The sequence below is a fragment of the Lutra lutra genome, chromosome 5 (genome assembly GCF_902655055.1).
Source record: "Lutra lutra chromosome 5, mLutLut1.2, whole genome shotgun sequence".
Classification (NCBI taxonomy): domain Eukaryota; kingdom Metazoa; phylum Chordata; class Mammalia; order Carnivora; family Mustelidae; genus Lutra; species Lutra lutra.
Genome location: NC_062282.1, coordinates 55,071,801 through 55,215,979, shown reverse-complemented (window position 1 = coordinate 55,215,979; position 144,179 = coordinate 55,071,801).

Sequence of the window (144,179 nt, the reverse complement as noted above, 5' to 3'; positions counted from 1 at the left end):
TGCATAATGACGTGTTGGTGTCACAAAAAGCCTACTGTTTACCTACTTCACAAAATTTCTTGTTTGGAAGTAAAAGCCCGAAAAAGTAAATAAGAGTCACACCCAATGTCAAACAGCTTACGTGGAGCACAATTTGGACTAGAGTCAAAGTCTCCAGAACCTGAAACTAATGTCCTTTTCTTTATGCCAATTCACCACATTGCAAAATTTCTTTTCTACCTGTAAAACTGCCTAAGAGTTAAAAGGCAAAACCTACTAGTAGGATGTGAAGTATTGTGTCCCACAGGCTCATCTCATCATAAGATTTTAGAGCAGAAAAAACTTTCTGAGTCCACCTAATTAAAAGAAGTCTGTCATACATTTCCTCTCTCCACCCCCGCCCCCGCCATTTCCTCTAGAGAAAAAAGGAAATATTTCCTTGGGAAACATGGGAAATAGCTAAAGACAGATGGTTCCTATTTATGCATGCACATGATTATACATTTGAATGCTGGGATGGCATTAAAACTACTCCATGGAGCTTCCTGACTCTCCATCTTCTCTCACTAAAGCACACTGACCTCTCTTCTTGCTGTTCTTTAAGCACACCAGACCTTCTCCCAAATGGACGCCTTGCTTCTTCTGCCTAAAAAAATGCCTCCTCCAAATATGTATATGATTTCTTCCTTCTTTTCTTCCAGGTCTCTTGTCAAATGTCTCTTCATTGGAAAAGCACATTTGAGTACCCTATCATAAACAGGATACTTCTGGGATGGGGTACATCACTTTGTCCCTTATACTACTTGGCTTGACATTCATCTTATGTATTTTTTTGTCTCTTTCCCTCTACCTTCACTCTTTGAAAAGCAGGACTTTGTTTTATATCATGCTCTATTTAATCTTAGCACCTAGCACAGGGCCTCACATATGGAAAGAGAGGAAAAAATTTTCAAAGGAAAAAAATATTAATCTTTTCATATAAATCTTTAACAACTTTAGATTTTTTATTTAACCACAAAAGAAATTTTATCACAAGGGATTTGTTAACTGTCTTAAAAGAATGATCTTCATTTCCCTTAAGTAATAATTATTTCAATCATTTCAGTTGCTATATAATAATTTCCAAGTGTATTTTGAATTCTTAATCATCAACATGGTATACTTCAATAACTTCTCCTGTTATGTGAAAAATCTACACATAATGATAAACATCCAATCAATTAACACTGTTTTGAAATGAGCAGATGTTTACAGATAGGTAAAAAACTCATCTAAATGTTGACTAAATTAATAACATTTGAGCTGACATCTTATCATGCATATGCGATGGGCCTATATCCTTGTGATTTGTAGATTTGAAGCATTTCTTTACAGTGCATTGTAGTATGCAGAGATCCCAAAGTTAGTTCTTGCAGACAATGGTGTTGATGAAGAATCCATAATTTTAATATCATTGTTCTATGTAACGAGGAGAGAGAACAGAAGGAGAAAGAAGAGAAAGAAGCAAAGACACCACCAGAATACAATTAATTTTTTAATTCTGAGAATGACTAGGGAAAATAAGGAGCTGGCAAATGTGAAAATCCCAAACACATAAATATCTAAAACATATTCAAGAAGTAGGAAATGGAATAGACCAACACATGGAGAAGAAATTGAAAAACTCGTGAAAGAATTACCTCCCAAAATAGCCTCAGGTCTATGCAGTTTTATAGCCCAGTTCTTTCAAGCTTTCAAAACACAATAATGTGTTTTTTATATATAAACCCTCTGAAGCATAAAAAAAAAAAGAGAGAGAGAGAGAGAGAAAATCCTGATGTGTTTTATATACTGCACATAATATGGATAACAAAATCTGAGAGAGCACAAAAACAGAAGACTTAAGACAAATCATGATTATAAATATGAAAACAAAAAAGATATATAAAAAGTCGACCATACTGAAGTAGCCAAAAGTATTAAAAGAAGAATTCATCATATTCAAGAAGAGTTTACACTAAAATGTAAGAATATTTAATTTTCAAGGCATATAATATAATTGATCACAGTATATTTTATTTTATTTTATTTTTAAGATTTTATTTATTTATTTGAGAGGCAGAGATCACAAGTAAGCGGAGAGGCAGGCACAGAGAGAGGAGGAAGCAGGCTCCCTGCCGAGCAGAGAGCGTGGTACGGGGCTTGATCCCAGGACCCTGGGATCATGACCTGAGCCGAAGGCAGATGCTTTAACCCACTGAGCCACCCAGGCGCCCCAATCACAGTATATTATAAAGAAAAATGTGCCTGACCATTTGGGCTGATTTTAAAAGCCTTTAATAAAATACCTTATTTTTTAAAAAAAGTTCTTAGTTTGAGTATACCCTAATTATAATAGGGATTATCCAACCCAGAGTCATTACAATATCCAGTATCACACCTCATGGTGAAACACTAGGAGCAATTTCATCAATGTCAAGGAATATAGAAAAATCTTCCCTTTCACCTTTATTATTTAAAATATTTCAAAGTTGTTAGCCCATGTTGTATGTAAGGTAGAATCAGAGAGAAAAGACCTCACTTTTTGAAGGAAGGAAACAAAATCTGTACTTTCTACATTAGTATATATCTAAAGTATCCAAAACATAACTGGAAAAGAGTTTAGTTAGATATCTGGTTACCAAAAAATATACACAAACAATTTACTATATATTAGCAATAGTATATTAGAAAGTACAATAAAAGACTATCAACAATAGCAAAATCATTACATAAAATACCTTTGACAAAATTGGTAGGTACCCAAGGTCTATATGGAGGCAACCACAATGTTTTACTGAAGGATATTAAAACAAAATTAATAAACTAGGAGGCATACATACACCTGGATAGTCAAACTTGATATTGTCAAGTTATCAACCCTCAGAAACTGGTTTATATATTTAATGCAATGTCGATGATACATATTTTGCTGCTTTCAAGTGCTTTTTTAAATTTCCAAGTGAATTTTTAAGAGCTTTTATTAAATTCTCTATAATCTCTTTGGAAGTATTGTTGGAATTACATCCAGTAATTTGTTTGTTCTAGTTGACTTTTCAGGAGCAGCAATAAAACATTCACCATAAGTCATAAATGGCATCATCAACTATCTTGTATCATCCTGTCTGATGTAATAAAATCTGTTTAGATATACAGGATTATGGCAAAACCATGAGGTAAAAGTGAACATGTGTAGCTTTATTAAGTTCTACGAAATTTAGAAAGCAGCCAATTAATTCATTTATTCATTCAAGTAACATTTATTTAATATCTACTTTGTAACCTACTGAGCTAAATCTAAGGCACACAAAGAATCATAATAAAAGTGGCACAGTGAGGGGCACCTGGGTGGCTCAGTGGGTTAAAGCCTCTGCCTTCGGCTCAGGTCATGATCCTAGGATCCTGGGATCGAGCCCCACATCGGACATTCTGCTCAGCGGGGAGCCTGCTTCCCCCTCTCTCTCTGCCTACTTGTGACCTCTGTCAAATAAATAAAATCTTAAAAAAAAAAAAAAAAAGAGTCACAGTGAGAGTCAAACATATAAACTGATGCTAAATGGTGGGTCCGTAAGAGAGATTTATCCAATATAATTCTAGAAGCTATAGTCTCAGGTTCAAAGAAACTGAATAGTAGTACAACTTTCAATCAATGGTGTTAACCACTGATAATTACACTCTTATTGCCTTCCCTGTCTCCTTTCACAGCTAGTAACATTTTGACAATAGTAAAGTTATTCCATATATATTTAAAAGAACAAAATCAGAGATGCAAATTAAAAATAAAGTGGGATTTGATCAATGTAACCTGTATCTTTTCCACCTAACACCCAACAGGCCACTTTGGTGTCTATATTACTAACAAATAAAAGGCACATCGTACTCAAGGAAATATATAGACGATGGATATTATTGAGTACTTAAGCTGTCTGCTTCAGAGTAAAAACTTAAGTGTTTTTCTCTTTAGGGATTCAAAGCATACTGCATTTAAATTCATGTATGTATGAGTCCAAAGGGAAAACATTTTCCATTTGTCAGTCAAGCAAGTTATTTTGAGAGAAAAGTTTAATTAAGATTAAACAAACTTAGATTGTTTGTTAGCCTAAAGGCATAAAGTTCTAAAAGTAAATTAGTTGCAGGATAACTGCTATTGTGAAAAATATTTTCTTGTGCACAAGCCCACTACTGTATATTTTAAATTAAACATGAAATGTCTCCATCTTTACCAGGAATTCATAGAATAACAATCAAAGAAGGTCCTTAATTTCCAAATATCTACTAGGCCACTGTTGCTATTTTTTTTTTTTTTGGATATGGAGAAGTTGCTTAGATTAAAAAAGCAGATTATCAAAAACATGAACAAATTTTGGTTTTTGAAAATATCAATTTAAAAATGAACATTTTCTTTCCTTGTGTATTAGAATTGATTGTCAACAGTTAAAAGTGAAAAGTATCAACATAAGTATGGATGGTCAGATTGAAAGATAAAAAGACAGGTTAAAAAAAAGATGATACATGAAGACTGAAATCACAGCTTTGTGTGTATATACTCCCTTTTTTATCTGGGAAGAAAACTGGTACAAGCAGTATTATCAGTTAGGAGGTATTTCTATCAAGTTAGAAAACATCTGTGTGGAGTAAGGGATTAGAAGAGTTAGACTCTGACTTCTAAAGAGAAACCCGCAAAGTCTAATTTTCCACAGTTCTAACTCTATGAATTACTATAACACAGTGTGACAGTAGCAGGTGTAAAATCCTCTATTCTTAATCTCAAAAAATGATGATATGACTCTGAACCTCATCTCAGGAATTCGATTTCAAATATTTCTTCTTTTGAATCTGTAATAAGATATTTAGCTTTTTAATTGAGTGGGAAAAAATTGTTTTTAAATTTTTACTTATTTGAGAGCAAGCGAGCATGTGTGCATGTGGACATGTGTGTGGGGGCGGGTAGAGGCAGAGGAAGAGAATCTTCAAGCAGACTCCCCACTGAGCATGGAGCCCCACGTGGGGCTCAGGCTCACAAGCCATGAGATCATGACCTGAGCCAAAACTAAAAGTCAGATACTTAACTGGAATGAGCCATGCAGGTGCCCAATTATTTGAGTGGAAACTTTGGATTACAGTTTCAGCCAAGCTGATCTGTCAGTATATTTTATTATTACATATAAGGTGAATTTTACATATTTGGAATAAATTCATTCTAATAATCTGTATCATAGGAAAGGATTAAGGACTGGTTTAAGTAAGACTGGTGATTGTCCAGTCATTGGGGATATAATTAATAACAGAACAGGTAGTTGTTACCCTGTGCTCATTAGTAAAAAATTAGTGACATCCTATAATTCCCAAGAAAGAAGGAAACTTAAATAGCATGCACCCCTGTCCAAGGATACTAACCTATGTTCTATGAAGGGCATCCCCTGTCCCCTCTGACTAATCTCACAAATAATCTTTATGAAAATGTCAAAGCACTGCTCTCTGGTTATAAAAATTAGAAAGCATTCTGAGAGATCAGAGATTTGTGTGTGCACACATGTGTATGTGTATTTTTGAGGGAAAATCAACCATTTGACAATGAAACTCTGGGAAATGGGTAGGCAAGTTATTTAACCTCTTGTGCTTCCATTTCATTTTTCTAACATTAAAATGAGAATAAAAATATATTGTGTGCTTTTTTGGAGAGAGAGAGAGAGAGAGCGAGCACAAGTTGGTGGGGCAGGGAAGTAGAGAGAGAGAGAGAGAGAAAGAATCTTAAGCATGCTCTACACTTAGCAAGGAGCCCGATGTGGGGCTAGATCTCACAATCCAGAGATCATGACCTGAGCCAAAATCAAGAGTCAGATGCTTAACCAACTGAACCACACTGGCACTACAATTGTGTGCTTTTTTAAAAAAGCATTAATTGGATAAGATATTATGAGTACTACATAGGTGAGAAAGGCATATATCAAAGTAAAGATATATGCAATAAATGATATAAATAATGCATGATACACAATATTTGATGAATATATATGTATATATGTGTATATATATATATATATATATATATATATACACATACATTCATAATGATTTGATAGAAATCTGAATAGTATGTGTTCAATATAGATGGGGTGTTTTGAGGAAAGTAAGCAAATGCTGACCTTGACACTTGATTAAAAGGTCACTCTACGAGTTACAGGGGAAGATAAACCCATACTCAGTGAGTCATCCACCTTCCTCTCAGGGAGAAGTTATCATGGACTCTGCAGTCAGCCAGACTGGTTTAAATCCAAATCTTCCAATTATTATTTATGTGATCTTATTTGAAGTCTACTTTGAAAGTTGAGGAAACCATATTACCTTATTCATGGATTTGTTGAGGGGTGTTGGTACCTGACATAATTCATGTAAAGAATTTGAGTTTCAATTAATGTTTAGTTGTTGTTGTTCCATTGAATATGCATTATTCTATGCCTCATAATGGCTGGTTACCAAATATTAGGTTGAGCTGTGATCAAGGAAAAAAAGTAAAGGATGAAAAAAATGGCAGATACATAATTCCTCAAAATAATGGTTTTTCAGAGAAATGAAAATTAAGGAATGTGACTCTATAATTATGACAATGAAAACCACGATGAGTATTGAGTGAGAGCTTAATTTTGTGCCAGATACTGTGCTAAATGCTTTGAATGCATGGTCAAGCTTCTTAGAAACCATGAGAATTAGGTATTATCATTTTTCTTTCTACAGATGAGGAAACTTGAGCTCAGTATGGTAAAACAATCAACCTAGTGAGCCAGTTGATTATTTGATTAACAATCACTCCTGTCACAAAAACTTGACAGTGCTATGCAAACCACTGACTTGAATAATACAGTAGAGGAGTGAAACAAAAGGAATTAAATTATTCCTTCCCTCAAAGAACTTATTATCTATTAAGATAAATGCAATAAGGCACATAAATATGAGAAAATATAAAATTATTGTATTTAAATTAAGCACATAATTATTGAGGTAATAGGAATGGAAGAAAACATATTAGCAAAAAGGTATCAAAATGGAAATACTTCATCATTTACATACATAAATAAAGTTTCATATATATTACGTTTTTCTAAGAATACTTGTAATGCCAGCTGGTTGATTTCTATTTCTTTATTCCTAATGCAGTTTTTGCTGATATAGGAACAATGTGCATTTATTTTGGTTAATGAACCTGTCTTCTTTGAAGGAATCCAAAAGATAATATTCTATGATAACTTACACAGCACGAAGAAGCTGTTCTGTTTTAAAACAGAAATCATTTAAGCCTGCATTGTATCAATCAAGCACTGCCCAATATAGTTTAAAACATTAAAAAAAAATCAACTGTAGTTTTTCCAACACACATAACATAATATTATCAAACACAGACAAGAAGTCTTAGCATAATGAGAGTGTTTTGCAAATGAGAAATTATAGATAATTACTGTTTGTTCTTGTTTTCATAGAATGAAGTATAATTATTATTAACAAGAGGCTTGTTTCAATAATTATTTCTGGTTATCCCAGGGCACAAATGCATTGAAGCATAAAACAATGCATTTTCACTCAAGAGTTTTTGTTTCTAGATCATCTCTTATCACTGCTAGAGGTTATGTATGCATGCTTGCTCTGAATGTGTGCAAGCCTGGTACTCTCTCACCAAATGTGTGTGCTTTCTGAGAATATCATATCATTCTGTTGAAGATTAAATACACTGTCGTCAATATTTTAAAAGAAATGATCTAACCACGCATAGTATTATAGCACTGTTATTTTACTTAAGGGGAAAATAAGAATTTAAAGCATATATATCCAGTTGGGATTTCGGTTTCCAGGTAACAAATTATGAAGGATCAACATATATTTTAAAAAAGGATGAGACAGTGCCCTTAGCAGTGACTTGGGAAACCTACCAAGTAAATGCCTGTCATACTATTTGTTAAATATTGTTAATATTACCCCTGGACATTATAATTACCATAAGAGTTACTGAGCTCTTATTATGCATAGACACTGTGTTAAGCACATTTAATCCTGTCAAGTATTATTATCCATGTCCTTTACATATAAGAAAACTGAAATATAAAATATTTAGGCAATTTTCACAGTCATTCTGCTAAGAAGTGGTTGTACTAGGTCTTCAAGCTGGAAGTCTCACACTGTCATCTAAATCTTAACACACCCTTATAAATTTGTCCTTGGTGATCTTTTATTTTTGCTTGCTTCTAAGTTTTTTATAAAAACGAATTACAATAATGACTGTCAGAATCCAGGTCCAACTATGGTCGAAAGAGGGAAATATCTTTCAGGGTGACACAGATAAACTAAAATTCACTTCAAAAGTAATGACAGAAAAGAGTCTAGACAGGCAGATGGAATGTCTTATTTCTGGCAGCAGGAAGAGAAGTGCCGTAATGGATACAGGGAATTATTTTAGCTAGTGTGAGCCAAACTTTGGCAAAAAAAGGGGGAGGAATGGTTAGGCCCTTGGCTCAGATGGTGCCAGATATCTAGGAATGGGGCCAGGTTTATAGTGCTATTATTCTAGCCACCCCAATAGTCAATCTCAAATAAATAAACTTTATAGAACAGTTATCAGTAATGAAATATCCTTCCTTCTTCCAGAACAGGAAAATGAGTCAGGGTATCTTAGCAGAGACTTGGAAAGGCTCAAGTACTCAATATTTTGGGTGAGAGACTTAAATGTTTGTCTTGAGAGAATGAGCTATTCCATTTTGCATATGTGAGACACTGTAAACATATCCTTTGATTCCTATAAATCTTTTAAGCTTTCGGGAACTACAGAAGCTACTCACTTGACAAAGTGTCTTTTCTCTTATTAGAGTTCAAGAAACCATATGACATGAACCAATGACTTTTTAAAAAATAGTTATTTGTACTTACAGAACAAAATGTATTCTGGATATAAATCAGGGCTTCAAGAAAGAAAAAAAGTAATTCAATAAATAATCATGTTTCATATCAGCTCTGTTTACCATAAGAAGCCAGACCTTGAGGGTACAGATACCTGTGGCACACATATACACACACACATACACACACATAGGCATACCACACAATTTCTAGCAGATATGTGAATAGATGAACAAATGAAAAAAAGAGTGTACAAATTCATTTGTTAGCTTATCAAAAAAAAGGGTGATCGAGAAATTAACAAGCTACCTTGAGCATATATCTCTTTGAGCAACAAATGCAATGTGGACTTGATAAAAAACATTAGCATGGAAATCTTGAGAAAAATACCAACTGTTTTGAAATTTGGTGATAATCTCAGGCCAAAATTGGGGTATTTCCTCATTGCACAAAATCATTAGACCTTTTTTTATAAATTTGTTAACATTAGAATGCATCTATAAAGCTACTAATGTTTCATGCTTGTAGAATCAGCATGAGAAGTTCCTTCATTAGTGTCATCTTGTGTCTGATTGTAGGCATTGATAAGTGAGTTTGCTACTCATTGTGTTAACTAAACTCTGGTATTAGCATTGCCTACATGGTTGAATAGGTTTATATACAAATATGTATACTGTGTGCTCATTTCTTATTATAATCACATCAATTAATTATGCATTATGTTTATAAATCTTAATGACTTATTTATACTCATTATATAAGTATAATTTTATTACAGAAAATACATGCCATTCTAGAATAAAAGGAAAGGTTGGGGGAAAATATTTTCTAAATAGATACTAGTAGAGGTGTGCCTAGGTGGTTCAGTCTGTTAAACATCTGCCTTCAGCTCGGTCATGATCTTGGGGTCCTGAGATGGAGCCCCACATCGGGCTTCTCCTTGGAAGGGAACCTGCTTCTCCCTTTCCCTCTGCTGCTTTCCCTGCTTTAGCTTGCTCTCTCTCTCTCTGTGTCAAATAAATAGATAAATTTTTTAAAAAATAAAAAATAAATAGATAAATAAATACTAGTAGATACAATTAGCATGCAGAGAAAACTTCAATGAAGACAAGATTGCTGGCTGGGGTTCTGCCAAACGTTACAAACAGGGCTCTTTGGCTATTCCTCTTAACACTGCAAAAAGTTACTCTTTCATCGGGTCTAAAAATAAATAACAGAAAATACTCTTCCCAAAACAATCTGATTAGAGCCTTCCTTTCCCCTACCCCAACCTCTCAGAACAATTCTAAGTCAATAATCAATACATGCATTTGTATCACGAAACATCTATGCTCTATACCAAACACACAAGACACACACACACGCACACACACGCACATGCCGGCACACACTCTCACACTGGGTAAGGAAATTACTTGCCCTGAGGGAATATGAAAAATGATAGCATCATGCCAATGTGATCTTTGTAAATCACATGTTTCAGCTACAGAAGAAAAGATGTCTGTTTTTCTACACCAGTAGATAATTACTGAGAGCAATCATACATTAGGCATGGTTTAAAATGCTTCCTACATAATATCTCATTTAACACTCACTATAAATACATAAGATAAATGCTATTGGAATTTTATTGATGAAAAAAAGAAAGTATGGAAAGGCTGCTGATGTTGCTCACCTAGAAAATGTCAAACCAGGTGGCCCAATGTTAACGTCTCTTCTCTTTACCATTATGTTACAGAGATCAAGGAGACGAAGTTCAAGTCTATTTTTCTGGTTTAGTATTATTTTTAATAAAATAAGCAGCAGGATCTACTATGAACTATAGATTAAATGAGTGCCGTGGAGATGGGCCAGGTTAAGTTACTGACGGAAAATATATAAAAGTCACTCAGGTGATTAAATTTATTTAGATTCATTAATTAGTGTTATCAAAACTGTTCTATTCATATAAACAGGAGCTCATATATGTAGTGAAATTTCTAATCAATATATAGAAATACTAATTCTGGTGCAAATTACAAAGTCCTTTTGTCTTCTTTTCAAACAAAAAATCACAAAGCTTGTTTAAAAATGATGTCATGGAGATGATTGGTTTCCAGCTTGAGAAAGCTTGCCTAGCATGAACCTAAAGAGGACTTAACAGATGAATTATCTCATGATAAACCTATTAAAGATTCATAATTCCTTGAGTTTTAATTGGGTGTGATTGATCCCCATTAGAGTATTTGGGGGTAGTAAAGTAGCCTAAGTGGTTCGCCCTCCCTCTAATTAAAAATTGGCCATGTTTATTGAAATTGATTACTGAAGACAACATAAAATATTGTTTTATGAAGACATCTTGGTAATGACAAATTTCAGACCCTCAGAAAAAGAATTTCACTTGTAAGACCTCTTTATGTAGAAAAAACTGGGCTGTTCAAATACTTTCTTAAATGCACCTTACTTATTATACTTTGCTTAATATAAAGTATCAAATTTCTTTATTTCTTTATGTGTCTATATATTTCAGAGAGAATTTCATAATGAAACCACATGTGCCTATTACCTAGCTTCAAAAATTATGACCTTATAGTCAATCCTGACTCATTTTTATTTCTATCAAGTCCTCTCATTACAGATTATTTTGAAGGAAATCCAAAAGATATTATTTTATCTGTAAACATGTCACCTTATATACACAAAAGATACTCATTAAAAATGAGTCAAAAAATAAACACCACACAAAAAATAAAAAGTATATAGGGGCACCTGAGTAGTTCAGTAGGTTAATCCCCCAACTCTGATATCTGCTCAGGTCATGATCTCAGGTCATGAGATAGAACTCCACGATAGCCTCCACGCTCAGTAGGAGTCTACTTGAGATTCTCTTTCCCGCTCCCTCTGCCCCTCCCCCAACTCACCCGTGTGCATGTACTCTCTCTCTCTCAAATAAATCTTTTTACAAAATAAATAGATAAAAGTATATAAAGTATATATCCCAATATTTTTTAAAGATTTTATTTATTTATGAGAGAGAGAGTGAGCAATGAAGAGCAAGAGAGAGAGAGAGCACGAGCATGGGGAGAAACCAACTCCCAGTGAGCAGGGAGACCAGGACACTGGGATCATGACCTGAGCCAAAGGCAGATGCTTAACCGACTGAGCCACGTAGGCACCCCTGCGGACAAGTTTCTTAATTGTCACCTAATACACAGATTATCATTTTCTCTTTTCCTTACATATTTTTGTTGAATAAAACAAAACATTCATCCTTTACAGTTTCCCACAGTTTGGATAGTGCCCTTGGATCCTCTTGCAGAATTAACAGGTAACTCTGCCCTCAGTATGTTCTCTAAGTTGGTAGTTAAATTACATCTAGAGGGTTGATAAGATTCTGGTTTCATTTTTCTGAGAGTGGAGGACAAGACTACATCACAGGTAGTGCAGTTTTCTTCCATGAAAAAAAATACCTACATGTTTTTCTATCAGAAATTATAATATGTATATATAATTTATCTGTCTGAAACATTAGAGACCACTGATTATCATTGCCCAGATTAATGATTTCATTTTAGTTTTTAAAATAGTGAATTCTGAGCCAATTCTATCATTTCTTATTTATTTATTCATGAAACACTTTAGCAAAGAAAAACTTTCTTCATCAACCCTGGTTACCCTGAAACACAGTTTACATACTAAATCAGAAAAAAAAAATTCAGGTGTTTCCTTTGATAAATCAGTTTTCAAAATAATCTGTTTGTTCCCTAGCATCGTACTAAAAGGAACGATGGTGGTTTGGATTGTTTGTTTGTTTGATTTAGCACCACTATGAACTTATGCATTTAAATGTACTGCAGTTGTTATTCTCACTGCTGCATCACATTGTTAATGTTTGACAAGCGGAACATATTCAGGTATCTACTCAGCCATTTAGAAGAGACCCTAATAGTTTATCAAAGCTTCCTGGCTTTCTGGTATGGCAATATTTTCCAGGCTCACTTCCATGTTGCTGTCCTACACTTGAATTAACTATTTCTCTAAGAAGCCTTAAAACCTTTTAGCAGAGAATGGCACTTAAATCCCAGTCTGGCTACTGCTTTCAAAGCATGTTAGAAGAGAGAAAATGAATGTTTTCTTAAGCCTTACTTATATTATTCAAATTTTTGTCAGCTTTATGTGAATTTATGGTAGCATTTAACTGTTTCTTTTTTGTTAAATGAACTGATGAATTTTTTATATAGTAAAAATAAGTGATTTAAGTTTATAAAGTTTTTCTAGTTTATATAGTTTTTCTGACTAAAAATGATATGAAACTAAAATTAACAATTGTCTTTTCTTTTTCTTATAAATTAGAATGTAGGAGCAATAGATTTTATTTTATTTTATTCAAAATGGCTTAGTAGGCCAAGAAATTGGCCCAGAGAGTTTCATATAGACATGGGAAATTGCTTTCTTGAACTATGGGAATTAGGGACTGGATATTTGTTCCTGATTTATAACATTCTCCATTTCCATCTCTTTCAAATAGTTCCTTGAAACCATGCCAGGCGTAAGTTTTTTTGAAGTGATACACAGTAATCATGAAAGGACTAACAAAAGTTAACATGGATCAAGTTTTTCTGTCACAAATATATTTTTAAAGACTATTTTTTTCTGGAGCACTTGGGTGGCTCAATCAGTTAAGTGTCCAACTCTTGATTTTGGCTCAGGTCACGAGGCTGAGGTGGTGAGACTGAGCCTTGCATCAGGCTCCATGCTCAGCGGGGAGTCTGCTTGAGATTCTCTGTCTCCCTCCCCCACTGCTCATGCTCTCTCTCTCTCTCTGCCTCTAAAATAAAAGAAATAAATCTTTTTTTAAGACTTTTTTTTTCTATTTTTCTATTTTATTTCCTCTTTTCTATTTTGTTGTTGTTGTTGCTTCTTTAGCTTCTCTCCTGTGCCATGGCTAAAAGTAATTCTTACGAGCCTATATTCTCTTCAGGACCTTGCGGGCTTTCCACTTCTGGCTACCATGGAATACAGGCCAGTGTCCATCTTCTAAGAATAAGTATTAAATCTAAATTTCTTTAAAAATCAGTATTTGAAGGCATGAGAGATCACTAAGGAGCCAACTGTGGAGAGTCAAGATCTTAGAAAGGAGGGAATTGTGTTGCATGGAGCCTGGCTTTCTCCTCTGCATTTGTGTGTTGATGCATGGAGTAGTAGTGTCAAGGGGCCAAGAAACCAAGCAGAAAATGGTAGCTTAGAGTCTTTGGTCCTTTCATAAGACTAGGAAAACCAAATCTTTTTTTATTTTACTTCAAGTAATTTGCTTACTCTCATTATGGGACAAGAAGTAACAGGACAAACAAAAGTAGCTCCCAAGTGGCCAAAAAGCTAAGCAGAACTGAAGAAAAAAACGGAACTCAAAGATCATCAAACAGGAGGAGCACTGGGAAAGAGCATTGGCATTTAGTCAATATCCATGATGGGCTGGCTGTATTCCAGTAGGAAAGCCAAAAGTGAAGTAAACCAGATCTCACACAAAGTGCAACTCAACCTTGAACAATCTCAGTCTCTAATGAATGAAGGTAATCGGCTCCTGCTTTAATACCCCACCAAAAGGAAAGCAAAGAATCTTCTCTAGAAGGATAAAATACAGAAGTTCACAATTTCTCATACATTCAATGACAAATGACCAGTAGACAGGAACAAATGACCAAAAACCAAAAGAAAAAAGATCAATAAAGTCAAATCCACAGATGATCTTGATATTAGCATAATTAGACACAGATTTTTTAGATAATTAGTAACAAAATAAATGATATGATGAAAAGTATAAAATAAAATGAAATTGAAATTCTGGGTAAAAAATAGAATAACTGAAATCATGAATTTGATAGACATGTTTAACAGCAAAATTATAAAAAGCAAAAAAGATGATCAATGAAATGGAACAGATATCAAGATTGGATATTACAGAAAATTATTTGAAACATTCAGAAGAAAATATGAGACATTTTAGAATGGTGAAAGTCAAAGGCAGTATAATGAGTCTCACTTAAAAAAAAAAAAAAAGGACCAAGGCAACATTTATAGATATATTAGCCAAGACTCTCCCAAGCTTAAAAATATCCCAAGCCAATGATATTGAAAGCTCCATAAATTTAAACTGTGAAAATGCAAAGAAATACATATCTAATCAATAAATACATATATACATATATATGTATATATACATATACATAAATACATATATACAATAAATACATATATCAACAAATACATATTTAATCAATAAAATAAAATGCAAATAATATTTTTTAAAAAGCCAGAAGCAACTAAAGGAAAAGAGACACATTATCTTTAAAAATGAAAATGAATGACAGTGGCCTTTTTGGCATAAATGAATATATACCAGAAGACAAATGAGTGACATATTTAAAATGCTGAAAGAAAATAATAGCCCTCATTGAAAGCATCCTTCACATAATTATGGTATGTTCTTAGAAAAAGGAAAACTAAGAAAATTTGTCCATCACAAACCATACATTAAAGGGAAAACTAAAAAGAGTTCTTTAGACAGAAGGAAAATGACCCATAACATAAAGAGGGAGATAATAGAAGTAAAGAACATAAAAGGATAAATAAACATATACAAAAATATAAATGAATATTGACTGCATAGAATAATAATAATATTCTCTTGTTGCCTTTAAAATACAGGGAAAACTTGGGGCGCCTGGGTGGCTCAGTGGGTTAAGCCGCTGCCTTCGGCTCGGGTCATGATCTCAGGGTCCTGGGATCGAGGCCCACATTGGGCTCTCTGCTCAGCAAGAAGCCTGCTTCCCTCTCTCTCTGCCTTCCTCTCCGTCTACTTGTGATCTCTCTCTGTCAAATAAATAAATAAAATCTTTAAAAAAAAAAAAATAAAATAAATAAAAATACAGGGAAAACTTAAAAATAAACAGAAGTCCAAAACATGGGGGTAGGGAAAGGGGAATAAGGGGCTGGGAATATAAACACATCTAGAACACCTCTGTTCTAACAAGACAAATTAATAAAACAACAACAACAATAGATATATAGAAAATTTGAACAACACAATTTACAAATTGGACATGATTGACAAATACAGAACATTGCAACCAATAACTGCACAACACATTTTTTTTAAGAACATGGATCATTTACTAAAAGTGACTGTATTCTGTGTCATAAAAAAAAAACTATATTCAGATGACATTCTGTGTCATCATCTCAACAAATTTCATAGGATAGTTATATTTGGTATACTATCTGAACACAGCAAAATTAAGCTAGATATCAATAACAACATAATGAAAACATTTTCAAATACTTGTAAGTGAAGAAAGATACTAAAGATAACATGAGTCAAATGAAAAACGGCAATGGAAATAGTTCAGAAATATTCCAAAATATGGTTTTCGGTAGACCAAAATATAAAAATGCTTAAAGGAATTTCATAGATGTAGCTTGAAAATAATGGCATACAGACAAAAAATACATAATTTTCATTTTAGCCAGTCACATTGGTGTCATGGAGACAGAAGAGTCAATTGATTATTTCACATTTTATCTGCTTTCTTTGTGTTGTATAAATTCAGTTTGGGTTCGATTGAATAGAGGCAAGTACTATGGATGGAAGGCAATCGTATGTCCTAGAGCTACATATAAACTCTTTGAATCCTATGAAAAGGAATCCATTGACTAAGTTAAATGATTTCATGTACATGACTTGAAAGACAAATTGCTCATCTAATGCTTAACATGAACTGGAAGTGAAAACAATTAGTATGGCGGATGCTACTTTAAGGGAAAAATGTTTTCTTCACACAGCAGATGCAGGAACATAAGGCCAGCAGTGGGTATCAGTGCTAAACTGTCACTGAATTACACAAAAACAACAGGCTATAACAAAATAACTAGTGTTTTCAAACTTGCTATTTTAAGATTGAGCCCTTTGCCAATCTCCTTTAAAAAAAATATGATGTCCATCTACACTAATGTGCTTTGACATATGTCTTGTTGAATGAGAAGTTTCAGTATCAAACAGGAGATCTAATGTTTATGTGACCAAAAACATGTAGTGAGATTATAATGTAAGTTGGTTTGTTTTTCATGTTTTTTCCTTCCTAGGGCAGAGCCCATTCATTATATTTAAATTCTTGCATCTTCGGCAACATTGAGCTATTCTGTAATGTTGCCCTTCTAACCTGATTGCTTTACTTTACATTTATATCATATTATCCAAATAAGAAAGTTGATTCATTTAAAAAAATTAATTGGCTTTTATAGAGTAGTGGGAATGTCAAATACAAAATGACCCACAACTTACAAATTATCCTAAAAAGTAAGCATGGTTTTTTATTTTAAATATTATTTTCTGTATTCTTTCAAACCACATGAGTGTGACAGTTTACTCCAAGTTATGGTATCATGTTAAAAGACTGAAAACCCCTTATGGGGTTTGAATATGTAGGGAATTTCCATTTCATTTCATACAAAATGTGCATGGGTTTGTATATACAATCCTCTATGGCAATTTTAAGCACCCTAATATATAAGAACCAATGAAATAATTCAAAAAAAAAAAAAAACAAAAACAAAGGAATGACTACATGAAGATGTGTCTGCATTTATTTCTATGTACTTAAAAAAAAAAAAAAGGAAATCCAAGTGAACACAAAAGTTTTCAAGTCCCTAAAGATTAAATGTGGGATGCTTATACATTTCTATTTTAATATAAACTTGATATATATTAATAACTATATGTACTGTTAAACACTTTTTAAGTTTGACTCTTCTGAATCTTCTCTTAAATTGTTATGTATTTTGGGTGAATGGATAAGATATAGCCACCTGAAAGCTTTAACAGAAAGAGAAATGAAAAAAAAAAAATCTGATTGGGATGCCCAGGTATCTCAGTCAGTTAAGCATCTGCCTTTGGCTAAAGTCATGATCCCAGGGTCCTGGAATCGAGTCCTGCCTCGGGTTCCTTGATCATCACTGGGGAGCCTTCTTCTCCCTCTGCTCACTGCTCCTCCTGCTTGTGCTTTCTCGCCCTCTCTCCCTCTCTCTGACAAATAAAATTTTTTTAAAAATCTAATTGTTCTTGTTTTTAAAGATCCTAATACATTATTTAAATTACTTCATACTTTTTTTAACAAAACGTATTATCTTTCAGTTACTATCACTATCATATTACTTGTATTTATTTATCTTTTTCATGAGCGTGATCTCAAAGATTTGGCAAAGGCATAATAATTGTGAGCTTTAGCCTTGATAATGATCTATTATAAATGGTCTTGCCTGCTTCAGTTTCTCTTATAATTCACTCTTCCTATTCTGGTCAAATAAAATCTTTCCTCTGGTATTCTTTTGATTTTTCCTATTTCAAAACCTTTTCTGCCTCCATATATTTTGCTTTCCAAATTAGATAGAAACTCTTTCTTTCATGTTTGACCTCTGCAGTTTTTAATCTTCCATGCTAATGATTCGTGCCTTACAGGGTTACCAACCAATCTCCTTTCTATGCCTTGAATTTTCTGGATCTGTTACATGGATTTTGTCCTTTTCCTAATCTCCAATATTACCTTCTGAATCTCTGCTTGTTATATAATCTTTAAAATTTCCATTAAACTTCATGACAACTTACCCCAAAATAGTTTTGTATCTTTAGATCTTTTACGGTACTAAAGAAGGAAAACTATCTCATTGTTCTTAGGTATATATATTACTTAGGCACATAGATAGTCCTTCCCTCCCCAGTTCTTTCTTCTGCCACTCCTTCATTCTCCTACCCCCCATTTACAGGGAACTTCGTACTTGCCATAAAATGTACTAGTCATTTCATATGCATTCCTTCTAATGCTCTCAACAACTTTGTGCAATATTATTAGCTCAATTCAACAAACATATAAACTGAGATTCAAAGTAAGTGACAGAGATGAGAATCAAATCAAAAGGATTTCACCATAATGATTTAACTACTTTTCATGGTACATCTACTATGTTTTAGTTTGTTTCACTAAATAAATTAATGTTTTGCCCACGTTGCATAAATTTTGTCTCCAAGCAACAATTCAATGAGGTAGTTATTATTATAGGCAAATAAATGTCCCTTAGTTTGCTTAGAATATCATATGTGATTGCTTTTTTCACATTATGATGGCTAAATTTTAATGTGACCTTTCTGGAAATAGCTTTATGTCTCCTGAGAGTCAACTGGGTGATTTATGCATAGCCCACTGCTACTGAATGACCATTCATTTTAGAGATTAATGTTCCCCAATCCCTCAGCAGCTGGGGATGCCAGGTGAAAAAAGGGGAAAGAATGAGCATCAGAAAAAGATGGCACAAAACCAAACCTCAAAGCTTTTTCTCCCCCGCCCCCACCATTTTTCAATCACCATCTCCTTTCCCTCAAGCCTTCTTGCACAGAGGATATGAACTTGTAAGCTGCTATACTTTAATTGGTAACACCATTTCCATAATCACCACAGCCATGTGGAAGCACTGCCTTCTACTCAGTTGTTATTCCCTAGTTTCCGGCAGTTCAAGAATTGCCAGTAGACATGACTACATACAAAGCCTGTCACTTTGCCAGCTGCCCTTGAAGCTGTGGCATAATCAAATCTCACCATGTAGCTGCAGTTCTCACAGTTCAATCTGCATAAGACATAGCAAGAGCTAATTATTTATGTATCATCACTTTGAACTTCTAGTAACATTGTTTTTATCAAAACTTTTTCCAACTTTAATGATAATTGAGCTTTTACAATTAGTTAAGTGTCCATAATTTTTTACAACAAAATCACCTCTGACTTCAGAAGCTGAATTTTCAGACCTGTCCCTAATCTATCAGCACTGAAATCTCTGCCAGACCCTAAACTGGATTTTCTAGAAATTTCAGTGGAAGTGTCTTAGGGTTTTATCAAAATAAATTGCATGTCTTTGTTGTATTTGCATTGGTTTTTCCTACTTGGGGGTATATTTTAATAAGGATTTTGCTATAATTCCAAATTTGTTTTGAAAAACTAGACATTGAAAGTAAAAAATACCAGATACACCAAAAAACATGAGTAGTTATTATTGGGATGTGACTGTTTGGACATGAGTTCAAATCAACTTTTTTTTAAAAAATATTTTACTTATTTATTAAACAGAGAGAGAGAGAGATCACAAGTAGGCAGAGAGAAAGGCGGGGGGTTGGGGGGGCAGTGAGCAGGCTCTTGGCTGAGCAGAGAGCCTGACACAGGACTCCATCCCAGGACCCTGAGACCATGACCTGAGCTGAAGGCAGAGGCTTAACCCACTGAGCCACCCAGGCGCCCCTCAAATTAGCTCTTTTTATAAAGAACTCCTCAAACTCAACACCCAAAAAACAGATCATCATGTCAAAAAAGGGGCAGAAGACATGAACAGACTTTTCTTCAAAGAAGACATACAAATGGCTAACAGACACATGAAAAAATATTCATCATCATTAGCCATCGGGGAAATTCATATCAAAACCACATTAATATATCACCTTACACCAGTTAGAATGGCCAAAATTAACAGGACAGGAAACAACATGTGTTGGAGAGGATGTGGAGAAAGGGGAATCCTCTTACACTGTTGGTGGGAATGCAAGTTGGTGCAGCCACTTTGGAAAACAGTGTGGAGGTTCCTCAAAAAATTAAAAGTAGAGCTACCCTATGACCCTACAATTGCTCTACTGGGTATTTATCCCAAAGATGTAGTGAAAAGAAGGGCCATCTGTACCCCAATGTTCATAGCAGCAATGGCCACAATTGCCAAACTGTGGAAAGAGCCAAGATGCCCTTCAACAGATGAATGGATTAAGATGATATGATCCATATATACAATGGAATATTACACTTCCATCAGAGGATGAATACCCAACTTTTGTATCAACATGGACAGGACTGGACAAGATTATGCTGAGTGAAATAAGTCAAGCAGAGAGAGTCAATTATCACATGGTTTCACTTACTTGTGGAGCATAAGGAATAACGCAGAGGACATTGGGAGATGGAGAGGAGAAGTGAGTTGGGGGAAATCGTAGGGGGAGATGAAGCATGAGAGACCGTGGACTCTGAGAAACAAAATAAGGGTTTTGGAGGGGAGCCTGGTGGTGGGTATTACGGAGGGTACGTATTGCATGGAGCACTGGGTATGGTGCATAAACAATGAATTCTGGAACACTGAAAAGAATTAAAATAAAATCAAATAAATGTGTCTGGAGGCCTAATGTACTTTAAGCTGCACAATTTCACTTATTTGCTAGATGTTCACATTGGTCTGGGAAACAGTTTCATATGATAATGAAATCAAGATATGAAGGAAAAAAAACAAGCAATCAGAGGATTCTGGTGCATGTTCAAATTTGAGAACCACTGGTATAGAGTTAACTTTGTAAAATGTAGTAAATCATATCTTATAAATTGTTTGGTCAAAATACTCAATGACATGCACAGACTCCAAATCACATCAAATAGTAGCGTTTTACCATCACTTCTCTTTATTTCCCCATATCCACTGCATTCCAGCCACACAAATTTCCTTATCTCCATTTTATAAGAAACCAGAGATTTATGGAAAGAAGTAGTTTGCCCAAGGATAAATAGCTAGCAAATGACAGACACATTCAGTTCTCTTATCACTTAACAAGAGTGATTATTTGTTGATGGGTTTGCTTGTTTACTTGTTTGTTTTCTCCAGAGAGTAGATGAATGAATGGGGGAGTGAAGATAAGAATTATTGGTCTAAGCATCAAGATTTAGTATAAAATACTTAAAGAGCATTCTACTAAAGTATTCCAAAATAATATCTTTGAAATAAATAAGAAAAATATAGATCAAGTCATAACAATTAAGTCAACCTCATTCAATATGTTAGTATATATACAAAAGTGTTTATCCACACCACTATACAGAGAAATCTCCTACTAGAGACGCTGACTCCTTTCTTCAACCATGAGCTATTGTGTATGTTCATGGGGATTTGGATAAGGTCACTAGCAATAAAATGAAAATATGTGCAGGTGATTAAATGCTTGAAGAGATATCTAATATTCAGGGTGAGAGAATTTAAAGCCAAAAAACCTGACAAGATTTTAAAAATTCAGTGATGCTAATTATAAGGAATTTAATGGGAATATACTCCATCTGAAAAAAGCATAATTTTAGAAAAAGCATAAATTTATAAAATAAAATTTTTAAAAATAAAAATAAAAATAAAATTAAAAAAATTTCATTTTAAAAATAAAATTTATAAAATAAAAGCATAAAATTATAAAAAAGCATACATTTATAAAAAGCATAAATTTAGAATGCATAAGAATATGGGCTTTGGAATCAGGCAGATCTAGATTAAAGTCCTATATTCTATTTAACTTCTTACTTGAGTGATCTTTAGCATTTTATCTAATTTCTCTGGGCTCAATTTCCTCATTTTATAATATGGGAATTGCTATAACTACCTCTTGAAATTTGTGTTGACTAAGAAAATGAAATTTTCAGCAAGTATCAAAGCAATGTTATTAGCTCTTTTTTATATCACACAGACTTTGCTACATGGGGAGAACAAACATAACACCTAAGCCTCATAAAACCATCTACAGATCAGAGTATCATATTATATGTAAGCATTATCAATTTAATTTAATCAATCATTACTAAATTTAATCAATAGGCACTGAAAAAAAACAGAATGAAAGGAAACTAAAAAAAAATCATATAGAAATGGCTAACTAGGAAGAGTACTTCAGTATTCTAAGGATTTCTTTGTAAGAAAGACTTTGTAAGTCTTGAATACAGAAAGTGGTTGGAGGACACTTTCTGGGTTTAGTAGAGAGATGACAGAAACACCAAATCAGTAGTTAGAAGAGGGGAAAAGTTTTAACTGAAGGGTTTGATTTTAATTGTGATTTGCATTGTTCATTAGTTGTATCTTAGTAGTGTCAAAAAATGGAAATATTACCACTTGTCTCTTCATTACTAATTTTTGAGCGAATTGTTAAAACATCATTATAAATCCTCTCTTTATGTTAAACTTATTTTTATGTTCTCCTTTAGTAATATTGAGATCCTTTTAATTGGAGGCATCTAATCTAATTTGGTTGTGAATGGATCCCTTTGTTTTTTCTCTTTCTTTGCTCCAAAGCAAGAAGAGGGCACTATAATTTTCAAGGGGAGGGAGATGTTATACATCATTGTCCATATCTGGTTACTTTTGAGAGTGAAAAGGGAACAATAATAAGACAGGCTGCTGGAACAACAGGAGTAATCCAGAATATTCTTGGCAAGCTGAAATGTGTGGGGGAAAGTGTTCACAGAGAGAATTCATATATATTACAAACCTCCTCAAGAACTGGCCATCATGGACTCTGAGATTTCAGAGGGATTCGTTCTTCCCTAAATGCATCACTGTGATTCTTTCAATTTTTTTTTTCTTTTGCTTTTTGATGATGGGTCACTATATCAATGCAACAAGAAGAGATGACCCGTTAAATAGTTAATAATGTCTCAATGTAAATAGAAACATACCAAAGTATCAAGTAAGAAGAAAACAAAATTATAATCCATTTTTTCCGCCTTCCCATATTTCCATTTTTTTCTTATTTATCCTTTTTGAAGAAGTGACTTAACTGACAACATTTTATTTCTTCCTCTTGTTCTAAAACAAAACAAAAAACTTTCAGGTAGGAGAAACTTTCTGACATTGTAATATGTTTCTAACATATCTTTGTGAATTCTGCAACTTTCTTTTTTTGAGATGACTAAAGCTTTGGAGAAGCTTCATAATCTGAACACATTTGGACTGATGGGAGGCTAGAGGTATAATTTGCTCAGATGATGGATTGCCAATGCTGAATAATGTGAAAAATTTTAATACTGTAAATCATTCTGAATGTGCAAAACTAGGCAGAGAGCCAGGGAAATACAATGGATTAATCAGCTGGTCTGTCACTTCTGAAGATATGAGTTCAAATCTTGATGCCCAAAATGAAGAAAGTTGAGCTAATGATTGGCCTTTTAGGTGTTAAGGGACAGATCTCAAAAGAAAGTAGAGAAGGCATAAGGTTTAAAAAAAAAAAAAAAAAACAGAGTAAGCTGTTTGGAAACTTCTTAAGTTTGAGAGGGGAAGAAGGGATAAGAAAAAAAGTGGCAAACTTACCAGTTCTCTTTCTCTGGCCAACTGTCAACCTTAGCCCAATTAAAAATGTGATGATATGGGGCGCCTGGGTGGCTCAGTGGGTTAAGCCGCTGCCTTCGGCTCATGTCATGATCTCAGGGTCCTGGGATCGAGTCCCGCATTGGGCTCTCTGCAAAGCAGGGAGCCTGCTTCCCTCTCTCTCTCTCTCTCTGCCTGCCTCTCTGCCTACTTGTGGTCTCTCTCTGTCAAATAAATAAATAAAATCTTTAAAAAAAATGTGATGATATTAGGAGAGGTTCTCATATGCATAAGAACTATACTAGGAATGGATTTGAGGAAACCAAAGGCACATTTGCATTTGCAACAGTTTTTCTTTTACTTTCTAGTATTACTTATAAGTATGTCTATTTAAATTCAGAAATATCTATAGAAATACATTTTCTATGCAATTTGGGATAATTTATGATTTAACAGAATAAAATACTGACCCAATTATTTATCCATAAAAAATGTATTAGGTTGAACCATAAAAATGGTTCACCATTTTTAACTTCAGAGATGGCAATTTCATATGGTTCAACCCAGTAGATTTGCACCTATAAGGGTAAGAGGACATCTATATTATCATTGTGCTATTCACATTAAATATTCCCCCACTTACTTTTTACTGCAATACTGTATGGAAATTTAGATTTGGAAATTTCTAGTAACTCTCCTACGTCACATAGCTGAAGAGCGGGATAACTGGTGCCAAACAAGGCCTTTTTGATCCCTTCAGCGAGGCCACCATGTATGACTATGAAGGTTGTTCACTGCACAAGGCTAACAGCCAAGGAGGAAAGCGATGGTTTAAATTTAGCAAGATGGGAGCCCTGAGGTGGCATATTATATTTTTCAAAGGCTGAACCAATATATAACCCATCCCACATTCATTTCTTACCATGTAACATTGACATTTCTCCAGTGAAAGGTAGAGTCTATTTTCTCTCTCTTTCAAACTGGGCTGGACTTTACATGATTGCCTTCAACAGTAAACTGAAGCAGAAGTGACACTAAATGACTTCAGAGATTAGTCATCAAAAGAAGTAAAACTTTATCCTAGTGTTTTCTCTCTTAGAGCAGGTATGTTGGGAAGCCTGAGTCAATGTGTTTTAATTATTTTTTTAAGATTTTTATTTATTTATTTGACAGAGATTACAAGTAGGCAGAGAGGCAGGCAGAGAGAGAGGAAGGGAAGCAGGCTCCCTGCTGAGCAGGGAGCCCGATGTGGGGCTCCATCCCAGGACCCTGGGACAATGACCGGAGCCAAAGGCAGAGGCTTAACCCACTGAGCCACCCAGGCGCCCAATGTGTTTTAATTATTAAATTGAGTTTTGTTTACCAAGGCAGACTGCAATTCACTTGGTATATTTCACCTTTTACTTTTAGGGGAGAGAGCTTTGGGGGTGCTGATGGTGGAAGTTAAACTGAGATATGGTAAAAAGTGATCTCTTTTGAGAGATGTTTACATGTGAAAAAATAAATGCAGTTTGAAACTCAGTGGAATATTAAGCATCCATGAGATAAATAAAATAAAAACACAGCACAGGTCTGGTGATTAAAGTTCTTTTTGTCACTAGACACAACCCCTGTTTATATAAAATATTGATATAACAGTCATACCACTTTCCTAAGTGATAACATTGATAAAAGACATGATGAACTAAAAAAAATGTGTCTTTGGCAAAGGTAGTCAATATTCCCCAAAGAGCTCTACATAAATTAAACATGTAGGCAAGCACAGCACAAGGTAAAATCTGTAGGGATTTCATCCATCATCCACCTCCGTGACTTATATTAAGCTCTAGGTACAGTGACCAAGGAATATTTTCATGCCTGTTATAGATCCAGGAGGGTGTTTAAGATCCAAAGTTATATTAGGTTCCAGAAAAATTGACTTTTAACCCCATTGCTTTATCAAGTTAGGCTGTAGATTGTTATAACGTCTTATATCATTGTTACAGAACAGGAGCTACTTTTATTTAAAGAGAGATCTCTATGTTTTTCCATTACTTGTATTCTTTTACATTTAAAATTATTTAAACACACTTCCTCCTCTCTTTTACTGGCCAAAATTGAACCACATTGCTAATCCAATTTTCACTTGAGATGATTCAGAGCTATCAAAACCCATACTCTGTTCAGATGACATGCAAATTAGATTAATTTGCTTGTGTTACAGACTTAGAGATAAGATTGTTGCCTCTGGGGCTTTAGCAGTAAAAAATGCCTCTAATGTTTACTATTTTTTGTTTTCCCCGCTTGGCAGTGTATCGCCACAGGAATGTCTTTTGGCAGATGAGTTTTCTAAGGCAAGGATCTATTCAGGAGGCAGGGAAATGCGGTGAAACCATTTTAGGAAATCAGAGAAAGCATTTAAGGCTAAGGCTTCAATTATAACCTAAAAGACTTAAATTAGACATTCAGACATACTGGAAAAGAAGCGTATGAGAAATTTTAAATATTATTGTTAATTTTTAAATTTTATTTTCAGTAGATATTCCGGTCTATAATTGAAAATGACTTAGAGAAGGGGCAGATACAAAATGACCCTTCCGAATTTATAAGTTTCGTTGCCAGGTATTTCCAGTCCTGTTTGCTTCAACCAGCCAAAAGCACATGAAGTGAGTATTTTCCCATAATATGCCAACTCAAATACATATTCTCGGTGAAGAAAAAGGGGAGTCACACTTTGTCATGCATGTGAATACACAGGCCAGTTAACTAATGGTGTAGCTGTAATGTGTGAATAAACCAGGGAATGTATGTCTTCTTTTCCTCCATCTCAGTTCCTAAAGGCAGCAACCTGATTATAAGGTTGCTTTAAAATCTGAAAAAAAAAAAAAAAAAAAGCAAAATAAAACAAGAAAACCAACTGTATGTAAACCAGTGACTACAGCCAGGACATCTAGTACCAGCCCGGAGGGCTAGTCTCTTATCCCAGAGCTGGAGAGAGAACTTTGGTTTGGACTTCCTGGAGGGCAGAGTGCCTGTCCTCAACAATGTGCCATTCAAAGCATTTTTCAACAGTAATTTTGGATGACAGCCCAACAGATGGAGTTGAGATCAAAATTTGGAGATTAAGTAAACAAAGTGGGAAAAGCAACCAGAGAGATCCATGCATTTCTTAAGTAATGTACTACCTAATATGGCAGGCACACTGTATTCATGCATTCATCTTCTTTCATTATCTCACTAATCCTGAAGGTTATGGATTATTATTTCCATCTCAAAGATGGAGAAACTGAGAATCAGAGAATTTAAGGAAAATCCCTCCATGGTAAACTAGAATTGTATCTATGATCTAGTTCAAAAGACCTCCCATTTGTAGCCATGCAAGGCTATTATAACTCTCTCATTATAACTACTGTAATTATGACCCTCTGGATATTGTCTGTGTTCTGTATATTTTTCTTGCTTCACTGAGCAGATTACACAGTTTATTACAATTGTTAGGATAGATTTGTTTCGACTTATCACAACAGCCTGGAAGAATGGACATCTGCTAGCTACTGTATTTTATAATTGCTGTTAAAATAGGACTTTGACATTAAAGAATATGATAATCCAAGCCTCTCAAACTCATTGTAAGACAGAAAAATATTTCTGAAATGTAAACAAGAGATTTTGGATTCTAGGCCACTTTTTGTACTAAAGCCAGAATCAAGAGATAATTATTTTTATATTGCTCAAATACGTCTATGTTGGCATAAATAACCACATTTGATACTTGCCGTACTTAGTTCTTCCCTACCAATGTTCTCAGTCAGCACAATGATGCCAGCTATGTTCCCAGCAGCAGGCCATACAGACCTAATCTGTACTCAGGACGGTTTGTTCAAATGACAGCTAAACACATTTTAAGGTCCTGCAACTTAATTCATTAATGCCACGGCTTTGTGCAACCTTTAGTCAGGGTCATATAATTCTTTCTGGTTCTTTAGCTTTAGATATAGTGGGAAGCTACTCCGTCTAGCAAGAAAATGCCCTTGATCCTGCAGGATATAAATCTGATGGCATACTGCTCTTAAGAATAAGCCTCCCTTGAGTTTCACTCAAGACTCTCAGGGCATTAACCTAAAGCACCCTCAGTTTCACCAAACTGTGCTCTCTCACCCTTGTCAGTTAAATGGCTTTTGCTCTCAAGCACTACCCTTTCTTTAAATGACAGAAAACCGGTTTTATCCCATTATCATTTTGCTTTATATTACTATTTTATTTTTGCTCTCCAATATCTCAAATAGATGAACTTCCTTGGCTCTATTGATTTCTGCTTGTATTGATTTCTCTATGGCAAGTATTTATTGCCTATTTACCCCTTAACCTGCTGCACTTTGCCTTCCTGCCTTTTCACTTGGCAGAAACCGCCCTGTTTGAAGTCACCTGAGACTTGCTAATGACTGAATCTAATAATTGTTTTCAGGTACCCTCCCCTCAATTTTTTTTTTAACTTCTCTAAGCCACTTTAACAGTTATGGTGGATGTGTGTTGTGCTTTCCCTACCAGGCACTTACATGCTCTTATGGAAGTCTCCTAGAACACTACGATATAGAGATTCTGCTTAATCTCCATTTGCAGATGAGAAACTAAAGTTCACAGAGATAAAATAAGTAACACAGCTGGACTTTAAATAAATACAAGAAGTCTAACTGCTTAGCCTACATTCTCCACTTGTTGGTCCCGTATGGTACTCTGCATTAATCTCATTAACTTGGTAGTATTCATGATGACAGTCACCCTCTGCACTGCATTAGAAAATTTTCCTTCAGATACCTCATCTTCCCAACTAGATTGTAAACTCTTAGATTTTAGTGACTGTATTTTTTAATTCCCCCAAATATGTGATTTTCTAAGTAATGTTATATTTGTTACATTAAATTGAGGTGTTCTTTGTTCTTCTTGACATTCAATAGCATGCCATAATCAACACATTGAAAAGCTATAAGTATATTTTCCCCCCCTTGGGAATAATGGCAAATTATATGCTAAAATAAACACAAGGAGACTGCAGGAATATCCAGACATTTAGAATTGGGAGAAGGGGCATTTTTAACAGCTCATATACACATTACAAGATGTGAATTTGTAATAGGTATGGCTAGGAAGTGTTACCACCCTAGGAAAGAGATGTTTATCTTTCCTCTTTCTTGTTTAATGAAAGAAGAGTTAAGTAATACTGTTTTTATTACCAGTGGACCCAGTTGAGTATGAGAGAGGATGGCATGGCCCGGGAAAAGAAACTGATCAAGAGAATAAGAATCTGGCCACCACTCTGGTCTATCTATCAAATCAAGGTATTGGATTTTAAGGATTTAAAGAACCCGTCCTGCCTTCAAATTCTATGATCTGTGAAAGGGAGAGAATAATTAAGAGAGAGAAAAAGAAGGAGAGTTGGGGAAATTTCATCTAGGGGACCTTACTCTTTAAGTATGGTACACCCTGGGTTTTGGAAACCTTCATCTGTTGCCTGGTTACTAAGAGTCCTTGAGTGAAGGTCTCCTATTTCACTTTCTCTCCAATTTGAATGGGAGAGAAAGGGCTATCAGTTGAAGGGGTGAAGACACCAGACGCGCAAACTGAACTCTCTCCTCCTCTATGAAACTTCTTTTCTAAAACTTATGATCAGGTAGTTTTTCAGGAAGAATATACAAGTGACCCTTATGTGAAAAAGATGCACAAGATCATTAGAAATGGGGAAAAAAAAAAGTGCCAAAGAAAAAACTTCACAGAGTTTCTCACCCATCAGATCACCAAATTTCTATTCAGTGACAACATATCTGCTTTTGAGACTGTGTGAGAAAAGTCTTGCTCATGCTTTATGGTAGGAACGCAAAATAGTACAATCCCCAAAGATTCCCCAAGAAGAATAGGTAAATATTTAGCATAATTGTACATGGTGATACCACTTGACTCAATAACTCTCCTTCTTGGAAGCCAACTCAAAGTTCAACTGAAAAAAAGACAAAATGATATATATGCAGTATTATCCACTGTGGCATTATTAGTAATAGCAAAAGATAGGAATAATACTAAATGTCCATCTAGAGAAAACTGATTTAATAAACTATCCACAGAACATAGTACTAGGAAACCACGAAAAAAATAAGGAGGGGCTATTGATAGGGAATGATATCAGACATAAGCCATTAAGTAAACAAAACACAATAAAGGATAGAAACTAAACATAACACACTGCTTTTGTGTCAGAAAGAAAATATACATGCATATATATATGTTCTTGTTTTTACCAAAAGAAACAAAAATGACCCACAAAATGCTAATAAATAACAATTTTAAAAGTTTGTTTATGGGCAGTGCAGTCACCTGACAGCAAATAAACGTTCTCTTGTGCCAAGAAGGAGATCTCTAAGTAAAAGGAACCAGGAGTCCTTAGGGGGGGAAAAAATGGCTGAATCCAGTCTAGAGCAGGGAATGTATAAGATAAGCCTGGGAAATCTTAATGTTGTAGATTTTATTATAGAAAACAAAATCTTTTATTATAGAAGACATAATAGAAAGAGAAAAATCACTGGTTTCAAACACTAATGAAATATTAGTACTATAAATAAATGAAATAGTAGCACCAAAAGATTGATGGGAGCTTGTCAGTGTAAGAATCAGGCGAGGATCAATCTCTGCATCACTAAAAGTAAGACCACCAAACAGACATTTATGCTTTCTGAGGAGCAAATTGCTTTAAAGTATATAACAACATAAAGTAGGGAAGGGAGTGATAAATGAAGAAGAAATAGCAAAATGCTGGCAGTTACTGAATCTGGAGATGAGTATATAGAGATTCATTATATTAACCCTCTCTCCTCGCGTTTGTATGAAAACTTGAAAAATTACAAGTTTAAAACATAAAAACTCCCCTTTGAAACATCGTTTCTCTCAGATCTAACAAGTTAAAAATCCTAGACAAAGTCCTGGGCTTCTAAAGAGCGGTCCTGGAGAAAATGACTTGCAATGTGTTTTTCTTAGAAAATTAATTCTTCTAATTCCATTTCATTGTAAATCTCCCCTTTTGGAGTCCTTCCACGCACATTAGCCCAATAAAGGCTCTGAGCAGTTCTGTAGTAAAGATATTGGTTTAGTACTGCTTTACATTGGGTTTTGCAGAGATCCTCAGCCATGGCCCCTGTGTTTGGTCTGCAGACAACTGTTGTTCCATAGAAAGAACTACTTCTTGACACAAGGAAGAGGGTGTGATTGTAGGAATTTCAGGTTCAAGCACTAGTGGAGAGTGAATCAAAATGGTGTTGCTCAATCGTTCTCTAGCTCTAAATCCTTCAGTGGATTCCCAACACCCTTTAAAACAAAGTCAGAACTTCTCAAGGAGTTACATGCAAACCATCTTGATACAGCCCTACCTCATTTAATAGCTAAACATTTCTCTTTCACCTCCAGGGAAGCCTGGGGCTGTAGGCGAAGTGAAACCCTCAATGTTTGTACTGTTTGCCCATATGACTGTGCCCTCTGGTCTCCACATTTTCATGTCTCAAGTTCTTTGACAGACCACTTTTCTCTTCATTGCCTTAACCATGCTCAGAATAAGCTTCAGTTTAGATATTACTTTCCCCAAAGATGTCCAGAGGCAGGGGAAAGTTTCCTGACTCTCCCTTAGCACTGGTTTCAACTTTAACTGTAGCCCCTATCACCTTGTACTATGGATTTCTCAGATTTGCCTTTCTTTCCCACTAGATACGATCTCCTTGAAGACACTGTCTGCATGTTACTTTCTCTGTCACCACACAGTATGACGTATTTGCTCAAAACTACGTGTGGAAAAGAAAGAGGGAAACGGTGATACTAAAAAGAATATGAAAAGATTAAAAATTTATCGTTCACATCTCCTATAATGAGAGATACTTCTGAGGGAAATACTGTAGTTAAAATTTCACAAAGTACAAAGGAGTGGTATTTGATTATTTCCAGAAAACAAAATATTTGTGAGATAAGGACGGGGAGTAAGTGGTCACTGAATTTCTGAAGGGGAATGGCACAGTGGTGTAGGTCTTCTGATGGAGAGGGTAAAGGTTAATAAAATGGAAGGCTGTGGCTTATGGAGACAAAATTGTCACAAGCTGCCACTTTCCAAATTCTTGAGCAAATTCTCAAGCTATCTGGAATCAAAAAGCCACTAACAGAAGTATCAAAAGGATATTCAGTTGTAAGGGAGGAGGGGAGAAAAGTGACTTACATAAAGTTTCTCTCTTCCATTCTTTCATACGAACAAATACTCTTTAAATGTTTTAATCTTATGCACAAAGCTCTGCAAAGGCTATTCCTAGGTAAGTCACCTATACTCTTCATCAGTCAGCTTCCTGCTCCTGAGCCCAAGCCCTCCTGTACAGCAGTGCTGGAGACAGCACTCTATACCGGACAGTCTGTGTCACAATCTTGCAAATGGAGTCTTTGTTTCATTATGAATTTGCATTCTTTATCTACACTAACACCTCAATTTATTTCCCTTTTTCAACAAATTACTTAATGCCAACTCATTTTTTTTAAGGCAGATATTTTGCATTTCATATACAGCAATTAGATAACATTTCCAGGGCAGATCACCTTTTCCCTCCATTCCAGAAACTGTGTCTTCATGGGTCCTTATTATCTTTTAAGAAAATTACAAATGGAGCACAATCAGGGAATGACCATTCAATCCATTTTCCCATTCCCACTAGTGCGGCATTTGTCATTTTCCCCCTCATGGCTGCCAACAAGCTTTCAGTTTACTGAGTTCCATCAAAACCCTCCAGGTGCTTTGGGCTTTTGCTTTCTTTTTTACAGATTGGGTTTATTTACATTGGTTCCAAATGTGACAAAAAGCAAACAAACAATTATGCACACGGTCCAGACGTGGCTCCTCTTGTAACTCAAATGAAAGAGGCCCAACAATGTCACCCAGCCCCTGCTCTCTCCACAGGCTCGATGGAATTCACTAGCACTGTCCTGGGAACTTGCCAGCCTGGCTGATGAGCCCTAATTGCTCACAGGAATGCTGCTCACTGCCAGCAATTATGCAGGCATAGTTAAATTAGATGCATTCGCTCTGTCTAGGTCATAATGGCACTTTCTCTATTGCTGTAGAAAGCTCTAGCCAAGATCTCAGAAATTATGTTCCTTGGTTGAGGAAGGTATAAATAATTTTAGTGAATTAAACAGTAACTATTCTTTCTGTGGTTAGCCTTAAACAAAATTGTGAGGAGGCACATCTTAGTCCTTTGTTTTTCTAGCCTCACCAATTTATCTGTGCCATATTCTGATTCCCTCTGGCCTATCTTTATATAGTCCATATCCCTGGCCAGGAACATCAAATAGATTTTTATCTAATGTGTCAACTTTGGGAGCAATTTTTTGGAAGTTGGTTGAAAATATTTGGAGGTTGCTTAATGGGGCTCAGTGGGAAAGTGCAAGGATCAATTAGCAATGTTTGGTATGGCATGTGACATCTCTAATTTACAGACATCTCCTCCAACCCACATCGAGAAGAAATTCTCCAAAAGCCTCTTTTCAATGATTTTAAGGATACTGTGTTGACATGGTGGTTAGTTCTCAGACAGTGATGATGTGGCAAATAGTGTAGATTTGCTTAACAATCTATTCCAGTCTCTTTTCATGACTCTTCCTGTACATCAGATGCCATATGGGTAAAAATCACACTTCCAGTTTACCTCGCATGGAAGGGTCTAGATTCCACTAGGGTCTACCAGTTAGATTCATTATTTGGAAACTTGACTTTCAGACTGACTTGTATGGGAACAGAGGAAGTGCTCGAGAAAGCCATACTGGCATGAGTAGAGAGTACCTACAAGATGTGACCCTGAATCCAACAAATTTAGAAGCAGTTTACTGATTCTCTGATCAGAGTTAAGGTAGAGTTTTAAGGTTTCCCCAGTTTCCTCTTTGTGGCCAGGGAAACAGTTCCCTGGGCAGACCAGCTCTGTGGTGTTGATGGAAATCAGTCTTGGAGGCCCACTCTGGAGCTTGCCCTTAAAGTCTTTCAACCCCTTCTGTGAGTAATTAATTGACTCCTCAATAGCTAGAATGGTTTCTGTTACCCACAGATGTCCCTGGACTGATACAGACTAAAGCATATCATATCATTATGAAAATAAGATCACAAGACACACAGTGAAACTATGGCATTCTTCCAGCCTTATCTTTAGCCAAATCTTGTTTCTAAAGCTTAGGACCCCTGATAATAGTTCCCCACACCTGACAAAAATCTTTCTCTCATGGCTCAATTTCAATTTCACTTTTTCTAAGAAGCTTCCCCACTAAACCCCACCATCAACTATCATCTTCAAGCTAAATGAGACTTTTTCTAATCACATGATATAACATATGTATTATATTTTGAGTACTTTTCCTCCAATCATATATACTCTTTAACCTAAAACTGGCGAGGCTGTGGAATCCTCAAAAGCTTGGTTGTAAAGATACCCTTTTGTGTTTGTGTGAGTTTTCTGTGGATTCATCCAACTTTCTCTGTACATGCACCAATCCTAGCACAGTTGCTATAATCCAGTATATATCCAATAATGCTTGTTCACATGAATCAAAATAATCAAAATCCATTCATCCTAAATTAAAATGCATAACATATTGCTGTTAACCTATAACAGTTTATAATAATCTATTATAATGTAATAGAAATTAATCTCTAATGATGGAAGTTCAGTTTTAATCTAAATGAAGAACTTTTTTTTTTTTTAATGTGGATCTGTGTGGGCTGGTGTGAAAGGAGGAATGGTTGGAGGAAAGAAAAGAGTAAAACAACTATCCTCAAGCATCTCAATTCATTCAAATCTGCAGCTACCACCTTTATTGCCTCCAAATCCTGGTTCTTTGGGTACTGCTTCTGTAGGGTTGGTCTCTTTTTATTAGATCATATCCCTGGAGCCAACTTAAAGTGGTTATGAATCCAGGCTGTGTAGCTAATCTGCCCAGTTTCAGATCTCGCCATTATCATGTGCTACCATTATGTGACCTTGCAAAGTTCTCGAGGCTTTCTTTGTTCTAGGTGACTTGTGTGTAAAATGATACGAACACATAACTTACATATATACATGTCAAAGAGAGTGTCAGAAAGCATGACATCTATGTTAGCAATCATTATTACTTACCAAATGATGAACATGAAAGCATCAAATTCAATTCACATAGTTTTAAGAAATTCAAGGTACATATTGTTATCTGACCAATATAATGAGCTAGAATGCTGACTAGCTTCATGTTCACAGGTCCCTTTTGATCTTGAACCTAATAAGTTAAACTTTAATAGCTCCATTTTGTAACAAACGGGAAAAAAGTAATACATAAACAAGTCTCTCCATCTAGACTACCTAGGAAGTCCCCTTTTCATAGATGACCAGATCAAATGTCTTTGGGGAAGGTGAGCATCATCCTTTGGCCTTAAAGAAAGTAATATTAGCTTCCTAGCCCAGTGGCCAACACAATCAAAACATCATGCTGCAAGCCTCAAACTTTTAGTGATGCAGGTCAGTTGTTTCTCAATAAAACTGTGGGAAAAAAGATGTTTGTTGACTGAATAGATGAATAAACATCCTGCCAAATAATCACAAATAAATAAATACATTAATTAAAAACGCAAGGTTTCTAAAATTATGCTTCCCAAGAATTTGCCACAAAGGGTTACTTGAGAGAACTGAAAAATGGGGCTAGTGCAGAAAACCCTGAATGACTGGGTGCTGGCTGTTTTTAAAGTTTACATATTGAGCATCTGCAAAAGAGGATAAGATTATAAATCTGAAAGCTTGCCAAGAACTGCTATAGAATTCCAAGAATTCCCCTTCCCCATTCCTATTCTCTGTGTAGCCCAGAGATGCTTTCTCCTGATGTCTTAATATTAATTTTACCCAGTAGTGATGCAGGCAAAAAGCCAGCTTCATTCACACTAATAAAACTGATTGATAAATTCAGACTTTCGTCTTCTTGCAGTGTGAGATCTGCCAGCCTGGGGGCGGTAATGGAGTATTTCTATTGCCCCCAAAAGGGAAGTAAATAATGGAGTCTAGTTTAAGCCTGATGGAAGTCTGGGACACACTTCCTGACCAAACCACTAAGTGGAAAGTCGTCTGTTCTGAGAGGCCAGATACAGATCTTGTCCCTTTTCAAACCCCTTGCTCAAGGGGATGACCACAGGTTGTCCAGAACTCGCACTGAGCTGCTTCTCAGCTGAGGGCCATTTGTGTGTGTTTTTCCAATTGGCAATTCAAAAGGTCAGAAAACGATTGGATCAACTTAAACTTTACAGCCAGCAAGATTGCAATGGGCTCTTTGTGTCTGCCTTTATTATTATCTCAGTGGTTGCAAATGCCCCTCTGTGTTCACCTGCCCTTGGAAGATGAGAGGAATAATGCAGTCTTTAATTTCGGATCTTGCTTTAAGTCCATCCTGCTGTGATTCTTTTTCCCGTGGAAAGAGGCCATTTGACGATTTTTGGCATTGCCTAACCAGTGTAGCGCTGATGTTTTTGATGTTAAAATAGACCTCATCCCTGCTACTCCTACTCCAGTTTTGAATACGCAGTTTCTATCACCATCTTGCTCTTAGTAGTTTACATAATCCATAAAAGTGAAGAGCTGCTGATTTGCAAATCACTTAAAAAATAAACAGACTCTGCAAAATTGAAGTAAATATTTGTTAAAATGTGTCTTTGTGTGTTTGACATTTGAAATGGTTTGTTTTTGTTGTTTTGTCTGTGCAACTGGACCAGAAATGTCTAGACACCAGTTTTATGCGAAGTGCCTTGAGATGTTCTGTTGGATTCTGGATCCGAATTATAAGGTGAAGGAGGAACATGCTGAACAGTAAATCCTTGGCTTGTCTTCAAGGTATGGAAGAGGTCAGCATGAATTCATAGCTCATGCTCAGGTTGTTCTGCCATCATCAGTGGAACTTAGCCAGAACATATGAGTAAGCCACATCCTAAATCAATTTATCCTTGCAGTTTGTTTATCATTTCACTAGCAAGTGAGTTTATTTGTTTTCACCAAAAATCAGAGAAAGAACTAACATCCTCTGCTTAATCTGCAATATGATGTTATGAAAAAGTTTATTTTTTCCATTTAATTACTTCTTTACATACATTTACAGTAATTAGACATCAGATGCAGTAGCTAAAGCAATTACTATATGTCATTTCAGAGAATTACAGTATAAACATACAGTAAATACTCAATAATCCATGACAAGCTACTTAAAAAGTAATAAGGAAATTTAATTTAAAATGTGGGAGCCAAGATGCATGATGTACTTCTGAATGAAATGCCCCCAATTGCAAAAGAGAGATTCCAGCTTTGAAAATCCACCACTATTAACCTACTACCTTCCACATTGTGGGTCACTAGCCATCTCCCTTCAAAATTAACATTAAAAATGTGTAAAGAGCCTCCTATAAAAAGGAAGTCTCTTCTCTCCCTTCTTCACCCTCCTTCCCTCCTTCCTTCTTCCGTTCTTTGCCCTCTCCTCCCTTCTTTTCTCTCTCTCTCTCTCACACACACACACATACACACCGAAAACCCAGGTGACACTTAAATCCCATTACTGCCACAGCATAAATTCAATTTGTAAATAACATCACAGTGACATTCCTTTACATCCACTTTTAAAAGTCTTTTCTTCCCCATATTATAACGCATTATAGTAAAATGCACAGGGAATTTGAAACTCATTGGAGCTGAGTTCAAATCTCAGCTCATTTACTGAGGAGCCTTGGGCAAGACGCTTAACTCCTCTGTGCCTCAGTTTATACCTAAAGCAGAGATGCAAAGATTTATCATCGAGTTTTCCATGTAAGTTGTCTGACATAAGGTGAGTAAAGTATCTGTTTGAGGATCTGGGGTGGAGTAGGCACTGAATAAATGGCTGCTAGTCTTATGTTATCTATTTATTTATCTACATGTATTTAGTAAGTCTGGGACACTGACTCATTTCTATTTAGACTTTTGCAGTCTTCTTCTTAGAATTATCACCTTGACGTATTTATCAACTTCTATGTGATGTAAATTTTTCTTCCATTTATTAAAAAAAAATTAAGGTGTCATGTTGCCCAACAGATATCAAAAAACGAAGACTAACTCTGTCTGTACCATTTTAAATTCACTTATGGTTTTATAAATTCTTAATTATCCTTAACAGTCCCTCAGGACTGCAGATTCTCGCCCTGCCTCCCACTGCCCCAATAGGACCTCCTTCTCCAGTAGAGCATATGAAAAGAGTATAAAAGAGAGAGAAGAGCACAGACCTGGGAATGAAGTCTGGATTTACCACTATGACCTGTGATGTTCTGGGAAGACGACTAAACCTATGGCAGCTTTACTTTTTAAAAATGGGACACTAAGACCTACTTCATAAGTTTGTTAAGAGGATCAAATGGGACAATATCATTCATTCATTTATTCATAATTTAGAAGTTTGAGTTCCTCCATTCTTACACACAAATTTTTCCTACTCCCCAGATCAGCTTTTCCCAAAACATATTCCACTACATAGTTGTTACAAGAGATGCTTTCTTAAACAAGAGTTCCATAGTCAACAGGTTTGAGGAATGTTACTTAATTCATTCCTTTCTTGTTTATTTCTGGTATAAGTTGGCAATAAAGGCTCCAAAAGACTAATAATGGTTAAGCAGCACTGCTGGAGCTTAGAATATATGCATTTTTATTTGGGTCATGAACAAATTACCTTCCAAATTTGTTGACATTGCCACCAAAAGTATAATATGATCTTATGACAATATGGAATATACTGATATCAGTCTCTCTTCCTAACCCCTGATTTTACAGATGAATAAAACTGAGTACTAGAGATGGAAATGTTCATAAGACAGAATTTATAAATGCATTCAAATAAATCCCATAATGAACTTGTGAGAACAAGCTTCTACAGTTGGAAATATTAGTTGAGATCCTATTTATGTATACCTAATCTTTTCAGAATTCCTCTCAGACAGTCACTAATGCATTTCAGTACTTAAAAACTGCCTCAGAGAAATTAGGACAGATGCCGGGTGTCACACAGCAACAAGTGGTGTTCTTCCAACCTCATGCCTCCTCTACCGTGGTCTGCCTGAATCTGATGAGACGCTTTTGGTGCACACTCTGCTGAACCATGCAGCCGTAGTAGGTAAATCAGAGTGAGACTTCAGGTTACATTTATTGATATAAGTATCTGATTCTACTATAATGTGTCAAATCACTCAAGGGAAATATTACCCCTACACATTTATGAGAAATAAAAGTAATGAGAAAATTGGTTCTTTAGACTTTATATCCTATCATTTATAAGAGCTCCTATCTATCAGGGAAACTTCAGCCAACTGAAAAAGCTAATATCTATTTCAGAGAAACAGAAGGGAATTCCAACAGAGGGGGACAATCTCAGAGTCATCTGGATATAACCTGTGATTGCCAGGGTACTGCTCAGTTCACTAGGACTCATGTCATGACTGTGTCTGACTTCCTACTCTCCTGATTATTGCCTCTGGACCCATCCATCCTGGTAAATGCACTGCCTATGGACACTTCCCCTACCACTTTCTTTTATCCAAAGTTCTCTAGGTCTCATTTTTTCCAGGTATATCTGTTCAAAAATAGTCAAATTCTTTCAAACTGATCAAAAATAGTGACAGAAATAAGCTCGCTCCCAAAGCTTCGTCACTCTTTTCCCCAGGAGCTGATACAGAATCACTACCTACAACATAGTTTCCAGGCCAGGTCCTGTTCTGTTACATGTGCACTGAGTAATGCATTTTCTACCATTTCCCTTAGGACAGTACTTCTGAATCCAATTCCCCCTGTCAGAACATTCTTTTACCCACATTTTATCAGGATTCTCTTTCCCTCTCACAGTTTTAGCATTCCATCCCAGTATTTGTGGTCCTGGTCCTGTCCTCTCTGCCAGGATAAATATTCACAATCTCCTTCAGTTTCTCTCTTTGTTTCTCTGCCACTGCTTCCTTTTGTTGTTCATTTTATCTTGTATTTTCATGGCTGGTGACTTTATTTCATTTTTGTAGTAACATGAGCCCACCAATCCCTTCATTTGCATACTTCCCAAACATATAAAAGATGTTTAAATTCTAGAATCCCACAATTTGGATTTGTTTAAAGCACAGCTTTAGAAATAAAGCAATTGCATTCTTTAAAATATGGAAAGAAAGAAGAGCATTATGAATTTTTTAAAAAGGAAAAGAAAAGGGAAAAAAAATGGGCCCATCTTTACTACTTCCAAATGCAAAACCATGACAAGTACAGGTATGCTCTCCCCCAGAATGAATACAGAGAAAAGCCTATTCCTCCAGGAAAGATTTGGAAATACTTTTTAAGCTTACTGAGGTCTTGTGGAGAATTATGATTACAACAAACCTGGGAAATGATTGTTGTTACAGAATGCCTGCAAAAGGGTTTATTTTATGCCAAAGAGCTTAGCTTATTTGGAACTAAATCAAAAGAGCCTTTGTGTCTCTGAGGTTGAGCAGTTCATTGTTTTCTCCTGGCAAAGCACGACAAGGTTGAGCCATCTTGGTCTCCAGCTCCTTCACTCCTAGTCCCAGTGGAGACCATGTCAGGTTACATTGTGTAAACAGACATGTTGGCAATTGGCTTTATTTGAGGATTGAAAGTATTTTGTGACTACCATGGGATGCCCAGAGCAATATTCTAGTTAGTCCCTTTTAAGTTGTAGGTAAATTTGCTGCCCCGTGAAAAATTATTATTATTGTCAACACTAAAGTGTACAAAGAGAACCTACATGCATACTTTTGTCCATCTTCACATTTTTCTAATAAAATCTGACAACTTACTGCAAAAAAAATGTACAGATTTCTCATAAGACAATATTTTCTCATTACATTTTGGTGAGCAGTCGTTTGAAGATTTTAGGGCTTCAAATTATCAAAGTTCACTCAAATTCAGGACATATATAATCCAATGTGGCATAATAGCAAAATATATCCTAGTAAGGTTTGAATACTACTCAAGCAACCCAAGCAAATGAGGTATATGGAATATTCAAGAGTGTTCGTTTAGCCAGTATAATTTTCTTCTTTTTCTCCTTCTCTTCTACCTACTCTTCTTCCTCCTTCACAGCTTCTCTTTCTTTTTCAGGCCAGATAATAATTTGATTTTAAACTATAGTATTAAAAATTATATGCAACTCCTCAGATACATCACTGTTTTCTTTACCCAAAGTCATCATGACTAAAAACACATTAAATCCAGCAGCATCTTACTTTCAAAAACAAAATGAAGTATCTATCTCATCAAATAGAAGTCATGGACCCTGTCTTAAAGAAACATTTTCTTTTTTTTTTTTTTTTAAGATTTTACTTATTTAGTTGACAGAGAGAGAGCAAGCACAAGCAGGGGGAGTGGCAGGCCGAGGGAGAAGGAGAAGCAGGCTCCTCACAGAGTAGGGGGAGCCCGGTGTGGGACTCAAACCCAGGACCCTGGGATCATGACCTGAGCTGAAGGCAGTTGCTTAACCAACTGAGCCACCCAGGCACCCCAAGAAACATTTTCTTAATAACAAATTAATGAATGAACAGTCCTTGTCCATCTCATACCTCATTATCTATCAACTAGTGGCAAATTTACTTTAATAACTACATAGTAGGGTAATCAGAAGGATCAAGGCAGTAATAAATGGGAAACACTTTAAAATTACTTAAGTGCTAGGTGGTAGAAACTGGGGTAATTCTATATTCACACAGACATTATACTACTTCCAAATTGTCTTAATTTTATATTGGAAAAAAATTCATACACTATAAACTGTAAGGTGCTGTACAGCTACATTATTAATTAGGGTAGCATTATTTGGTGGAGGTAGAAGTTCTTGGAAGCAATTAAAAGAAGAATGAGGATGTGAAATTATATAATAGTGATAATGTAAATATGGGAAATAACTGACATAAAAGGTGAAAGAGTTAAACCATAAAGAAAAGTCTGAGAAAGTTCTCAATTCTTGGAATGTGTAGTTTTACTCTACAATTAATTTATTCTCATTTCAGAAAGCTGGGTTTCTAAATAAGAAAATCATAGCAACCTTCACATTCCATTACTTATGGCACTGTAAAACATACTACATACAGTTCTGGTTCTTCTTCCCCATGAGGATCAGTTTGGAGAATCATCCAGCATGGCCCAAGGGCACAAAACATTTTCACCAGAGCATCTCCGTTTTCTCAGAACAGCCTAGGCTTTAACAATGAATCATTAACACCTCTATTTGCTTTCAAGAATATTACAGTTTAAAAACTTCACCTTGGATTTGTTCATTCTCTGCTCCCAGAGGAAAAACATGCAAAGTATGTGCAGGGTTGAAAACCGAAAAACTTGTCCAAATGTTCCACTAGAAGAAACACTGTCTGCAGGGCTCACAAATGTATTCAAGTGTTAGCAAGAAGTCCCAGCGCTCTGAGTGTAAAGCAGAGGACTGACCAAACTGCTGCTTCCCAACCTAGATTTAAAATTTCCAAGAAATTTTGCATATAATAATTCAGTTTCAAAGTCGACCTGTACTACATTTAGTAGTTATGTGTGTAAAAACTCACCGAAAAGTAACTTTTACAAATTCACACTCGGTTGAAATGAAGCTATAAAAGTCACATGCCTATAGCTAATAATTTATCTGAACATATCTTATGCTTTAAATCAAGAGACTGGATATATGTTCTGGCAATTTTGAGGCATGAGTTCTAGTTATTATGTCAAAGTTATTCTTTCTGTGAGTAAATCAGAGCTCTAATTTCAGGCACAGAAAAATACATTCAATAGTGTCAATCATTTAAGCAAAATACTACTCTTAGCATTTACCAGCTAAACTACCATGTCTTATAGAGCTTATACAGCAGTTTCCAAAAGAATATTATCACTTTGTTCTTTCCTTTCTTGTTCAATCACATTTCTGAAAACTGTAAACCTCTGCTGGTACTTAGTGTAATTCTATCCTACGCATTCTTTACCAACAACAACAACAACAACAGAGGTACAAGTTTTATTTCACGAGCAATCACTTCTGTGAAAAATCTCTGGCTTTTCTGGATAAGATATTCACAGATCACTGTATAGTGTTCTCGAGAGTTAAGGACATTTTAATGTTTTCTCCTAAGAGAGGTTTCATGCAATTAATTTCTTCCATATGATACATTTTTAAAACATAGAAAGAGATGGTATTAATTTCTGAATTATTTCATTGGGTGTTTTCTCATTTCTCCCTTAAAAAAATAAAATTAAAGAAGAAAAGTACAGCTATGCACACAAGCTCCATTATCAAAAGAAATCATATCTTACTTGTATGAAGACTTTAGGAGCACCTCACACTCTTTATTACTAGATAACTGTTATATGTAAGGACAGAAAATTTAGATGTATAATTTCTGACTTCTATAACATTCTTAAAAAGAGCAATGAGGTAGCTACTCTCTCATTCTTTATATGATTTTATTTGTATATAAATGTATATAAACACAGCATTTGTAAACATATTTAAGCTGTGATTACATATGCCAAATATAAATTTTGGCAAAGGTAATGTCTTCTAGACTTATGGGAGTGTAACCGAATCTACTTGTGTCAGAATCATTGAAATACTAGCAAAAAAATGCAAATTAGTGACTCCAATCTAGAGCAAATGAACCAGAATTTCTGAAAGTACAATCAGAGGGTCTTCATTTTTTACAAGTTTCTTGATTTTTTGTTTTTATTTTCTTGACTTTTTATTTCCTGCAGAATTATAAGCATTTGGTTCTACTTTTTCTTCCACTCCAACCACTTCATGAATTTATAACCTAAAATCTTCTTATGCCTTTCTCATCAAATACATTTAAAAATTTTTGAAATCTTTAAAAAATTTTTTGGCCAATGAACTTTTAGCAAATACTTATAAAAACAAACTGAAAACAGGCCAAATTTTCCATTTGAAGAAATTTATTTCATGTAAATATTGAGGAAAATACCAGCTCAGATTACATCTAATCAAATAAAAAGCTATTTAAGTGCAAAAGACTAAATTATAATTGCTCTGGGAGCAGTGATGTTGAGTTTTCTTGCTTTCTCGATTTATGTTCTGTTCTAATGCTGAGTTAACAATTTTGCTTTGGGATGAATACATCAACACCTGTAAGATGAGGATTTTTCAACCTTCCTGAGGATTATATTAGAAATGAATTGAAGCTTAGAGTGCAATTATAACATTAAGTCCCAAACCACTGTATAGTTAGAAACTTTTAGAAAAGATTGTCAATTGGCACTGTGGGCTCTGAGCCAAATTTCTGTAGGAGACTCAAAAAGTGTATGGCCCATCCGGTTTGAAGGTAGCAATGCTGACAGGGGCTATTTTCCAGAGCCAATTTATCAACAACAGAGACACTGGATTGCTCACATTGATTAGTATGATATGAGGTGTTGGTGTTTTGTTCTATGCTTCTGTGAATATCCTGAGGCATAAGGAAGACACCTAACAACAGTTATCTGGGGTGTGTGTGTGTGTGTGTGTGTGCATGCTGCACCATAATCTTCAATGTCAGCAGGCAAGTAACCGTGTAATATCTTCCAAGAGACTCAAAATTTATCTGTAATGCACTTGGGAACTTTTTCAACTGAACGAGTTTCTTTGTATTTATAAGAGAGAGCTTACAAAAGCTACTCTAACTTGAGAGTTTGTCCGCTACTAGAAACTCATTATCCCCCACAACTAGTTATTGATACTTAAGTGTCCTTCAGTCTCCCTATTTCTGAATCAATCAAACACAACTCCATTATGTACATACTAGCAAAAATAAAAGTTATACTAAAAATATACAAACAAGCAGTGAAATTCTCAATTAAATTCCCAACACTTACTGAATAACTGTTATTTACCCAGTATAATATGGAAAACAAAAATTATATGATCAAGTTGTTGTCTTAAAGTACCGTTAATTAAATCTGGGGAGGAAGCATGAAAAGGCATGTTTCTTAGAGTGTATGGTGAAAGGCAGGGACTGATTCTCCAATAGCAATCTGACTATAATTATTTCTAAGAAATTAAAATGAGTCATGCATTCATTTCATACAAATGGTACAGACAGGATGGTAAGGTTTTTAAGAAAGAACTTGAAAGCCAGACTAATTGGATTCAAATCAGTTACAAGCACATGACCTTAATATTTTATTTAAGTTACTTGATTTTTCTCTACCTTGTTTCAACCTCTATATAACAATACCCACTTCTTAGAGTTGTTATAGAATTAAATAAGATGGAACTATAGATATAATGACATATAGATACATGAATATAACTACTTAGAAAACTTAGAAGAGCACTGCGAACATAATTTTGTGTATGTATATATATATATATATAGCATATATATACATTATAGATGTATATATCTATATATTTTTAACCTGCAGATAAGCATTTATATATGTATCTATATTTATGTACATATAACATAATGTATGTATATATATGTGTGTGTATATGTGTGTGTAAAAAACATATATATGTGTGTGTTTTTTAATCTCCAGATAAGTATAGAAAGAGCTTGTGAGCTAGTATGAAATCAGATTCAGTAAATGTCCATTTGTGATCATTCATTGTGATAACAGTTCTTAGCTCCTCAAAGCTCTTCCTATGGAATATCAACCCAAATTAATTAGAAGAACCTGTCATTAAGTTCACCCATAATCTGAATTTTCAAATTAATAGTAGACTCTGATTATCTTAGGTCAGATAATAGAGATTAACCACAGTTTAAAAATTACATAGAACTGCATTGGAAGAGGCAAAAGAAACACTTAAGATATTGTCCCATTTTACCCCTCTCACTCCTGAAAGCTTTCTGTATCTTCACTTAATAAAACTCTATTGCTTTACTCAAAAAAAAAAAAAAAAAAAAAGATATTGTCCCATTTTCCCAAAGCCTCTTTAGGAATTTAGGAATTCATTAGTCCTCTGAGTGCTTATCAAACATTACTCATATATTTACTTTTGTTTTATAAGAACTTTTTACATGTGAATTTTCTTTTTCAGATAAAGGTCCTACTCTTTCATCTCTAACAACTCAACAATATGAAAAATATTGAAGTTCTAGGTTTCTTACCTCAATTTTATTTCAGTACTAGTTATTTATCAAGAAATGCTAGTTTGTATCAAACTACATATCTGTATCAGGGCTTTCTTGCTTGAAAGCATTACAATACACAATAGAACCTGGCTAAGGAGAATAAACAAACACACAAGAGGATTTACTGCCTCACGGATTTAGAAAGCATGGTGCCTGGGAAGACTGCAGCAGAAGCTTTATTCAGGGGCTTCAGACAATGTTGGCAGGACTCTTGTTTCTCTCCTGACTAAACCCTTCTCGCCTTCACATGTTTCTTTCATTCCCTTAGAGTCTCTCCCTTCATGGGTATAAGAAAACCATCATCATCTCCTGGGGCTATATCCTTTGGGATTCCAAAAATAAAGAGAAAATATAATATATCCAACATTAAGGAAAAAAAGTTCAGATTCTTAGCCCAATCTACACAGATGCTCTAATTTACAGGCTTCATTCACCAGCCCATATTTGAACCAAGTGTTGTGGAGAAGGAAATCGAACGCTAATGACTATAGCCCTGTGTAGTGTCATTGACTTACGCAACAAATATAGTCCCACCTAAACTACATGAACAAATTGGGGGAGATGTGAATCCCTCAGTGAACACGGAGGCTATTTTAAGAAGGGAAAAATCTCTAAAAGAAAATTTGGCCTCTTATGTTGGGAAGCAAAGATCCATTTTTAATAGAGTATAGAATAAGAGGAACCCAAAGGCATAATCCCTTCGCTCCAGTTTACAATTGCTTTGTAATTTTATTTAAACCTAGTAAATAAGAAAAGTACCTACTAAATTTGACACTGAAATCAATGTTGAGAAAAATCTGAAAATAAATAAAATATAATTTCATCCTTAATTAATTCAGGACCTAAGAAGGGAAATGTACATATATTATATATACTATTCCATATATTAATAGCATATATATATATATATATATATATATATATATATATATGTTTTCAAGGATAACCAGGTATTCATGCATTTAACACAATGATTCGCAAACGATCTGTGTTGAGGAACCAGCTATTATCCTGCATTCCACTGCAGAATAATAATTTTATAAAATGTAATGAAATGAATTACTAGGGAAAAAATGATCACATACTTGGAGACAAATAAAAAACTGCTAGTAAAGTTTGTAAATGCTTCCTGTTAATTCTATATTTATTCTAAAGATTTTATTTATTTATTTGACAGAGAGAGATCACAAGTAGGCAGAACAGCAGGCAGAGAGAGGGAGAAGCAGGCTCCCTGCTGAGTAGAGAGCCCGATGCAGGGCTCCGTCCCAGTACCCTGAGATCATGACCTGAGCTGAAGGCAGAGGCTTAACCCACTGAGCCACCCAGGTGCCCTCTATATTTATTCTATACTTAGCATTGACAGACTGGCTCCCACATGCAGATCATACTTTGCAAAGCAAAGGTTTATAGATACATATTGAATTCACATGATGTTTATTAACAATACTAAATATTAAGATTATGGTGCAAGGGGTGAAGAGTGTGAGGGAATACTCAATAGATATTTAGGTCTCTTAGAGGGAATCTTTAAGGGGTCTTTTTAAAAGGGAGCCCTTAAAAAGTCTTCTTGGGAAAAGAAAATGACAACAACAACAACACTAATTCCTTACAATGTAATTATAAGGAGTCTCCAGCCTTTTTTAAAATAAAGGGCCAGATAATAAATATTTTAGGCTCTGAGGCCCATGAGGTCCCTGTCACCACTATCAATTTGCCAGTACCTGGACTAGGTCTTTAGTTGTAGAAGACTCAACACAAACTGGTCTAAATAAAACTAGGAATTTACTGACTCTGCGAACTAAAAATTCAGAGACAAGCTTCAAGTGAAGCTTGATCCAGGGCTCAACTCTGTTTTCAGGATGGGTTTTTTATTATATCTCAGCTCTGTCTTCCACATTGTTTTTAGTCTCAGGAGGGGACCCAGGTAAGTTCCAGGGTCCTGTCATTCCCACTGCCACAATATCATTAGAAGGGAGAGAACTCCCTACAAATAGAAGTCTTGTTGAATTTGTTAACTTTAATTATGCCACATAAATATTCCTGAACTGATCACTGTGTCCAGGGAAAATTATACATTCATTAAACAGAGCTCAAGCTCCTCCTCACACCCAACTAGAGGATGAAGTTATCTACATCTGAGTACACAAATCTAAGAGTCAGGCAGGGGTTAATTCCCCCCAAAATAATGAGGGTATTTCTGTCAAAATTAAGATGAACGGAAAGTGGGAGACCAAAAAGAAGCAATGTCTGTAAAAGGAAACAAAAATCACAAAAACAGAGACTTCACAAGATTGGACTAAGTCAGTATTGTCAGTGTATGCTTTCAGATATGAGAAACTGGCCACCACGTGGCCACCATGTGGTTTGGCTATCTGCAGAAGGTTGTAAATGAAACCCAAAAAGAAAGGTGAGATATAGATGGGTAGTGAAGATTGAGGAAAACGTTCCCTTTCAGGAAGCATAAACAATAGAAATATACATCACACTCTATTGACTGTGCTTAGCCTGGTTAAGAGAAACGCACATTCTGGTATCATGTCTGGATTTAATTCTTAGTTCTTGCAATTAAGAGTTAAATAAACTTGGACAGAGTGCTTCATTTTTTTCTAAGTTTCAGTTCCTTTCCTTAAAGTGGAGACACTTAATTCATGGGGCTGTGTGAGAATTAAGTACACATTAAGTACTCCAAAAGTTGTGGCTATTCTTTTTATGATCACACAAGTCTGGCCGAAATCATGGTTTCACTGCACAGGAATCAAGGAAAATACCCCTGGGAAGGATGTTTCAGTTGAAAACAAGAGCATAAACAATGAATCTTGGAACAGTGAAGGAAAAAAAAAAAAGAGCAGAACCTCAAAAAGGAAATAATTTTATTCTATTCTAATATAGATATGAGTAACAAGGAAAGATTTTTGAACTAGAAAGTGACATAATGAAATTGATATTTTAGGAAGGCTTTCTGGCGATGAGAAATCTATGAAGAACTGAAGAAGAAAGATGCTGGACAAAGATAGCTCTGTTGAGGGAACTCCAACAATCAATGTCTTTAAATGTCTATCATTTAAAAGAAATAAGATTTCTTTTAAAAGACTGTGCTGTATATTGTATTTGACATTTCTCAATATTGTATGCAATATAAAGACATTAATGTTGAAGCTTTACGTACTGAAAGGAGCAGAGAAAGACCTTTTCTGGCAATAAGTGAGGAATAGATTGACCTTCACCTCTTGTTAGCAACAACTGAGATTTTCAAAGTGGCCTTGGTAAGAAAGGAACAACAAGAATGGGAAATGACTGCAAAAAAGAAAAGGTTCTTAGGAACTTCCCATAAATGGCATCATGTTTTCTTTCTTTCATATGTGGAAGTAATTATAAAGTGCCAGGTTTGATAACAGGCAATATTTAGAGATTTTAAGGTAAAGGAAGCAACTATGGCACAGAAAATCATCTCCTATTATAATAATACCCTTTAATTCTGTATGGGTGAGGGTCCCAAACTACTAAAAATATGTTTTAATTTTCCTAAGCTGGTATATACCCAGGGTTCATTGTATTTCAAGTATTTATTCACATATGCTTCAATCACCAAAAGGAGGCATTTACCAGCTTGATAAGTTCTCATCCAAGAACTTACCTGATCTTTTCTCTGCCTCTATTCCTTCCTCAAATTCTCTGTCCATGGGATATTATTTGACACACGACAGATTACAGGTCACCACAATGCCGCTGTTGTGAAAAACTCAGTTACATAGACAATTGTTCAACCTACTTATTTTTTATACAATTTCATTTCATTTTAGCCAAATCCTAAATCTTCATGCAAATATATATGCAATGTTCTGACCAACACCAACAAAAAAATATACATTGTGGCTTCATAACCACAGGTGCTGGCAGAAATCATAAATCTAATTTTAGAGATTGAGCACCTAAGAGAGGGGGAGAGAGAGAGATTAAGTGGATTGCCTAAGGTCACAAGCTAAAGCTGTCTTATAGGTAAGTTTTCTTAATTCTACCTTTTGTGCCTGCAATCATTCAATCCATTTTGATGCTGGAAACTGTAGAGTCAGATTCTTTATCTTCTACAGTACATCTTCAGGCTGTATGAGATTCTGACAGGTGACAAGACAATGTTTGAAGGGATAGCTCTCTTTCTTGGATAGTGCAGGGAACTTTAAAAAAAAATGGAATTTCCATTAGATTCCATGGTCAAATATGCAGGAAGGACTACATAACAAAAAGAAAGTTTATCTTAATGTTGGGGGTTTTTTTCATTTTATAAAATTGTGTCTAATCAGATCATTTAAATAACTGAAAATGCTCAGACTTGGCCTGCACAATTATCAATGGGTTATATGTAAGAATAGATGTTAAAATCTCAACACACGTTTCTAATTGACCAAAAAAAATCCTTGTATGTTTATATGATTTTGCCTATATTCTGTTGTACCATGCAATGAGTGGTAGCTGAGAGATGTTTTGATATACTTTCAGACCAAGCAATCCAGGTTTCCTTGTTTGAATATACTGTGCTCTCTAGCCAAAGAGCAAGGCCTCTGTAGTCAAAGACTAATAATGACAATAATTCTATCTCTACATGTTTGTAACCCTTTGTATTTCAAAAAGCACTTTTATGTAATTTATCTTCCATGGCCTCCACAATGCCACGAGTTGCTTTAATATCATTCCCATTTTAAACACAGAGACTCTCAGGCTCTTGAAGGTTAATTATCTTGCCAAAAGCACTCCACAGAGGTATGTTTCTCAACCATGGAGGGAACAGTTATTTAACCAAATCTAAAAAGACCAACGATACGAGATCATTATCATTTTATATTTCATTTAAAAAATAATCAATTATAGGGCACCTGGGTGGCTCAGTCAGTTAAGCATCTGGCTCTTGATTTCCATTCAGGTCTTGATCTCAGGTCATGAAACTGGCCCTCACGATCATCAGGGAGTCTGCTTCTCTCTCTCCCTCTCTCCTTCTACCCCTCCCCCTGCTCATGAACCCTCTCTCTATATATAAAATAAGTAAATCTTAAAAAAAATTATTATAATGATACTATCAATTTTATGATGTATCCAACTTCAATGATGTTAAAAATGTTTTAAACCTGTGTTTAAAACAGATGTATCATGATGACTTATACCTTTCCATCAATGGAATCCTGGTCTTGACTACTAGGCTTCTCTGAAAAGTGATCTCCATGAACCATGTCTTCTTCTTATAATTTATTCACCATTAATTCCTGGAAATCTGACACCTGTTACCTTCAGACTTTCCTTTCTTAATAGTTATACAAAACTGAGTCTTGGGTCACCTGGATGGCTCAGCTGGTTGGGCATCTGCCTTTGGCTCAGGTTGTGATCCTGGGGTCATGGGGTCAAGCCCCACCTTGGGCTCCCTGCTCAGTGGGGAGTCTGCTTCTCACCCTTTCTCTCCCGCTGCTTCTCTCCCTCTGCCCCTCTCCCCTTGCTCATGTTCTTTCTCTCTGTCTCAAATATATAAATAAATAAAATCTTTAAAAGAATAACTGAGCCTTTTACATACACACACATACACACACACACATATTTCACACACACACACACACACACACACACACAAAACAGACGGATAACTTCCAAAATTAAACCTTCAACTTTAGAATCCTTATCTGGTCCTATTTGTCTTGTCCTGCCCTCTTCAACTTTCTTGAATTGTCTCTTTGCATTCCAAACTTAGTATTTCTAAAACCGAAGTCATTCTTTCTCTTAATAATAACAACAAGAAGCAAATAAAATACCATAGTTCCTTTCTGACTTGTCAAGTCTATAAAAAATAAAACATTTCCTCACTTAGTCTGTTTAGAATCTAATGGATAGTGTTTTTATTAAAAATAATACAACTGCTTCAGAGTGGGCTTCTGAAAAGGAATGTCAAAGGAGTCATTCTGGAAAACAAAATGTGTGCATTGATTTGTACACAGATATTCATTTTAAGTCCATTTTTTCCCAGAAATGGAATTCTGGGTTTTTGTTTTTGTTTTGTTTTACAATATGTGAATATCATATTTAGGTACATCAATCATGTATTTGGAGAAACATGGAAAACCCTCCCAAATTCATTCTCATAAATCCCAATTAAATAGGAATAACCACTTCTACTATAACCAAAAGTTTTGATTTGCTATTCATATATATATATATCTTAATTCTGTATATTCTGTATATGTGTATACATAAATATATATATATATATATATATATATATATATATATATATGGCTTCATAGGTCACAGAAAAAGGACCTGATTGACTTTACACAGGTTCCCCTTTAGTATGCACATTCTATCTTTTGTCACATCATTTGAAATTTTATTCTTATATCACTTATTACTTTATTGGATTGTTCTTTATCTGTCTCCTTTTTTTTATTAATTTTTAATTAACATATAATGTATTATTAGCCCCAAGGGTGCAGGTCTGTGAATCATTAGGCTTACACACTTCACAGCACTCACCGTAACACATACCCTTCCCAATGTCCTTGACCCAACCACCCTCTCTCTCCCTCCCCCCTCCCCCCAGCAACCCTCAGTTTGTTTTGTGAGATTAAGAGTCTCTTATGGTTTGTCCCCCTCCTGATCCCATCTTGTTTCATTTTTTCCTTCCTTATCCCCCAAGCCCCCCACTTTGCCTCTCAAATTCCTCATATCAGGAAGATCATATGATAATTATCTTTCTCTGATTGACTTACTTCACTCAGCATAATACCCTCTAGTCCCATCCATGTCATTGCAAATGGCAAGATTTCATTTCTTTTGATGGCTGCACAGTATTCCATTATATATATATATATAAAACGTCTTCTTTATCCATTCGTCTGTTGATGGACATCTAGGTTCTTTCCACAGTCTTGCTATTGTGGATATTGCTGTAAACATTCGGGTGCACGTGCCCCTTCAGATCACTACATTTGTATCTTTAGGGTAAATATCTCCTTTATTTTTTAAAAGGTTTTATTTATTCATTTGACAGTGAATGGGAGAGAGAAAGCATAAGTATGGGGAGCAGGCAGAGTAAGTAAAAGGCTCCCCACTGAGCAGGGAGCCCAACTTTGGACTCTATCCCAGGACCCTGGGATCATGACCCAAGCACAAGGCAGATGCTTAATGACTAAGCTACCCAGGTGCCCTTATCTGTCTCCTTTAAACACACATTCCATATCGGCTGAATACATGGCTGTCTCCATTACCTTTGTATCCCCATTATCTAGAACAATGCCTGACATTTAAAAGGCACTCAATATACTATAGCACACTTTATTAATACCTCTAGTGTAAGAAAGAATTATTGTGTTGACTAGATAGCAAATAAGGAAAACAACACATTTATCACTCATGTCTGCAATATATTGTAAAACTATTCATTTCATTGTTTTCAGTCAATACTAGCATATGGCTTGTCTCTAGATAGCTTTGAAATGCATTATTTGAAATCTCAAAATTTTGAGAGATAAATGAGATATGTTTCTTTCTGAGAACTCATTCCTGTTGAACATAGCCTTCAATGCATGACTGATAATTTAACACTGCTAATGTGTTTTCCTATAGCTCATATAGAAATAATGCCATGACACCTATTTAAAATTATCCAGTTTCTTTTCCTTCCAACTTTTAATATTGTACTGTATCTTTATTAAATTTTAAAGTCTAATATTTTATACATTAGGATTTTGTTGGATATACTGTTTCCGCTTATTAATTTTACCAGTAGCATCAGTGTTCAGCAAATTAAGGTTTGCTAAATAGAGTTATACCACACTAATAAGCCCAAATCTCTTGGTCCTAATGTTTAATTCACTGCTTTTATTAGTATATTTCCAAGTAGAAGATTTAATTTATACATATTAAACTCTACCACACAGTGTCTTCTTCACAAAATCTTTCATTAACTGTATCTCCCAGTATTGAATATTTTACCCATTTATCACACAAAACATCCCTGGCCATTATTACTTAGATAATAATTTGAGAAATTCTGTCAAATACATAAAAACTAAAACAAACAAAAAATAAAACAAACAAAATGCTTACTTTTCTGTTAGAATATTCAATTCTTCTATTATTAGGGAATCCATTTAATTCACTTAAATCCTATGTTTTCTAGTAAATATTTCAGAATTTAGAATATTGTAACATAACTTTTCCATTAAACATGATTATTTGTTAAAAGTAGCTCTTTTCACGAATAAAGGATTATTTGTTCTGCATGGAACAGAAGCCCTAACTACTGGATAGAAAAGTTCAGGATTTCACTTCTCATAAAACTCCCACGGAGGTACACTTTTTTCCAATGGTCTAACTAATAATGAACTATAGAGGGGAAAGAAAAAGATCAACATTTATTGTACTGCTTTTTTCTAAATACTTGATGTTATCCAACTCCATGAGACACTTATTTTAAAAGTAGGGTTTGAGGAGGAAGAAACAGTTTGTTGCAAAGGATATTCCAGGAAGGGGAAAGTTATACAAATGTATAAACCCCCAATACAGTGACTTGGATACTAAGTCTGCAGGGCTAAGCAGACTGATATTGCTAACTACTACCATGATATTTTATTAATGAGGTGGCCATTGATTAAAACCCTACATTAGAAGTCTCCTTGATTCATTTCCCAAAGTTATGTTTGGCATGTGCACTGGTGGTGGGGAATACTTAATGAGAACAAAGTCATATTCTCAGCAGAGAAAAGCTTAGACACAGTTTTGACAGGGAACACTAGTGCAGCTTTAGGGAGACTTCATAACAGATAATACAAGTCTCTACTTCTTAGTTATTCTGTTTATATATAACCATAAAACACCTTATAGTAAAGATAATCAAAAGGAAATTGATATAATATAGCTGTTTTGTGTGTGTTTGTATATTGGGTATATTTCTCTTGTAACCTTTAATTTTACTCTCTCCCTTTCACACGCCTCATTTCTCCTCTCACAATTTATATTCATAATCTGTATTGAAGTTTCCTATGGGAAATGCAGGGCAAAATCAGGAATTGTAAAATGTTGATCAATGTAATTTGAACAGTTATTATAAAGTAATATGATGACAATGAGATTATGTTCTAAAATACGATTAGCCAGAGATGAGTTCTAATATTTATAGACTGGAAGACCCAGAAAATAAATAAGTTCAATGGTAGCAAGGATTTTAATAATCTTGTTCAGTGCCTACCACTGTACTCGACTTCTATTAAATGGTCCATAGGTGTAGACTAAGCAAATGGGTAAAAAGATGGCAAAACACAGAAGAAAGATGGTTTGTTTAGATATGTTTTAAAGACCTTACCTAAAGATTATTATTTCAGTTCAAGGATGCGTTTATTGAGCACCATTGCTGAGCACCATACCGAAACTTACATTTATAAATATGAATAAGCAAGGCCTCTTCATAGAGCTTGCACTCTTCTGGAAAAGCAAATGCCAAAATTTATCTTCAATGTATTTGTCAGAGTTATGATGCAGATAAGTAGTGACTATGAATGTAAACAATGCATAAAGCCCAACCCAAATCAGTTGCAACATAATTGGATACAGAAATGGAGACATAGAGGTAGAAGGCTGGTAATTGGGAAAAATTATCTTAAAGGAGATTTTTTAAAGAGAGATGCTAAGGATATCTTTGGAATTTTAAGTTAAAGCTGAAGAGTGAAGAAACGTCACTTATTCAAGAAAGTCTTCAGCTCCTTTACCCAACTGTACAAAATCCCCATTATTCCTGGTGATGAGTATATTTTTTTCACTTATAATGACATTTTTTTTTCTAAAAATGTTTTTTTTTTCCATTAGGTTGAAGCTCCATGAAAGCATGGGCCGTGTCAGTCTTGTTCATTATTTTATGCCTCGTGCCTGAAAATAAGTAGGTTTTCCACCAATACTTATAAGAAGGATGGAAGGAAGAATGAAGGGAGGAAATAAAGGGCTACAAATTAAGAGACCAGTAGAAACTGGAGGGACTTGGGCCAGGGTGGCAAGGAAACCAAAACCATGCCATAAAACCCATTAAACCTTAAATACAGAATCTCACTGGAGACTCATTGGCTCTATTCAAATTCAGAAAAAGGAAAAGTGCAAGTTTCTTGGAAAGATTAGATTGAAAGTAAACTGACTGGGGCATAATCTTAGTTGTGTGGCTTGCTTAATTTGACATCCCCACTTCTCCATATTCTCAGCCAGAGGATGGTAATACTCATGCCACCCTCCCAGAGTGGTACGGAGAATGAAAGAGATGGCATGAAGGAAGTCCTGCCACATGAAGAATTAGGCAGTAATCCGGAGGGAGATTAAATGCAAGGGCCACTGTGCTGAAGCCAGAAGGAGGAAGATTTTTGACTGTCATAGGGAAGACACTTCTAGTAACCTGAGCTACAATGATGGACTATGCCCCTCAGAAGACACAAGACTTATCACCTCAGATGTGTCTCTGGCTGGCAGACCACTGAGGATACTTTAAAGTGGGTCATGTTAACAGAAGAGTAATTGTGCATTATATGATCCATAAGGTCTCTACCATTTCCTAAGACTGTATTATTCTATCAACCTGTGACATGAATTGTAATCATACATGGTATAATTATTCACAAGAGCAATGTCCTATTTACCTAGAATACTGACAGCTAAAAAGCTTAGCAGCAATTTTAAGGTAAAAATGTTCAGAAAGATAAACTATATATATAGTTCATTATATTCTGAATTGCCAAAGAAAAATGAAACCAGATGTGGCATACATTATATCTTATAATATTTTAATAGAAGAATAAATCATTTTAATCAGAATACTGAAATAGAAAAGTCCCTTTCCTACCGTTCTAGGTTAGCAGGAATTTGGTGATTATGAAGAGATTTCCAATATTTGTATTTTGAAACTTAAAACATTACAAGATGATACACATTCCAAAGCTGATTATATGATAATCTAAATCTGATTTTTGACAGTCTATTTTCATAAATATTACTTCATTTTATTATTCAGTTGTGGTGGTTTTTCTTTAATAACATTTACTCTTTCAACATAGACCCCCAAAATGCTTTTATTGGGGAAAATAGTTTAAAATTGCTTAAATGATTACCTCACTTAAAAAATGATATTTTCTTCTTGCATAATAGAATCACTTTTTTTTTTGTAGCTCTAAGCTTTAACCTCCATGACAGTAAAATTAAAGGGAAAGGAAGTAGGAGAACCTTGAAAGAACATATAGTACAATAATAATCATTTTAAAATCAAGTATAACAATGCAAGCTAGAATTACTAGAATCCCATGTATTATTACCTACCCAGGTATGCAACGTAGGATAACTACTGGTGATTAATGTATGTTTATGTTCCAAACAATTACGTAGACATTTTCTAGAATAAAGGATATATGCCATGTCAAGTCATTTTTCTGCTTGTTAAAACTAAAAGTCAAGTGCCTTAATTTTCAATGACAGCTGTAAAATGACTAATTGCTACAAAAGTACATGACACGCTAGTCTAAAGATATAATATAAGCCATACTCTCTTAGATGAATAACTTAAGAAAAATACTTCAAATACTAGTAACTTTACTCAAATAGTATTGTTACGAAACACTATATTTTACTTTATCTTTATATAGTTGCTAAGTAAATAATACAAACACATGGATATTTTGATATTAACTGAAGAGAAACCAGAATAGGAGGGACAATATGGCTCCCCCCAAATAATAAACTTTTAGTTTTTGCTCTTTGGGAAAATTAATTTCTTTAAGAGTATAGGTTTGTTTCACTAATTCTCGCTGGGTTTAAAAGAGCATTTATTAACTTTTATTCAGAAGCCATGAATTTAAAAAAGTGGTCCTCTTGAACTTTTAAGAGCTCAAGTTATAGCTTGATGTTATAACTAGGTAGACTCTCCTATTAAATGAAGATTCTAGTAATAGAATATTAAAGATTATTACTAATCAGAAGAACAAGTGAAGCATTCTTAAGGACAAACAACAGCTGATTCTATCGCTGATGAAATTAAGTTCCAGAAAGGCTTTAATGCTTCCTGTGACTAATGAAAGATGGCCAATCAAATCAGCAACTGCCAAAAACCCAGCAACACTGCACGTCAGGATTCCTTGTTTAAATTAAAACCTTTACTTGACTTCTCTGTTCACATGTAGCAACACACATTTAGCCAGTGTTCTTTATTACTTTATAAATGAGCCACTTCATTTTAAGTGGCATGTGTTTGTGCCAAAATATAGCACTTACCATGCCCCAACTCCCTGACCTATTAAAGAGACAAACTGCATTCTTTTAAACTCAGATATCTCCATGAAAAATCTTTCCTTTCCTCAGAAAGACAAAAGGTTAGATCAGATATACAACATCAGAGGAGCATTATCTTGTCAAGTGGCTGGAATACATTAATATAGGGAGGAATTTTTCAGTTAAAATTTTAAGTATGGCTGAAGGAAAATCTTTATACCTGCTATTTATATTACTTTCGCCACATGGATAAAAATAAGAATAAATCTTGGTGAGTATTCCGAAGCATACTGGAAGAAATCCAATTTAATTAGGAAAAAACACTGCTCATTTGGGGTTTGGAAAAATAGGATTTTGAAATACATATAAACCATTATAAAATCCAGTTTGTGATTAATAAGCAATGAATTCTTCCTTGACAGATATGCACCATTGGTTATTTATTGAAGTTTCTTAGTTTATGCTTTATATGGCATTCTCTTCATTTTTAAAGAGTAAGTGTAAAATTATTTTCCTTGTTTTACACCCATGTTCCTTTTACTCTTAACAAGATAAGTAACAATGAGACTAGGATGCTTATGCATGAAATGTCTGAGGCTACAAGTATTGGTTAATTGGCTTCATCCTTCCCTTACATCAGTGTTTAGCCAGAAAAGAGCCAGAATAAATATGATACGACCCAGAGTTATCCTTTGTAAAACATGGAAGTTCAACATGAAAGAAGAGTATGTTGGGAACTGAAAGCTCTTCTCAGTGAATTCTGATCATTGGGGGCCTACGGAGGGCTTTCTTGCATAAATTACACCCTAACTTACTGGGTTAATGTTCAAGGTTGGATTTTTTCAAGGTTAGGTGAGAAGGATAACTAGAAAGTAATCTGATACAGAATTATTCTCTATTTTTAATGCAATATGAAAAAATTTAAATATCCTTAAAACTATAAACTTTATCTCTCAGATTCAACAATTATCAAGAATTTACCACACTTATTTTTCTGTTTCTTTGAGGCTGAATTGGTGCAGTGTAAGCAATCCTACTCACTGCTCCTCCTCGTTAAAACTTTAGTAGATATCTCTAAAATTATAAACATTTTATTAGATATACACACTGACATTAACAAAATTTACATTAATTTCTTGATGTCATTTAACACTCAATCTATGTTCAGTTTTTTGAGGGGGAGGAGATGCTTCTATTGTCTAAAATAGACAAACAATTAAAAAAGAAAAAAACCTTCCAAGACTATTAAATAAGATCCCCAAAGCACAAACTTGAAAATGAAAAGCCAATGGATCTGTTTATATAAAAGTTAAGAACTTCTCTTCAGTGAAGGGCACCATAGTATTATCTGATTCTTGCAACATCTGAAACTACCAAGATCCAAAAATACAAAAATAAGCAAACAAAAAGTTTCCACCACTAGAAAACCTAATATCATCCCACTACATTTTCTACACAGAGAAATTCTCAAATTCATTCATTTCATGCAGCTAACCTAAGGAGTAACCAAAAATTCTATCACGATATTAAAGAATATGGTCACTGTATTTATATGCCATGTTTTGATAGTTGATTGTGATCTCTCAACTATATTAAGAAAGGATGATATCAGAAAGAGAGCAAAGGTTACATTACAAGTAAAATAAAGAGCTTGCTAGTGTTTTCCACCAGAACAGCATTCTCGGTGGAAATCCAACTTGACTTGTACCTTAGCTATCTTGCAATTTATTTCTTTTGATTAAATGATGAAATGAACAATGGTGGCAGCAAAAATATCAAACTCATTAAGCAGCTATATGTGTCCAACACCCGCTAAGTGCATTACATAGACTCTCACATTTAAACTGCATGCAATTATGTGGGGGAGGTGTTGTTTATTCCCTACTTTTACAGGTGAAAATCCTAGTTTTGAGTAGGATTTTTTCACTAAAAGTTATATAAATTAACTGAATTCTCATCAATAAGAGGTAGGTTAGGATTAGAATGCAGGAATCTGGCAGCAATCCATGCTCTTTTTGTTCTCCCTTTTTTAAGATATTTTTGTTTACTTATCAATAACTAATAAAACTATACAGATCAAACTTCAAAAAACATAAAAATATGGTGGGGGGATGGATTCAGTAGGAGTAAAGAGTGCACCTGTGATGAGCACCAGATGAGGTAAGGAAATGCTGAATCACTATACTGTGAAACTAATACACCTGAAAACTAATATTAAATTGTTAACTAACTAGAATTAAAATAAAACTTTTTTAAGAAACATAAAAAGATATTCTCTGAAAATACTTCCTTCAACTCTTGGTTTTCTTCCAACTTATTCCCATACCATTGTTTTTCTTTTTTGTTTATACTTCTAGGAGACTTATGAACACCCAAGAGCCTCTATGCACATGTGTGTGCATGTCTGTATATTCTTTCTCCTCCCCTTTCTAATGCCAGAGCTAACATATTCTTCATCCTTTTTTATATCTTTCTAAAATAGGTATCTTACATATATTTGCATATTAACACATTTTTTTCCAATTAATTTTGCAGTTACATATTGTTCAATGAAATAGATATACCATAATTCAGTTAACCAGTCCCATCACAGTGAGAATTTAGATTTTTTTCAATCATTTTTTTTAAAACAATGCAGCATATCATCTGGAATAGGGATGGAGCCTCTATCAGGTTGTATTCTTGAATGAATGTATTCTTGAATGAATACAATAGCAGAAAGATAAATCCCTGTCATGTGTGTCAATTCTCTGAGATTTGGAGTCATCTGTCACAATAGGAGCATAACTCAAGTTGTGGTATATTAACTGCACTGATGGCTCTCACTAATGCCCTCTCTGCAATCTTGCCCTTTGATTGCGCTCTACCACAAGAATCTGAGTTGACTGTGTTAATTGTTCTGCTCAATTGGGCAATAAAAAATCTGACCCTGGCAGTGGCTTCACAGTAAACTTGCACATTTATACTTCTTTTGTATACCTGCTACTAGCATGAGATCATGTTTGGGTTACACTCTTGCAGGACTGAAAACCGTGTTCAGAAGAACTGACACATCCCCGCCAGCACCATCCTAGACCAAGCAACTCCTGGCTAAGTGACCAGATATGTATGAGCAAGGCCAAGTTTCCCAGTCATTACTAGAGTGGATCAGCGGAAACAACCAACCAATTAAAAGACTTGTGAGGAAAAAAAAAAAAGACCACTAAATTTTGCGTGGTGGTTATGCAACAATAGCTAATAGATACAGTACACCCAGACTAGTATATTAACTAATCCCTATTTCATTCAAACAAGCTATTGTTCGCTCCTCACTCATCCTTACAGAGCTTGAATTCTTTAAAAAGGTGTAACAAATGAGTATTTATTTTGTTAAAAATGTATCCAACCACAAAAATATAAATGTGTCTTAGTTTAGCCCTCATATGATGAATCTATTTCAAGCACAGTATTTTCAACAAAATTTCATCTCTATGCCACCATCCCACTTCATTATGAGATAAATGAATAATCACCACAACTAAAGACTAGTTATTTCAATAGCTGTATAAAAAATACCACAATGAATTATTTAGGATTTTTTCCATTAATAAGAATGAAGAATGCATGTCTGAAAGAGAAAATGTAATATCAAGTGTTAGAACAATTGAATCTAATCCAGTTGGTGTTTATCCACTTGATGATGCTTGATAGAAAACTTGGGACTTGATTGCTTTATGAATTCATTACAGTGAAATGATCTTGAAACTCTGAACTTGAAAGGGATTGATGAAGGATATCATGGATCTGAAGAAATAAAGGCAAAAGAAAAACCATTATGGAAAATAATCTCACTTAGTTGCATACAACTGTGAAAATGTCTTCTATGACAGTTGTTCTGGACCATTCAAAGTCATGCTGTATTAGAGTTTGATGAAAAATGGAAAGTATAAAATGTACATGTATACATATCCATCAGGTACTAATATAATTTATAACAGTGCAGAGATATTTATCCACCAATAGATGGAACCTAGATCAATAATTTTCTCCCCAAGTTAAGATAACTCCCTCACTAGAGAAGGGTATTTCCAGTTCACATTCTTTTGTGAAATCTAGCCTTTTGAATAGCATATGTCATCATGGAAATGCATAGAGTTTTCCAGAGCTATAAAAATCCATAATGTGTGAAAAGAGACATTAAATGGAAGAAAACTGATAGACTTTCAAATATTTCCACTACTTAAAATATTTCTATTCAGTTACTTAGAATATGACTGTTTTGAGATCCTGATATTTTTTAACAGATGTGTTGTGTTCATGTGTCCACATGAACACAAGACCTTAACTATAGTCAAAGGAGATGACGGATGTTTCATTTTCCAAGAACCATATTTAAAACAATGGAAAAAGCCCTCTACAATGAACGCTCTTCAAGACAGAAATATGAAAGTTTTGTTTTACTAATGAAAAATAAGGTGATCTCAGTTTCTCTAAGGATTATCAAAGATTGAGGTCTTATGAATTGTAGTTCATTTAATAATTTTAAGATTTCACATTCAAAATAAAATTAATCTCTGTAAGTCTCATAAGTTTGAGGCCCTCTCTTATTTCTTCATGAATCATTGACCTAATCAACTAAATAGTCTATTCAACTAAACATTGAAAACTAGTCACATTATGGAGATAAAGCCTAATAATAATTCTTGCTGACATTTAGATGTGCTACAAGAATTTCACATATACTCATTCAATTCTCACTCCAAATCATAACATAAGCACAGTTATTATCCTTATTTTAAAGAAGAGGAAACAAAAACCAGTCCATTTAACACACAGCTGGAAAGAACTAGAGTATATAAAACCCAGAACCCCAAGCTCATTTTCTTTTTTTTTAAACATTTTTTTAAAATTTATTTTCAGCATAACAGTATTCATTGTTTTTGTACCACACCCAGTGCTCCATGCAATCCGTGCCCTCTCTAATACCTACTACCTGGTTCCCCCAACCTCCCCCCCCCCAACCTCTTCAAACCCTTCAGATTGTTTTTCAGAGTCCATAGTCTCTCATTGTTCACCTCCCCTTCCAATTTCCCTCAACTCCCTTCTCCTAACTCCCCATGTCCTCCATGCTATTTGTTATGCTCCACAAATAAGTGAAACCATATGATAATTGACTCTCTCTGCTTGACTTATTTCACTCAGCATAATCTCTTCCAGTCCCGTCCATGTTGCTACAAAAGTTGGGTGTTCATCCTTTCTGATGGAGGCATAATACTCCAAGCTCATTTTCTAAAATAGTTTTTGAAAGATGGCTTTCTTGGGGTGCCTGGGTGGCTCAGTGGGTTAAGCCTCTGCCTTTGGCTCAGGTCAGGATCTCTGGGTCTGGGATCAAGCCCCGCATTGGGCTCTCTGCTCAGAGGGAGCTTGCTTCCCCATCTCTCTCTCTGCCTGCCTCTCTGCCTACTTGTAGTCTCAGTCTGTCAAATAGATAATAAAATCTTAAAAAATAAAAAAAGAAGATGGCTTTCTCTCTCTCTTGCTCTCTTTTTTTTTTTTTTAAGATTTTACTTATTTGAGAGAGAGTGAGTGAGAGAGAGCACAAGCCAGAAGCGGAAGGGGAAGAAAAGGGAGGAGCAGATTCCCTGCTGAGCAGGGATCCCGATGGGGGACTCCATCCCAGGACCCTGGGATCATGACCTGAGCTGAAGGCAGACACTTAGCCAACTGAGTCACCCAGGCACCTGAGAGATGGCTTTCTTAAGCAGCAGCTATCAGGTCTGGAATGATTTCTATAAGGAGGCCCAACATGGGTTAGAGATGAGGAGTAGTTTCATCTCTATCATCTTTTAGGTTATAGCTAAAGTATAATTTAAATTCATACATCCTCCATGATTAGGTCAGGTGGGACCTCTCTAGCACCTAGCATTGAGCTGTAGTAGTACTTGGTATGTTGACAATCTGTTTTGAGGTTTCTAGTCATTCACTCAACACCGGGTTATGATGATTGTGGGCTATGAGCGAACAGTCATCATACTAGATTGTCCACTGCTGTATTATCAACACCGAGCATTTTACTTTGCCCAAATAGGTGCTCAAATGTTTGTTGAAATCTAGAATGTGGAATGAAAGTTTATACAAGATGATGTTTGGGACATATGGGATAGAAATTGGCATGGTGATTAAGGGAGCTGAAGAATATGCCACCTGCAAACTTCTTAGAAATAAATTCAGGGACATTAATTTACACAATAGATAGTTTCCTGAAAAGCAGCTTGAAAAATCACACCTTTTGCAGCCCAATCATATCTTCTATTGATTTACATTATCTACTCTGAGCTCTTAACCTTCATTTTGGATTGATCTTCAGTTGGCTCAATTTACCTTTAATTGAACTCCTCTGTTACTTCCACTTCTAATTTACCTGCCCCAGTCTCAAGAAGTTAGTAATCTAAGCAACTACTACACAAAAAGAATTCCACTACTAATGTATATGGTACATTATATGTATATATATATATGATATAGTTATATATATGCACATATTTATAATATACAGCACCTAAGAGAAAAAATGATTTTTTCTAATAATATTTTAATTTTACATATCAATGTTTTAAAAAGAGAGATGTACTTCTTTTTCTATAGCAGTAGTCATTTTGGGAAAACAGTTTATTATGGAATAACTGCAGTATTGGGTTACATTGTGATGTAGAAATTATGAACCAACATTGTTCTTTAACAATGAATTTCATTTCACTTCAAATTAATTTTCACACTCTTTTCATCAGTTTTCTGTCTTTTCCATGGAAAGTAGTGCTCATTCACAGGTAGGTAATTGTAGTCCAGCACAATAATAAAAGGTGTGGCTGGCTTCAATTTCAATCTCAGCACTCACTGTAGTTGTATCTTTGGGCAAATTATTAAACTTCCTGGTCTCTAATCTTCATCACTAAAAATTGCAACAATAACAACATAGGATTTTTAAGAGGATAAACTACAATAATAATGGCAAACTGTTTTACACAATGTGTAGAACACAACAGCTGTATCATTAATACTGTTTTAGTCATTACTTGTTTCATTAGTAAGTAAATGCTGCACATTTACCATTATTTCTGATTCAAGCTTTAATGTCTAAACAAATTTGCTGGCTTTCAACAAGAAAATAAGAAAATCTGTTTGAAGTATTTTATTGACTACATCTAAAATCTAATATTTTATAAAATAATGGTTCAACAATACTGAAATGAAATGTAACAATGGAAACTTGATTCTATTCACACAGCCAATGAGATTGTTGATTCACTCTCAAATTAAGCTCTGCATTTGATAGGATTATCATTAGAATTCATCATGTTTTGTGACAATAAGACTCATATAGTTGGAAGGTAAGTGTGAGAAATGCTTTAAAGTATGAATTTGCTATAAATCATGAGAAGTGCACTTGTGCTAAATATATGTGTGTGTGTGTATAATTAAATCATTTGTGAATTGCACAGAAAGGTGACAAATATTTCTGATTCTCAAATCAAAGTTAATGATATTGAAAACGAGTATCTCTTCCATTCACCAGCAATACTGAATACTATATTACAAATATATGTATGTATATACATACCTACCCTTATAAAAATATAAATTCTAGCTAAATAATTTACTCTGTACATCAAGCTTTATTTCTGTTAATTAGTTCACTTATATCTAATTAATAGCTATATTTAATCTATTCCATAGTTTGCTCTTGTAAGGTAAATTCACAAGTAGTTGAATCTCCAGTACTCCCTTACTCTGAGCTACAATTAATTTGGTGGTTTTACAGAAGGATGGCTTCCAAAGACCAGGATGGCAGGTGTCCAATGTAATAATTCTTATATTCTGAGGTTGGGCGAATGAAGAGCTGGAAGAGAAATACTCAAGTTTGCTAATAGAAATTTACTGTACCAGTTCCTCACCAATCAGATTGCCAATCTCACCTCATTAGTTTCCTAATTAAACTCTAAGTGTAATACATACACACAGATCATGTTTTTGAGCTACTGAAATATTATATTCATTTTCCAAAAGGCTAATCACATTAAATTACTGAATTCAGAAAAAATAAAAATCTATACCTACAATAATTCAAACTTGCCAGCATGAACCCACTTTTTCAAAGAATGAAAAAAAAAATCTGTCAAATAATATTATTATTCTTGGGAGAGTTTTTTTGTCCTATAATAATCAGACTTTAATTATGAAGTAAGCAGCAAAATGACAAATAGCCAGTAAAATCAAAGTACTAGCTTTTGCTCAGTCAGCTTTCTTCTTATTTCCTTTTTTGATTACCCTTAAAAAAGAAAAAATGATTTTTTAAAAATTCAAAGCAAGACACAATTAAATACAAATGCCAAGTGAAGAATGTGATAAAAATTTTCAAGTCTATGGGCACAAAAGCTATTTCTGCAGTATCCTCGCAGGGTGATTTCTTAAGTGGGAGATAGCTCTGATTTGACAATGGTTTATAAAAGTATTTTCATCAATGGAAATACTGCAATGAGACAATGCTTCCTGACACTTAGAAACAAAGTCAGCATTCATTTCTCTGCACATGTAGGGAATGGTACCAGAGGCAGGGAAAAAAAAAAAGTCACTTTTTATTTAAATACAAGGAGAGTAGTTAAATGGAACAGACTTTGTTCTTGTTGTTCCGGGAAGGAAAAGGTGGGATTCTTATGAGATGGACTGTATTTAGTGTTATAAGTATTAAAATAATGCAAAAATATTTTTAAATTGATAGAATAACAGATAAATTAATTAGTAAGTAGACATGGAGGGAGGCTTAGCATTGAGGGCAACAAGGGCTACTGTCAAAAACGACCCTGAAAACCATGGTCATTGAAAATAATTTGTGAAGGCCTTGGTGTACGTGTGTTTCCTTCCAGAGCAAATGAAATTGTGTTGGAGACCTGGAGGAAGAGATGTTCTAGAAGTAAACGTACATGAGTCAGCATTCTAAATTCTGTATAGATTGATGCTTTGCATAAAGCAAATAAATTTTCCTTTCATATAACTTGGTAAATGCAGAAATATTTCTACCAAAACCACAATTTCCTAAAGTGGTCACTGAATCATGAGCTATAATAGATATAGCAATACTTCAAGGTAGATTTAAACTTTTTAATGATGGATTTGTGCTTTCTTGTTGGAAATGGACTATTCTTGAGATTCTTTGTTTCTGTCATTGCTATAAATAAACTTTTTACTTTAGAATAAATCCAGATTTACAGAAAGGTTGAGAAGGCAGTATATAAAATTCTCATATACCCCACATGAGTTTTACCTTTCACTAACATCTTATATTACTATGGCTCATTTGTCATAGTTAAGGAACAATATCAAGACACTGCTACCAAAGTGCCTACTTTATTTAGAATTGCTTGTTTTTACCTAAAGCCATCTGTTTTATTCCAGGATCCTATCTCAGATACCACAGTCCACTTAATATTCATGTCTCCTTAATCTCTTTACTATGACAGTTTCTAAGACTTTTCTTATTTTTCATGACCTTGACAGATTTGAGGAATTCTGGTCAGGTATTTTGTAGAGTATCTTCAGTTTTGACTTGTCTGATTTCTTTTTTTTTTTTTCATGATTATGCTGAGGTTATGGGTTTTTAGAAGGAAGACAACAAAGGTGAAGTACCATTTTCATCACATCATATCAAGGACACATACTATCTACAGGACTTATCACTTGGCCAAGTGTTCACAATTACCCACTTGTTACCTTCTGCATTGTCTTGACCAGATTTTTGTCAGGCTTCTCTGCTCCCCATGAACCTGAACTTTGCTTGTTGCCAAGCCTGAGCAAGCACTAAAATGCAGAATGTGACCCCTTATTAGCTTTTTCCTGAAAATTGGCTGACTACAATAAGACACATTTCCTATCAAACCATAATGGTCATTTTCTCCCTCATTTGCCCAACGCATTAGTTTCCTAGGGCTGCCATAACAAAACACTACAGGCTGGGTGGATTAAACCATAGAAATTAATTTCTCACAGTTATAAAGGCTAGAAGTCAATGATCAAAGTGTTGGCAGGTTTGGTTCCTTCTGAGGCTTCTTTTCTCAGATTGCAGATAGCCTTACAGCTGTCTTCACGCTATGTCTTCACAGGACCTTTCCTCTGGGTGTGTGCACTGACAGTGTCTCTTAGTGTGTCCAAATTTCTTCTTCATACCCATCAGATTGCCTTAGGACCATCCATTTGACCTCATTTCACCTTCATTACCTCTTTAAAGGCCCTATCTTTTAAGGTCCTAGGGGTTAGGGCTTCAACTATAGAAGAGCTTCTACTGTCTAGTTCTGAGAAACTTGCAGATTTCCAAGATTATAGCAACTTCCCCATTACAAATCTTTTTGAATAAAGTTTCTCCTTGTCTAAGTCTGGATTTGTTTTTATTTGACATGCTGCAGATGTTGACTTTGACCACCTGGCTGAGGTGGTGTAGTAGTGAGGTAGTTTTACATATACATTAATACTTTTATAAGATTTCATTGACGCTCTCAACTGTGTTACGTTGATGGGGCAGAAAGAACACTTTCATTTAAACAAGGAATTTACACAGGTTAGCTTATACATTTTTCTTCGCCATAAATATCGCCCCCCCCTTCCAGAGGATATTCTATGGAATGCAGTCATTAGGAGCATCCAACACTTAAGGAGTAGAGAGTCATGCTTCCCCTTCTTCGAGGCAGATTATTTCTATAAATTATTTGGAATTCTTCTGTATAGGAGATTTGCCCGTTCTCCTATTTATGTATTTTTTCAATCATTTATTTACATCAGAATGGCATATGAATAATTTTCATACCTTGTGTTATAATCCAAAACAGTTACAGTGTGGGAAATCTATCAGTAACTAACTGATTCCTGTTTCTTAACATGGTGGCAGCTAAGAATTGTGGCTACTATAACCCTGTCAAAGCTAAGAGGTAGTAAGTAACGTTTCATCTAGTTTTGTCAAAGAAAGTGTAGATGCTAAATATTCACTTATTCAACCAACATCCATACCCTCCAAACATTCTTACAATCAAAGAAGGGCAGGACTATAATAAGCTTTCTGTCCAAAAAAGAGGAAAGAAAGCCAAAAATGCAATAGAAAATTAGATCTTGACAATCCATGAAACATGTAGGTAACTGTTACATGATAAGATTAAACCCAACTTAGTGCAAGAGTGTCTTATACTGTTCTAAGATATTGATTTCCTCTAATTTTTTTAAAATTTTTAAAATTTTTGGGGTGCCTGGGTGGCTCAGTGGGTTAAGCCACTGCCTTCGGCTCAGGTCATGATCCCAGGTCCTGGGTTCGAGCCCCACATCGGGCTTTCTACTCAGCAGGGAGCCTGCTTCCTCCTCTCTCTCTGCCTGCCTCTCTGCCTACTTGTGATTTCTCTCTGTCAAATAAATAAATAAAATCTTTAAAAAAAAATTTTTTTTTTAATTTTTAAAAAGATTTATTTTTTTTTCACTGAGTTCTTTCACTACAAAATTTTCACTACAAAATTTATTACAACATGGCTTCAGCACAATCCTATGTACAAGCACACACACTCCTGACTATCCCGACTAGAGGACCCTTTTCTTCTCCCATGTGCTTCAGACCTTCTCTCAAATCTTTCAGATGCTGGATCTCCTTGGCTAAAGAATCTGCCCTCACTGGCGAGTGTAAAGAGCTGGAAAAGAAGAATGAGGCTCTGAAAGAGAGGGCAGATTATTTATTTTTTTAGAGAAAGAGAAAGCGAGAGAGAGCACACACACATGGGAGTAGGGGAGAGGAGCAGAGGGAAAGAATCTTTAAGCAGACTCCCCGCTGACCAGGAGCCAGATGTGGGGCTCCATCTCATAACCCATGAGATCATGACCTGAGCTGAAACCAAAAGTCAGATGGTTAACGAACTGAGTCACATAGCTGCCCCTATTGATTTGTTCCAAATGTAGTTTCAGCAAATTTAAGAAAGTTACGAATTACTTTTAAATCGTTGTGACTTCTTATAATTCTTCCTCTTAATATTTTGAATTTTGCTAGATGTCGATAAGTCTTCCAAAGATTGCCAAATGTAGATATTTATACTAGCCTTTAAATTTCATTCTGAGCAAGCAAATCAGCAAATCTTAGGGTTTCTATGTGGAAACATTTACTTTGCCTCCTCATCTATCCACCTATTCATTTATACTAACACACACACACACACACCCCACACACACCCCCATCCACACAATACACAAATGTTTCTAGAGTAAAGGCCTGGGGAAGACTATGTAGAGTGAAGGCTTACAAGGTTTGACCTCTGTTATTTTAAGTAGAGGGGGCTATAGCTTGTCAGATTTAAATCAAGGGATTAATTAAGAAAGGGTTTGGAGACTCTCCCATGAAAAAACATCATAAAACTTTATGATTACAATGGAGGTATATATTGTAGTTAAAGTGTTTTCAGTATCTATGAATTCTATATCATCTACAATTTAAAAAATAATTTCATGAAATGAATTGAGGTGATTTATCTAATAATTTGTAGTGATCTGGCCTTGTTTTCTAAGGGATTCAAGTGGTAATAGCTGAAGTGAAGATTGACAAGAAAGATTGACAAGTGAAGGCATTGACAAGAAAGCAATAAATAAATTATTGCAATTTACTTTGCACAGATAGTACCAGTTTTAAAATCTTATCAGTGTTTGAGGAACAGGAACTCTTTGGCCATTGAGCCAGCCTGACTTAAAAGCAGCAAGCAGATCCACTGCTTTTGGCTAGAGGTGCTAAGCCACAATAAGGAGAACCTATTCCCATTTTTATGACAGGATATAACACTGATGTTTTGACATGTCCATATCAACTAAATTTTCAACAATTTAGTTGAAAATAACTACTTCATAAATTCTGGGAACAAGAAAGGAAATTGAAAATGGTTCAGCATTTTTAGGAAGTATATATTGCAAACTTATAAAATAAATAGACCAAAAAAGAGAGGGAAAAGGAGTATAGTAGCTAGGAAGGATTGCTTACCAAAGTTCATTAACTAGATGTAAACTTTTAAAACCCTTTAAGCTTTATATTTTTATGCTTGCTTCTTTTCTGTTTTTCTAATGGCTGTTGTATCTCTTGTTAACTCCTACTAAATAGTATGCAGATTACTAGATTAAAATAGTAAATATCAAATCCTAGTGGTTATAGGTTTTGGGAGATGTGCAGAACTACTTTTCAATTCTGAAAAAGTCCTTTAGCAAAACACTTAACTTTAACTGGCTATTTTGTCATTTTTGAACAGGGATACTAATTTTTATTTCTATTTTTTTGTAACTGGACAATGCATATATGTCTAGAAAAGCATATGGTAAAATAAACAGTATTACTAGCAGCAACATCAGAATCAGTAGTAGTAATTATTAACTATGAAAGTTCCCTTTGATCAGGAAATACTTCTCTAATTACAACTTGATGAAGGGCCTACTCACTCTGATGTTTAAAAAGTGGAAGCAGTTAATTAAATCTGTTCGGTTTCTTTCCCCTTGCCCCATTCCATTATAAATAAGAAAGACTATTGTGTATCTACTACATTAGCCACATGCTTCTAACCCTTGTATGGACTTCTGCAGTAGACTCAATTATTTTTCCCCAACTTTGTAAGGCTTGCCCTCCATTAATTTAAGTAGAGTGGGCCAAAGATTGGCCTAAGATGGATTTAAATTAGGAAACCAATTAAATTTAAGACTCTGCTTCTGATAACACGACTTTCATCCAGGCAGAGTCTATTTCCTTCCCCATATAGGTAGAAACCAATACCATTCACCAGCCACTGATAGTGGAGTTTCTCTTGGTCATTTCAACCTTACAGTTTTGGCTTGGTGACAGGGCTTGAGTAGAAGGAAAGTTACCAAGTGGTTTGGGAGATCTGATTACAACGTGCATAATAAATTCTGAACTAGGAAAATGCTGAAGATGGGTTTTCTTACCCTTATTCAGACTCTTGGAAATGTAACTATAAAAAGAGGACAGAAAGAAAAGGAAAATGAAATGCATAATTTTAAAGAACTCAATTATGGGGAAGTCCCAGGAGAGTCGCCCTGTGGTTCATAAATCTGTCTGCTGTTTTCACTATTGCTCCATCCTGTACCACTTGCTTTTGTTTTATCTGTCTAGATACATTAGCCAGCAAAGCATCATAAATATCCTTAGAAAGCAAGTGCTAGCTCTCCTTAGGGAAAGACATTCTCTTTCTGATTTTCTCCTTGTTAGCTTGAAGTTTGAATCAACTGTTTAGGAAATCAAAACAATTAAGTTATTATTCCTATAATCAACTTTCTTTTCTATGCCTTAATCACTGTAAATTACTAGAGAAAGGAATCATTTTAAATCCTTTTAACCCTGGAATTTCCCAACTGGACCAATAATGTCATTCAAAATGTATTTAAAATAGGGTTACTGGGTAAATCATGTTTCTTGCTCAGATAATATTGTCATATATGTTATGTATCCTTTTACATGTACATCAAAAATCTGTAAGAATTTATTGACACTCAAATGTGCTACATTGATGGGACAGAAAGTACATTTTCATTTAAACAAGGAATTGACACAGCCACCTGCGGTCTCTCACCATTTTTATGCACTTCACAGCCTGTATTCTAATTTTAAATTAGGGATCTGATGTGTATATTTACCCACAGCCATACTTGAATCAACCTGTAACTGTAAGCCTTTGGGGAGTGATTGTGTTTGAACATCTGGACTTACCACATGTTTTCAGTTGGAGATGAAACATCATTTACAAGACTAACTTTTTTAAAAAGTAAGATATGGTGATGACATTCTATAGGTGTTCCAGATGTTAAGAAATGTATTCTGCAAATATGATTTCAGATTTATTTTAGCAAAAAGGATGTAAAATGATACTTTAAACTGAAATAGTTTCACTGAAATTTTGTCATAGGTCTTCCCCTTATTTCACACAATTAAGTGTTCTATTTACTGTTTCAAGAAATAATACATTGAATTACATGACAATTAACCTATTTTTATAATATTTTCTATGAAAAAATCAACGATTATTTGCATTCCAAAAAACTAAAAGAACCTTGGGAATAATATCAACTGTCAAGGACCCCCAAGTAATATTTTGTGTTTATTAAACATAGACTAAGCATCACGTAACTCTCTTTTGAAGTGCTAATATCTTTGATATCACAACTAGAAGTTTCCCTTCATTAAATAATTTCCTAATGACTAGTATGTTTTCTTATAATGCTACAAGAGGCTATAATTTCAGTCTTCTCTTGTAGAAATTGAATTAATTTCTATTGGAACCCTATGGTTTATATTTACAATGTATGTATCTATCAACAAAAACTCATTAATTGGAATCTAAGAGTAACCTTAAAGCATGTAATACTTGCCTCTGCAGATTAAAGCAAATACTGGGAGCTAATTTGAACAGAACTTTCCTAAAATGTCAGAAACCCTTTAATCTGATAAAGTTTCTGTAAGAAAAACTCTTTAATCTCTGCCTTTCATGTGCTACAAAACTAACAATTTAACCTCTCTACATACGTGCAAGTTCATTTACCTTGTTATATATAGTGCTATTATATAACATAAAAGTGATTGTATAAACTGAGACGGTTTTCTCACTTTGCATTTACAGTTTTAGGAAAGTAAATTAATGGGCACTTCATTTTGAAATTAGAATTGTTTCCATTTGTGAGTATACACATACACTCACATAACTGTGGTTGTAAATCTACCTCACTTTGCTTGATGGTCAGGGTTCTAATAAGGTGTAACACATTTTTTAGGTAAAATTAATTATCTTGACTATATTTAAATAAGTGTGTTCTTTAAAAACTGTTTTAACTAGTTTTTTTAAAATACTTTTAAAGCTAATAATAAACTTTGTAATTTAGCATTTTACTGAATGAACAGGTTTTTCTGTGCCAGCCCTCTTTGAAGCACGACACTATTACTATATTTTTAAGGATGGTTGTGTAATATGTGCATAGAAATATTATTAATTATTTGGTGAAAAGAATAAAAAGATCAGATTTTTTGACATTGGAGATTTATGACTATGTCAGGTTTCTATAATATAACCTTTAAAATGTAGACTATATCTGACTTCAACATAGCCAATCAGCAATTTATAATTATGATTATTTTTAACTTATTTATACAGACTCATATTTTTCATTTAGATAACTTAAAAATGCAACAATTATTTCAGTCCAAAAAATTTTTCCCAAGGATCAGCATTAACTTGTGCCTGTGGGTAGCATGAGGAAGCTGCTTCTTGCCAGTTCTATTATGTCACTGAGATCAGTAAGGAGCTTTGATTTCCGGGATCCATACCACAGTCTAAGAATATTTTTAAGTAAGTAACTGAACCAGGAAACTAGCTGGAGGTCTCTCATTACTTATTCTTGCTTGTTACTTCAGAATATTTTAGTTGTAGCTATTTCTATTCATGTTTCAATATTAAAGTCATCATGAAAAGGGCTTGGAATTATGTATTTTTTCTTTCTTCTCTTTTTTCTTTTTCCTTTTTTTTTTTTTTTTTTTTTGGTAGTTTTAAAGAAACTGTCCATGAGTCCAAATGAAGACTCATTTGATATCCCAGAACAAATTCCTGAAGAAATCAAAAAGAGATATTTCAGTAGACTAATGTCACCTCAGTGAAGACAGACTCTATGTCAACAAGTTATAAAGAGCTCATGTAATGTACATGCAAATAACAGAGTATAAACTCCTCTCAGATAACAAGGAAACAAATTCTTTTTGTGTTTGACTATTGTTATATCAGCCAAAGCCTCAAAATTAACTTAACAAGCCCAATCTTCACCAATATTGTGGCTCTGTGCCACACTGAAATTCAAAAAATGTCTCAGAGAGTATAATCACTCTATCATCTAACTTCATTTTTTTAAAGATCCAGATAAACTTCCTACTTCTGAGGTAGCTCAACTTTAAATGGTACTGAAAGGAAACTTTTTCAAACTTTGTCAATTAGAAAGTTGAAACTATAAGAAACTGAGAGCAGGAACATATTTCTGCCAAAGTTTTGGAAAACTTTGGGATCATTATTTAGAAGTATTATTAATAGGATGAATATTCTCTATAATTAAAAATAAAGTTTCTCTGTGAAATAGTTTGAAATTTCAAGGTCCTGGAAATCATGTTAGCTATCAATTTACCCTTATCAGACACTTTTAAAGTTCTTACACAGTTGGAAAAACTAGAGAGTTTGGGGAAATGAAGACAAAATGAGCATGGTACTGAAAGTATATAAATCATGTAATTATGCATGCTCTGATATGTGTAAATACAAATATGGTGCTTTTGTAGTATATCAAAAAAGAAAATCTAGCACATGTCTTTTTCTGGAAGAAAAGGGATGAGTGGACTAAACTTTGGGTAAATAATTTAAAAATTAATATTGTACTTTTAAGACAAACACACATAAACCATTTTGAGTATGTGCATTTCTTAGAAAGAAAGGAAAACTCATATAAGTCGTGTGAGTTAAAAAAGAAAGAAGAGCATTAATAAACTTTAAAGACCTGAATAGTTTGTAACTTTTCTTACTTTATAATTTCAAGAGATCTTTCAGGCAAGATTTAATTTTGGTAATTGCATATTCAAATATGGGTAACTAAGGAAAAAGAAGAGTTATTTTTCCATCAGCTATTTGGCCATTGGGATTTCATTCATGCCTGAGAAATGGTATTCTTGATATCTCTTTTTCCCTTGCAGCCATAAAAGAAAGCAATTACATTTACTGAAAATATTCTATCCTCTACAAATTGTAAACCTCCTCTCTACTCTTTCAGCATTCAAATTTTTATTCTAAAAATTTCATATATTGACATATATTTCACATCAACTTCTCTTGATTTTTAATGCACCTTAATAGAAACTCTAAAATGAATTCATTACATTCATGCCAGTTACCAACTTCTAAATAGTCCTAAAAAAGTCACTATAGTAATAATTCTTTCCTCCTTTAATTTTCACATCCTCAGTCAATTGAATATTTTACATACACTTCCCATGGATTTAAACCTTTTGTAAGTGAAACTGGAAAATGAAATAAGTCATGCACAGGAACAAGAATCACAAGACTTCCAATGAATTATGTATTTTTGCATGCAAATGCTTCTATTTTCAAAATACTCTACTGTTAAACATGTGCTTCTCTAGGATTTGCTTTAATCTTATGCAATGAATTTTATCATATGTAAGGGTTAAAGCCATTAACTACCACGTGTAACTCTAATGATTGCAGATGACTAGCATGTTAAGTATTTCAGGTTAGGGAATTAGATTAGGAGCAGTTCATATAAAATACAGTTAAGTAGAACATTACAGACACATAATGATAGGAAACATATATATTAATTGGTGTTAATTTAAATTAATATGTCAAGTAAAAAGTAGCTTTCTAATTAAAGTTGCCTAGTGCTTTTAGATCTGATCATATACAGCAATTTAATTAGACTTCCAAGTTGCTGGTACCCTGAATGGGACAGCAGAGTATAATCAAAGTTACAAGTGACTAACACTATAAGATGCTCTTGTCAAAACTCAGCAGAGCAAAATTTTACAAACCTGTTGACAATATTACTCCTGTATTCTATAGACCAACACATTCTTAATATATTTCTGTAGTTTCAGTTTTCTCAGTAATGTAAGCAACATTGAATAATCTCACCTAAGAGCTAATCTTATTTTTAAAAAATGACAGGTAAAGATGGAGCACAGTTATAAAGACAAAGGTAAATTCTAATTAAAAAAGCAAACCTGAAACTTAATGATATCAATAAACATGATTTATCAACATCCTTGCATTTTCTCTTAATATTACATTCTACATGTTTGCTACCTTAATTAATATATATACATATATATGTATATATGTCTTTGCTCATGACAACACCCTCTTAGTAAGACTATCCCAGTACATGCTCCTGGGTGAGTAAATTACCCCACATTGTAATGATGTGATCAAACTCTACAAGTTATATGCCTCATCACTGGTTACCCCAAACTATAAAAGTTAAAAAAAAATACTACATACCGTACATATAGCACAATACTGTAGTCAGGGAAGGTGTATGACTTATATCAATGATAGTGAAAAACTGGATATATTTAGGAATAATATACATTATGAATTGCATCTCAGATCACAGTTCAAGATCAAGTTCCTAACTATGAACTCAGAGCTCATGGAAATGCAAACAATTGTGTACATTCCTATTAGGAAAGATTTGGTGGTTCCCTCATTTAATTGCAGCTCTCTTATAAAATTATTCACTTCAAGGGAGACTATAATTAAGAAATAAAACAAAGCAGTTCAACCTAAACCAGGCATTATATTTAAAAGTCATCATGCTTAAAGTGTGTAAAACTACAATGATGTCACAAATAGATAAATCTTAACTGCATCTTACCTGTAGTAGCAGTGTCTTGGTGGTGTTGAGTGTCAAAAAGATGCAAGTCTCTAAATTAGAAAACAGGGGGGGTGTTTGCACTCCCAGTTTTAGCAGACCTAGAGTGTTCTATGTATAAGTAATATATTACCTCTTCAAAGTCTCCCTGATAACGGTGTTGATGGGCAATAGTTAGAATTACTGCCCAAAAGCTTGCTGATGCTGCTCCTGCAGCTTTCCGCCTTTGCACAGAGACCTAACATATGAGTGTGCCGAGAGCATCCTTTTTCTCCCCCTCTCTCCCCCTCCTTTTTGCCTGGTTTTTCTTCCTCTGTATCTCAGTGTGCTGGCGTGTGTGTGTGTGTGTGTGTGTGTGTGTGTGTGTGTCCCCGTCTCTGTCTCTCTCCTCTCTCCTCTTCTCTCTGTATCTATCACTCTCTAATGGAGAGTTACAATTCGGCTTATTTGGCAGACAGACCGTCAAAGAGGACAGGCTGGCAGGCAACTGTGCAGTTCCTCCCCCCCCCCCCACCGCACCCCCCCCCCCGCTGAGACACGTGAATGTGTTGTGAATAAAGACAAAGCCCCGAAACGGTGCAGCACATTACTCCCTGGAAAAGCGCTGCAATGATACTCCGCACTGCAACTCCGCAGACCGCCAGGCAGCCAGGCTAGGAGGTGGACCGCATTCCCCTTTGCCCTCCCTCATCGAACGTGTATTGTAAAGTTTGGCTCAGGACTTTGCTTCTCTTTTAGAGGACCTTGTTTTTTGTGGGCTGGAAGTTCTATTATTAACTGGCTGAATATTTTGAACAGAAAAGTGTTTTAGATAGTTTTCTATTACGTTAAACTTGGAGAACCTAGATAATTCCTGAGTTGCTGCCAAAGTAACCGAATTTTGTAACTTTTGAAGATAAAGATCAGTTCTGTTAGACCCCCAAATAAATGTTGTCATGGTAGTGGAAGATGGATTTCTCTAGTTTCAGTATTCCCAGAGGGACTAAGTGGGAAGGGGTTGGGGGAAGGTAAAGCAAACAAACAAAAAGGCATCAGTTATCTCACAGGTGCCAAAAATAGAAACTGAGATAAACTAAAGTGAAATTGATGAACGAGTCTGGAAGAACAAAAGTGCAAAGGAATGAAACAGAGTAAATAAATGGGACTCACTGATTCCCTATAGCTATCATTCAGTTTGATAACAGAAAGAGATCCTACTTATATTGTTCATGTTTTGCAGGTTTTGCCGGTATTAATATATAAATAAACACAGGCTAACATATATCTTGCATTCAGAAACACTTTGGCAGATAATAACCTACAGATGTTTACCTAAGGAAAATTAGAAATTTTCTTTTTCCTATTAAAAAAATTACAGGGAATTAATGAACTATGGATACAGAACTTTGAGTTACATACCCTCAATGTTGGTCCCAATCAATTAATACTCTTAGAATAAAAGTACAATAATATAATAATATTCTAAAAGCACAATAATATAATTCAGATATTAGCTTTTAGAAAATTAAGTGTAAGTTAAAATTAGGTCTATCTAAAAATGCTGAGATGGGGCACCTGGGTGGCTCAGTGGGTTAAAGCCTCTGCCTTCGGCTCAGGTCATGATCCCAGGGTCCTGGGATCGAGCCCCACATCGGGCTCTCTGCTCAGTGGGGAGCCTGCTTCTTCCTCTCTCTCTCTGCCTGCCTCTCTGCCTACTTGTGATCTGTCTGTCAAATAAATAAATAATCTTTAAAAAAATAAATAAAAATTAAAATGCTGAGGCACCTAAAGTAAATAATGATGTAAATAAAATATTAACTTATTTCTATCCCTCAGGAAAAAGAAGTAGGTAGCTTAAAAATATGGATTTGAGTTCCATGATCATCAGGGGAAGTAAGCTCCCAGATAGCCATCTTCAACATAGCCCAGATGGTTGGTTACTCAAGCTGTGGCCATCAAATTGATACCCAAACTTCAGGAAGAGAGAAGGATGAGGAGAATATGCTCCCTATTTAAGGATATATCCTGGAAGTTGCACATATTTCTTTGAGCAGAAATTAACCATTTGGACATAGCTAGCTGCATGTAAGCCAGAAAAATAGAGTATCTATTTAAAATGGCCATGTGCATGGCTAAAATCTGAATATTCTAAAAATTGAGTATTATTAAGGAAAAAAGAAATAGTGGGATGTGGGGAGAAATAGAAGCATCTGCCAAAGTAGGATGAAGAATAATGGATATTATAAGATACCATAACATTTATTCCACCTTTATCCCACTGTGTAACTGCAATGTAATTTAGGGAATTGATTCCATCTCTAGCCAGGGACCCTATTTAAGCCAATCATGGTAAACATCATCACACTTACATGAGATTGTTCAGGAACTCAGGCCCGAGACATTCAGGGCACTGTAGTTCCTTAGTGTTGAAAGTCATTGGCTCAACAATGGTATATATTTTCACTCTGACTTAATCAAACCAAAGGGGAAGAGAATTGTTCAATGTGGGAGAAAGAATTTAGGATCCTGTTTTAAGATGAATGACGATTGGGAGAAAGAAAAAAATTGGGTAATTAAAGAAGTCAATGATATTTTGGATTAATCAACTCAGAAGTCAACAGTAACTCTAACCTTCTAGTTATACGCACCAATATATTACATTTCTCGTGCCACTCTGACGTGCTTCTCTGTTGGTAACGTAAAGCATTCTCAATTCTACATAAATCAACCTCCCCGGTAAGAATTTGATCTAATTCCTTGTCCTCAGTTTTAACACCATGTGTGAAACTCCATGACTCAATGATACCTTTTTTTACTTAAAAACAGGAAATATAAAGGACTTAGTAAATCTCTACTTATACCAGACTTTGAAACTTCCAGTCTATCTATATGAAATGATTTCTAACAATTTAATTTTTCTAACATTTTAATTTGGCATTGCATATGGATTAGAAATCCGGTTTATTGATGAGTTGGGGACATGTCACAAATGCAAGAGATGTAAATTACTATACATCTTTTTGTTAAATTATTGGTTTTGGTTTTTTGTTATAATTATTACTTATCAGAATTTAACTAGAATAATAGACTATTCGGTGTGCTTTTCATCTTGCTTCAGTGCATAATAATTATTGTGTTTTAATAACTAACAGTTGTGGGGCACCTGGATGGCTCAGTCGTTAAGCATCTGCCTTTGGCTCAGGTCATGATCTCAGGGTCTTGGGACTGAGCCAGGAGTTGGGCTCCCTGCTCAGTGGGAAGCCTGCTTCTCCCTCTCCCACTCCCCCTGCTTGTGTTCTCACTCTTGCTATACCTCTCTCTGTCAAATAAATAAATAAAATCTTTTAAAAAAAATAATAATAACTAACTGTTGCTCATAGTGTATTTACCCTAGTCAGATCCTGCCCTAAGTATTTATACTATATGAACTCATGAAATCTTCACAGCAGCTTAATAAGAGGTATATTATTCTACTCATTTTATGAATTAAGAAATGGAGTCACATAAACAAACAAAATTGGCATAAGAAAAAAATTTTAATAGTCATCGATCATTTAAGGAAATTGATTTTATAATAAAAAAACCTTCCCACAAACAAAACAAAACACTCCAAGCTCAAAGTCTGTACTTGTCAATTCAAGATTCAAGGAAGAAATGAAAACCTCACAAACCCTTCCAGCAAAGAGAGTAAGAAGAAACAGCACCCAATTAAATTTATGGAGCCAGAATTATCTTGAACCCAAAGCCAAAAAAAAGACATCATGAAAAAGGAGAGTACAAATTAAGTCTCTCATGAACTAAGATATAAATGTCCTTAACAGAACACTGCAAAAAAAATTCAGCAATACATGTAAAGGGTAATATATTATGAACAAGAGAGTTTTATACCAGAATTCAAATTTGAGTTAATAGCAAAAAACAAACAATAGATTTACCATATTAATTTTATTAAGGGGAAAAGTTATATTATTACTTTAATAAATCTAGAAAACTGAAAATTTAACATTCATTCATTATAGATAACATTGTGTATTTTTTCCCTTTTATTCACCTTTGTTTTGGATGTCCAGCCACTGAGGTAAGAAAAGAAATAAAAGGCAATCAGATTGGAAAGAAAAAAGTAAAGCTATATTTGTTATTAGACAATATGGTTATTTATGTAGAATAGCCTAAAGAATGTCAAAAATAAAAAGGTATCAGAACTAATAAGTGAATTTAGTAATACAATTGTACATGTAAATATACCAAAATAAATTATATTTCTAGGTATTACCAGTGAAAAATTATAAAAGTGTACATATACACACATATACATATGCACATATATGCACACACATATGAACATAATTTACGTACATTAGCACCGAAACTTGTAATACCTAAAAACAGATTTAACAAAAATATGTGCAATATTTGTACACTGCAAACTAAGAAACACTGCTAAGAAAAATCAAAGGCTAAATTCATCCTCATTATTCAATATCTTTAAAATGCCAATTTTCCCTAGATTGATAGAATAAACACAATTCCTATTAGAACTGCAGCTGGACTTATGAGAAATTGACAAGCTCATTTTAAAATGGATATGGAAATATGAAGGACCTACAATAACCAAAACAGTCTTACCAAAAAAGAAAAAAAAAAAAAAAGAACAAAAAGAACAGAGTTAAAGGTTTTACACTACTCAAAGGTTTTTGAAGCCTTCTAATAAACCTATATTAATCAAGACAGTGATACAAGATCAAAGAACAAAAACTGTAAAATAAAAATTTTATGAATTAGATTTTATCAAAATTTAAAACTTCTGCTATTAAAATGATACCATTAAGAAAATGAAAAGTCACAGTATTTGAGAAGATACTTATAAGACTTACAACTAATAAGGGTTTATATTCAGATTATATATAGATATAAACTCTAAAATTACAAGATTAATAACTTTATTTAAAAATGGATAATTTTAAACAAATATTTCACAAAAGATATGCAAATGGCCAATATGCACATGAAAAATGCTCAAAATCTTTGTCAGAAAAATGCAAAGCAAAAACATAGTGAAATAAGTACACCCTGACTAGAAAGGTTAAAGTTAAAATGATTGATACTATTAAGTGAAATGTGGATAAACTAGAACTCTCATGCATTGCTATTTTGGGAAATTATTTGGTACCTTCTTAAAAAGTTAAACACACATGATTTAGGAATTCTACTTCTCAATATAACAACCAAGAGAAGTGAAAAAAATACGCCCACAAAAGACATACACAGATGTCCAGAGCAGCTTTGTATTGATAACCAAAATATAAATAGGAAAAAAATAAATTTCCATCAACATATGTCTAAACAAATTGTGGCATATCTATATGGTGGACTACTTTGCACCAATAAAAAAGAACATACTACTGATACATACAACATGCATGAATTTGTAAGATTCTGTTACATTGTACTTATGGGCAATGTTAGAAAAATGAAAATTAATATAACGGACAGAAAAAAGATCAATGTTTCCCTGAGATGAGGGTTTCTTTGTATATGTATGGAGGGGAATATAATGGTTGTAAAATGGTTATGAGAGGACTTTTTTATTCATTTTTTTCCTTACCTTTTTAAAATAATTTTTTGTTATAATTTTTTATTTTTTTATTAACATATAATGTATTATTAGCCCCAGGGGTACAGGTCTGTGAATTGCCAGGTTTACACACTTCACAGCACTCACCATAGCACATACTTTCCCCAGTGTCCATAACCCCACCACCCTCTCACTACTCCTCTCCCCCCCAGGCAACCCTCAGTTTGTTTTGTGAGATTAAGAGTTTCTTGTGGTTTGTCTCCCTCCTGATCCCATCTTGTTTCTTTTTTTTTTCCTACCCCCCAAACTCCCTATGTAGACTTTCAACTTCAAGAGGACTTTTTTAGAGGAAGGACCTATTCTAGGACTTGACTACCATTAGGTAGCAGCTATAATGCCTATATATTGTATATACACACTTCTTCAAACTCATATAACTACTCAGCTAAAGTGAATGTATTTTATTTTCTGTAAATTATAGCTTGATAAAGTTGACTTAAAAGGAAATGAGAAACTGATCCACTGACCATTAAGTAACTTTCTCAAGATCAAACAGCAGCACTACAGTTTGAACCCTAATTTTTTCCCTATTAACTACTTATTTATGCTGACTCTTGGTAAGTTTAGAAATTAGTTGCAAGAATGAGGAACTTAAGGGGTGCCTGGGTGGCTCAACCGGTTAAGCGGCTGCCTTCAGCTCAGGTCGCGATCCCAGGGTCCTGGAATTGAGCCCCACAAGGGCTCTCGGCTCAGCGGAGATCCTGTTTCTACCTCTCCCTCTGTCTGCCTCTCTGACTACTTGTGTTCTATATGTCTGTCAAATAAATAAAATCTTTAAAAAAAATCGAGGAATTAAAAAAAAATCGAGGAATTTAAATAACAGAATAAGGAAGAGGAAAGGAGAGACTAGTGAGAACTAGAATGGCATTCAAATTTGAGTTAATTCCAAGGATATGAGCTCTCTGATCCATATTTCTCCATGGCGTCTTTCTGAATATTTCAGCTCTCTCTAGAGATGATTGATTCGTACCCTCTTATCTATAAGTTTGCTTTGAATTTCTGCCGATTTGTCTTAGCTCAGACTACTATACCAGAATACCATAAACTGGGTGGCTTGAACATCAGGTATTTATTTCCCCCAGTTCTGGAGGAAAGAAAGTCCAAAATTGAGGTGCCAGCATGCCCAGTGTCTGGTGGAGGCCTGCTTTCTTGTTTGCACATGGTCATCATATCCTTCTATCCTTACATGGTGGAGGAGAGAGGGAGAGACTTTGTTCCATTTTTATAAGGACATTAATCCCATCATGGATGCTCCACCTTCATGATCTAATCTAATCCTAATTACCCCCCAAAGACTCTACCTGCTAATACCATTCCATTGGGGGTTAGGGTTTCAGCATATGAATTTTGTGGGCAACAAACATGTAATCTATAACAGTCATCCTTTCTGCTTTATAACTTCATTCTGCCGTAAACACTCATGAAGTACCCCTTTACAGATCTCTTTCTGCTTAATGTATTCTACCCTCTCTAGTTCAAATTCCCAAGAGAGGAAATCTGATTGTTCCAATAAATCTGGATGAAATCACAATATTCTTATAGGACACAGGGAAGCTATTGCTTGGCTTTCCCTGGGTATGGTCTCCAATCTTAGATTCATTAAGTGTGACATATGAGATGAGGTTTATGTGGTTTAAAAAAAAAAAAAAGGTTGCAGATGGGATTATGAGAGGGGTAACTGCTATTATTAGTTTTAGTTTCCTTGAAATAAGTGCCAATATTTATGAAAAAAGTATGTATGTTAATTTATTTATAGATTTATGTATGTGTGCAAACATATAGACACACATATCTATGCATACACATATATCTACATGTACACACATAAATATATTCCTTTGGGACAGCATAGATCCTGATGACTTTATAGTTCTAGTCCAGGTGAAGGCCTCATATTCTTTCTTTCCCCATCCTCATCCTATATGTTTTTATTAAATCACACTTCTTGCAACTTTAAAGAACATGTGTGTAATTGCATATGTGTGTATACTCTGATATACAAAGAAATAATTTATTCTTCTTAGATGTCACAGAAAAATGCAAAATGTTCTACCTATAGATTCTTTTCTATTGAAGTAGGACTCTTAACATGCAAATAAACAAGATTGCTTTTAATTTTTAAGACTCTAAGAGAACACTGAATTTAAATTTGCAGACCCATCCCAAGCCTCCTACACTCGAAACTCTTCCACAAGTCAAATTAGTGAATGATGACCCATAAATAGATAATTAGAACAACAGAAGAGGATAATGAGTAAACATTAGTCATGCTTACTGGATGGGGTGAACATAGTTCATCCCACTCAAAATTCTGCTTAGCAAATTAATTTCTAATATTATAAGAAAAACTCATTATTTCATTTGTCTTCTTGATTTTTGTTTTCTGAATGAAGAAAAACAATATAACTATAAAACTTTGAAATAAAGAAAATTCAGCCTTACTAAAAGCTAAATCTGAATTAGCAATTTTCTTATTATAAGGCAGAAAATATTAAGTCAGCACAATGAAGAAAAAGGAGGGGGGCCAAACCAAGAAACAGACTCTTAACTATAGAGAACAAACTGATGGTGACCTGACCGGGGGTGGGGGGAATGGGTGGAATAGGTAATGGGGATTAAGGAGTATACTTGTTCTAATGAGCACTGGGTAATTAAAATAAAAATTTTTTAAAACATTAGCACAATGTATAAAATGTTAGTGCAAAAATAACCTTAGTGAGCAAATATATGCTCCTGTATTTTGAAGTAACATTATTACTATTCTTCCATGTAGGTAAGAGTGGCAAAATTGGGCAGGCAGGATGGTCCAAATGTTTTCATGCTGTGCCATTTTGATTAGTAAATGTCAGTTACTACCAGCTTGGCTTTACACTTCCTTAACTATATCTTTGAAGTATCATTATGGAGTGCTACTAATGAAAGGAAATATATCACCTATGAGACATCTTATTTTCAACTAGTTAACATCACCACACATTTTTGTAAAATGAGAGACTATGGACCCCGGGAAACAAACTGAGGGTTTCAGAGGAGAGGGGTAGAGGGAGAGGTAATAGGGTGATGTGCACTGGGTGTTATATGTAACTAATGAATCATTGAACACAACATCGAAAACTAATGATGTACTATACAGTGGCTAACTGGACATAATAAAAAAATTACAGAGTCTGGCATTTTCAAAGGATTTAACTCAAACATCTTTCAACCATACTAAGGTTAGAAAAAGGACAAAAATGAAGAAAGGAGAATATTTCCGTGGGGAAGATACCTTTGGGAAAATGGTGCTATGTACTTCACCCCCACCGGTTGAGGGGCATATGATATGAAACAAATCAAAAGAAAAAAGTTATTGTGATTTTGTGATTTAAAATAAGAAATATGTATTTGGTCTTTGTCCTCATTTCTGACTCAGAGCTCCTGAAACTCTTGGAATTTCCTAAGTATAAAAGCAAGAAAGGTCTTTTATTATGTTATTGAGGAGACTTTTAGATCTCACCTAAGGAATGTGGGCTGGTTGTCAGGAAACCAACCATGCTGATTAGAGGGTTGAAACTTTCAGTCCCACTCTTGACCTCCAGAGAGAGAGGGGAGGGGCTGGATGTTGAATCAATTGCCGATGGCCAATGACTTAATCAATTATGACTATGTAATGAAGTTTCATTAAAAAAAAAAAAAAGACTGGATCTGGAGAGCTCTGAGGTTGGTGAACACATGGAGGCACTGGGAGTGTGGTATTCCCAGAGAAGACATGGAAGCTCAGAGCCCTTTCCACATGCTTTGTCCTATGCATCTCTTCCATCTGGCTGTTCCTGAATTATATCCTTTCATAATAGGCTGGCAATCTAATAAATTAAATGTTTTCTGAGTTCTGTTTAGCTGCTTTAGCAAGTTAGTAGAACACAAAGAGAGGGCCTCAGGAATATCTGACTTAGCCGGTCAGTCAGAAGTGTAAGTAACAACTTGAGCTTGAGACTAGCTTTAAAAGTTGGGAATGGTAAGTGGAGGTATTGATGATCTCCAACATATGGAGTCTGATGCTACTTCTGGGTGAATGATGTCAGAATTGAATTAAATTGTAAGAAACCAGCTAGTGTTCTGAGAGTTTCTTGTTGGTATGAAGGCCCACCCCCATACTGGAGCTGGTGCCAGAACCTATTTGGCTTTATAGATAGAAGCCTGACAGATACTGATGGAAGCCACTGTAGTTACACAGATAGAAGCTTCATATATACTGATGGAAGCCACTACAGTTAAGGGACCTCTGCCTGCTGAAGGATTAATAATGGGCTAACCCACTGGTGGCAAAACAAGAGTTTCTATTGCTCTGGAATTTATTTGTATCCCCACAGTTTGTCAGAGCATAGACTGTGTGTGGGTTTTTCATGGCCAGATTGCAACTGGAGGGAAGGAAAAGGAAGGAAGGAAGGAGGGAAGAGAGGTAGGGAGGAAGAATAGGATGAAGATGAGTCAAGGGATAGAGATAGACAGAAGGCCTGGAGCCATTTAAAAAGATATCCAAGGGCATCTGGGTGGCTCAGTCGGTTAAGAATCTGCCTTTGGCTCAGGTCATGATCCTGGAGTCCCAGGATCAAGTGCCACATTGGGCACCCTGCTCAGCAGGGACTCTGCTTCTCCTTCTGACCTCTCACTCTCTCTCAAATAAATAAATAAAATATTTAAAATAATAAATAAAATAAAAGAAGATATCCAAGAAAAATGCCTAAGGGCACATTGATTCCTCAATAATGAGTCTGGCTAACTAGATTAAATTAAATATAAATATACTACCTAAATCAAACCAGGAAATCAGAGACTGAATAGAGATTGGCCCTACAAGAGTAACAGGCATTTTCTAGGAAATGCAGATTAAAGTTTATATTGTGGGTCTTGAAGAACCTACAAAAGTACTCATGAAAGACATCTTTCAACACTTGACAGATCTGAAGAATGTGAGTGTCTTAAGTCACCCTAGACAAGAATTTTCCTGTCCTCTAATATTCTCTTCCTGTCTTTGACTTTAACAAAGTAAAATTAAATACTAGACAATACTAAGACATACAGTAAAATAGGGTGCATAGGAATCAATGCAAAAAAATAAATAAACAAAACAAAACAAAACAAAAACCGTGCAGTAAGCAAGATAAGGTGGATCACTTCCCTTTCTTCAGCTTCCCACCTAGAAAGTCCTGTTGGGGTGAGGGAAGATTATTTTAACTATTTTGAACCAAATATAGTTTAAATATTATGTGAATTTGTATTTAATTTCTGAATTGAGTCTACATTTGATGCTTAATGTGGCTGCAAAATATCTCCCCTAAGAGGGTTCAGAAAAGTCAAGGAGCTGCCCCAGTTTTCACCTAGGGAAATGGAAGTGGTCCCTCTCTGAGTTAGTTTAAAGATCGGTAAGAGATAAAAATACAGATGCTTTCTGATCGCATCACATAAGTCCTGTTTCTTTACTATAATAGTATCTTTCATTAAACCTCATTCTTTCATCTCATATACATGCATGGGGTGGAAAACACTGGTAGCAACTTGTACTCAAATCCAGATATTCTCTATGCTTTTTCTTACTCACTTTTAGTTAGGCAATTTAGGAATGGGAGTAAAATTAGTTTGTATTGACTAACTTTGGTGGAACCATGTTGCTGCCAAATAAACATCGCTTTCTTTTCTGAATATTTATAAATGTTCTGATTAATATTTCATTCTAAAGTTATTAAAGTGGCCGATGTCAAGTTTATCAGCTGTAATTACTGCAAACCACCTTACTTTCAATATTAGGCTAACTGCAACGTGTTTCTTAAGTGATATCAGCATGAAGAGGTTTCTGAATGGCTTTCTTGAGGACCTGTGAAGATGAAGATCAATGATTAAATTGATAAAATTTTCTGGAACCATAGAGATCAATTTAGACAACTTCCTGTTTATTTGTTTTTCTTGCATCATTCCACTGCTGAGAGTGATTAGGTTGAACAATAAATTTTCAAATATGATGTGCTCATCTCATACCATAAAATATTAATGATGTGCTTAATGACACTAATCCTCAAGTCACCTAGCTGTGTTTTTGTTAAGTCAGAGGACAAAATGGTTTGGTTTGATTCCTTTCTCTTTAGTTGCCTATGGCATTTCATGAATATTAAGTGGCTACACTATCATATAACACTGTTTTTTCAAAATTTATATAGTAGTTTGTCCATTGGGGGCAGCGAGTGAGGATACTGACAGGTTAGAAAAGTAAAATTGATCTTTATAAGCCACTATTTTAATTGTCCTATTGACTCTTTCTTACATTGACCATTTTACAATTAACTAGAATGCTCAATTAATTGGAATGATTTTTGTACTAAGCTTTTAAAAAGAATTCCTACATGAAGAAGAAAACTAAAAACAATGCAAAAGCTTTCACAGCAAATTCTTGACACAGAGTCGACACTCAGTATATATGTGGAACAATTAAATGAATTAACAAGAATGTAATAACAAAGTAATCACAAAGCAATATTCTCAATATAGATCTTGTCCTATTTCTTTAAAATATATCTTAAATAGAATGAATGTTTGTACAGATTGAACATGTGTAACTGCCATATTACAAACTTTTTTTTTTAAATTTTATTTATTTGACAGAGAGAGAGAGATCACAAGGAGGCAGAGCAGCAGGCAGAGAGAGGTGGGGAAGCAGGCTCCCTGCTGAGCAGAGAGCCCAATGCGGGGCTCGATCCCAGGACCTGGGATCATGACCTGAGCCGAAGGCAGAGGCTTAATCCACTGAGCCACCCAGGTGCCCCACCAATATTACAACTTTTTAAAATAGCTTTATTGAGGTATAACTGACATACAATAAAACATACCTATTTAAAGACTACAATTTGATATGGTTTTTAAAATTTTTTTTAATTATTTATTTTAGAAAGAGAGAGAGAAAGCATAAGAAGGTGGAGAGGCCAAGGGAGAAGCAGGCTCCCCACCCAGCAGGGAGCCCGATGCCGGGCTAGATCCCAGTACCCTGGAATCACAACCTGAGCCAAAGGCAGACACTCAACTAGCTAAGCCACCTATGCATCCCTGATAAATTTTGACCGATGAAACCATGATCACAATCTAGATAATGAACATATATATAGTCTCCAAAGGTTTCCTTTGCTGCTTTGTAATAATTCCCTCTGGCTCCAACCTTTCTTATATCCCCAAGGTAATTTCTGGGTAATTACTGTCACTATAGAGGAGTGCTTATAAAAATATGTTAGGCTGTACTAGAGCAATGTTTCGTCTAATTATTTTGTGGTAGCGAGTCTAGACCTCTGTGTACTCTACCCAGTGCTTCCTGAATTAATTTTTCTCCAATCTGACTGGTAGGAAGAGCCACCTGATATTCCCAGTCCAGGATCAGAACCAGTTCTCTTCTCTCACTAATCCTTTCTAATGGTTCTTTATCAGCCTCGTGTAATTTTCTCTTCCTCCCATATACTCAGCTGAATACTTGGTGGAAATCCTCTACAAATCTCCAGAGTTCACTCTGTGCAACTATCTCCATTTGATTCTCTGTCCTATGACTTTAGGTACCTTGATCTTTCTTGATTCTCATCTTCATCTCCTCAACTCAGGGAGTCCACAAGTCTTCCCTTGGTTTGCCCTCTCTGCACCATAACCTGGATACTCTCTTAGGGCTGTAAGCTGATGAAAACACAGGACTGACCTAACTATTTACCAACTCTCATGGATCACAGTTTCCAGTTGCTTCATGCCCAGTCCCAAAAACTGCTACTTTAATTTATAAAACTATTTTCCCCTCATTTTATTGATTCAGATAAAAGGTCACATTTGGTCCCTATTATTCATCTTGACCAAAAGTGGAAATACCTTATTCCACCATTTTATTTTATTATTATTTTTATCTTATTTATTAAGTAAGCTTCATGCTAAGTGTGGAGCCCAACATGGGGCTTGAATTCACACCTATAAGATCAAGACCTGAGCTAAGATCAAGAGTCAGACATTTAACCAACTGAGCCACCCAGGTGCCCTATCCATCATTTTACACCTGCCAAATTAGTAGTTAAATATTTCTCAACCTATATATATCTTATATTTCAAATAAAAATTTCTCAGTTAATCTCATATTACCCAATAGATTCTGGAGATATTCTTTTTTTAAGACTTTTATTTATTTATTTGACAGAGAGGCAGTGAGACAGGAACAAAAGGACGGGGAGTAGTAGAAGAAGATGCAAGCTTACCACGGAGCAGGGAGCCCGATGCCGGGCTTGATCCCAGGATACTGGGATCATGACATGAGCCAAAGGTAGACGCTTAATGACTGAGCCACCCAGGCACCCTGGTTCTAGAGATATTCTAATAAATCAGAGCTTTATATTTATATTCTAAATATTGACTCTCTCCCCTCCATATTCCTTGATTTATTGGAGCCAGTTTTGGAAATTGGCAACAGATACTCTATATCAAGACTTAGGAGTCAGAAAGAGTATAACCCAGAAAAACTTTTACCTTTAGATTAAGAATATTTAGTCACCAAAAGATGCTGCTGACAGCTGCCAAACGACAGAACTTGTATAAAGAACTTGATGAACAAGATGAAATCTTGTTATTGGAGACTAACGTTGCTACTTTTTCTAATATCCATGTACTAAGCTAAGATTGCCAACTTCTTCTACCTTACATAATATCATGAATCTTTTCAGCATATCTGTAATTATAAGTGAAACTTACCAAATTTCAAAAGGAGCACCCTAAGATCATGGGTACTATATCACTTATTTCAATTTTAGAAAAGTCTTTTCTGTTTTCTTTGCCACGGTTATCAATGTAGCCAAAGTAAACTACCCTATTCCTAATGTTTACATTTGTCACTCATAATTTAAAAAATTAAAAATTGGATATACTAATTGTATGTTCTTTAGATGAAGCTTTATCTGCTTCATATCCTTTCCAGCTTTTATACTCTTGTTTGTAACTGCATAATCATTTTTCTGTTCTTTGAACTTCCTATAGCATGATATATAAGCATCCAAGCCATAAAAAGGAAGGAAGGAAGAAAGGTGGGAAGGAAAGTAGGAGGGAGGAGGAAGGACAGTGGAAAGGAAAGAAAGAAAGAAGCAAGGACAGTATTGAGGGATGCAAGAGCTCTACAAACTTAAAGAAGAGGGAACAAGTCTATTATCTTCTAAAAAGTATGCCCAACTATTCTCTGTTCTCTGTTCTGTGTACTTCTCCCATTTTATTTCTGAGAAAAATTAAGTGACTTCTTTATGGGTATAATATCTCCTTAGCTACTGACAGACAGTAGAATCTTTATGGCAGATTTTTGCATCTTCATGATGAATTTTTTTTTAAATTATCAAATGAGATCTGCCATTACCTCACAGAGAAGCAATTTTGCTTTCTCACCGTTCAGTGCCAGTATTGTGAATTTATTCACTGAAGCTAAGAATTTCCCTAGACTGGCATTCTTTAATTCACTTTACAGATTAGTTTTTAAAAAGTCAGTGGTCTATGAAAAATGAAATTTAATTCCCAAAATGTGTATTATCCCTACTTCTAATTTATATTCTTCTTTTTTCTTAGTTATCTGCATTTCCTTCTGTAAATTGTCTCTTTCACTTAGCACACAGAGTATAGCATTTCCTTTTATGTAAGTCTCTTTAATCAATTCCATATACATCTCTTCAGTTTTTTTTTTCTTTCTATAAAATGGAGATAATAGTACTTACCCCGTGATGTTATTGTGAGAATCTATAAAGTATCTGGTATATAGTAATACTCAATAAATGTTAGGTACTTCTTTTCCTCCTATTAGTCCCTCTCAAACTCTCTAATACAACACGTCCTTTAACATTAGACAGATATATCTTGTTCCCTCACACCATTCCTTGCCTCCATGCCTCTGCTTATGCTGGATTTCCTACTTACAAACCTCCACTCATCAGAAACCAAATTCTCAACCACATTTTACAAGATTTTCTTCCAATTCTGTTAAGTCTTCTCTACTAATCTTCTCTTATTGCTCCCTCACGTAATCTTCTTCAGTGCCTGCTTCCTAAATATTTGTTTTGGTACCTAACAACCTACTATCCTCTACACAGTTTCAATACATAATGAGTTACGTGTGGTTAGTGTCTTACCTTTCCAATAAGACTGTCTACTTCTTAAAGGCAATGATTCCTTTTCATTTCCTATCCCCACCACACACTTACTTCAAACTTTTTAGATATTTGACAGATATTGAATGAACGCATGAATGAGAATATAACTGGACTTTTGCTATATACAATTTTACAGAATAAACTAATGATAAATGAGAAAGGGGAACAATTTTACATATCATTCAATGTCTTTTCTCTACCAGCACATCTTGATTTTTCTCAAGTGTTAGGCACTTTCTTTTATACTTTCAAGTTTGCTTTCTAATGGCAGAGCTTTCTCACCTGATGTTTCTGTCCTAGTTAAGGCTCTTCATGTTGTACTATATATACTCTCTCTTACAAATATGATTGTTTTTCTTCCTCAGCTTTATTTCCCCTCTCCTGAATAAAATCTATGATCTAAATCATCTGAAAAGAGGTGACAGTTTACAGCTAATTTAAAAAATATATATTTTAAAGAAATATTACTTAGTTATAACTTATTTTTGCTGACACTAACAGCAATAACCATAATAGGTACATGTTTTCAAATACAGTAACAAAAAATTAAGAATGAAATTTTGGGGGAGGAGTCAAGATGGCAGAGAAGTAGCAGGCTGAGACTACTTCAGGTAGCGGGAGATCAGCTAGATAGCTTATCTAAAGATTACAAACACCTACAAATCCAACGGGAGATCGAAGAGAAGAAGAACAGCAACTCTAAAAACAGAAAATCAACCACTTTCTGCAAGTTTATCTAATATATATATATATTTTTTCCTTTTTATACTTTTTCTTTATTGGTTTTCTTTTTTAATTTTTTTTTCTTTCTTTCTGAACCTCTTTTTATCCCCTTTCTCCCCCCCCCCCCACGACTTGGGATCTCTTCTGATTTGGCTAAAGCATATTTTCCTGGGGTTGTTGCCACCCTTTTAGTATTTTACTTGCACCTTCATATACTCTTATCGGACAAATGACAAGGCGGAAAAATTCACAACAAAAAAAAAGAACAAGAGGCAGTACCAAAGGCTAGAGACCTAATCAATACAGACATTGGTAATATGTCAGATCCAGAGTTCAGAATGACGATTCTCCAAGGTTCTAGCTGTGCTCGAAAAAGGCATGGAGATATTAGAGAAACCCCTCTTGGGAGATATAAAAAGCCCTTTCTGGAGAAATAAAAGAACTAAAATCTAACCAAGTTGAAATCAAAAAAGCTATTAATGAGGTGCAAACAAAAATGGAGGCTCTGGCGGCTAGGATAAATGAGGCAGAAGAAAGAATTAGCGATATAGAAGATAAAATGACAGAGAATAAAGAAGCTGAGCAAAAGAGGGACAAACAGCTACTGGATCACGAGGGGAGATTCGAGAGATAAGTGACACCATAAGACGAAACAACATTAGAATAATTGGGATTCCAGAAGAAGAGGAAAAAGAGAGGGGAGCAGAAGGTATATTGGAGAGAATTATTGGAGAGAATTTCCCAATATGGCAAAGGGAACAAGCATCAAAATCCAGGAGGTTCAGAGAACCCCCCTCAAGATCAATAAGAATAGGTCCACACCCCGTCACCTGATAGTAAAATTGACAAGTCTTAGTGACAAAGAGAAGATCCTGAAAGCAGCCTGGGAAAAGAAGTCTGTAACGTACAATGGTAAAAATATTCAATTGGCAGCAGACTTATCCACAGAGACCTGGCAGGCCAGAAAGAGCTGGCATGATATATTCAGAGTACTAAATGAGAAAAACATGCAGTCAAGAATACTATATCCAGCTAGGCTATCATTGAAAATAGAAGGAGAGATTAAAAGCTTCCAGGACAAACAAAAACTGAAAGAATTTGCAAACACCAAACCAGCTCTACAGGAAATATTGAAAGGGGTCCTCTAAGCAAAGAGAGACCCTCAAAGTAGTAGATCAGAAAGAAACAGAGACAATATACAATAACAGTCACCTTACAGGCAATACAATGGCACTAAATTCATATCTCTCAATACTTACCCCTGAATGTTAATGGGCTAAATGCCCCAATCAAAAGACACAGGGTATCAGAATGGATCAAAAAACAAAACCCATCTATATGTTGCCTACAAGAAACTCATCTTAAACCTGAAGACACCTCCAGATTTAAAGTGAGGGGGTGGAAAAGAATTTACCATGCTAATGGACATCAGAAGAAAGCAGGAGTGGCAATCCTTATATCAGATCAATTAGATTTTAAGCCAAAGACTACAATAAGAGATGAAGAAGGACACTATATCATACTCAAAGGAACTATCCAACAAGAAGATCTAACAATTTTAAATATCTATGCCCCTAACGTGGGAGCAGCCAACTATATAAACCAATTAATAACAAAATCAAAGAAACATATCGACAACAATACAATAATAGTAGGGGACTTTAACACTCCCCTCACTGAAATGGACAGATCATCCAAGCAAAAGATCAACAAGGAAATAAAGGCCTTAAATGACATACTGGACCAGATGGACATCACAGATATATTCAGAACATTTCATCCCAAAGCAACAGAATACACATTCTTCTCTAGTGCACATGGAACATTCTCCAGAATAGATCACATTCTTGGTCCTAAATCAGGTCTCAACCGTTATCAAAAGATTGGAATCATTCCCTGCATATTTTCAGACCACAATGCTCTGAAGCTAGAACTCAATAACAAGAGGAAATTTGGAAAGAACCCAAATACATGGAGACTAAACAGCATCCTTCTAAAGAATGAATGGGTCAACCAGGAAATTAAAGAAGAATTGAAAAAATTCATGGAAACAATGATAATGAAAACACCAACGGTTCAGAATCTGTGGGACACAACAAAGGCAGTCCTGAGAGGAAAATATATAGCGGTACAAGCCTTTCTCAAGAAACAAGAAAGGTCTCAGGTACACAACTTAACCCTACACCTAAAGGAGCTGGAGAAAGAACAAGAAAGAAACCCTAAACCCAGCAGGAGAAGAGAATCATAAAGATCAGAGCAGAAATCAATGAAATAGAAACCAAAAAAACAATAGAACAAATCAACGAAACTAGGAGCTGGTTCTTTGAAAGAATTAATAAGATTGATAAACCCCTGGCCAGACTTATCAAAAAGAAAAGAGAGAGGACCCAAATAAATAAAATCATGAATGAAAGAGGAGAGATCACAACGAACACCAAAGAAATACAGACAATTATAAGAACATACTATGAGCAACTTTACGCCAACAAATTTGACAATCTGGAAGAAAGGGATGCATTCCTAGAGACATATAACTACCACAACTGAACCAGGAAGAAATAGAAAGCCTCAACAGACCCATAAGCAGTAAGGAGATTGAAACAGTCATCAAAAATCTCCAAACAGGGGCACCTGGGTGGCTCAGTGGGTTAAGCCGCTGCCTTCGGCTCAGGTCATGATCTCAGGGTCCTGGGATCGAGTCCCAGGTCGGGCTCTCTGCTCAGCAGGGAGCCTGCTTCCCTTCCTCTCTCTCTGCCTGCCTCTCTGCCTTCTTGTGATCTCTGTCAATAAATAAATAAATCTTTAAAAAAAAAAAAAATCTCCAAACAAACAAAGCCCGGGGCCAGATGGCTTCCCGGGGGAATTCTACCAAACATTTAAAGAAGAACTAATTCCTATTCTCCTGAAAATGTTCCAAAAAATAGAATGGAAGGAAAACTTCCAAACTCATTTTATGAGGCCAGCATCACCTTGATCCCAAAACCAGACAAGGATCCCATCAAAAAAGAGAACTACAGACCAATATCCTTGATGAACACAGATGCAAAAATTCTCGCCAAAATACTAGCCAATAGGATTCAACAGTACATTAAAAGGATTATTCACCACAACCAAGTGGGATTATTCCAGGGCTGCAAGGCTGGTTCAACATCTGCAAATCAATCAATGTGATACAACACATAATAAAGAAAGAACAAGAACCATATGATACTCTCCATAGATGCTGAAAACGCATTTGACAAAGTACAGCATCCCTTCCTGATCAAAACTCTTCAAAGTGTAGGGATAGAGGGCACATACCTCAATATTATCAAAGCCATCTATGAAAACCCATGGCAAATATCATTCTCAATGGAGAAAAACTGAAAGCTTTTCCGCTAAGGTCAGGAACACGGCAGGGATGTCTGTTATCACCACTGCTACTCAACATAGTACTAGAAGTCCTAGCCTCAGCAATCAGACAACAAAAGGAAATTAAAGGCATCCAAATCGGCAAAGAAGAAGTCAAACTATCATTCTTTGCAGATGATATGATACTATATGTGGAAAACCCAAAAGACTCCACTCCAAAACTGCTAGAACTTGTACAGGAATTCAGTAAAGTGTCAGGATATAAAATCAATGCACAGAAATCAGTTGCATTTCTCTACACCAACAACAAGACAGAAGACAGAGAAATTAAGGAGTCCATCCCATTTACAATTGCACCCAAAACCATAAGATACCTAGGAATAAACCTAGCCAAAGAGGCAAAGAATCTATACTCAGAAAACTATAAAGTACTCATGATAGAAATTGAGGAAGACACAAAGAAATGGAAAAATGTTCCATGCTCCTGGATTAAAAGAATAAATATTGTGAAAATGTCTATGCTACCTAAAGCAATCTACACATTTAATGCAATTCCTATCAAAGTACCATCCATTTTTTTCAAAGAAATGGAACAAATAATCCTAAAATTTATATGGAACCAGAAAAGACCTCGAATAGCCAAAGGAATATTGAAAAAGAAAGCCAAAGTTGGTGGCATCACAATTCCGGACTTCAAGCTCTATTACAAAGCTGTCATCATCAAGACAGCATGGTACTGGCACAAAAACAGACACATAGATCAATGGACAGAATAGAGAGCCCAGAAATAGACCCTCAACTCTATGGTCAACTCATCTTCGACAAAGCAGGAAAGAATGTCCAATGAAAAAGACAGCCTCTTCAATAAATGTGTTGGGAAAATTGGACAGCCACATGCAGAAAAATGAAATTGGATCATTTCCTTACACCACACACGAAAATAGACTCAAAATGGATGAAGGATCTCAATGTGAGAAAAGAATCCATCAAAATCCTTGAGGAGAACACAGGCAACAACCTCTTCGACCTCAGCCGCAGCAACATCTTCCTAGGAACATCGCAAAAGCAAGGGAAGCAAGGGCAAAAATGACATATTGGGATTTATCAAGATCAAAAGCTTTTGCACAGCCAAGGAAACAGTGAACAAAACCAAAAGACAACTGACAGAATGGGAGAAGATATTTGCAAATGACATATCAGATAAAGGGCTAGTGTCCAAAATCTATAAAGAACTTAGCAAACTCAACACCCAAAGAACAAATAATCCTATCAAGAAATGGGCAGAGGACATGAACAGACATTTCTGCAAAGAAGACATCCAGATGGTCAACAGACACATGAAAAAGTGCTCCACATCACTCAGCATCACGGAAATACAAATCAAAACCACTATGAGATATCACCTCACACCAGTCAGAATGGCTAAAATTAACAAGTCAGGAAATGACAGATGCTGGCGAGGATGCGGAGAAAGGGGAATCCTCCTACACTGTTGGTGGGAATGCAAGTTGGTGCAACCACTCTGGAAAACAGCATGGAGGTTCCTCAAAATGTTGAAAATAGAACTACCCTATGACCCAGCAATTGCACTGCTGGGTATTTACCCTAAAGATACAAACGTAGTGATCCGAAGGGGCACGTGCACCCGAATGTTTATAGCGGCCATGTCTACAATAGCCAAACTATGGAAAGAACCTAGATGTCCATCAACAGACGAATGGATAAAGAAGATGTGGTATATATACACAATGGAATACTATGCAGCCATCAAAAGAAATGAAATCTTGCCATTCTCGACGACGTGGATGGAACTAGAGGGTATCATGCTTAGCGAAATAAGTCAATCGGAGAAAGACAACTATCATATGATCTCCCTGATATGAGGGAGAGGAGATGCAACATGGGGGGTTAAGGGGGTAGGAGAAGAGTAAATGAAACAAGATGGAATTGGGAGGGAGACAAACCATAAATGACTCTTAATCTCACGAAACAAACTGAGGGTTGATGGGGGGAGGGGGGTTGGGAGGGGGGTGGTATTATGGACACTGGGGAGGGTATGTGCTATGGTGAGTGCTCTGAAGTGTGTAAACCTGGTGATTCACAGACCTGTACCCCTGGGGATAAAAATATATTATATGTTTATAAAAAATAAAATTAGTAAAAATTTAAAAAAAAAAAAAGAATGAAATTTTGTCCAAAATATAAAAAAGAAGGACATATTATTCCAAACATGTGTGTGTGTCAGGGAGGGGAGAGGGTTAATATTTTCATCCCCAGGTCACATTATTTCTATATGATGTTGATAACATAATATTTATGCTTGCTTTATTTTCTTTGGGGATTATTCCTTTGTGAAAATAGCCAAAGATTTTTATAAAACCAACGTTTTGTCTCTTTCCCATCATCAAACTTTACCCAAGGAAAGAAAGACACAGATGTTTAATTTAGCTTCTAAATTCTATTGCCTGTAATTTGAGTGTTTACATTTGCATAGGTGTTGAACTTCTAACATTAATGATAACAGAAATTTCAAGACTTGTATTAAATGGTAACATTTGTCATAAGCCAGATGATACTAAACTATTCCACTAGCATGACAATTTTTAAATCAGTCCAAGTAAAAATATAACTTATTTCTGTATGTACCAATTTTTATTATGGTTTTAAGTGGAATAAAGAGTGGTATTATGAAATTATCAAAAGTGACTTAAAAATGAAAATAAAATGGTTTATTAGAGAGAAAAAATAAGAACAAACAAAAATACCTCTGGGTATCTTTATAAAATAGAGGAAAGATATTTTAAGTTGAATACAGACATCATATTTTTTTTCCACTTACTGGTGTGTTGCTGATTCCAGTACAAATATACTAGGTTTGAATTTGTAACACCAAAAGCATATTTTTTGTTTATTTCATTTGTAATGTGAAAGTAATTGGATCTTCAGATGCAGTCCTGATTCTCAAACTTATACAAGATTGTTCGAATAATACTGCAACATGTATCAACAATCACCTCCCCCAATTTTTTTAAAAGATTTTATTTATTTGAGACAGAGAGAAACAGAGATAGCAAGAGAGAGCACACATGAGTGAGGAGTAGATAGAGAAACAGGCTCCCCACTAAGCGGGCCCAGCATACAATCTCAGGACCCTGGGATCATGACCTGAGCTGAAGGCAGATGCTTAACTGATTGAGCCACCAAAGCACCCCATCACCTTCCCCAAATTATACTTAGCAATTTTTACAATGCACAAACCATCTGATAAAACATGCTATTTCTTTTTTCTTTTCATCCACTAATAATTTTATCACTTTTTCTGAATTTAATTTCCTTTTGTTTAGTACTTTATGATACAGTTCCAGATTTATTAGTCTTGTTATCATTTTGACTCAACACAGTAACTATCCAGTACCCTCAAAGCCTGATATGGACCTCACATTTTATAAATAGCTGTAGTACCTCATACATTTTACCTTTACTGAAATAGATTGTTTTAAATAATTCTACCATGAACTAAATGCTCCAATCAACATAAAGGGGTAGACAGAATGGATAAAAAAAAAAAAAAAAGACCCATGCTGCCAATAAGAGACTCATTTTAGGCATAAAGACACCTGCAGATTGAAAGTGAGAGCATGGAAAAACATCATGCAAATAGATGTCAAAAGAAAGCCGGACTAGCAATATTTACATCAGATAAAATGACTTTAAAACAAAGACCACCAACAAGAGATCTATAATAATAAAGGGGACAATCCAACAAGGAGGCATAACAACTATAAACATTTATACAGCCAACATGAGAGCACCTAAATATATAAAATAGTTAATAACAAACATAAAAGAATTAATAATAATACAATAATAGTAGGGGACTTTAACACCCAACTTGCATCATGGATAGATAATCTAAACAGAACATCAATGAGGAAATAATGGCTTTGAATGATACACTGGAACAGATGGATTTAACAGATATATTCAGAACATTTCATCCTAAAACAGCAGAATACACATTCTTTTCAAGTGCACATGGAACATTCTCCAGAATAGATCACATATTGTCCACAAAACAAGCCTCAGTAAATTCAAGAAGACTGAAATCATACCATGTGTCCTTTCTGGCCACAACACTATGAAACCGCAGGAAAATTTTTAGAAAGACCACAAATACGTGGAGGTTAAATAACATGATACTAAACAATAAATGGGTCAACCAGAAAATAAAAGAACTAAAACGGGATGGCTCAATGGATTAAGTGTTTGCATCAGGCTCTACACTTAGCACAGAGTCTACTTGAGATACTCTCCTTCCTTCTGCCCCTGGCCTACCCCCCCTCACTTTCTCTCTCTCTCTCTCTCTCTCAGTAAATTAATTAAGTATTTTTAAAAAGAAGAAGAACTGAAAAGTACACGGAAACAAATGAAAACAAAACACAATGGTCCAAAACCTCTGGGATGCAACAGAAGTGGTTCTTAGAGGGAAGTTTATAGAAATACAGGCCTACCTTAAGAATCAAGAAATATCTCAAATAAACAACCTAACATTATACCTAAAGAAGCTAGAAAAAGAACAACAAACAAAACCTAATACCAGCAGAAGAGGGAAATAATAAAGATTAGAGCAGACATAAATAATATAGAAACCAAAAAAAAATAGAAATGATCAATGAAACTAGGAGCCAGTTCTTTGAAAAATATCAATAAAATTGACAAACATCTAACCAGAATTATCAAGAAAAAATAAATAAATAAAATCACAAATGAGAGTGGAGAAATACCACCACCACCACAGCAATACAAACAATTATAAGAGAATATTTTGAAAAGCTGTATCCCAACAAACTGGACAACCTAGAAGAAATGGATAAATTCCTAGAAACATACAAACTATCAAAACTGAAACAGGAAAAAATAAGAAAATTTGAACAGATAAATAATAAGCAAAGAAAATCAATCTGTAGTCAAAAACACCCAACAAACAAAAGTCCAGAACCAGATGATTTCAAAGGCAAATTTACTAAATATTTAAAGAAGAGTTAATACCTATTCTTCTCAAACAACTCCAAAAAATAAAAAATGAAAACCCAAATTCCTTCTATGAGGCCAGCATTATCTTGATAGCAAAACCAGATAAAGACACCACTAAAATGAAGGACGGGTCAATATTCCTGATGAATATGGATGCAAAAAAACTCAATAAAATACTAGCAAACTGAATTCAACAATACATTAAAAAAATCATTTACTAGGATCAAGTGGAATTTATTTAGGGGTACAAGGATGGTTCAATATTTCAATGTAATACATTACATCAATAAAAGGATAAGATATATATGATCAGAGAAAGCACTTGACAAAGTACAACTTCTATTCATAATAAAAACCTTCAACAAAGGAAGTTTAGAGGAAACATACCTAAACATAATAAAGTCCATATATGAAAAATCCATATCTTACATTATCTTCAATGGGGAAAAACTGAAAGCTTTAACCCTAAGGTCAGGAAAAGACAAGGATGTACACTCTTACCACTTTTATTCAACATAGTACTGGAAGTCTTAGCCACAGCAATCAGACAACAAAATAATAAAAGGTATCCAAATCAGTAAGGGAGAGGCAAAACTTTCACTATTTGCAGATGACATGAATCTCTATATAGAAAACACAAAAGACTTTAGCAAAAACTGCCATAATTGGTAAAGTAGTTCAGTAAAGTCACAGGATACAAAATCAATGTACAGAAATCTGTTGCATTTGTATATACCAATAATAAAGCATTTTAATATTTACAGTTTGCACCAAAAATAATAAGGTACCTAGGAATAAACCTAAGCAAAGAGGTAAAAGACGTATATTCTGAAAACTATAGAACATTGATGAAAGAAATTAAAGATGATACAAAGTAATGGAAAGACATTCCATGCTCATGGATTGTAAAAACAAATATTGTTACCCAAAGCAACCTACATATTTAATGCAATCCCTATCAACATAACAAGAGTATTTTTCACAGAGCTAGGACAAACAATCCTAAAATTTGTATGGAACCACAAAAGACCCCAAAAGCCAAAGCAATCTTGAAAAAGAAAAGATGCAAAGCTGGAGGTGTCACAATTCTGGACTTCAAGTTATATTACAAAATGACATAGAAAACCCAGAAACAAACCTACAGGTATATGGTCAATTCATCTTTTACAAAGCAGGAAAGAATACAATGGGGAAAAGTCTCTAAAAAAAAAAAATGCTGTTGGGAAAACTGGACAGGAATACGCAAAAGAAAGAAACTGGACCACTTTCCTATACCATATACAAAAATAACCCCAAAATGGATGAAAGATCTAAAAGTGAGACCCAAAACCTTCAAAATCCAATAAGAGAACAAAGGCAGTAGTAACCTTTGACATTGGCTGTGGCAACTTTTTTCTAGATGTAGCTCCCGAGGCAGGGGAAACAAAAGCAAAAATAAACTATTGGGACTACTTAAAAAAAAAGAAAAGAAAGAAAAATCTTCTGTTCAGTGAAGAAAGGAAACAAAACTAAAAGACAACCTACAGAATCGGAGAAGGTATTTGCAAAGGGTATGTCTGATAAAGGTATCCAAAATATATAAAGAGCTTAAAAAACTCAATACCCCCAAAACATATAATCCCATTACAAAAGGGGCAAAAAACATGAACAGATGGCCAACAGATACAGGAGAAGATGCTCAACATCACTCATCATCAGGGAAATACAAATCAAAACAATAATGAGATTATATCACCTTACACCTGTTAGAAGGGCTAAAATAAAAGACATAGGAAACAAGTGTTGGTGAGAATATGGAGAAAAGGAACCCTCTTGCACTGCTGGTGAAAATGCAAACTGATACAGCCACTGTGGAAAATATTACAAAGTTTCCTCAGAAAGTTAAAAATAGAGCTACCTTATGGTCCAGTAATCTAACTACTGGGTGTTTACCCAAAGAATACAAGAACACTAATTCAAAGGGATACATGCACCCCTATGTTTATTGCAGCATTATTCACAATAGTAAAAATATGGAAGTAGCCCAAGTGTCCACTGACTGATGAATGGATAAAGATGTTACACACACACACACACACACTGGAATATTTTTCAGCTACAAAAGAAGAATGAAATCTTGCCATTTGGAATGACCTGGATGGAGCTGGGGAGTATAAGTCTAAGTGAAATAAACTGGTCAGAGAAAGACAAATACTATATGATTTCAATCATATGTGGAATTTAAGAAACAAAATAAACTAGCAGGAGGAAGAGAGAAACAAATCAAGAAACAGACTCTTAATTATAGAGAATAAACTGATGGTTACTAAGGAGAGGGGGGGTGGGAGGAATGGGTTAATAGGTGGTGGGGATTAAGGAGTACACTTACCATGATGAGCACTAGGTGATGTATGGAAGTGCTGAATCACTATATTGTACACCTGAAACAAATATAACACTGTACGTTAACTGAGATTAAAATAAAAACTTTTAAAAAATTAAAAAAAAAAATTCCACCATGAGAACTGAAATTGTCCAGTATCTTTTCTTTGTTATACTTGCTAATTGCATAGTTAATTCCCATTGGTTAGTCCTTTCATTTGGATTTTCTAAAGTGTTTAAAATATAGTGTTAAAAATTATTTAACACTATTATGGTCCACTTGACCCAAGGATTCTTTTTCCATTATCTGTACTAATATTGATGTGCTATCACTATTTCTGTATAATTTCAATCTGTGAACTTGTCATGTTTATACTATGTTTGTGTGTGTAATATGTCTTAATCTTTATTATGAAAAAAATTTAAATGATTAAAAATTTAAATTAAATTTTTAAATCATTATGCTTTCAAAATTTTGTTAAAAGTCATAAATAGTGCCTTCTTGGATATACAAATGTAGAGCATTAGGACTTCATTTGCTTTGTGGATTAAAAAGTGTTACCTCATGGGGCGCCTGGGTGGCTCAGTGGGTTAAGCAGCTACCTTCGGCTCAGGTCATGATCTCAGAATCCTGGGATGGAGCCCCACATCGGGCTCTCTGCTCAGCAGGGAGCCTGCTTCCTCCTCTCTCTCTGCCTGCCTCTCTGCCTGCTTGTGATCTCTCTGTCAAATAAATAAATAAAATCTTTAAAAAAAAAAAAAGTGTTACCTCATGCCCTTAGTATACAGAGCTGTTTTTTGAGAGAAGGCAGAATTTTTATTTATTTATTTATTTATTTATTTATTTATTTATTTATTTATTTATTTATTTTAGTAATGGAGAATACTCAAGAAAAAAAAGACTTCAGAAACATAGGGGGAACTCATGCTGGAAACTTCTTCTGAGAGAAGAGTGATAGAAGTCCTGGTAGAGGATAAGTCCCAGACTCTCAACACCCAGAAACTGTTCAAATTATCAGTGCTTTGGAAGACAAGAGCTTAGTTTGTGACGATGAAGCAAGAGACATATAATGATGCTCTAAAGCATGGCACATGTGTTTGCTGAGGGCAGGAAACAGACCAGAAAGGACATCATTTACTTGATAAGTGTGTTAGAATGTGGGGGGCCAGTATCTTCTACTGATAGCATAAAGCATCTATAAAGTAAAAGGTAATAGCAGACAATTACCTAGTTTCTCCCTTTTTCTTCTTGGTATATGTAATTAAAAGGACAGCTTTTGGAATAAATATAGTCTTAAGTTTTCAGACAATGTGGTAATAGAATGCATGAAATAGGTACCTGTAAGTAGGTCAGGTAAAATTTGGAATTGCTGGTTAAAATATACTAGAAGTGGAACTATGTTTATGTACTTATGTGACAGAATATGCCATATTGGATTTCTCTGTTGGGTCCATGTACATGAGTGTGTATATGAAGTCACATAATTGTAACAATAAAATCTCTTAAAACCGAAGAACAGCTTAGTTTTTATTAATCTAGACTGTTTCCTTCCCTCAATGAAGACATCCTCTGAAGTGAATCATACCACTTACATAGTGACTATTGTGTTTGTTCAATGTCATGTATCACTTCAGACATACATCCCAAAGAATATTTTGAGATTCATATATACTCTTCAAGTCCACAGCACCAAACACAGTACCCCTTCTATGGGAGACAGAGAAATAGTTTGGTAGAATGGTAAGGCAAGATAATATGGTGGCTTGTGGTAAAAAGAACTGAATTCAAATGGTGGTACCCTCTCTGACTTGAACAAATTATGTTATTTTTCATTTCATATCTTTTCTCACCTGAAAATAGATATGGTAATCTTGACCTCAAAGAGATTTTAAAAGGCTTAAATATGAGACTACTTAGTATTTGGCAAATAGGACTCAACAAAATTAGACATCTATGGAGAATGATAAAGTTGTTATAACATTGTTAATGATATTCATAATCATATATAAAAATTTATATTTGTTGAATCAACCTTACAAATTTAAATGTAATTTGGCTAGATAAGAGCTACCAAAGGAAGTGCTTTAGAAATAGATATATGTCCTGATCACTCCAACTCCAAGATATCTCTGGCATCTCCTTTCTTCACCTATCTCACATCAATCTTCCTAGTCAAAGCACCATCATATCTAACCTACACAACTGCTCAGACTGCTCACTATTTTCCTTATGCTGCCTTTGCACTCTATGCTAGATATTTGCCATCGCACCACTAGATCTATTCTCTACCCTTCTTCATCCTGCTATGGGCCTCTAGTGATTAATCTCCATCGATAGCATTCTCAGCCTCTGGCTTTCCCTGGATTTGACCAATGGGAGGTCACCTATAGGAGATATGACTGTGGAGTCACCAGTTCCCTCCTAAATGAGTCATAGTTTGACAATGAGGAGTTTTCTTTATTGGGGTCACGGCTTTTATTACCAGGAGCATTCTTCTGTAGTTACAATCTTTCCTTAAGTTCCTATAACCTCTCCCTTTGCCCCTTCAAGTTTGCTAACCCAAGATGTTTCAACAACCTATGTCAGTTTCCTTTAATTCTGACCACATCTTTGTTAATCATTCTTCAATTATGTCTCCTTGAGTGCATCATCTATCTCCTGCTGGACCCTGTCTGACTGATACATATCATACCACCTCCCAACCCCAATTACACCTGTTTTTCACAATGCATCATCTAAAATGTAAACTGTGCCCTGCAACTCTCTTCTGCTGAACTTGGTTCACAGGATTCTACCTCACTGAACTTTGTGTTGAATTATACTGCCCTTCTTTCAGCTTTTCCTATGCATGAAGATTTCTGCTTTAGGTTGTTTGCAGATACTCTGTCCTCTGCCAGGAACATGCACCTTTCCTATCCATACTAGGGACTCAGTAAATATTTGTAAAATTACTTAATGAATATTTTATAATTGGTATGCTTATTTTCTATCATTTTATTGTTTGATTAACAAGATGGTCATTAAAAATCTCTTTTTAGCATTTTTATCTATTCTATACCAATTCTATCTATCTATCTATCTATCTATTCTATCACCTTGTGATAATTAAACTAGATCATTTTTTCTAAAAAATGATTAAATTTCTTAGTAAATAGTGTAAATGTTTAGGTGCCATATATTAAAATAGTTTCAGTATGATTTAGATATTCCTTCTTGGGGTCACCCAGCATATTTAGTGATATTTTCCAGTGGGTCTTTGTGCTTCTGTAACTTCTTCCAAAAAAGTATTTGCCCAATAGGGCCTTAGATTATGATTGTTTTAGTAATTTTCTCTTTAAATAATATGGCTAACAGATATTTCTTGGCTTCCATTCTGTAATTATGTTTGTCATTCCCTTGTTTCAATATTTATATTTTGAAGTTTTCCACATATTGACCAAAATCCTAACACCTTCAATCAATGCTAAAATTTGACTCTTGCTCCCATCATTGTTTCATAGTTTGGTTGTGACACTTAAAAAGTAAAATCATAAACTTTTTGTTTTCCTAGGACATTTGCCTCTGATTTTGTTGGGAGGTATGTAATTACTTTTGACGTGCTTCTCTTTTAAAAATAAATTTTCTATTTTCCATTCAAATACAAAATATATTTATCATTAAAAAAATTTAAAAGCCCAGAAAGGCAGAATGCAGGAAATTAAAAAAAATCACCCATCACCCCACAAATGCTTAAGACTTCAGTGCCATATCCTACCAGTCCAGTTCTTTTGCTTGTGCATATTTTATATGCAATTACAATAATAAAAGAGATGCGAAATTATATTTCTAATTTTTAAATTGGTTCTATACTTGTAAAAATAACACATGCCCTAGGCTATATTAATAGCATCTCATCTCCACAAAAGATAATTTTAATTTTGAAGGGTCAGTTTTGGCAGTTAAATAATCTTATTCAAAATGTTTGGAATCTTAGAGATTTTGTCACAAAAGAGCTGACATTTATCTTTATGCCATATTTAAACAAGGATATACCAAACAAATTAATAATATGAAGAGGAAGGGCCATGTTTGACTTAAAAGAAAAATATAACCTTAGAGAAGATAGAAAATTAATATAGCAAACTTAAAACTTTATCTTGTAAATTTCTTTATGAAATTTCAGTAAATTATTTAGAGTCCACAAAATTTATAGGACAATTTTTGCATGAAAGACATAAAGTTCCTGTCCTTACGGAGCATGCAGAAGACTAGAGAAACTTAAGGGAACATGTAATTTTAACACAAAGGAACATCTTACACTAAGTGAGAACAAGAGAGAGAGATACTGAGAGAGACAGAGAGAGAAGAGATAGATGTTTGAGCAGAAGTCACTTGAAAATCAAATGGATTTGGGTTTTACTCACAGGTCTGCCACTTTTAGACACAATTCTTAATCTCCCAGTACTTCAGTTTCCACCTTTGGAATATGGGAAAGAAAATAAAATACATATTTCAGGTCACTGTTGATTTAAATAACATATCTAGCTCTGTGTCTGGCATATTGGAAATCTTCAATAAATATTAACTATTTCAAGACCTAGTACCATGAGAAAAATTAGAAAGAATATTTAAGAGGTCATTATTAGGATAATTCTAATAAACATTAATGAGAGTCTGGATTAGCACAGTGGTAGGCAATGCAAAATGGAAAAGTGGATATTTAAAAGAATTCCATAAAAATATACACAGGGGTTAGTTACATAGAAAATGAAGGTGCAAAAGAAAAAAAAAAAAAAGCAAGATGACTGGAGATTTTGACCTTTGTGAACGAGAGAATACAAAACTTGGGACCCACTCAAGCAAAATGAATGAAAGTGTATGGGTTTAGAGCACTGGCATCAGCATTTAAAAAAAAAATTTTTTTATAAACATATAATGTATGATTAGCCCCAGGGGTACAGTTCTGTGAATCGCCAGGTATACACACTTCATAGCCCTCACCATAGCACATACCCTCACCAATGTCCATAACGCCACCCGATTCTCCCAATTTCCCTCCCCCCAGCAACCCTCAGTTTGTTTTGTGAGATTAAGAGTCACTTATGGTTTGTTTCCCTCCAGATCCCATCTGTTTCATTTATTCTTTTCCTACCCCCCAAATCCCCCACGTTGCATCTGTACTTTCTCATATCAGGGAGATCATATGATAGTTGTCTTTCTCCAATTGACTTATTTCGCTAAGGATAATTCCCTCTAGTTCCATCCACCTCATCGCAAATGGCAAGAATTCATTTGTTTTTTGATGGCTGTATGGTATTCCATTGTATATATATATATATATATATATATATATATATATATATATATACATACCACTTCTTCTTTATCCATTCATCTGTTGATGGACATCTAGGTTCTTTCCATAGTTTGGCTATCGTAGACATTGCTGCTATAAACATTTGGGTGCACGTGCCCCTTAGGATCACTATATTTGTATCTTTAGAGTAAATACCCAGTAGTGCAATTACTGGGTCATAGGCTAGTTCTATTTTCAACTTTCTGAGGAACCTCCATGCTGTTTTCCAGAGTGGCTGCACCAGCTTGCATTCCCACCAACAGTGTAAGAGGGTTCCCCTTTCTCTGCATCCTCGCCAGCATCTGTCATTTCCTGACTTGTTAATTTTAGCCATTCTGACTGGTGTGGGGTGGTATCTCATTGTGGTTTTGATTTGTATTTCCCTGATGCCGAGTGATATGGAGCACTTTTTCATGTGTCTGTTGGTCATCTGGATGTCTTCTTTGCAGAAATGTTTGTTCATGTCCTCTGCCCATTTCTTGATTGGATTATTTGTTCTTTGGGTGTTGAATTTGCTAAGCTCTTTATAGATTTTAGATACTAGCCCTTTATCTGATATGTCATTTGCAAATATCTTCTCCCATTCAGTCAGTTGTCTTTTGGTTTTGTTAACTGTTTCCTTTGCTGTGCAAAATCTTTTGATCTTGATGAAATCCCAATAGTTCATTTTTGCCCTTGCTTCCCTTGCCTTTGGCGATGTTCCTAGGAAGAAGTTGCTGTGGCTGAGGATGAAGAGGTTGCTTCCTGTGTTCTCCTCAAGAATTTTGATAGATTTCGTTCTCACATTAAGGTCCTTCATCCATTTTGAGTCTACTTTTGTGTATGGTGTAAGGAAATGGTCCAGTTTCATTCGTCTGCATGTGGCTGTCCAATTTTTCCAACACCATTCGTTGAAGAGACTGTCTTTTTTCCATTGGACATTCCTTCTTGCTTTGTTGAAGATTAGTTGACCATAGAGTTGAGGTCTATTTCTGGGCTCTCTATTCTGTTTCCATTGATCTATGTGTCTGTTTTGTGCCAGTACCATACTATCTTGATGATAACAGCTTGTAATAGAGCTTGAAGTCCGGAATTCTGATGCCACTTTGGCTTTCTTTTTCAATATTCCTTTGGCTATTCGAGGTCTTTTTGGTTCCATATAATTTCAGGATTATTTGCTCCATTTCTTTGAAAAAAATGGATGGGATTTTGATAGGGATTGCATTAAAAGTGTAGATTGCTTTAGGTAGCATAGACATTTTCACAATATTTATTCATCCAATCCAGGAGCATGGAATATTTTTCCATTTCTTTGTGTCTTCCTCAATTTCTTTCATGAGTACTTTATAGTTTTCTGAGTATAAATCTTTGCCTCTTGGCTAGGTTTATTCCTAGGTATCTTATGGTTTTGGGTGCAATTGTAAATGGGATGGACTCCTTAATTTCTCTGTCTTCTGTCTTGTTGTTGGTGTAGAGAAATGCAACTGATTTCTGTGCATTGATTTTATATCCTGACACTTTACTGAATTCCTGTACAAGTTCTAGCAGTTTTGGAGTGGAATCTTTTGGGTTTTCCACATATAGTATCATATCATCTGCAAAGAGTGATAGTTTGACTTCTTCTTTGCCGATTTGGATGCCTTTAATTTCCTTTTGTTGTCTGATTGCCGAGGCTAGGACTCTAGTACTATGTTGAATAGCAGTGGTGATAACGGACATCCCTGCCGTGTTCCTGACCTTAGCGGAAAAGCTTTCAGTTTTTCTCCATTGAGAATGATATTTGCCATGGGTTTTTCATAGATGGCTTTGATAATATTGAGGTATGTGCCCTCTATCCCTACACTTGAAGAGTTTTGATCAGGAAGGGATGCTGTACTTTGTCAAATGCTTTTTCAGCATCTATGGAGAGTATCATATGGTTCTTGTTCTTTCTTTATTAATGGTTTTGTATCACATTGATTGATTTGCGGATGTTGAACCAGCCTTGCAGCCCTGGAATAAATCCCACTTGGTTGTGGTGAATAATCCTTTTAATGTACTGTTGAATCCTAATGAGTTTGGAAGTTTTCCTTCCATTTCTATTTTTGGAACACTCTCAGGAGAAGAGGAATTAGTTCTTTAAATGTTTGGTAGAATTCCCCTGGGAAGCTGTCTTGCCCTGGGCTTTTGTTTGTTGGAGATTTTTGATGACTGTTTCAATCTCCTTACTGGTTATGGTCTGTTCAGGCTTTCTATTTCTTCCTGGTTCAGTTGTGGTAGTTATATGTCTCTGGGAATGCATCCATTTCTTTCCAGATTGTCAAATTTGTTGGCGTAGAGTTGCTCATAGTATGTTCTTATAATTGTTTGTATTTCTTAGTGTTGGTTGTGATCTCTCCTCTTTTATTCATGATTTTATTATTTGGGTCCTTTCTCCTTTCTTTTTGATAAGTCTGGCCAGGGGTTTATCAATCTTATTAATTCTTTCAAAGAACCAGCTCCTGTTTCATTGATTTGTTCTATTGTGGTTTTTTTGTTTTGTTTTGCCTTTTTGTTTGTTTGTTTTTGGGTTTTTTTGTTTGTTGTTTCTATTTCATTGATTTCTGCTCTGATCTTTATTATTTCTCTTCTCCTGCTGGGTTTAAGGTTTCTTTCTTGTTCTTGCTCCAGCTCCTTTAGGTGTAGGGTTAGGTTGTGTAGTTGAGACCTTTCTTGTTTCTTGAGAAAGGCTTGTATCACTGTATATTTCCTCTCAGGACTGCCTTTGCTGTTCCCACAGATTTTGAACTATTTTGTTTTCATTATCATTTGTTTCCATGAATTTTTCAATTCCTCTTTAATTTCCTGGTTCACCCATTCATTCTTTAGAAGGATGCTATTTGGTCTCCATGTATTTGGGTTCTTTCCAAATATCCTCTTGTGATTAAGTTCTAGCTTCAGAGCATTGTGTCTGAAATATGCAGGGAATGATCCCAATCTTTTAATACCAGTTGAGACCTGATTTATTACCCAGGATGTGATCTATGCTGGAGAGTGTTCCATGTGCACTAGAGTAGAGTGCGTATTCTGTTGCTTTGGGATGAATGTTCTGAATATATCTGTGATGTCCATCTGGTCCAGTGCAGTGTGTCATTTAAGGCCTTTATTTCTTTGTTGTTCTTTTACTTGGGTGATCCTTTTCAGTGAGGGGATTGTTAAAGTCTCCTACTATTATTGTATTATTGTTGATGTGTTTCTTTGATTTTGTTATTAATTGTTTTATATAGTTGGCTGCTCCCATGATAGGGGCATAGATATTTAAAATTATTAGATCTTCTTGTAGGACAGACCCTTTGAGTATGATATAGTGTCCTTCCTCATCTCTTATTATAGTCTTTGGCTTAAAATCTAATTGATCTGATATAAGGATTGCCACCCCAGCTTTCTTCTGATGTCCATTAGCATGGTAAATTGTTTTCCACCCCCTCACTTTCAATCTGGAGGTGTCTTCAGGTCTAAAATGAGTTTCTTGTAGGCAGCATATTGATGGATTTTGTTGTTTTATTTTTAATCCATTCTGATACCCTGTGTCTTTTGATTGGGGCATTTAGCCCATTTACATCCAGGGTTAACTATTGAGAGATGAATTTAGCGCCATTGTATTGCCTGTAAGGTGACTGTTACTGTATATTGTCTCTGTTCCTTTCTAATCTACTACTTTTAGGATCTGTCTTTGCTTAGAGGATCCCTTTCAATGTTTCCTGTAGAGCTGGTTTGGTGTTTGCAAATTCTTTCAGTTTTTGTTTGTCCTGGAAGCTTTTTAATCTCTCCTTCTATTTCAATGATAGCCTAGCTGGATATTGTATATTTGGCTGCATGTTTTTCTTGTTTAGTGCTCTGAATATATCATGCCAGTTCTTTCTGGCCTGCCAGGTCTCTGTGGATAAGTCCACTGCCAATCTAATATTTTACCATTGTATGTTACAGACTTCTTTTCCTGGGCTGCTTTCAGGATTTTCTCTTTGTCACTAAGACTTGTAAATTTTACTATTAGGTGACGGGGTGTGGACCTATTCTTATTGATTTTGAGGGGGTTCTCTGCATCTCCCTGGATTTTGATGCTTGTTCCCTTTGCCATATTAGGGAAATTCTCTACAATAATTCTCTCAATATACCTTCTGCTCCCCTCTCTCTTTCTTCTTCTTCTAGAATGCCAATTATTCAAATGTTGTTTCGTCTTATGGTGTCACTTATCTCTCGAATTCTCCCCTCGTTGTCCAGTATTTGTTTGTCTCTATTTTGCTCAGCTTCTTTATTCTCTGTCATTTGTTCTTCTATATCACTAATTCTTTCTTCTGCCCCATTTATCCTAGCAGTAAGAGCCTCTATTTTTGGTTGCACCTCCTTAATAGCTTTTTTGATTCAGCTTGGTTAGATTTTAGTTCTTTTATTTGTCCAGAAAGTGCTTTTATTTCTCCAGACAGCGTTTTCTATAATATCTTCCATGCCTTTTTGGAGCCCAGCTAGCACCTTGAGAATCATCATTCTGAACTCTAGATCTGACATATTACCAATGTCCTTATTGATTAGGTCCTCTAGCCTTCGGTACTGCTCTTTTTCTTTTTCTTTTTTTTTTTTTTTTTGTGGTGAGTTTTTCTGCCTTGTTATTTTATCAGATAAGAACATATGAAGGAGAGAATAAAATACTAAAAGCGTGGCAAAGACCCCAGAAAAATGTGCTTTAACCAAATCAGAAGAGACCCCAAATCATGGGGCAAAAAAAGGGGGTAAAAAGTTCAATAACAAAAAACAAACAAACAAAAAGGAAAACAAAGAAAAAAGAAATATATATATTAGACTGGTGAATAGAACAGAACCACCCACCTAATTTTGGGAGTATTTTCGTCTCTTATAAGAAACTACGTCCCAAATTTTTAAAGAAAGAAAAACATATATATATGTTTTTCTTTCTTTTATATATATATAGATATATATAGATATATAGATATCTATATATATGCAAAAAAGGGTAACATGATGAAGTGATGGAATATGACTATAAAGATGAAAATTTCAAGAAAATTGTAAAAAAGGAGTTGATAAGTTAGTTGGGAAAAGAAAGAAAAAGAAAGTGGAGAGAATTTGCTCAGGCTGGAGACTAGAACAAAGCCCTGTACTGGATTTAGGGTATTTTTTGATCCATTAGAAGAAGTTGTATCCTAAAATTTTTTTAGAATAAAAAACCCTTGTGTATACAAAAAATAAAGTTAGATACATTGAAGGATAAATATGACCATAATAATGAAGGTTCAAAAAATATTATTTTTTTTATGAAAGGTATTATTAAGATAAACTAGTTAAAAAACATTAAAAGAGAAAGGGTAAAAGTTAGAAAAATTTAGCAGAAGAAAAAAAGTAAAATTTAAAAAAAAAATTAACTGCAAGACTAAAGAATCACAGGGTGAAAGCCATGAATTCCATGCTTTGCTTTCTCCTCCTCTGGAATTCCTCTGTCCTCCTTGGTAAGTGAACTTGGTCTTGGCTGGATTTCTTGTTGATCTTCTCGGGGAGGGACCTCTTGTAGTGATTCTCAAGTATCTTTGCCCAAGGCAGAATTGCACGAGCACTTACCAGGGGCCAGGCTAAGGGATCCGCTTGGGTTCACTTTTGGGAGCTTTTGTTCCCTGAACACTTTCTGTAGAGTTCCAGAGGACGGGAATGAAAATGGTGGCCTCCCAGTCTCTGGACTGGAGGAGCCAAGAGCTCAGGGCCCCACTTCTCAGTGCATCCTCAGAGAAAAGCACTCAATCCCTCCCGTCTCCCTGGCCTCTGGCTGGGCTTGGAGAAAAGCGCTCAATCACTCCCATCTCCCTGGCCTCCAGTCTTACTCCGAGTTCACCCAGCCTGTTACCAAGTGTCTCTGTCTCTGGCACACAGCTCCCCCTGGAGTCTCCAACCCCACAGATCCCTGAGCTCTTCCAGTGGGTGTCTCCCCAGATCTTGTGGGACCCCACTCACAGAGCAGTGGTCTGTGTCAAGATTACGGTTCAAGGTAACCCCGAGTTGAGAGCTCACTCCTCAGCTCTGTCTCTGTAGCCAGCTTCCCCTCTCTAATACCTGCAAGCTCTGTGACACTCAGACACCTTCGATCCTTCTGTGACCCTACGGGACCTGGGGCCGTGCTGACCACGTGTGGGCTTCACCCCAGTTCAGCCTCTGGAGCGATGTCCCTCAGTGGAGCAGACTTTTAAAAGTCCTGATTTTGTGCTCCATTGTTCTGCCGCTTGCCGGGAGCCAGCCCCTCCCCCCGCGGTCTATCTTCCCGTTGCTTTGGATTTACTTCTCCACTGGTCCTACCTTTCAGAAAGTGGTCAATTTTCTGTTTCTAGAATTGTTGTTCTTCTTCTCTTTGATCTCCTGTTGGATTTGTAGGTGTTCAGAATGGTTTGATAAGCTATCAAGCTGATCTCCTGCTACCTGATGTTGTCTCAGCCTGCTACTTCTCCACCATCTTGACTCCTCCCTCTGGCATCAGCATTTTTTTAAAAGCACTCCAGATATTCTAATGTATCTCACGAATTGAGAACCATGTTTGAGATTTTTTTTTTATATACACATACAGTATATACATAAGTACTTTAAAGTTAATTTAAATGCAATTTTAATGTAACAGTTTTAACTTTAGAAAAATTCATTATGCACAAAACAGGAAAATAAACCATAAACTTGATGGCTAGCCTTCCCCTTTCTTAAAGATTATATACTGGTGGATGCCTTGTTTAGGAAAAATTGTGAATGAACATTTAAGTTGACAAAGGCAAAGCATGGCACCAAAAGGAAGGCTTTATACTTGATGCATACTGCTTTTTGCCCAAAGGATGGTAACTTGCAATCAGTGAGAGGCAATTCTTATGAACAGAAGAAGAGCCTAAAGACTAGAAGGGGTGGGAGGATGCCCAGTGAGGAACACAACATTTTCAAATGTTGAAAGAATTGTCAAGCACAAATTTTTTTTTAAGATTTTATTTATTTATTTGACAGACAGAGATCACAAGTAGGAGAGATGCAGGCAGAGAGAGAAAGGAGAAAGCAGGCTCCCTGCCGAAGCAGAGAGCCTGATGTGGGACTTGATCCCAGGACCCCGGGATCATGACCTGAGCTGAAAGCAGAGGCTTTAACCCACTGAGCCACCCAGGCACCCCCTAGCACAAATTTTATATCCTGTGAAAAATTCCTTTGGAACTGAAGGATATATGAAGACATTCCCAGATGAAGGAAAACAAAGATAATTTGTTGCTACCAAATCTACTCCAAAAATGGCTAAACAAATTCTCTAATGAGAAGGAAATAAGAATAAAAGAAGTCTTGGAACTTCAGAAAAAAAGAAAGCACTGGAATGAGTTAAAAAAAAAAAAGGTGCATACAATAAATTAACCACTTCTATGAGTCATTAAATAAATTTGATGGATGGAGAAAAAATTATAACATAATCTGATGTGGTGCTCAGCGTACATAGAGGAAATACTTGACAGTTATAATTAAAAAGTTGAACAGATAAGGAACTTAAAGAAATAGGTTTCATACTTTATTCACACTTGTGTGAAATGCCAATACTGACAGATTGTGAGAATTTATGTATATATATATTGTAATACCTAGAGTACCCCCTAAAAAATTATATAAAATGCCATACTCAAAGACACTACTGATAAATCAAGTTGAGTCCCAAATAATGAACAAATAATCCACAGTACAATAACCCAGAAGAAACAGAGGAAATAAACAGAAAACAATAATAAAACTGGCAGACTTAATCTATATCAATAATTGTCTTAAATGTAAATTGTCTAAATATCCCAATTAAAAGATAGAGACTAGGGCACCTGGGTGGTTCAGTCAGTTAAGTGCCTGACTCTTGATTTCAGCTCAGGTCATGATCTCAGGGTTGTGAGATTGAGCCAGGTGTCAGGCTCCATGCTCAACAGGGAGTCTGCTTGAGATTCTCTCTCTCTCCTTCTGCCCCCCCTCTTTTAATAAATAAATCTTTTTAGAAAAAAAAAAGAGACTGTTAAAAGTGTATAGAAAAATATGATCTAACAATATGTTGTCTACAATGACAAAGGTAAGTTGAAAGTAAAATGAAGAAAGGGTTTTCTACATATGTCCATACAGTTTTTGACATTTTAAGTACATGAAAATACTATTCAAAAATCAAATTAAAAAATTTAAAAAGCTGCAATGTAAACTGATTTAGGAACAAAGCTGAGAACAACTTCCTGTTTTTTTTTTTTTTAAATACTTGAGTAGGGTGGTTCAGCTGGTTAAGTATCTGCCTTAGGCTCAAGTCATGATCCCGGGATTCTGGAATTTAGCCCTGTATCTGGCTCCTTGCTCATCCTCTCTCTGTTCCTATCTCTGAAATAAATAAATAAAATCTTTTTTAAAAAATTAAAACAAAAATAAAAAATACTTGAGCAGGGAAAGAGAGTCTTTATATAGACATATAGTGTAGGGGTGCCTGGGTGGCTCAGCTGTTGAGTGTCTGCCTTCGGCTGAGGTCATGATCCCAGAGTCCTGGGATAGAGTCCCACATTGGGCTCCCTGCTCAGTGGGATGCCTGCTTCTCCCTCTCCCATTCCTCCTGCTTGTGTTCCCTCCCTCTCTGTGTGTGTCTCTCTGTTAAATAAATAAATAAAAATCTTTAAAAAAATAAAGACATATAGTGGAGTTTGGGATTTTCCACAGGATATCACATGGATACTGCAGATACTGTAATTGGTTTTTAGAATAAAACAATACCACAGAAAAGTGAAAAACTTTGGGGTGATTTGCATTACAGATACATTGTAAACATCTCTGCAAATGAAGATATATACATACATAACGTATTTCTATATGCACTTTTATGTGTCTGTATATATTTACACACTACATACATTTACACACATTATATATTTACATTTTCACAAAATTTGTTATTCCTATAAAGCATGAGTTACTATAGTCATTTCTCATTTGTTGGAAAATTATATCGTTTCTACTTTTTTGTTTTTGTTAGGATTGTAACTGAATTCCGAGGAAAACCCTTGGTCACCTATCCATTATTCTTTAGGGTAAATTCTGGAAATGGTCATCCAGATCAGAGATCACCAGTAGCTTGGCTTTTGGTACATGTTGCTAATTACTGCTCCAGAAAGGTTATAACTATGTATAGCATTGTTCTTAGATTTTTATCTTATAACTCAGATAAATACCATATCAGAGGAGGGACCCTATTTTTCAAGAACACGACAATATGCTCCCATCATCACTATCAATGTCCAATTACCAAAGCAGTTGATCCTAAAGTCTATATGCTATAGTTTCTGTTCTGTTCTACATTTGAGGCATGAGTATGCTTGTCATTAATGGAATGCTAAAGAGCTAATGCATTCTTATCTCTTTGCAACCAAAGTACTGGTACATTTGTTACAGATATTCATGCCCAAGGGAATGATGCAGTTTTTTGGGTGAACCTTTGATTTTTAAATAGAAATCATGTGTCAGATATGTCAGAAAACATTTTGTAAAGAAAAGAGAAAATCTAATATGATATTTGCTAGTTCCTGAAAATGCATAAATAGACTTTAGAATCAGATAAACAATTCCTTCTTGGATACTGTATGTAATGATAGTTTGAAAATAATTTATGGAGAGGGATAATAACAGGGAAATAATTTATATACATATGAACTATATATATATATATATATATATATATATATATATATACATATACATACATACATATATACATATTATTTACACTCATCAAGATCTCAGTGTTTCCTATAAAATATGCTTTGAACTTGCTATACTTCAGTTTTCAGAAGACCAGAGACCCAGAGTCATGATCTTTGTTTATGCAATATGATTCAAGAGGTACAAGTATTATAAAGTAGTCATGCCCTTGGAACAATGGCTACCAAGGGATCTTTAAGGTGGCGTATCACTCTCTGATGCTTTTTTTAAGGAATTAAAGATGACAACCATAAGAACATAGTTCCTATGCAGCTTCTTTAAAATGCAATTCCATTGCATCATACTGTTTGAGAATTGGAGCTAAGATAATAGAAATCAAAATATATAGCTTACACATACACACAATATATTTGTATATGCATAAATATAATTATGATGTACACACATATATGTATGTAGCTTATATGGATATATACTAATATAAGTAAATATATATTATACATATATATGATACATTAATGTTGATGTCTGACAAGGGTAGCCAAATACTGCAATGATAACATTTACTGAGGGTCTTAACAAGTCATGAAACTAATTTGCATTAACTTACAATCTTCACAATAACCCACCTTGGTTAATAATATTATTACTATCTCCAGTTTACAGACGTGATACTGTTAAAAAGTTGCCCAAGATCATATAGACAGAAAGAGACAGGGTGTAATTTTAACCATATCAGTGATTTCAGATCCCAACCTCTTAACTATGGTACCCCAATTTAACTCTTTCCAACTAAATTTGTTAGCTAGAGAAATGGAATTACCTTCTTCTATTTCTGATCCCAGTTTCAAACCCACTTCATTAGGTTCCCTAGGCACCTTATTATTATCAACAGTCTGAAGCCCTCATGTGCCCTACCCCCTAACCTATTTCTCAGGAATTACGTCTTTCAAAAGGAATCATACTATATCCATGCTTGGAGCTCTTTCATGGAGCCATCTCACTGTTGAATAAATTCTTTTTTAAAAATATGCTTTACTAAAGGACCCATGCCATTTCTCTTATGAAAACACCAATCTGAAATAAGCTCAATGTGCAACAGAAGATATGAGATCATACAGAATTTGAGATATGTTTACTCAGTGTCATCGTAATGAGTGATTCCAAACCAAAACTCATAATTCTAATTCTAACCATTACACTTTTTATACCAGAATACATATTATAATATATCTTTTAATAAATATTGATAAAGCTAAACTTTATACCAAACAGTATTATAAGCACTGGAGATTCAGCAGTATATGAGATTGTGAGGTTTCGTTTAAATATCATAGGTAGCTGTATGATCACCCATGAAGAAAAGATAAGTTATATTATAAACTATTATAAATATTTAAATGATCTATTTTTTCTGGTTGATGATCTATTCTATCCATTCAAAAATCAGGCATGTAAGTATATTAGTGATGAAATAACGACATGTCTATCTATGAATTATACTGATCATTTAGAACTATATCAACTGAATGTTGGAGAAAGAAATTATGGGATAATGGATTCCTGGTTCATAATCATTATTCTTCTTTTTCAGAAAGATATTTTTCAGAACTGCCATTAGTGAATAGTACTCAGACAAATTTGAAAGGTAAAAACCCTTCAAACTTGCTGATCTATATTTACTCCCTTTCAAGTTAATTTTATAGTAGTTAATATATATTTTTAATTAATAGAATTTTTGAATAATTTTCTCATGAATTCTAAACCAAGCCAAATTTTCTGTCCTAGTGTTTATAAGTCTGGCAGGGAGTGGCCTTTTTCTTTGACAAAACTGTTCTTTTTATATTTAAAGAACTGTGATTCACTTTCCTACGTAATTAGGAGTAAGCTGAATATTCTCTGTTCTTTTAAAAGGTTGTAGTATAAGGAGCAAATTGTCAGTATAGTCACATGGCCACGTTTGACCCCTTCATTAGCTATAAAACAGCCTACTTCTGATAAAATAATCAGTGCACAGCAGAATTTTTTTTCTGGATTTCAAAGTTTTGTAAAGTTTGTCCTATATAGTTATCTACAGTCTGTCCTAGAAAAAAATGATGTCAAAGATCATGTTTTCTAAACTGAGAAAATATCTTTTAGAGGGAGGAAACAACAATGTGATACCACTTTATATTCTTTTATTGTCAAAAATTGGAAAGTTGGACATGGTGTTATAATAACCCTCCCATACTAGTGGGAGTGTAATGTTGTGATACCATTCTGAAGAGCAGTATGGCACTGATTTTGTTAAATTAAGTATTCTTATACATGCCATATGACTCATAAATACTACTCCTGTTTTCCAAAGAAGTTCTCCATGGGTCATAAGGGAACATGAATAAAATTATTACTCACAGTGATGTCTGTAGTTATAAGAAGTTGGGGAAAAGCTGGATATCAGCTTTACAAGAGTGGATAAGAAAATGTGAGGTTTTATAGAGATACTGTATAGCCCTAGGAAAAAGCAACACACAAAAAGATGTTCACACAGTCACATATATCCTAGAAACAATAATGTTGAATAAAATAAGGAAGAAGTTGAAGGTGTATAACATATGCCATCCACATAGAATAAAACAAAACATCTTATAGGTTAACATACAAATTAAATGGAAGCTTATTGAACACATGGTGTGTGAGTGGACGTGATGAGGTTTAGGTGATGGGGACCAAGAAAAGGGAAGAAGAAAGGAAGGGAGGAAGCGAGGGAGGGAAAGAGGGAGAAAGGGAAAAAGGGAGAGACGAAGGAGAAAGGAAGTGAGGAAAGAAGGAATGAGGGAAGGAGGCTTCCCAAGTGGAGATAAATCCAGTGGCAAGCAAGTTTTAATATTTTATTTTGTACATTTTATCTTTTGATTTCATGTCTATGCTGTGAATCTCTCCAGCATTTTAACATGGAAGGCCAGAACTGCTACACAAACTGAATGTTTCTCCAAACCATTTAAACAATATTTACTTTTTCAGTCTCTGAGTCACTAGATAGTATTATTTCACCTACAGTAATGAGTACAAAGAAAATGTCCAATATAGTTTTTTCTCCATAGAAAAAATTGCAGGATGGAGAAATAGAGACAAGTTAAATATACCAAACTGGTGACAGAATAGATACAAATACCATACTTATTATTTTACATTTTATTTATTAGTCTACGAACCATGAGATTTCAGAAAAAGGATAGTTCCACTAACATCAGATAGGGTTAAGAAGGTAAACCAGGGGGTTATAATGACTGCCTTTAAATCCCAGCTCTACAACCTTACAAACAAGGTTGCCTTTGAGGAAATACTAAGTTTTTATGAGCCTCATTTGCTTCCTTATTTTATCTGTAATTTTTTGAAAAACCACTTTATTGGGCTATGATTGACCTACTAAAAGCTGTAGATATTTAATATATGCAGCTTGATGACTTTGGAGCTAAGTGAATATCATGAAACCATCACCACAATCTATACCTTAAACATACCCATTACCTGCAGAAGTTTTGTTCCACCATCTTTATTCACTATTACTATTTGTGTATGATAACAACAGTTAACATAAGATCTACATTCTTGGGGCGCCTGGTGGGCTCAGTGGGTTGAGCCGCTGCCTTCGGCTCAGGTCATGATCTCAGGGTCCTGGGATCGAGTCCCACGTCGGGCTCTCTGCTCAGCGGGAAGCCTGCTTCCCTCTCTCTCTCTCTCTGCCTGCCTCTCCGTCTACTTGTGATCTCTCTCTGTCAAATAAATAAATAAAATCTTTAAAAAAAAAAGATCTACACTTTTAGCACATTTTTAAGTATACAGCACAGTCTGTTGTTATTAACTATAGTACTATGTTGCATAGTAGATTTCTAGGACTTATTTATCTTGTGTAATTGAAACTTTGTACTGTTGACTAATACCTTTTCCTTTCTCCTTCCCCCATGCTCTAGCATCCACCATTCTACATTTTGCAACTATGAGTTTGACTATTTCATATTTCTCATATAAGTCATATCATGTTGTATTTGTCCTTCTGTGTCTGCTTTATTTCACTTAGCATAATGTCCTCCAGGTTGTCACAAATGGCAGGATTACTTCCTTTCTTAGGTCACAGTATTCCATTGTATTGCATGTATATGCCATTTATCTTATAGGGCTTGTGATGATTCAATGAGACAACAAAGTAAATGATTACATATGCCTGGAACATAATAAAGAGATAACATGTGCCAACTACTATTAATAAAAAGAAGTGAGAATCAAAATGAGTTCTGAAAATATGGGAAGGTTTGGATAGAATTAGGTATGGCATTCTAGATTGAAAGCCTCTTCAGGAGAAAGTTTTTTTTTTTCCTTAAAAATTAAAAATATTTTCTAAACTTAATATCTTGACAGAGATTTTCAAGATATATTCAGCATTATAATCTGCAAGAATTTTGGTATAATTACCATTTTTTGTCTAATTTTCTGTATCTTCTACACTATCTGCCTTATAGAATACTGATTCTAAATTAGAGAATAGATATCACAGCTGTAATATGAATATCCATGATGATGGATGTCAGCTTTCAGCATTATAAAGTATTACTGTTATCAGTTAATATTTTGGCCTTAATTCCAATTTTTCTGATATTAATGTCTTCACTACTCCTTCTTTCTTGGTTACATTTGACTTGAACAGATTGCCCAATTACTTTGTTTTCACCTAGCTTAAATTAATTCTTTGGATGTATCTACTGTATAGAAAGCAATGTTTAGGTTTGCTTCCTGATCTAATTTAAAATCCTTCATAAATTTCCTATGTAATAATTAGATAAAGCCCATTATACTTTAAAACATGAAGTCATTACTCTTCTGTCATATAATGTTATGCCTTTAATTTTTTAATATACTTTTAAGGTCTCACATGATGTCTGCATTTTCTTTAATATTTTTGTTCATAGTCCTTCTGACTTCTAGGAAGTTATAATTTTCTCTTGTTTTGTATTTGTAACTATAACTTTACATAAGACCCTTAGTTTTCCATTCTAAATGCAATGATAAAATCAGTGTTTCCTCTTCCTTTCCCTTCTCCTTTACCACCTAACACTAGTCCCTAAGTTCGCTCTTCCTATGTTTACTTTAATTTTAAATAGGCTTATTATCACATTTCTTGATTTATCAGCTGAAAGTAATCAGCCTCCAGCTCTTAAATAAGGAGTAATCAAAGAACGTAGCAACCTTCCCTACTTTTTTCTCTCCTACCCTTTTTTTTGGGTAGTTTTATCATTTCTACATTTTTCAGGGCATGTAACACTAAGATGCTGTTCTGTCAACCCAGCATTTATACTAACCTAGCTCTACTATTAACCTAATTCAACTCTCATCACCAGTTATTTCATACAAGTGGACATAGACGCGACATCCCTTGAGTTATTGTGCATTCAAGAATTGGGACACCTGGGTGGCTCAGTTGGTTAAGCGGCTGCCTTCAGCTCAGGTCATGATCCCAGCATCCTGGGATTGAGTCCCACATTGGGCTCCTTGCTTGGCGGGGAGCCTGCTTCTCCCTCTGCCTCTGCTGCCACTCTGCCTGCCTGTGCTCGTGCTCTCTCTCTCTCTGGCAAATAAATAAATAAATAAATAATCTTAAAAAAAAAAAAAAAAGAATGTTTACTTGTTGAATTGTATTTTTAAAAAAATTTACTCAGTTAAAGGCAAATAGTTTTCTTATCCACCAAATTTTAAAGTGGATATTTTAGGTAGGTTTTAGCTGGTACTTTGTAAGATTTCCCACAACTGGTTACACTTGTCAGTCTACACATTTCATCAGTTCCCTTCTTTTCCACCTATCTTTTGCTGGATCTCAGCTGCTATTCACAACCCCTCACCTGCCTTTTAGGTAGGATTTTTGACATAGAGATTCCTTAATAAACATCCTCAATGACTGGACTTACAAGAAATATTTTGTTAAATCTCACTGTATAAATTAAAACTCACCTCATCTATAATTTCTCACATTTTCCTCTATGGAGAGTTTTCAGAAAAATAAAATACTTTATGCTACCATATAATCATTTTCTAAGAAATGACAAACATTAAGAGTGTTACAAAGTGAAAATTTACTGAGGCTATTCAAAAGTCAATTGAAATGTATGACATCATTTAGCTTATGTCTGATATAATATTTATGTAATGAAAATATATTTATGGTATTTTGCTTATGACTACATTGAAGTAACTAAGACTTGATGTTTCTTTTCACTGTAAACACAAGAAAACTCAAAAACATGAACATCTTTTAGACAACAGCCAACCAGTGTGTGGTATCAAAAAAAAAAAAAATAGATTAAGCTGAGCCCTACAATTGCCCTAGATTTCTGCCTTTTAAAATTTTCAAGACGGTGGCCCAGAGATGGCAATTCAATTCACTAGAGGAGAGTGATTCCACTGGTTGAGGAAATAGTGTTTGGACTTAAAGGAAAAAAAGGCAGAGTTCTAGAGAACAGGGAGCTACACAGAAAAAGATCTCAAAGTATAATTCCCTAAAATCTGTTGCTGAAGACTAACTTGTAACTACATAGAGTAAATTTCTATGAGGCTGGGTGAAGAACTACTGGGGAACTGAGAAAGGAACAACTTCAAGACCATCACACTGGGCCAGGAAATACTATATTTATACCAGTAAGAGTTGAGGAGACCTAACTGAAAAACTGGAGCACTGATAGAAATCTCAGAAAGGGACGGAGCAAGATGGTGGAGAAGTAGGAGACTTAAAGATTGTCAGATCCCAGGAGTTCAGCTAGATAGTTATCAAACCATTCTGAACACCTACAAACTCAACAGGAAATTGAAGAGAAGAAGAGCAGCAATTCTAGGAATAGAAAAGCGACCACTTTCTGGAAAGTAGGATGTGTGAAGTGAATCTGAGGTAATACATAGGAAGAGAGACTGCGGGGGAGGGGCTGGCTCCCAGCAAGAGGTTAAAGCAGCAGAGCATAAATTGGAATTTTAGAAGTCTGCTCCACTGAGGGACATCCCTCCAGAGTTTGGGGCGGGGGGAGAGGGTGGGTATGGAGCCCTTGCTGGGAAAGTGTGGTCTCAGAACCCATGGAGTCACAGAGAGACCCGGGTGCCTCAGTATGTTAGAGCTCCCAAGTATGGGAATGGGGAAGCCGGCTGCAGACATGGAGCTGAGGAGTGGCTCTTAGCTCAGGATTACCTTAAACTATGATCCAAGGTTACAGTTAGGTTACTGCTTTTTGAACAGGGACTCCACAAGTGGCAGATCTGGGGATCTGGGCAGAGTCCTTATTCCACTAGGAGGAGAGGCACAGAAGCACGCTGAAGGAAACTGCTGGGTTTGGAGACTCCCACCTGGGCGGTGCACTAGAGATTAAAAATGGTCTGCACAGGCCAGGTGAGCACGGAGTACAGCCTGAGACCAGGGAGACAGGATGGATTGACTGCTTTTCTCTGAGGGTGCACTGAGGAGTGCAGCACCAAGCTCTCAGCTCCTCTGTGGCCGGAGATTAGGAGACAGCCATCTTCATTTCTGTCCTCCAAAGCTGTATGGAAAGACTTCAGGGAACAAAAACTCCTATGAACAAAACCGAGCAGATTACTTAGCATGGCCCCTGACAAGGGCGATGCAATTCTGCCTCAGGCAAAGGCATTTGAGAATCACTGCAACAGGCCCCCTTCCCCAGAAGATCAGCAAACATCCAGCCAACACCAGTTCACTGATCAATGAGAACTACGGAACTCCAGACCTAGGGAAATGCAACACATAGAATTCATGCCTTTTTCCCCCATGATCCTTTAGTCTTTCAAAGTTAAATTTAAAATTGTTTTTTTCTTACTCTAGTTTTTTTTACTTTTTTCCTCTTTCTTATATTAACCTTTTTAAACTATTTTATCCTATCAATACCTTTTTAAAAAATCTTTTTAAATTTTCATTGTTATACTAATATTCTATCCCTTCATTGTATTTAACTTTATTTTTTTGTATACATATAGGTTTTCATTCCTAAATTTTTGGATACAGTTTCTTCTAACAGATCAAAATATACCCTAAATCTAGAGCATGGCATTGTTTTAGTCTCCAGGCCTGATCAGATTCTTTCCTCTTTTTTTTTTTTCCTTTTTTCAATCAACTTATCTCATCAATTCTTTTTTTTAGAATCTTTTAAATTTGCATTCTTTACAGTCATATTCCACCCCTTCATCATGTTTACCCTTATTTTTGTATATATATGTTTCTTCTTTCTTTAAAATTTTGGGAGGCAGTTTCTTCTAACAGACCAAAATATACACAAAATCAAGTCTGTGGCTTCTGTTCTATTCACCAGTCTAATATATATCTATATATACCTATATAGATACAGACGTATAAATTTTTTTTTCCCTGCTCCTTCTTCTCTCACCCCCACCTCCAGTTTTCGGGTCTCTTCTGATTTGTTAGTGTATATATTTCTGGTGTCATTGTGACCTTTTAGTATTTTGTTCTCTCATTCATTATTCTTATCTGGATAAAATGACAAGGCAGAAAAACTCACCTCAAAAAAAAAAAAAAAGAAAAAGAGGCAGCACTGACAGCTAGGGACCTAATCAAAATGGACAATAGCAAGATGTCAAAACTAGATTCAGAATGATGATTATGTAGGTGCTTGCTGGGCTCGAAATAGCATGGGAGATACTAGAAGAATCGCTTTCTGGAGAAATAAAAAGCCTTTCTGGAAGAAATTTTTAAAAATCTACCAAGTTGAAGTAAAAAAAGCTATTAATGGGGTGCAATTAAAAAATGGAGCCTCTTACTGCTAGGATAAATGAGGCAAAAGAGAAACCAAATGATGGAGAATAAGATACTGAGAAAAGAGAGATGAACAACTACTGGACCACACGGGAAGAATCAGAGATAAGTGATACCATAAGACAAAACAATATTAGAATAATTGGGATCCAGCCAAGAGAAGAGAGAGGGGGCAGATGGTGTACAGGAGCAAATTGTACCAGGAGAAATTTCCTAATTGGCAACAGGAATAAGCATCAAAATCCAGGAAGCACAGAAAACTCCCCTCAAAATCAATAAAACTAGGTCAACACCCTGTCATCTAATGGTAAAACTTACAAGTCTAGTGACAAAAGAGAAAATCTGAAGGCAGCTCAGGACAAAAGCTCTGTAAGATAAATGGTAGAAATATTAGATTGGCAGCAGACCTATCCACAGAGACCTGGTAGGCCAGAAAGGATTGCATGATATATTCAGAGCACTAAATGAGAAAAATATGCAGCACAGAATCCTATATCCAGCTAGGCTCTCATTGAAAATAGAAGGAGAGATAAAAAGCTTCCAGGACAAACAAAAATTAAAAGAATTTGCAAACACCAGACCAGCCCTACAGGAAATATTGAAAGGGGTCCTCTAAGCAAACAGAGAAACAGACCAGAAGGAACAGAGACAATATACAGTAACAGTCATCTTACATGCAGTATAATGACACTAAATTCATATCTTCCAATTGTTACCCCAAATGTAAGTGGGTTTTAAATGGCTCAATCAAAGGACACAGGGTATCAGAATAGATAAAAAAGAGACCCATTGATATGCCGTCTGCAAGAAACTCATTTTAGACCCAAAGACAACTCCGAATTTAAAGTGAGAGGGTGGAAAACCATTTACCATGCTAATGACATCAAAATAAAGCTGGGGTGGCAATTGTTAAATCAGACAAATTAGATTTTAAACAAAGGCTATAATAAGAGATGAGGGAAGGACATTATATCATACTTAAAGGGTCTGCCCAACAAGAAGATCTAACAATTGTAAATATATATGCCCCTAACATGGGAGCAGTCAATTATATAAATCAATTAATGATAAAATCCAAAGAACACATAAACAATAATACAATCATAGTAGGGGACTTTTACAGCCCCCTCACTGAAATGGACAGATGATCTAAGCAAAAGATCAACAAGGAAATAAGGCTTTAAATGACATACTAGACCAGATGGACATCACAGATATATTCAGAACATTCCATCCCAAAGCAACAGAATACACATTCTTCTCCAGGGCACATGAAACACTCTCCAAAATAGATCCCATCCTGGGTCACAAATCAGGTCTCAACCAGTACCAAAAGACTGGGATCATTCCCTGCATACTTTCAGATCACAAAGCTTTGAAAGAGAACTCACCCACAAGAGGAAAGTTGGAAAGAACTCAAATACATGCAGACTAAAGAGCATCATACTAAAAAATGAATGGATCAACCAGGAAATTAAAAAAAAGAATTTAAAAATTCATGGAAACAAATGAAAATGAAAGCACAACTGTTCAAAACCTTTGGGACACAGCAAAGGCAGTCCTGAGAGGAAAGTATGTAGCAATACAAGCCTTTCTCAAGAAATAAGAAAGGTCTCAAGTATACAAGCTAACACTACACCTAAAGGAGCTAGAGAAAGAATAGCATAGAAAGCCTAAACCCAGCAGGAGAAGAGAAATCATAAAGATCAGAGCAGAAGTCCATGGATAGAAATTTAAAAAAAAAAAAAAAACAGTAAGAACATATCAACGAAACTAGGAGCTGGTTCTTGAAAGAACTATAGATTGACAAACTCCTGACCGACTTATCAAAAAGAACAAAGAAAGGACCCAAAATAAATAAAATCATGAATGATGAAAGAGGAGAGATCAACCAACACCAAGAAATACAAAACAATTTAAGAACCATACTATTGAGCTACTCTACGCCAGCAAATCTGATAATTTGGAAGAAATGGATGCATTCCCAGAGACCTATAAACTGCCGAAACTGAACCAGGAAGAAATAGAAAACCTAAACAGACCCCAAACCAGTAAGGAAATTGAAGCAGTCATCAAAAATCTCCCAACAAACAAGAGCCCAGGGCCAGACAGCTTCCCAGGGTAATTCTACCAAACATTTAAAGAAGAATTAATACCTATTCTCCTGAGAGTGTTCCAAGAAATAGAAATGGGAGGAAAACTTCCAAATTCATTTTATGAGGCCAGCATTACCTTGACCCCAAAACCAGACAAAGACCCCATGAAAAAGGAGAGTTACAGACCAATATCTTTGAGGAATATGGATGCAAAAATTCTCACCAAAATACTAGCCAATAGGATCCAACAGTACATTAAAAGGATTATTCACCACAACCAAGTGGAATTTATTCTTGGGCTGCAAGGTTGATTCAACTTCTGCAAATCAATCAATGTGATACAATACATTAATAAAAGAAAGAACAAGAACCATATGATACTCTCAATAGATGCTGAAAAAGCATTTGACAAAGTACAGCAACCTTTCTTGATCAAAACTCTTCAAAGTGCGGGGATAGAGGGTACATACCTCAATATTATCAAAGCCATCTATGAAAAACCCACGGTGAATATCATTCTCAATGGGGAAAAGCTGAGAGCTTTTCCCCTAAGGTCAGGAACATGGCAGGGATGTCCACTATCACTGCTATTCAACATAGTACTAGAAGTCCTAGCCTCAGGAATAGACAATAAAAAGAAATAAAATGCATCCAAATCAGGAAAGAAGTCTAATTCTCACTCTTTGCAGATGATATTATACTTTATGTGGAAAACCCAAAGACTCTACTCCAAAACTGTTAGAACTAATACAGGAATTCAGTAAGGTGTCAGGATAAAAAATCAATGTACAGGGCGCCTGGGTGGCTCAGTGCGTTAGGCCTCTGCCTTCAGCTCAGATCATGATCTCAGGGTCCTGGGATCGAGTCCCACATCAGGCTCTCTGCTTGGCGGGGAGCCTGCTTCCACCTCTCATTCTGCCTGCTTCTCTGCCTACTTGTGATCTCTCTCTGTCAAATAAATAAATCTTAAAAAAAAAATCAAAGCACAGAAATCAGTTGCATTTCTCTACACCAACAGCAAGACAGAAAAAAGAGAAATTAAGGATTTGATCCCATTTACAACTGCATGCAAAACCATAAGATACCTAGTAATAAACCTAACCAAAGAGGCAAAGAAACTATACCCAGAAAACTATAATGTACTCATGAAAGAAATTGAGGAAGACACAAAGAAATGGAAAAACGTACCATGCTCATGGATTAGTAGAACAAATATTGTGAAAATGTCTATGCTACCTAAAGCAATCTACACAATTAAAGCAATCCCCATCAAGATACCATCCACATTTTTCAAAGAATCCTAAAATTTGTATGGAACCAGGATAGACGCTGAATACCCAGAGGAATGTTGAAAAAGAAAACCAACATTGGTGGCATCACAATTCCAGACTTTAAGCTTCTATTATAAGGCTGTCATCACCAAGGCAGTATGGTACTGGCACAAAAACAGACAGACAGATCAATGGAACAGAATGGAGAGCCCAGAAAATGGACCTCTACTCTATGGTCAATAATCTTGATAAAGCAGGAAAAACTGTCCAATGGAAAAAAGACAGTCTCTTCAACAAATGGTGTTGGGAAAATTGGACTAGCAGAAAATGCAGAAAAATGAAACTGGACCATTTCTTTATACCATGCACAAAAATGGACTACAAAATGGATGAAAGACCTAAATGTGAGACAGGAATCCATAAATCCTTGAGGAGAACAGAGGCAGCAACCTCTTCAAACCTCAGCCACAGTAACTTCTTCCTAGAAACATCGCCAAAGGCAAGGGAAGCAAGGGCAAAAATGAACTATTGAGACTTCCTCAATGTTTGCATAGTAAAGGAAATAGTCAACAAAACCAAAAGATAACTGACAGAATGGGAGAAGATATTTGCAAATGACATATCAGATAAAGGGCTAATATCCAAAAGCTATAAAGAACTTATCAAACTCAACACCCAAAGAACAAAGAATCCAATCAAGAAATGGGCAGAGACATGAATAGAACATTTCTGCAAAGAAAGACGTCCAGATGGCCAACAGACACATGAAAAAGTATTCCACATCACTTGGCATTCAGGAAATACAAATCAAAACCACAATGAAATATTACTTCACACCAGTCAGAATGGCTAAAATTAACAAGTCAGGAAACAACAGATGTTGGCAAGGATGCGGAGAAAGGGAAACCCTCCTACACTGTTGGTATGAATGCAAGCTGGTGCAGCCACTCTGGAAAACATCATGGAGGATCCTCAAAATGTTGAAAATAGTTACCAGTATTGCACTACTGGGTATTTACCCTATAGATACAAATATAGTGATCCATAGGGGCACGTGCACCTGAATGTTTATAGTAGCAATGTCCACAATAGCCAAACTATGGAAAGAACCTAGATGTCCATTAACAGATGAATGGATAAAGAAGATGCGGGAGAGATATGTATGAATAATATGCAGCCATCAAAAAAACAAAAACAAAAAGCAAACAAATGAAATCTTGCCATTTACAATGATGTGGATGGAACTAGAGGATATCATGTTAAGTGAAATAAGTCCATCAGAGAAAGATAGTTATTATACAAGAGTCATGGTGGGGAAGGAAGGGGAAAAAATGAAGTAAGATGGGACTGGGAAGGGAGACAAACCATAAGAGACTCTTAATCTCAGGAAACAACTGAGGGTTGCTGTGGGGTAGTCGGGGAGAGATAGGGTGTTTGGGTTATGGACATTAGGGAGGGTTATGTGCTATGGTGAATGCTGGGAATTGTGTAAGACTGAAGATTCATAGACCTGTACCCCTGAAGCAAATTATACATTATATATATATATTTTTAAATCTCAGAAAGATGATGACTCCAATAGGATATTTTTAAAGCTCAGAGTAATGGTTGCTCTAGAGCTTCCCTAAGAATGTGTAAAAACAAGAGAGGGAACGAGGGGGAGGGAAGGAGGGGGGAGGGAAAGAAAGGAAAGTAGGAAGGAAGGAAAGAAGGAAGAAGGAAAGAAAAGCCTTAATATGCCAAAGTTGATTTCAAGTTACTTCATTGTTTCTAACTCAAACTGCAACTCTCTTACACACAACAGAATTCAGACACTCAATGTTGTAATTTTCAAAATGTCCAGTGTCCACTCAGAAATGGGTCATTTGTGGCAAGAATCATCGTTTCTAAACCAGACAATTATGAGACAAGAAATTTAAGATAAATATCTTTCAGGAACTTAAATACAAAAAAACCTAAGGAAAATATTAACAAATGAATCTAGCAATATAAAAACAATAATACATTCAGGTCCAATTAAGGTTCATCTCAGGAATGAAAGGCTGGCTTAACTTTGAAAATCAATATTTATGTTTTCCCTGTTAGACTGGAGGAAAAAAGACAAAATCTACTCACACTATTTCTGTTCAAAATTATTCTGGGGGGCATCTTGGGTGGCTCCTGCGATTAAGAATCTGCCTTCAGCTCAGGTCGATGAACGTAGGGTCCTGGCATAGAGCCTGCATCAGGCTCCTGCTTGTGCTCTCTCTCTGTTCAAATAAATAAATAAAATCTTTTAAAAAAATAGATATACAAATTGGAAAGGGAGTAATGTATTTGTCTTTATTCCCAATAACATGATCATGTACTTACATCTGTATTTACATTACTTATATAATCATGAGGATTCTAGAACAAAATGATATATTTAGTAAAAGTCTTTTACATGAATATATAAGCAGCTTCATCCAAGTAAACAAATGGAAACAACTACAGTATATAACAGGGTAGTATATAAATAATCTGTGGCATATTTATGCAATGGAATACTTCTCAGAAATACAAGAAAGAGATTACTGATATAGATGGATGAACATGGATGAACATCAAGCCGAGTTAAAGAAGTTAGATGCAGAGTCCACAGTATATGGTCCTATTTATGTGGAGTCCCGTAATAGTGAAAAGTAATTTAGAGTGGCATAAAGCAGATCAATGACTGTTTGGGTCTGAGGGTGGTGGTGAGGTTAATGGTAAAGAGGGAGGGAATATCTTGAGGTAATGGAAATGTTCCATACCTTTATTTTGGTTGTGCTTACTTGACTGTATATAGTTGTTAAAACTCATTGAACTATAAAACAAAAATGGGTATATTTTATTGTAAATTGTATACTTATAAATTCTAAATTAAACAAAATGTATAAATACAGATATCAAAGGACATGTAAAATAATAAACAGGTAGTTTATTTGGATTATTTTTCTTTTTGTGTAGTTGGATTTAATTATAATATTTAAGTTTTTGTTTAATCTTATGAGATGGCTTGTTTATGGGGGAATGAGCATAGCAAAGTTTATATAAGATCCTATCAAATGTATTTGTCTTTATCAAAATATACTTTTTGAAAAAAAAGTATATATACTTTTGTTGAAAAAGTTGATTATACTATCAAAATATACTTTTTGAAAAAAATAAAAAGGAATACACTTTCTTTAGACTTAGGCATTTTTCTAACCAAGGGCTATTAACCTTCAGTAACATCCCTCCTGGAAAACACCTGATTCATCCCTTCTCCTCACCTTTTGTCTTATCTCTATTACCCCAATTATTTATTTTTTTAAACTATCAGTTTCTTCTTCCCATGTCAATCTTCAGTAATGTTAACACTTCCTGATCCTTTCCCCAGTCTCCAGCCTTATCAGATCTCTACCCCTTTGTCCACAACTGGAGTCAGCTAAGGACCACTCTGAATGATGGGGCTGCGGACCTGGTTTAAAATTAATTCTAGGTTGCCATTCTAGGGTCAAGTTTCATTATCAATGTATTATAAGAACTGTCCATGATATTAACCAACTTTGTCCTATTCAGCATCAAAGACTCATCCCAGCAATGACCTTCTCTTCGAAGATTGCCTTGAGAAGATCATATTCGAGGTTCCTTTCATGGAATTTTGTATATTATCAATATAGCATTTAATTTGCTGGATTTTGATTGCTTTTTCCCCCTACCTACTATTTGGAGAAACTGTTGAAATCAGAAGTGACTCTGTTCTTTGAGTTAGGCCTAATTACAATTGTTTATCTGTCTTAATTGAGGTGAGTTAACACATATCAGTTTCTTGTGTACATTATAATTCAATATGGTATATATTGTGAAACTGACCACTACAATGAGTCTAGCCAACATCTGTCACCACACATAGTTACAATTCTTTTGTTCTTAAGGTGGGAACTTTTAAGATTCAGGCCAAAGCTTCTGGACATGGAAACAGGCCTTTTCACAGAAAGACTGGGGGTCTGGTTTCAGTGTGCTATCTGTGCAGTGCCCTAAGAGTGGCAGCCTGCCAAGATCTCTTCTCTGTTATAAGTCCCCTGGCACCTAGGAATCCAAACCCTGCTGCCAATGGAGTCAGGTAAGTGAAGAGGTGTCCCCTGGGCGGTAGCCACAAAGGACTAGGACACCAGTGAGTGAGGCAAAGAGGAGAGCCTGATGATGGTACCCACCAACTTGACCAAAGCTGAGAGAAAAAAAAAGGAGATTGTGCCTGCCTCCAGGAATGAAGAGGGAAACAAACAAACAACCCCCCCCCCAAAAAAGAAGAAGGAGAAAAGAAGAAGAAGAAGAAGAAGAAGAAGAAGAAGAAGAAGAAGAAGAAGGAGAAGGAGAAGGAGAAGGAGAAGGAGAAGGAGAAGGAGAAGGAGAAGGAGAAGGAGAAGAAGAAGAAGAAAAAGAAACCCCAAAACTTTGGGGATAAAGAAAAAAAAATGATAGTGCCCCCAGTCGGAGCTGGACCAATGGAAACCATAAAGAGGTCCCTGCCAGTCTCCATCCCCACAGAGCACCCCCAGCAGGCCTCAAATGTCTATAAATCAGGTGCCTGCCCTTGAGCTGATGCTCTAAGACAAGCAAATTGACCTCCTCACCACAAAGTCTGGGAGTGCCTCCATCAGTTGCTTCCAAGCTGGGGCCCAAAGGCGGTGAGTTTGAGCATGAGCTCTTTTTCAGATTGCTATAGCTTTGCAGATCTCCTAGAGACAAGCTCCACTGGTTGGGGCTCATCTCTTAGTTGCAGGTCTTCAAAACTGGCAGTGGCCGAAGTGGGGTTCAAAACCCTTTGCTTCTGAGAGAGAAGCTCCAGGTTTTGAATTCTCTCTTGATTGCAGGTGCCCCCAGGGGTGTGGGTTATGGTGAGACTGCATCCAGTCCCTCCTACCTGCTTTCATGTGGGCCTTCTCAGACTTGTCTGGAGCGTAGGAGTTCTCTGGTCAGTTTCTAGATTTTTTTTCAGAGGAAGGTGTTCCTGTGTAGCAGTAGATTCAGTGTATTGTGGGAGAAAAGTGATTCAGAGTCCTCTTACATCGCCATCTTGAACCCGTCTCTACAGTTCTTTATAAAGAGTAGTGAGATGAAATTCTGAATCATGAAGAGGTGGGAACTGGTCAAAGGGTTTTCCTACTGTTTATTTATTATTATATACTATGAGTAATAGTAAGAAGTACTTAAGTCACATATCATTAGGTTTAGCCTTTTACCAGCGAGGAATTTTAAATATAAACAATTTTAGGCTCTATACTCCCCCCACCTCCCACTTTTTTTGAAGGTTTGGGTGACACAGAAAGATGACCAGGTGAGTACTTGAAAAGAAGGTGGAGAAATTCTCACCTGTCTTTATACCTTTCCTGAGCAGAATGACTAGCAGTGGTAAAATCTGATAAAGATTCCATTAACCTCTTTTGAGGCAGGTTTAACTAATAAGAGCCTATTATTTGGTGGCAACATTAAAATAGAACAAAGGAATAGTTTTTGGAAAAAGGGAGTTCTAGTGGGAACTTTGTTGTACTACATGTTATATTTCTTGTAGCACTTGCTTACTCATTTTTGTTTTGTAATGCCTGGGCACACAGAAATTACTGTGACTATGACTAAATAACTAGTAATCACGCTTAGTAATTTTCATCTTTATTTTTGGGGGGGTGGAGACAAAGTCATTTCTGTCTGCCCATTTTTGGCAGGCATTTTCTGTCCCATAAAGAGGAATTTGACCAAGGTTCATTCCTGTATCTCTACCTCTGAGACTATGAGCTCCCTGAGAGCAAAAACTGTGTGTACTTCTTTCCAAGTTATAGCACAGGGCGTACACAAGTAAATGCTCAATATGTATTTGTTGGGTTAAACGAATGAATGAAGGGTATACATTTTCCCTGTGAAGAGGCACCTACTGGTTGATACCTGGCTGATGACAGAACATCATTTCAGCATTTACAACAATTTTGTTCTTACGTATACTAAGAACATCTACGAACATAGTAACACCCAAGTACTTAAAGAACTGCATCTAGGTGGTACCTGCAACTCAAATGTGACTCCCATATGCCTATCTCTCCTGAGACAGTATAAAAGGAAGCCATTATACAGAAGATATTATAAACATAAAATTGAATAAATAGTGGAGAAAAAAAGGGCAAGGGTTTAAGCTGAAGCTGTGCTTTTAGCAACTTGCAATACTTACCGGTAATTAATTTAAGCTCTATTTGGATTTTCTGAAACAATCAGTAGGAAATGTGACTATTAGAAGCCATTGTTGGAACTGGATGTGCCCAGGGTGTTTTCTATTTCTAGGCTAGTTTGGAATCATCTGAGCTCTGAACACGTATCTGGGAGATGGCCAGCATTCCGAATATTTTTGCATTTTCATTAGCTCAGCCAGTAATTGTAAGTCAGCTATATACTTCTGGGGTGATGAGAGTAGGTCAGCGAACATGAGGAGTTTCTATTCTAAAGCTTATATGTCTCAGATTTCCTTTTTTAATGCTTGTACCAGGTAATGAATTAATTGTAATTCTTAATTTAGTAGGAATTATTTATTTTCTGCTTTGACTTTCATGTCTTTTGAAAGTGCTACACTTTGAGTAAAATTGCTTTCTAGGGTGCTAGTAGAGTGATTGGTACTGCTGTGTATTTACTCTGCTTTTTATTCCCTTGGATGAGAAGTAGCCCTATTGATATCGAATATATAGTCTCTGAAACCTATATTGCACAAGTCTTTCGAGACAATGTAGAATTAAAAATAGACTGTGAGGGGGGCGCCTGGGTGGCTCAGTGGGTTAAAGCCTCTGCCTTCAACTCAGGTCATGATCCCGGGTCCTGGGATCGAGCCCCACTCGGGCTCTCTGGGCAGCGGGGAGCCTGCTTCCCCTTCTCTCTCTCTCTGCCTGCCCTCTCTGCCTACTTGTGATCTCTGTCTGTCAAATAAATAAATAAAATCTTAAAAAAAAAAATAGACTGTGAGACCACATAAATCAAATTCCTGACATCTGGCCAGACCTGGCCAGGGATGCAAAATTTCACGTGCCCAGGCCAAAGTAATGTGAACTGAGAGGTGGGTGGCATCTAATTATGCTCAAGGTGACATCCCTGCCCCATTCACAGTATTCATATCTAGCACCTATAATGTTCCTATGTGTGGCCTCTTTGGGGCCATCTCTAGTTCACTCAACGATATTGCAAATAGGCAACTTGCTTTATTCTTTTTGTCTTTTGAGGGAGAGTTTATTTCCTGTTTTTGACTTTTTTTCAGTCACTCATATTTACTCCTCATTTACAATGTGCATAACGAAGGGTTAGGAATACTGTATTTTATAAGGAAGTCCTATGCAATGAGAATGAGTATTTTACCTCCAATCCTTAATTTCTGTTGTGAATGGATAAAAGGAATATGGAAAATGTGTTCGTGGAACCCTGACTTTATTTGTTTGGGGCTTCTGTGTTGTGCCATCTGACTTAGAGGCAGTTAAAGGGTATCTATCTTCCCTGAACTCTTATCCTCTGTTCTTCTCATCACACTGGTGTCCCCATTAAACAAAAAAAAATTCGAAGAGATGTCTGCCAGAATCCAGTTTTCAGTTCAATCTCTCTTGGAGTAGTGGAGCAGATGCCTCCTCCTGTCATCACCTTTTGTAACCTGAAGAAAAGAGAAAGTTACTGACTGACACTAAGGGAGAATTCTTTACATTCCATTCTCAGTATCCAAGGGACTCTGGGATTTGAGACTATCAAATTAGTGTCAATTTGAGGCAGTTCTGAGAGAAGGAGAAAAAAATTTAGAGATTACCTGAATTCATCTTCCATGTGGCCCATTGCTACATCCAATCAGTCACAGAGAAGGGCATTATTGTCAAAGGCTGAGTATATCTTTAATTTATAGAAATGAATAATCCAGCTCCACCAGCTCTCTTTTTTTTTTTCTTTTTCTTTTCTTTTCTTTTATTTCTTTCAGTGTTCCAGCTTTCATTGTCTATGCACCACACCCAGTGCTCCATGCAATACGTGCCTCCTTAATACTCAACACCCAGCTCACCCAACCCCCCACCCCCTCCCTTCCAAACCCTCAGTTTGTTTTCTCAGAGTCCACAGTCTCTCATGGTTTGTCTCCCCCTCTGATTTCCCCCAACTCACTTCTCCTCTCCCTGTCCCCCAGCTCTCTTTTTAAAGGCTGCGGCCATGAAACGAGAGGTTTGAACTTGAAGGATCAACACAAACAACATTTGCGGCATTTATGTTACCAGCTTCTTTTCCTATTGTCCAAACACAGTATTTCCTCCTGACAAAGGAAATGTATGAAGTCGGGGAAAACTTTTTCTAAGCTTCAGCGGGATTTAATATAGCAGTTCGTTCACTTCTCAGGCTCCGTGGTTGTGAACAGCATCAGAAACTGATGATCTTTTCTTTAATGATGTGGATGATTTAAGACAATCTTCCCAAACTATAAAATTGAGGAAGAAATATTTAGGGACTCTGAGTTATCATAGCAGTAGCACACATTGTTTATAATGCTCACTTTGAATCAAAGAAAAATTTTTTTACATTTTTGTGTGATCATCTCTAAAATTATTTAGTGGTAATTTGGGATACACATATTTCCAGAATATTTAGATTCAAGGAATTGATCTTTATACTTTGTGTATTTCAGTTTCTCCCCTGGTGAGTGTAAAGTGCTTACCCAGGGTTCTGTACTTATAACTACTTAATATTCGTATTCATTACTGTTATTGTCATGGTGACTTTTCTGCTAGTATAGTCTTGCTTCAGTCAGTAATATATTGAGCACTTACTATGCACAGCATCGTGAAGAATATAAAGGTTAGTCAGCTCAGCTACTATTCTGCTTAAATAAGAAATGGCTTAACAATGGAAATTAGTACAATGAAAATAAAAGTAATGAGTGTAGTAAGAGACAGAACTAAAGTCCTTTGGTCATTTAGAAGCATGAGAAATAATACCTCCAGATAAAATCAGGAAAGGCTTTCTGGTCAAAGTGGCATTTACACTGGCCCTAAGAGAGTAGGTATAATTCAGACATGTAAAAAGCCAGGAATGCTACTTTGAGAAGGGAGATTAGACTGGAAGTTTACCATGATAGAACAAGACATGTATATTGTATAAAAAGGACAGAGTGAGATGTGCTTGCCAACAGAAGTTAGGCATGTACCATGGAAAGCTTTGGGTGTCCGGGTAAGAAGTTGGGTGGGACTTTTTTTTTTTTTTTTTTAAACTAAATAGAATCCATAAATGGTTTGGAGACAAGGAAGGAATGTGATTAAAATATTTTAAGATTAATTCGATTGCTATCCTTATGCTTTCAAAGTTTGTTATCAGCTTTCAGGTGTATTTTAAAAATTTATAATTGGTATATTATAATAAATATATATTACTAAATTATATATAAGTTATACTATATATATGTATATTTTTTCCTATCTGCAGGATGGAAGCTAAAGAATAGTCAAGAAACACCTGCCAGGGGTGCCTGGTTGGCTCAGTGGGTTTAAGCCTCTGCCTTGGCTCAGGTCATGATCTCAGAGTTCTGGGATCGAGTCCCGCGTCAGGGCTCTCTGCTCAGCCGGGAGGCCTGCTTCCTCCTCCTCACTCTCTCTGCCTGCCTCTCTGTCTACTTGTGATCTATCTCTGTCAAATAAATAAATAAAATCTTAAAAAAAAAGAAAGGAAGAAAAGAAACACCTCCCAATAATAGCACAAGAATGGCTTCTTATAAAGTTCAACTTTTTAGATATATAAAATATATATATAAATATATATATTTATATTTATATTTTCACACATTGTCATCACAAATATTCAGGGTAGTTTAGCTATGAGGGATTAGAAAACATTTAATATACGTAAGGAAGAAACATCTTCAGAAAAATATTTCAATTAGGTACCTTAATTTTAAAATCTCATGATCTTTTCTCTAATCTTCTGAAAAATGTAATATAACTTTAGAAAATAGCATTATGAGGGTTTGTAGGTTGTATTAAAGCATAAGAAACCAAATCAGTACTCGACTGAAGGAAATCCTTGGTGGTTCCCATTGAAAAGCTGAAATCTCATTCACAACTTACTCAGTTATCTAAATCGTATGCTTTAAAGATGAGGACTCTCCTTCTGAATGTAAACAAATGTAACTGAGAGGTAGAAGGGATACTGATTCTATGGGATATACACCGCTTTACTCTGTACCATTTCCTAACACTAAAATCCAGGATATTCTAAGTCTAATCAACATTACATAATAATGACTGATCTTTGTGTCTAGCAAAACCTTTTGCATACGAAGAAATACATGTTTTCCTGATGAATCAACACCTTTCTGGCTTGAAATAATGCATTAATAATCTGTAGATAATTTTAGGCTGGCTGCTACTAATAGGTGAGTTTTAAAAGTCACTCTTCTAGGTGATTGACCAAAGAGGGTGAGGACCGAAGAGGGTTTAATTTATCTCCTAGTCTCTTTATTAAAGGTAGTATCTTCTTCCTCGGCTAAATAAATTATTACAAGGAAGGTAAATATTGCATATGCAAATACCCTTTAAAACTATGTATTTATGTAACTGAGAAAAATGTGGAGGACATATATCATATAACAGTATTTTATTAACATTTTAGGGAATTCCTCAACTGATTTGGATAAAGTCTGGGTATAAATGCATATCCCTAAAAAAAAAAAAAGTTTATTATCTTAATTATAGGCATTTTGGATTTCTGTCTTGCACTGTGTATTTTATTCCATTAAATACTAAGATGATAATGTGTAAAGCTCCCAGATTTTGGAAGGAATTAGGCAGGGACTGTCAATTCAAGCAGAAAATTTATCTAAATTCTAAAAGATTAAAAAGTTAAAACTGACAGGAAGGCTAATGTTTTCATTATTATATGTTATTCTCTACATAGAAGACACCTCTTTTACAGATTATAAAAATATTCCAACAGAAAATATCATTAAGGGTAGTTAGAACAAATGGCTCTTTCACCATTAATTTATATAAAAGGAAACAAACAAAAAAGAAATCACATGTTGAGGGGCACCTGGGTGGCTCAGTGGGTTAAGCCTCTGCCTTCGGCTCAGGTCATGGTCTCAGGGTCCTGGGATCGAGCCCCACATTGGGCTCTCTGCTCAGCAGGGAGCCTGCTTCCCCCTCTCCCTCTGCCTGCCTCTCTGTCTACTTCTGATCTCACGCTCTCTGTCAAATAAATAAATAAAATCTTAAAAAAAAAAAGAAATCACGTGTTGATACTATATTTGGAATTTATGACATTATATTATGGAATTTAGACCTTATAAGATAAAGATTTCTAAGAAAATTATAGAGTTCTCAGTTTAATTATATGTAAGTAAATTATAGCATATAAATTACTACCTGTATATTACTTTTTGAGAACTGGTCAAAGTTCTTTAAAAAGGCAAAAATAAAGCATTAATTCTTCCCATATTATAAATATGAGGATAAAAACAATTCAGTAAAATTCCTGTTTCCAATTTAGTTGAAAAAAAGAATCTCAAAATGATTCACTAAGAGACGAAAACTAACCTCACAGATAACAGCAGTAGTACTGTGGACATTTCTGGGTTCTGTTTTATACAGAAATAGATATCAACAAGTTAGGGTTTGAGTGACTCGCTAAAAGCTCCATATCCTTCAAAATAACCTCACATTAATCTGAGAGTCTGAAATTCCTTTCTGCGAGATTGGCTTTCTCTGCCTTTTCTTAACACAAATTTTTTTTTTCTTTTTTTAACACAAGTTTTCTATTAAAACAACAGTGTAACTTATGAAAGAGTCACATTAAATGTGT